The sequence below is a fragment of the Eleutherodactylus coqui genome, chromosome 13, assembly GCF_035609145.1.
Source record: "Eleutherodactylus coqui strain aEleCoq1 chromosome 13, aEleCoq1.hap1, whole genome shotgun sequence".
NCBI lineage: Eukaryota > Metazoa > Chordata > Amphibia > Anura > Eleutherodactylidae > Eleutherodactylus > Eleutherodactylus coqui.
The window spans coordinates 59,222,196-59,360,992 of NC_089849.1; the positions used below are offsets into that span (position 1 = coordinate 59,222,196).

Sequence of the window (138,797 nt, forward strand, 5' to 3'; positions counted from 1 at the left end):
TATGTTTTTGTAATATTAAAGGTTGCTGATTATTACGCCAGTAAAATTAAATAATAGCTGGCATGTCTCATTTTCAAGTTACAAACCATTACCATTATTTAAGATGATAATAGTTTGGACATGCCATAATATTACTATTCAACTGTTTTTGGTGGAAAATGACACTTTGGATTGTACTTCCCTTTGTAACGGTCTTCAATGACTGGGATGTCTTGTGTGCGTAATATACAGTGAATAGAACCCATTCATTTCAATGGGTTCGTTCACATGAGTGTATTTTTTCGCACAATGTACAATCGCGTGAAAAAATATGTAGCATGACCTTGTTGGGGCGTATTACACACTGGAATAAACCATTGAAGTGAATGGGTGGGCTCAAGTACACAGGAAATCTGCTTATTTGCACACCATTTGAATGAGCCAGTCTACGCTCTTTTTTGCATGCGCAAATATGCTGTGTATTTGCGCACTTAACAACACATCAGAGCAGCCGAAAAAGGCGGACATAAGCGATTCTTGGTCATGCAAATACAGATCACATTTGCACGACTGAAATGCGATTACGTCCATGGGAATGAGCCCCAATAGTGCCCCCTTTAGTAGCCCCAGTAGTATTAGTGACCTCCACAGTGGTCTCAGTAGTAAAAGTGACCCCAATAGTGGCCCCAGTAGCCACAGTGTCCCCTATATTGGCCAGAACAGTAATAGTGGCAACCATAGTTTCAGGAATGCTGCCCAGCCAGAGGCCAATAGTAACCCTCCCATCACATCAGGAATAGGTAATCATCCGTCAGGAGGCACAGGCTTTATTGTAGAAGGTATGTCTAGATGCAGAATGTTATCTTTCTCTTTCCTGAAGAAACCTTTGGTATTTGTCAAGGAGAAATAACAGGCACTATGGTGGTCTTCGTTCTCGCCATACCATCGTAATGGCAACTGGCATTCTACTCTTGCCTTCCAGCCACTGTGTGACACACAGATGATGTGCGGTACTACTTATTATCTTTGTCACCAAGCTTTATTCCGAGATACTTGTGAAAGGCAAGGATGTTATTTTCCTTCGCTGTGTCTTTTGTTGTGAACTGTCCGCAGCCATAGCAGAAATTGTCTGGGTTGTTGCGCGCCACTCAGCCATATTGTTATTAAATTTTGAAAAATACTCCCAATCTAACCAATGGCCTGTAAAAACACAGCTCACTAATTACAACTTACTGGTGGATGATCCGCAGTGTTTACGCCATGTGGAAACATACCCTATATGCTACATAAACCTACCCTTATAGGGTTCAGTCAGCATACAGTATGTAACAGTGATTGCAAAACAGTTGTGTAATCACTTTTGTTCTTTTTATTTAGCAAGGTTAACCTACTGGATTAATGGCATAGGCATATTTTAGAGATGAGCGAATCTACTCATTTTGAGTATTTACTCGATCGAGCACTGCGATTTTCGAGCACTTCAGTACTCGGGTGAAAAGATTCGGGGGCGCCGGGGGGCGGGAGAGGCGTGGCGGCACGGGGGTAGCAGCAGGGAACAGGGGGGAGCCCTTTCTCTCTCCCTCCCTCTCACCCCCCCCCACTCCCTGCTGCAACCCCCCACTCACCTACGGCGCCCCCCGAATCTTTTCGCCCGAGTACGGAAGTACTCGAAAATCGCAGTGCTCAGGCGAAAAAGGGGCGTGGCCGAGTAGGTTCGCTCATCTCTAGCATATTTCCAAAAAAATAAACTACAACGGCGATCAGATTACATTATTCCCCATAACTGGAAAACCTTACGTGGCAGATAAAAACAGATATCATATTTCAACTCAGCGCACTGAAGTTACCATGAGCCCCCTATCTGCTTATCTGTTACAAAAATTGTGTTACACAGTGTTATTGTTCAGTGCACACAAAGCCGGTGACTGAGCGACTAACGATAATTTACTCATGGCAGGCAGTTGTTCATCTGAGGGCTGCCTGTTTACTCTGAATGGAGGCGATCTGCTCCATCTCCATTCAGGGAATGGTTATCATTCATTGTGATTTATCATGCAGCCTGTTTGTTCATGGAATATAGTTTGATCATTCACTCATCAAATTGTTCAGTCGTTCAAATTCACTGTACATGTGAATGGGAACAACTGAATGATGGGTATTTAAACCGAAAGATTAGCGCACAAGCCAACGATGATATTTTCAAATGTTTGATCATTGGCTGTGTTTACATTGAACGATTCGTTCGTTTTTGCTTGTTTAAACAATCTTTTGAATGATAGTCGTTGTGTATTAAAAGGACTCTAACATTATCTGCTGCCCAGCATATGAAACATGACCTTTCCAGATACAAGGGGGGAATGGGAGAGCATGGGCCAGAGTAGATAGGAGGCTTGTAGAGATGAGCGAATGTACACGTTTAGGGCAATTACTTGATCGAGCATCGCTTTTTTCGAGTAACTGCCTAATCGGGCGAAAAGATTCGGGGGGCGCCGGGGGTGAGCGGGGAGTTGCGCGGGGGGGAGAGAGAGAGCGAGCTACCCCCTGTACGCCACTGCTAACCCCCGCTCCACGCTGGCGCCCGCCACCCCCCGGCGCCCCCTGAATCTTTTCGCCCTAGTAGGCAGTTACTCGAAAAAAGCGATGCTCGATCAAGTAATTGCCCTAAACGAGTACGTTCGCTCATCTCTAGAGGCTTGTGATGTTTCACCTCCTGTATTACAGGGAGGAGATAACCACATGTTTGGGTGGAACCAGACATCATATAAGCAGGAGATAAACATCAAGAGCATGGCTATGCAATTGCACGTGAGACTATGTTCACATCATAGGAGGTTCCATTTGAAGCCTTCATCACTGATTTCTGTGACAATCCTGGATGCAATAGCACAGCATGCTGCATTATTTCTTCCGGAAAAATGCCAGATAGCAGAACAAAACCAAACGGACCCCATTAAAGTCAATGGATCCATTCCTTCAATGAATTACATTTTCCTGTTCCCTCAATGGAGGAGGAAAATGGAGCCCATAATGGTGATGTGAACATAACCTCACAGAAGCCTCCCAGCTACAGACAGTACATTAGTAACTAGTGACCCTGCTTACCGCATGCAAGCCATTTGCCCATTTTTCAATATTGGCAAACCCCTTTAAATCAGCAGTCTTCCTTATTACATTGCAAAACTGAATTCTTCTTTGCATCAAACTACACAGATAAGTGCAGTAATTACTGGCTTACATAATGCAGGAAGTTTCCTCCTTTCCTATTGTGGGCGCCAGGATTGCTGTGTAAAATGACACGAGTACTTGATATACGAAAACAGTATGCTTCCTGCAATGATGGCGGTGATACCAGCAGTACTGAAGCAGAGATATTTTAGGAGACTTTATTATTGGGACAGAGAATCTACTTCCTCCACTTGTTTTCCAGTGGCGGCCTTTCTGTTTAAGCTGGCAAAGAAACATCAAAGGGAAAGTAAAGGTTAATATAGATTTATGTGTAGATAGTGAAGGGTTCTCACTTTCTCCCTTGCTTCTTCTGATCTGTAAAATGGCCTATATACTTAAAGAGTAGGTTCACCTCTGAACACAGTTTATCAATAGCGATTACGTATGTGATACATTATGTAGATACTTTGATTCACTTATCTATTATGCTCAGTTTATCTACATGATAATATTGGACCAGGTCTAGTATAAGAACTATTCACACATGAATGGAAAACACAAACTCTGAACAGACACTGAAAAATGTAATGGGAGATTGGTCTTTATTTACAATTGCAATCGAAGTTATTCAGCTCCCATTGCAAATTACGCTAATTTACAAACTTTCAGCTGTTTGCTTAAAAAAAATCAAAACGGAAGCAATTTAAACCGCTCAAGACAGCTAATATGTCACGCTGCTAATATGTCACGCTGCTATACTCCCTCCCACCTCCCTTCTCTGACCGCAGTCATTGGCTCCCATAGGAGCCCATGCAGTGGCCGACGTATTCCAGCCCAATAGATAGTTCCAGGACTGTCTTTGTGGGTCGGTCGGAAAACGCTCATCACTATATTGGCCCGGCTGGGCGCTTTCGCGCCATGGGAATACGGCCATGTGATCTGATGCATTGGAAACCAACGCATCAGATCATGGCGTATATCTGCCAACCATGAAAACAGCAGATGATTTACGCTCGTGTGGAAGAGGCCTAAGGGTCCTTTTACATGGGACAACAGTCGGGCGCTTAAGCACCTCACAGTCGTCCCAAAGATTTTTGTTCCTGTGCTTTTACACAGGAGTGATAAATCACTCACTAAGGCTGCCTGTCCACAGGCGTTGAACAATCCAGTGGCGGATCTCCGTCGCAGGAGCAAAAGCCCAGGAGCAGGAGCCTGCAGGCGGATCTCCGCGGTCAGCCTATCTGATAGGCTGACGGCGGAGAATTGTGGCAATTCGCGATTTGCTGCCTGCGAGCAGAGAGTCGTTATGATTCTCCGCTGGTGGACAGGAGAACTGCGCTGTCCATAGCAATTCAATGGAAAGTGTGCATTGCGTTCCCCGCGGCCGGATTATTGCCGCGGGGAACGCAATTCAATAACAGGCAGCCTAAATGGAAGCGCAGAGTGCTGAATATCTCTTCTAGCCACTTGGCTCCATGGACAACTGCTTGTTTACATGGGCCGATTATTATCGTTGAGTTTTTATTCCTGCATAAAGTACACATTTCAGTTGTTAGCCATGTCTGCACTGAATGTTTCATTCAGTTTTGCACTATCCAACAATTACCTGAATGGTATTATGTGTAAAAGGGCCCCTACTCAAGAGAGTGGTGCAAAAAGTTAAGAGAAGAGATCATTACCTTGCATAAGCAAGAAGGATAAGAAGGATACAAAAGATAGCAAAGTCACTGAATCTCCCTACAAATAGAGTCGGCAGCACAGTTTACAGGTTCAAAGTTAAAGAGAATCTATCACAATTAGAGATGAGCGAGCACCAAAATGCTCGGGTGCTCGTTGCTCGATTCAAACTTTCCGTAATACTTGAGAGTTTGTTTTGAGTAACGAACCCTATTGAAGTCAATGGGCGACTCGAGCATTTTTGTATGGGACCGATGCTCTGCATAGCTGATGACTTGTCAAACACCAGAAAACATCAGAAAGTCATGGAAACACCACAGAAACGGATAGGGAAGGGCAGGGGCAGCATGCATGGCTGCATCTGAGGCTCCCAGGTCCCACTATTAAGCCCAAATGGGGGCAAGAGTCTGGCGTCACACCCCTAACAATTGTTACTTCGGACAAACCCTCATTAGCAAGGTACACCTTAGCTAAGCACCATACTACCTGCAACCAAGGACAATCACTGACTGCAGGTGACACCGCTGCCTCTTCTCCTGAGTTACATGCTGGCATTGCTGTCCACTCCCCCCCCCTGCATGATGCTGTGTCCACAGCGCACCCAAAAGTTTCCCTGCGCAGCGTTCAGCTGCCCTCATGCCACACGCTCGCTTCATAGCCACACCACCCTCATGTCTATTTATAAGCGCATACTGGATGAGGAGGAACCGGAGGCACACACTGCAGAGGGTTGGAGGGGCCAGGCAGCGATAGCCCACAATGCTGTTGAGAATTGATGATAAATTGACGTACGATCATCATTCCAATCCCGTGCCACCTCCGTCACAAAATTGTCAGGAGCCGCAAACGTGGGCATAAAGGGGACTCGGGTGCCAGCACTTCTACACATTTCCACAATGCAGCAATACTCTGTGTGGGAAGCACGTGAGCGGGCCCAGGGTCAGGCTCAGTCCCAGCCTCCACCTTGTGTGACCCAAGGTGCCGCGAGTTACATAGCAATGGGAAATCCATGTGTCCCCACACAATTCATTCTGTGTAGGTGTTAGATAGCTCAACACCGCAATGCAAAGTCTTTGAGTTCCTTGGGCTTGCCTATGCTGTGGGTGCACAAAGATGGTATTACACAAGAAGAAATCAGAGCGCCCAAACATGGCAGAGTTTCACCCCGCCAAGGACCTCGGCCCACATTTCTACCCTAGTCAGTCAGTGTATTTGTGCCAGACAGGTAAAGCAACGCAATGGGAAGTCTTTGTGCACTCACAGCATAGGTGAGCACAAGGAACTCAAGCATGATATTACACATGAGGAAATCAGAGTGCCCAAACATGGCAGAGTTTCACCCTGCTAAGGGCCTCAGCCTACATTTCTGCCCATGTCAGTCAGTGTGTTTGTGCCAGACAGGTAAAACAACGCAATGGGAAGTCTTTGTGCACTCACAGCATAGGCGAGCCAAAGGAATCCAAGGAAAGTATTGAACATGAAGCAATTACAGTGCCCAAACATGGCAGACTTTCACTCCGCTGAGGACCTCGGCCTTTGCCCACACCCTCAGCAATCGTGGGCATAAAGCAGACTCCAATGCTAGTACAGCTGTGAAAGTCTCATTTAATTAGTTGCGGTTGCTTTCATCACTCCAAAGACTGGATGAACCAGGAAGAAGTTCCACGGGCCAAACCTGGCGCAGTTGCATTTCCCCCAGGACTTCGGCCTCTGCCCACACCCTCAGCAATCATGGGCATAAAGCGGACTCCGATGCTAGTACAGCTGTGAACGTCTCATTAATGCAGTAACGTTCCTTTTGTTTGGTCCAAACCAGTGTCTCAGATAACTGTGGTAACACAAGAGAAAATACATGTTGCCCAATGCTGATCCCCTGACCCCAAGCAGGAGGAGGAGGTGGCATAACAAGGCCAAAAAACCATGATCGAGGTAGGAACCGAAATAGTCTGTGTGGGAAGCACGTGAGCGGGCCCAGGGTCAGGCTCGGTACCAGCCTCCACCTTGTGTGACCCAAGGTGCCCTGAGTTACATAGCAATGGGAAATCCATGTGTCCACACACTATTCATTCTGTGTAGGTGTCAGATAGCTCAACACCGCAAGGGGAAGTCTTTGAGCTCCTTGGGCTCGCCTATGCTGTCAGTGCACAAAGATGGTATTACGCAGGAAGAAATAAGAGTGCCCAAACATGGGAGAGTTTCACCCCGCCAAGGACCTAGGCCTCGGCCCACATTTCTGCCCTAGTCAGTCAGTGTATTTGTGCCAGATAGGTAAAACACCGCGATGGGAAGTCTTCGTGCACCCACATTATAGGCAGACCCCAGTAACATTTCTGTTGCAAAAGTATAGGCAGACCCCAGTAGCATTTCTGTAGTAAAGCTTTAGGCAGACCCCAGTAACATTCCCGTAGCAAAGGTATAGGCAGACCCCTGTAACATTTCTGTAGTAAAAGTATAGGCAGACGCCAGTAACATTTCTGTAATAACAGTATAGGCAGACCCCTGTAACATTTCTGTAGCAAGAGTATAGGCGAACCCCTGAAACATTGGTGTACCATGAGTGTAGGCGAAGGCCAGAAAAATTAGTTAGATAACAGTATAGGTGAGGGCCAGAAAAATTTGTGTACCAAGAGTACAAGTGTAGCCCTGAAAAATTGCTCAACCACGAGGGCAGGTGAAACCCATAAACATTTTTTAAAGATACAGCTCGCTGTTGCTTAATTTGTGACAGAGCCTGGAGGCAGCCCTGTGAAAAAAATTGGTTTCTGTTAAAGTATCAATACAATACTTTTGAAATTTTGAAAAATTGTAAAAAAATTGTAAGCAGAGCCTTTTGGGCCACAGAAAAATTGGCAGTTCAGCGTTATGACATGCTGTTTTAGAAGGAGGAGGAGGAGTAATAATATCAGAGCGTGATTGACAAAGCTAATTACCCCTTTTTTCCAGTGATAGAGAATGCTTTTTTGTCTGGTTGCAGCGAAAAAAATCAGTAGCTTCCGCTGCTCTCCGCCGGTGGAGAAGAGAAGTCTGGGGAAATCCAGCCTTTGTTCATCTTTATGAGTGTAAGCATGTCGGCACTGGCAGTTGACAGGCGGGTACGCTTATCCGTGATGATTCCCCCAGCTGCACTAAACACCCTCTCTGACAAGACTCTAGCTGCAGGGCAGGCCAGCACCTCCAGGGCGTACAGCGCAAGTTCGTACCACGTGTCCAGCTTTGACACCCAATAGTTGTATGGAGCAGAGGCATCACAGAGGACAGTGATACGATCGGCTACGTACTCCCTCACCATCTTTTTACAGTGCTCCCTCTAACTCAGCCTTGACTGGGGAGTGGTGACACAGTCTTGCTGGGGAGCCATAAAGCTGGCAAAGGCCTTGGAGAGTGTTCCCCTGCCTGCGCTGTACATGCTGCCTGATCCCCGCACCTCCCCTGCTACTTGGCCCTCAGAACTGCGTCTTCTGCCACTAGCACTGTCAGATGGGAACTTTAGCATCACTTTTTCCACCAGGGCCCTGTGGTATTGCATCACTCTCTTTCCCATTTCCTCTTCGGGAATGAGAGTGGAAAGGTTCTCCTTATACCGTAGGTCAAGAAGGGTGTACAGCCAGTAATCTGTGTTGGCCAGAATGCGTCTAACGTGAGGGTCACGAGAAAGGCAACCTAACATGAAGTCAGCCATGTGTGCCAGGGTACCAGTACGCAACACATTGCTGTCCTCACTAGGAAGATGACTTTCAGGATCCTCCTCCTCCTCCTCTACAGCCCATACACGCTGAACAGATGACAGGCAAGCAGCATGGGTACCCTCTGCAGTGTGCCCAGCTGTCTCTTCCCCCTCCTCCTGCTCCTCCCCCCTCCTCCTCTAAAACGTGATGAGATATAGACATGAGGGTGGTCTGGCTATCAAGCGACATACTGGCATCCCCCTTCTCCTGTTTCAACCGCAAAGCGTCAGCCTTTATGCTTTGCAGTGAACTTCTCAGCAGGATGGTAACGCTAATGAGTGCAGCATCGCCGCTCACCATCTGGGTAGACTCCTCAAAGTTTCCAAGGACTTGGCAGATATCTGTTATCCATACCCACTCCTCAGTAAAGAATTGGGGAGGCTGACTACCACTACGCCGCCCATGTTGCAGCTGGTATTCGACTATTGCTCATACAGCCTGGTCAACATGTGCAGTTTAGAATTCCAGTGTGTGGGCACGTCGCACAGCAGTCGTTGCTCTGGCAGCTGAAACCGACGTTGAGGGTCCTCAGGGTGGCAGCGTCTGTGGTGGACTTGCGGAAATGTGCGCAGACGCGGCGCACCTTGCCGAGCAGGTCAGACAAGTGGGGGTAGTTTTTCAGAAACCGCTGAACCACCAGATTGAAGACATGGGCCAGGCATGGCACGTGTGTGAGGCTGCCGAGCTGCAGAGCCGCCACCAGGTTACGGCCATTGTCACACACGACCATGCCCAGTTGGAGGCTCAGCGGCAAAAGCCAGAGGTTGGTCTGCTCTGTCAGACCCTGCAACAACTCGGGGGCCACGTTCCTCTTGTCACCTAAGCTGATTAGTTTCAGCACGGCTTGCTGATGCTTGCCCACCGCTGTGCTGCCTTGTCGCGCGATACCGACTGCTGGTGACGTGCTCACACTTCTTAATTGAGAGGTAGAGGTAGTGGAGGAGGAGGGGGAGGGTTTGGAGGAGGTGGCATAAAACGCCGCAGATATCAGCACTGAGGTAGTACCCGCTATTCTGGGTGTGGGTAGGACGTTAGCGGTCCCAGGCTCCACCAAATTCACCCAATGTGCCGTCAGGGAGATATAGTGGCCCTGCCCGCCAGTACTTGTCCACATGTCCGTGGTTAAGTGGACCTTCCCAGTAACCGCGTTGGTGGGGGCACGATTTATGTTGCGGGAGACGTGCTGGTGTAAGGCTGGGACGGCACACCGGGAAAAATAGTGGCAATTGGGGACGGAGTAGCGCGGGACCGCCGCCATCATGTTTTTGAAAGCCTCCGTTTCCACAAGCCTGTACGGCAGCATCTCCAGGCTGATTAATTTGGCAATGTGCACATTTAAATGTTGTGCATGCGGGTGGGTGGCGGCGTATTTGCGCTTTTGCTCCAATGCTTGTGTTAGCGACAGCTGAATGCTGCGCTGAGAGACATTGCTGGATGGAGTGGAGGACGGTGGAGGTGAGGGTGTGGGTGCAGGCCAGGAGGCGCTCGTGCCTGTGTCCTGGGAGGGGGATTGGATCTGTGTGGCAGGTTGGGGCACAGGGGAAGAGGCAGTGGTGTGACCCGGAGGCGGTAAATGGCCTTCGTCCCACCTTGTGGGGTGCTTGGCCATATGCTTGCGCATGCTGGTGGTGGTGAGGCTGGTAGTGGTCACTCCCTGGCTGATCTTGGTGCGACACAGGTTGCACACCACTGTTCGTTGGTTGTCCGCGCTCTCACTAAAAAATATCCACACCTTTGAACACCTAGCCCTCTGCACGGTGGCTTGCCGCGAGGGGGTGCTTTGGGAAACAGTTGGGGGATTCTTCGCTCTGGCCCTGCCTCTACCCCTGGCCACTCCAATGCCTCTTCCAACCTGTCTTGCTGCTGCACTTGCCTCCCCCTCTGAAGCCCTGTCCTCAGTAGGTTTAGCCAACCAGTTGGAGTCAGTCACCTCATCGTCCAGCTGCTCTACCTCCGAATCCTCTGTGCGCTCCTCCCTCGGACTTACTGCCCTTACTACTACCTCACTGACAGACAACTGTGTCTCATCATCATCCTTACCCACAAAAAGCTCTTGAAACAGTTGCCGAAAGTCCCCAGCCTCATCACCCAGACCCCGGGAACTTTCCAAAGGTTGGGCATCAGTCACGACAAACTCCTAAGGTGAGAGAGGAACCATTTTTTCCCACTCATGGCAGGGACCCGAGAACAGTTCCTAGGAGTCTGCCTGCTCATCAGAATATGTCATTTTCATGGAGTGAGGAGGCTGTGAGGAAGGAGGATCAGCAGCCAGAGGATTCAGAGTTGCAGTCCCTAGGCCGGGAGTAGTGGACTGGGTAGAAGACTGGGTGGTCGATACATTGCTGGACGCATTTTCTGCCATCCACGACAGCACCTGCTCACACTGCTCTGTTTGTAGTTAAGTTCTACCACGTGGATCTATAAATTGTAATATGAAGCTTGGGACCCCAGAAACTTGCCTCTTTCCTAATTCCGCAGCAGCCGGCTGTGATTCACCACGATCAGGAACTCGGCCTGTGTTCACACCCTCACTTGGATGTCCATGTCCGGTCCTCGACCCTTACCTCTACTCCTCATCATGACGGATTAAGAATATTGCAGGGCCCAAATAAATTACCCCACTGTACAGCACTGACAACTGTGGCTTAATTAACCACACACAGAGACTTGTAGATGGTGCAGGTGCTATGCTGTGACTTGAAAAAAATTAACCCGCTGTCTTGCGCTGATACCTAGGGGTAATTTACCGCTCGCAGAGACTTGTAGATAATAGAGGCTGTGTGGAGTGGGAGAAGACTCTAAAGCCAGTGGATAGTGCTGGTAACTGTGGCTATCTCAACGCCACCAAGGAAAGGGTATTGTGAGACGCTCTGCACAGCGGCAGCGCTGAAATACTTTGCAGTGGCCCAGGTAATATTACAGTACTGTTTAGCGGTGAGACCTCTGTCTAATGCACTGCAGGCAGAGAACGGTATAAATGAAGTAGTTCGCAGCAGGCTAGGAAATTTTTGAGTGCAGTTTCACGGTGAGAGCTGGTTGTACGGCACTGCAGCCTGAGAAAACTATTACTGAAAAGCTGGGAACAGGCCTAGATGTGTAATACAAAAATGGATGCACTACAACTCCCAGCCAGCCACAAGTATAATGCACACAGTCAGATGTAGCCCAACGAAGGAGCTTTGGGGTTTTTGCATGGAGGATACGGACTGTATAGTGCATATAACTTTCCCTATAGAAGTGGCTGTGCCCCAACACTCTGTGTCTAATGCACTGCAGACACAGAACGGTATAAATGAAGTCGTTCGCAGCAGGCTAGGAAATATTTGAGTGCAGTTTCACAGTGAGAGCTGGTTGTACGGCACTGCAGCCTGAAAAAACTATTACTGAAAGACTGGGAACAGGCCTAGATGCGTAATACAAAAATGGATGCACTACAACTCCCAGCCAGCCACAAGAATAATGCACATGGTCAGTAGTAGCCCAGCGAAGGAGTTTTGGGGTTTTTGAAGACAGGATCCCACTCTAACACTTTCCTGAAAAAACTATTACTGAAAAGCTGGGAACAGGCCTAGATGCGTAATGCAAAAATGGATGCACTACAACTCCCAGCCAGCCACAAGTATAATGCATACGGTCAGATGTAGCCCTAAGGAGGACCGTTGGGGTTCTTGAAGACAGGATCCTACTCTAACATTTCCCCTATATCAGCAGCAGCACTTTCCCTATACTCTGTACAATACCACTGCAGACTGAGAACGCTATAGATGAAATGGCCTGCACAGCCCAAGATGAAAAAAAAAATGGTGCACTACTGCTCCCAGCCAGCCACAACAGTAATGCACACGGTCAGATGTAGCTCTAAGAAGGAGCGTTGGGGTTCTTGAAGACAGGACCTACGCTAACGCTATCCCTGAATGAGCAGCAGCACTTTCCCTAACCTCTGCTAGCGTGTGTCTGAGGCGAGCCGCGGGCGGGACCAATTTAATTACTCAGCTCTGGGTCATCTGATCTCGCCAGCCACTCACTGCTGGGGTGTGGGAGAGGGCTGGCACGTCACAGGCAGGTAATGCCTTCCCCGCATGTCTATTGGTTAGAAAATGGCACTAAACATGCGGTAAGGAAATGCAATTGACTGGAGTACCGCGTGGTGTTCGTCTCGAGTAACGTGCATCTCGAGTACCCTAATGCTCGAATGATCATCAAGCTCGGACGAGTGTGCTCGCTCATCTCTAGTCACAATCTTTTTGCAGCCCTTCCTGAGGTGACAGTCATACTGAGTGCAGTGACATGTCTGCTGTATGTATCTGTGCAGCAGTTTGAGAGACGCTTACATTTTATCAGTAGCAGCACATACATACAGGACTACAGGAAGTAGTCCTTCATATTGACATGCTGCAGGTAACCCTACTCTCTCGTTACTCCAGCCACTGATTGACTACTGTCTGCTTATTTCTGTGCATAGAGAGATAGCTATAAATCAGTGGCTGGAGGGCGAGGTCGGACTGGCTAACCTAGAGGTCATGAAAATTGAGGACTAGTTCTCTGTTGTTGCTACAAATAAAATGCAAGTTTCTCCCAAACTACGGCCGCATGCACACGGGCGGGTCAGACCTTCATGCGGAATTACCTCAGCAGAATCCGGCCCGGTGCCCAGCTGGTGACCCCAGCATACCTCTCTGCTGTCTTCTCCTCTGCTGCTGATGTGCCAGCCGACACACATGCGCAATACAGAGGATGCCGCGCCATCGCTATGATTGCAGAATGGCCGCGGGACGGACGGCTTCAATGGAAGCTGGCCATGCATAGCCTGCACAAAATGACAGCATGCTGCTATTTCTCCCCCGCGAGCAGAAAGTCGCGATCGATTTCTGTTCGTGGGCAGGAAGTCGCGTATTGTTATAGCATGCTACGGGCTGGATTTGCTGCAGAATCCCGCTCCGTATTTCGCAATGCAAATCCGGCCCTTTGTGTAGTGGGCCTACTGCAGAGACAAATAAAGCAGATGTAGCACTGTAAGCAGCAAGCCTGATGGTGACAGATTTCCTTTTAAAGGTACAGCGGGTTCACTACTTGGGCATGGAAGAAAGGGATGTTAGTAACTGGCTGTTAGTCGAGAACCTTCGAGTGACTGCAAAGACCTGCAGCAAGCTTTGGAGGCAGCAGGCACTGAGAATTCCATCTGCACAGTAAGGCACATTCTAAACACTAAAGGACGCTATGCCTGAACTCCAAGACACAAACCTCTACTGATCCAAAAGCACAAGAAAGTCAACTCCAGTATGCTAAAAAAAACATAAATAAACCACTGAAGTTTTGAGATTCTATCGTGTAGAGCAATGAAACACAACTGGAACTTTTCAGGCCTGTGGATCAGCGGTATGTCTAGAGGATGAAGAATGAAGCATACACTGAAATGAAAACCCTATCGACAATGAAGAATGGCAGTGGCTCTGTGATGCTCTGGGACGGCTTTCCTTCCTCTGGCACTGGAAACATGCAGCGTGTGGAGGGCAAGATGGATTCAATCAAGTATCAGGAAATCCTAGAAGAAAACATCATGCCTTCTGCGAGGAGCTGAAGATTGAGTGCCATTTTTAAAAGGGGGTTATCCAGTGTAATCTATTGCTGGCCTATACTATCAATAGGCCATCAGCAGTAGATTGGTGGGGTTTTGCCATCTGAGACTCCTGCTGATCAGCTATTTGCTGGCCAGTGTACTTCTAGGACTTCTGCAGAAAGCAGACAGCTTTTGTCTGCACTGCAGTGGTGTGGCTTTGTTTTACAGGCTATTCACTTCAGTTAGAACTTTGCATGTAATACCAAGCTGGACCACTGCAGTTGGAACAGAGCTGTCCACTTTCTGCAGAAAACAGCTCTGTGCACGAGTGCATTGGCCTGACAAACACCTAATCAGTGAGGTTCCTGGGTGACAGAATAGCAGACTGATTTACTATTGATGCCCTGTCCAAAAGGTTAAACAATCACTAGTTCACAAATGGACAACCCCATAATGCTGTCTGTATTGCAGTGGCCTGGTTTTGTACTACAGGCACACCTCCCGTTAAATTCAATGGGAGTCGTTCCTGTAATACCAAACAGAGCCCTGCAATGTTGACAGCGCTATCTACCTCCAGCACTATTCACACTGCCCCGAGCGGTGGACCCTCACAATCAATAAGTGATTACCTTTCCTGAGGCTAGGACATCAAAACGCAGAAGTCCCATACAACTCCTTTAACAATAAGCACATGGACAAGTAGTCACCTTTTCACTGGATTAACCATTTGCTTAGGGAGGCCCATTGCTTCCCATTTGATTGGATTAATATTGGAATACTGTTACATAGAAGCTATTTCTCCTTATCCCAAATAAATCTATGTATATGGTACTGAGATATAACTAAACTTATCCCAGAGCCAGATGAAACATAGTGTTTTTACTTGGAAAACTTCAAGCAACATATATAGAGATCTTCTAGAGATCGAGTTGTGAGCATTTATCCACACGGCCATGGCTAGCTATTCTTCAGTTGCTGCAAAAATCCCCTGTAAGTAAGCTCTTTCCCTGCACTTTCTTAAGCATCATGCATGTGTCTATGACTGACCCGTGTTGTTGAGATCCAGGACACGGCAGCCGTAGCCTTATATGGGTCCATCTTGAACTTGCGTGTGCCTCCGATTTGATGCATCCCATGCCGTATGACGGAAAGTCTCTGCTATGGCAGCATACCGAGTCATTTGCAATCTGGAAGATGACACTATCAAATGGCTGCATCCCCCATCCTCTTGTTGATATACAAATACCAGCTGGATATGTTTTATTAGCAACGCAGCAGGAGATCTTGACTATAAAGCACTATGCAGAGGATTTCAAGTATGGCTTGGGTAGCTTTGGCATCTAACTAGGAGCATTAGAGAGATCTGCACTGGTGGCAGAGGGTCACCGACAAGGCTATTCCACTAATTCTGAGGATAAACAGCAGCTGTTTGGAATAGGAGCAAATCTTACACTCTGACACATGTGGGAATCGGATCCCGATAACCACACAGTGGGGTACTTTCCAGTCTCACAAGACCAAATGGAAATAAAGACGCTCAAATCCAAATAAAGCAAATGGCAAATGATTCCATCAGTGAGTTGATGTTGTGAGATATATCAATACATTAAATCCACCACTTACTCTCAAGTACAGAAATATCTTCGTGTCAGCTAATTATTTCTTCTACTTGTTGAACGCCACTACAGTTAATGGCAGGGAAGGGTCATTCTGGGAGAAGGTTCTTCACTTTATTCTTCTGCGTCTTTTACAATGAATCGATCACTAATAAAGGCTGTCAATATTTTCAATCAACATTTGTGGGACATTTTAATCCCCATCCTGATCCGCCCAAGAAAACATCACAGAAACACCTACTTTGAGTCACATAAGCATAAGACCACACCTTTAGGGCACATTCAGACGACCGTATATCGGCTGGGTTTTCACGCGCAGTCGATATACGGTGTCCCTCGCTGTAGGGGGAGGAGGCTGGAAGAGCCGGGAGCAGTGCACTGAGCTCCCGCCCCCTCTTCACCCCTCTGCACTATTTTCAATGAGGAGAGACGGGACAGGGGTGGAGCTAATTCCTGGAACTTAGCCCCACCCCGTCTTGCCTCCTTTCATTGCAAATAGTACAGAGAGGCGGAGAGGGGGTGGAGAGGAGGCGGGAGCTCAGAGCACTGCTCCCAGCTCTTCCAGCCTTCTCCCCCTGCAAAAAGAGACGCTGTATATCGGCCGGCGTGAATACCGATATACAGTCGTCTGAATGTGCCCTAAGTGTACAGTAGTTAAAAGGTACGATTTTGTGTTCTGGTCCCATTTAATAGTAGCATAAAATTCAACAGTCCCATCAAGGTAGTCAAGAAGGGAAAAGAGGAATGAAATACAGAAAAGGGGGAAGAAAAAGGAGAGGAGTTCCAATAAATGTATTAATTCTCATTTTAAAAGGGCATGTTTGGCAAATGTCTTAAATCTCACTGATCACTGGACTGCGAATGTAATTCCATTGTCATAATCTGGGTATTCCTACGATAGATCCAAAGATCTCGGATTCAGAAGGCAAAGTAGTGTTAATTCCGTTTCTATTAAATTTACAGTTATATAACATAGATCAATGCATGTTCAAACTATTAAGCATAACTTTTTGCGTATTATTAAATAAATGCTAGATTGCTTTTAGTGGGGTGGGAGAGGGAAGAGGAAGGGTTCAAGAGTAAAAAAGGAAAGGATTTGATTATTTTAGGAAGTAATCCTACTACGGGGTACACCTTGATGAATCAGTACGTATAGTAAACGCAGGACTGCACATATAGAACTTAGAGATTGCTTAGCAAAGTCTAAGAAAGCATTTTCTATTACTTCTAAAAGATAATACAGGATTAGATCAGTTTAGATCAGGGGTCCCAGGTAACTCTGAATTTTTCATGGGTTCTATTAGCCCAACTTGTTAGTTCCTCAAGTCTCCTCATTTCACTTACTTTAGCCACCCAGTGGTGACCCCACTTCTTATCCTACAAATAGGTTCCTTTTTAAACATCTGGCATGTCACTGAGACATGTTAGAAGATATTATGACCGGGGTCTGTTACACTTTGCCTTCTGCTTTAGCCCACCCATTGGTTATATGTAGGTGCTTCTATCTGCTTTCACATACAGTAGTAGGGTTCAAGGATTTAGCAGCAGAGATTAAGTGGGTTATGAGGTTAGACTTTGAGGGTATATGATGTGAAGAAGGTAGGTATAATCACATATTCCAGGGAGAGTCTGAAGGTATCATCTGATACGAAGGGGTGCTGATAAGCCTTTGGCTTTGCGTTCTTTTTTTGTTTCTATGGTAACGAATGTTACATCACATGAAAGCCTTATGTGTCTAATATATGTTGTCAAAATTTTGTGTTTGTAGCTTATGGCAACAGTGATCTAGGCATGCAAGAAAACAAAATGGCGGAGTCTAAGACGATATTCACAGCAAATGAGAGGAGTGATAAAATTCTTGTTTCTGCAAAGAAAGTCTGCGAAGGATATTCATGGTGATATATCGCAGACATTAGTTGATCAATGCCCTTCATATTCTACAGTTAAGGACTGGGTTGCCAAATTTAAAACGGGCCACTTCAGCACCAATGATGAGGAACGTCCTGGATGACCGAGAGAGGTTGTTGTTCCGGAGATCCTCGATGCTGCGCACAACCTCACACTGGAGAATTGGCGAACTTCAGCTAAAGGAATAGCAGACATCATGGGGATTTCTCGTAAACGTGTTTGTGTCATTATCCATGAACATTTGGACATGAAGAAGCGATCTGCAAAGTGGGTCCCCAAATGTTTGACAACAGATCAGAAAAGCATGCGAGTGAAAACTTCCTGGTTCATTTGTCAGCGTTTCCGGACTGATAAGAACCTCCTGGATTGACTGGTCACTATGGATGAGACCTGGATTTATTTGTATGACCCTGAAACCAAGGAGCAGTCAAAAGAGTGGTTCTCCTCGCCCAAAGAAGTTTAGGGTGCAAAAATTAGCCCCCAAGGTGATGGCATCTGTTCTGGAATAAGAAGGGTGTGCTGCTAGTGGACTACCTTCAAAATTGTTTCCCTATCAATGCAAGGTATTATATTGAACTTTTGGACCTATTGAAGGCTGCTCTGAAGGCCAAAAGGAGCAGCAAGCTGTCCAAAGGAATCTTGTTCCTGCAAGACAACGCCTCTGCTCACACTGCACAATGACCATGGCAAAAATGGTGAAGCTAGGCTTCCAGCTGGTTGACCACCCACCGTATTCACTAGATCTAGCTCCCTCCAACTATCATCTGTTTCCAAACCTGAAGAAACACCTCAAGGGTACCAAATTTCACACCATTTCTGATGCCATGGCTGCTACGGATGACTAGTTTGAGGCACAACCGAAATCCTTTTTGCAAGGCTTAAAAGGATAAAGATCCGTGCCACCACACAATGTTCCGAAAAGTTAAGGAGGTGCAGCAGGAAGAAAGAACCCCAAAAGGTATCCCAACCAAAACGGGGAGATTACAGATATGAAGGAGATTTTTTATCTTCATATTTTGCAAGGCTTACAGAACTTGGAATACCGATGTAAGAAGTATGTTGACATCAGTGGAGAGTATGTGGAATAAATGTAAAGTTTCATCTTCCTATCTCGTTTCTTTCTGGGTAAAGCCAAGGACTTATCAGCAGCCCCTCGTATATTACGTATGGGTTTTTTTTTTCAATCTGGTCCCAGAATGGACATATGATTGGACAGTGCCACCAAATATGTATTAAAGAACCTATGAGACTGCCGAATTGCCAGCATCAATTAGAATCAGCTAATTTGTAAGCATAAAGCCATTCTGGTGATTTATACCATTTGGTCAAACGTTTATAATGGTTTTCTTGCAATCGAATACATTTAGAAAATCTATGTGAATTTCCCAAAATGTTTTTAACGTCCCTGTTCGACAGTTGAATATTTAGTTCTTTTCCACGAGAGGATATATGCTGGTTTGGTGGTGTCTTTGGGATCGATAAATTTCCTTTTTAGTGCAATTCTTCTACTAGTATGACACTGTGAAGTAATAATTTGTTCCAATTGGGAAAAAGGGCGAGTTGATGGATATGCTTTAATGAATTTGTCTAGTATTCTGGAGAGATGTATTCATTGCAAGGGTGGAAGGGAGGGGCATGATGTTTGGGAAAGTAACCATTCTGTTAATTGTGTGTTCCCCTTCTGATGCTGTATCCAAATATCAGATACCGAGAGGTCCTTAAGGTATGTCCAGATTAATTTTGTGTGTATATCAAGTTTGATATCTAGAATGTCAGGGATTAGGTTCAGAGGGGTTGTAGGCAATGGGTGTGGCACCAACTCTTCTCGCAGGAAATCCCATGTCTCGCACACCGCTCTCAGGAGAGAATCATAGGAGTCTAAACTCGCCATAGAGAAGAAACAGAATACTCTAGCTGTTAAAGAAAAGCTGAAAATCTCAATCACTTTCCTACAAGAGACCTATTTTAAAGAAGGCCCCAAAATTTCCAAGGCACCCCTTATCTAAATGGTTCATCAACAATCACCCATCTAAGGTGGTAAGGGGAGTAGCCATCGCAATAAACCGCTCAGTCCCATTCACCACAGATAGCGAATTTAATGATGCAAAAGGGCAAATGCTTTTCTTAAAAGGCAAGCTTGCGACAGAAACAATTACATTAGCGAACCTATACGTCCCAAGTAAAAAAAACAGATCCCATTGGCTGATAGCATTATTCGCAGAAGGTAGAATAAATAGGATCAGACCTCAACCTAACTTTAAATCACATCTTAGATTCATAGTCCGGAAAATCTCAGGTCTCGCAACACACAAGAAAAACATTACATAAACACCTATTGTGAGAGGATTTTTGCAAGTCGCATTTGCAGTAAAGCTTGGGTACTGCAGAGAGATAGCAGTAGACAGCTGACTAGGCATGGGTGCAGCCCTCTGTAATTAAAGGAGTTTTCCAGTACTATGAAATTGAAAGCTCATTAATATCAGATCGGTGGGGATGCGACTCCCATCACCCTTGCCAGTCAGCTGACTGAATCTGTAGTGTTGGTCTAGTGACTGCTGTCCAAACAGTTCCATATTGGAGTGGCTGTACCCGGCGTTGCAATGCAGCAGCATTCACTTAAAGAGTTAGAAAAACATGGCTGCTTTCTTCCAAACACAGTGCCATCCTTGACCATTGGGTTGCATGTGGTATTGCAAGTTCTGCTCCATTGAAGTGAATAGGAGCCGAGTTGCAATACTAGATAGCCATGCACATGGGTGTTTGGAAGAAAGCAGCCATGTTTTTCTAACCTTGGACAACTTCTTTAACCCTTTAAGGACCAAGCACTGTAAACGTATGGCGCTTTGTCCTGGGCTTTAATCTTGGCCAATAGCAAAAATAAGTCACGGGATTAAAGCTTCTGGTCCTGCAGTCAAGCAGGAGCAGGTCGGGTCTTCGGCTCTCAGACACAGCTGAGGACCTGGAGAAGGGAGAAGCGGTTTTTAACGGCTTCTGCCTTTTCCTTTCCCGACTACATAGCGCTGAATGAGGGCTTTATACTTAGGAGTGAAAGAGGAAGTATTAGTCCTGCTAAGCGATGAAATAATCATGTGACCGGGTGCCCCCAGACACAGCGAAGCTGCAGGATCCTAGTAGACCCTGATCAGCTCTGTTAGTGACTGATGTCACTGCAGGGGGATGTTTTTGCCTATAACCGGATGCCCCAACTACAGTGGAAAAATGTGAAATTTAAAAGAAAAAAAAAAAAAAAAAAAAAGGACCATGTGATCATGGTGAACATAGATGGTTAAAAAGAAAAATACAGAATAAGAATATATGAATAAAAAAAGAAGATGATTGACTGCTGACGTCAACTGAAACGGTCACCGCATTCGCCATTACCTATATATCAAAACATCCGAAACAAAATGAGGAGCCCATTCCCATACTTTATTTTTAAAATTCGTATATAGTACATATATTTATATATTACACACACTAAAATAAACCGCTATAAACAAACGTCTTTTTTAGCTTTTTACCGGTAATAAAACTTAACTGGAAAAAAAAAGTCAGTGGGAAAAAAAAAAAACCCTATACATGTCACGTAAAAAAAGAAGAAGAAAAAAAAACGCAGCAAAAATAATTTTGATAGCTGAAGGAGAAAAAATATATATATACAGGGCAGATAAACCATCACAAAGTAAAATCCTTAAAAAAAAGTGTCTGGTCCTTTTAGAATCAAAACACCCTGGTCCTTAAGGGGTTAAAATGGGACTGCACAGCCACTATCAAATATATGGCGCTTTGCCTGGTAAGCGATGAGGTTAGCACAGCCCTTGCTAGTAGTCAAAACACCCTAGGATGATTCCAAAAAAGTGCTACAAAAGTAGAGCAGATTTCTTCAGGCGTGAATTGACATACAAAAGCAAGAATCACATGAAATAAAGTTTTTAACGCACCTTACAGATGTTCAATGTGGGCGCTGTTGGTGGCGCGCCAGATGGCAAGTCAGTAGTTCAGCTCTGTCCTGACATGCTGCAGCATATCCTGTCATTGATTCCGCTGCAGCAGAGATGCATTGTTTTAAGTAATCTTCTGTGTCACCAACGGCGCCCACATCGAACATCCGCAAGCTACAGTAAAATCTTGAAGAGTTCTTTCTCTTCAGGTCATTCTGGCTGTTGTATGTCAAGTCATGCCTGAAGAAATCCGCTGTACTTTTGCACCATTCTTTTTGAACCATCCCGCTATTGTAGATCCAGAAAAACCCTTTAAAGGAAACATTCGAGCATATAAGTCATTAACAATAACTTTTTGCTTCTTTTATGTGTTTGCATCTCTATTGTGAGCCGGGACAGGTTCATCATCAGGATTCACGTCACATAAAAGTTAATTTTGGGGCGGCGGTGGCCATTACTAATGGGCAGCATAATGTGCAGAAGTACAAGTCCCAGCATACCCAAACAAGTTCTACAGCCAGTTGTCTACAATTACTTCATCACAATATATCAGCTGCAGCTTAGTGCACATTTTCTTGAAAGTTAAGGATTGACTATAGTCCAGTAGCTATTGCCGCTTGCCTAAGCTTGGACATAGCGGGCCCCCTGAGGACACAGCATTGTGTAGATTAGAGTTTAGCGACAGCAAGTGAATGGCAAGCCAGCGTTACTGTGGTTACTACATAAAGCATCATTCATTTTCCTTAGGCTTGGATTTTTTTCTCTAAAAGAACTGACCCAAATGTCCTGTGACTCGGTGGATCATTAATGAGGGCATTGAAAGCCTTGTCGGTTGCTGCAAACGCGTTAAAACTATTAATGTAAGCATTTTATTCAAATTTTTATGTATTTTTACAAATTTAATGCCGACAGTCAATTCTGAGAAAAAAAAAATTACAACCAAAATGAGCTCACTGGATACGGATTCAATTTCATGAGAGCCGTATAAATGTTGGGTTAGACCCCGTAGTGATAGTTTTGATGGTAATTCCCCTATCAAAAATGGGTGACATGCTCTTATGAAAATATAATATGAAGTCCACATAGTAAGGAAAGTGTCCTTTAATGGAAGAGTCATAACTATAAATACCAGTAATCAGTAGGACAACGCCTCTTGATGGATGTAAGATGTACAACAATCAAGAGGACCTATCTGGTGCGAGCAGGAAGGCACCTGGTAGGGGACCGACCCGCCAGCGCCTGAAGTCCAAGCAAGCTCTGTAATAAGAATCCCTACTCCCAAAAGGGCATCCGCAAGTTCGGAGAGCAGCAAGAGAGGGGCCAACAATCAAGTAGAAGAAAGGGAAACTGCATAAGGATTGCAAAAACTCCAGGGAGAATATTGCTCAGAAAGTTTTTACTTTGGTCCACAGACCAAGTTTAAAACAGGAACAGTGCTAAAAATACTACGCTCAAAAAAGGTGCTGAGCCCCTCGTTATGTCCATCCTTGGTCTGTATTGCATCCTTTTGAAAGCTTCGGTAGTTAAAGGGGTTGTCCCGAGGCAGCAAGTGGGTCTGTACACTTCTGCATGGCCATAATAATGCACTTTGTAATGTACATTGTGCATTAATTATGAGCCATGCAGAAGTTATAAAAAGTTTTATACTTACCTGTTCCGTTGCTGGCGTCCTCGTCTCCATGGTGCCGACTAATTTTCGCCCTCCGATGGCCAAATTAGCCGCGCTTGCGCAGTCCGGGTCTTCTGCAGTCTTCTATGGGGCTCCGTGTAGCTCCGTGTAGCTCCGCCCCGTCACGTGCCGATTCCAGCCAATCAGGAGGCTGGAATCGGCAATGGACCGCACAGAAGAGCTGCGGTCCACGGAGGAAGAGGCCATCTTCAGCGGTGAGTAGAGAAGTTACCGGAGCGCGGGGATTCAGGTAAGCGCTCCGGTGAGCTTTCTTTACCTCCCTGCATCGGGGTTGTCTCGCGCCGAACGGGGGGGGGGGTTGAAAAAAAAAAAAACCCGTTTCGGCGCGGGACAACCCCTTTAATCCTGAGCTACAGCACTCATCTGTATCACGGTCAGAAATAACGCTATAGTCCATTACTGCATAACTGGATGTACCGCACTGACATCCACCAAAGTCTATTTGCTGTTGAGTATAAATCTGTAGAGTTCTGTGACTACTTTTTTCCTTTTGAAGTTCCGTTTAACAGTTACAGATTTCTGAAGATCCCCCATTCAGTAGTAAGAGACCACCAAGTCAGTCAATTATGTTCCTCTATTGAGTCAGATTAGACTCTTTTATAACCTTTACAGAACACCAGGGGTTTGCAGGGCATTTGAGGACAGAAGCATTAACAATATTCTCTCACAACTTTCCATAGTTCTGAAGGAGGAATACGCTTTCATGCAACAAGATTTAATTTGTAAGGATGATGTGAAATATGTTAGTTGGATTAAAAAAAAACAAAAAAAAAACAAAAAAAAAACACAACTACATTTTTGGAGTTCTCATCACATGGATTTTTGTATTCCTAGAATGTTGCCATCTTCCCGATTTGAAACAGACAACTCATGTTTAAGGACACTCCAATACATAAATTTAATATCAATGGAAACAAACTCAAAAATGTTCATTTAGCAAAAGTATCTCAACAGTAAGGCGGTTATTGCTGCCCAAAGCAACCAATCAAGGCACCGCTTTCATTTCTCAAGCTGTGGAGGTAAAATACAAGCTGCGCTACGATTAGCCTCTATGGGTAACAAGTATAGTCAGCTGTTAGACAGTTTTGCTAAATGAGGCCAAAAAAATGTTACTCTGCTGTAGTCATCAGGAGGGAATAGAGATGAGCGAGCATACTCGTTAAGGCGATTACTCGAGAGAGCTTTGCCTTTTTTCGAGTACCTGCTGGCTCGTCCCTGAAGATTCGGCGTGGCTGTGGAGGGCGGCGGAGGGGAGCGTGGTGGAGAGTGAGAGACATCTCTCTCCCCCGATCCCCTCCGCAACCCCCTGCAATCTTCAGGGAGGAGCCAGCAGGTACTCGAAAAAGGCGATGCTATCTCGAGTAAATCGCCTTAACGAGTATGCTCGCTCATCTCTACTAGGGAAATATGGAGATGGAGAATAACAGCATATTGGGCCCTTGATTTTCACATCCACCAGTCTGTTATTAGTGTGCAACGTCATTTTTCAAACAAAGTTGGTGATAATCCCCCCCGTGGGTACACACTTTGTAAGTGGTGCTCCTATTTTAAAAATTATCTGGCCATCCACCAGTAAGTGAGGAAACACTGGAGTGCGTCCAACCAAGTTTCACACTCAGAAATCCAGTCAGAGCAAGCGGAGAATTGGACATCCCGCAGCAGATGATTTAGAAGATTCTGCGCCTTTGCGATTCTCTTCCTCAACATGAATTGTGTGTTTCAAAAATCGGGAAGATCATTTGTAATAACCCTGTACACAACCTTCAGATGAGTTAACACACAACTTCTATTATTTGAAAGGTTATGTACTCCTTTGCACGCTTTTCTTTCGCTCAATGCGTTTTTGGAAAAACACTTTTTGCAATTTGTTTTCATTTAAGAAAAAAAAAATCTGATCGATTTCTATGCCTGTACTGTTTTCCAAGGCCCCACAGACTAGGGAACTGAAACCGTAGCCAATTCTGTCAGTCAGAGTAAAGTGTTGGGTTGTTTCTCAACACAGCCTGCTCCCTTGTTTTGAATATGTATTCAATGCCTTTCCACTGAGCAATTACAGAAGGTTGTATGATGGTGCCAGAGGATGGTGGAGGAGATCAGGACAGCGCAGGGAAAGCTAAGAACACAGAGGGCTATTCACTCTAACTGAAATGTTCTGCTCTTAGCAGTGGGAGGAAATAGGACCAGCAGTTCCTCAGGAGGATATAGCTGTGTAGTATTAAGTGGGTGTAGTTATGCTGCACAGCTTCTGAGAGGAGGAAGCAGGAGCTGAGCTTGTGCACATTCATGAGAACCAGCTGATCAGTGCTGGGAAGGCCCCCGATCCAGAAACATGAATGTAGGAGGACCTGCAAACCAAGTATGAGGTTTTCTTTGCAACACAATGTCAGGACATTAGTTGCCGTGCAGCCCTAGCTTTAATATTTTTCATTCATTGAGGAAGGATAGATGCCTAATAGATGCCTAATAAAAGAAAATTTCTCAAACAAATAGTAAGTGTATCACAGTATATCCAAAGAAGACTGTGGTGTATAGAAAACTGGCCCATGAATATAAAGTCAGATTCTTAGGAATCCATACATTCTGCCAACCTCAATGCAGTAGACTTAAGTTTTCATTAGAGATGAGCGAGCCTTCTTGGTAAGGACAGATACTCGAGCGAGTATTGTCCTTACCGAGTACCTGCCTGCTCATCCGAAAAGATTCGGGTGCTGGCGAGGGGCGGCGGGGGAGATCTCTCTCTCACTCCGGCAACACAGCGCTCACCCCTGCCGGCACCCAAATCTTTGTGGGCGAGCAGGCAGGTACTCGGAGTATCTATCCTTACAGAGTACGCTCGCTCATCTCTAGTTTTTATGTATCAATAGTCCTGCTTTTGTAAGTGAAAGCCTAAGGCCGCCTGCAGACGAGCGGAAATCCCGCCGCGGGATTTCCGCCGCTGAAAGTTTGCATAGGAGTGCATTAAAATACGCACTCCTATGCAGACGGCCGCGGTTTGGCCGCGCGAAATCTCGCGTGGCAAACAAACCGCGGCATGTTCTAATTTTCTGCGGGGCACACACTCACCCGGCCGCCGGCCCCGGTCTGCGCATGCGCCGGCTGCGCGGCAGCCGGCACATGAAAGAGCCGGGGCCGCCAGGCGCGGGTGAGTACGCGCTCGTCCCTGCAGGCGCTCGGGTCGGATCGCGCGGCGAGAATTCTCGCTGCCGGATCCGACCCGCTCGTCTGCAGGCGGCCTAAGAAGGGGGCCAAATCAAATAAGCCAAAAGCAAAACAATACACAAAATAGATTTCAATAGTTTAATTTATGGACATGTGAAAGTTAGTTGACACATTTACAAAGACACAACTGCAATGGAAAAAAGACATGAGAGATAGCAAATTCAGAAAAGGTAGACTTTTTTTGTACATCAGAAGAAAATTCTATTTAAACATAAACAAAAATCTTTGTAACCCCTCAGCAGCAGTGGTGCTTGGGGTGGACATTTAAAACTTATACAGGACTGGGTCTTCATTGTTATCAAGTTGCATATCTTAAAAAGGCAGACAATTTGTATGAAATTCCATTTTTTTTAAACAAATACAAGTGGACGGAAACTTTGAAATCTTCCAATTTTAAAACGTCTTGAGCTTGATCTAATCTTACCAATTACAACACAGAGTTAGAAACATTTACAAAAACACTTGAGAAATTGTACATTAAAAACTTTGAAAAGTCATTGGTATAAAGTAGGGAAAAAAAAAAAAATCTAAAAAGTTGATCATTTAAAAAAAATGCTGAAAAAAGCAATGACAAATGTTCTAAGAAAGCCGTATAAATATTTACATCCTAAATGGTAACTGCCTGATCTTTGTGTCCAATTCCACGCATAAACAGTAAGTATGTGGGTACATTATATACCCACATACTCGCCCTACTTAAATTACTTCCCTGTCCCAAGCATTGCACTTTATGCATTTTCTAGTTAAAAATGAATTATAAAGTATGTGTGCTTAATAAAACTAAGAAAAAAACCACAACTAAATAAATAAATATATTATATATACACATGGGGTGGATTTAAAAAACCAGGTCCGAAAAACACAAATGGCTTATAATAATAGTATAGAAAAACATTGGAGACATTTGTAGTCACATAAGTGCACATGAAGATACAGAAGTGTTACAACAAACCCGTGGGCTGCAGAGCTATCTGCTAGGGCTACCTATAGGACTCCTTTCCATTGGCTGCTGGCTAAAACCATATTGGCCAATTTTTTTTTCCCATCAGCATTTCCAAATATGCAACTATAATACAAAAATGTTCAGAAAAGATCATTAAGGCCTCGTTTACACAGCCAGGTTCAAATACAGATAAACTGAAGTACTGCTAAATCCCAGATATGGATATACTTTATCTCTGTATCAACTTTTTTTTTAAAAGGATATCTCCCGAAGACGCCTGTCTAAATAGGAGTGGGCCTGATTATCAGCTGATCGTCACGGCTCTGGCTTTTCTATAATGCGTTGCCATATCTGGTGATACATTAGATTATCTACTGCTCATGTATTGCATGGATGAGTCGGGTTCGATCTGTCAGAGCCAACTTTTTTTTCAGTAGCTCTCCTTTCTAACTCATAAAATTGGGTGCCAAGTGTTGGACCCCGCTTTAGGACATCTGTATTTTCTATAATAGCTCTGAGGAGTTTGTGTTTTGTTAGCATTTTCCAGATCCTATTGGCTTTTGTGCATCTTTTGTAGGGAAAAAAAAACCAAAAAATACAAAAGAACATACTGAATATTTAAAATACAACCATGAATGAACTGCATGGACTACCATTGACTGAATTCAGGACCTTCTAAATACTGAAAGCAAATAGTCATGTGAACAAGGCCCATAGTAATTGGAAATGGTGCTACAAAAAAAAAAAAAAAGAAATCCCTCATATTACACCAGCCTGCTCATCTATATGGTGTAGCGCAAAGCTATCCACCCCTGTAGTTGAAGTCGTGTTCAAGAGGACTTCCCTATGGGAATGCATAATAGAGTCATTACAGACTAGTTGCAAACATTCAACAAAAGCCAAGAATGGTCTATTTTGGTTTTCTAGGTTAAATTAAAAAAAAACAAAAACAAAAAAAAAACAACACATTTTTTTCTTGATACAAAACATGTACATTACGTGATGTGACTTGAAGTATATACACACGACCAGTTCTGCTCTACGTATGATGTGGCATTTTCAACAATACAGATATAGAAGTAATCTACAGCGTGGAATATATCATTATATATGTGCCTACAATATAAGGTGGACTTTAATACAAATGTATGTGCTGCGTGTTTTATGTTTAAAACAGTCAAAACTGGTGTAAAAACTCAAATATATAAATAATTTACATCCCCATTGTGAGTCACTGGTAAGTCAGTCTTGAGCTGCATTCAAATGGCGTTATTGGCTAAGGTCTTCCTTTCTTTTAAAGATTTCCATCTGAATAGCCAAAAAAGGTATTCAGAAGAAACCCTAAGTATTAAAAGGTAAATACTCTTGATGATCTATTCTCAGGAGAAGTCATGAATAGTTGATCCCTGCTGATCAGCTGATCACCCAGCCTGCTGTCAGTAGGGTGGGCCCGGACATAGTCATCAGGGTTTGAGCAGTAAGCCTAATTGGCAGCTTCACTCTCATTGAATTTAATGGAAGTGAAGCCACCTATTAAACTTCTTGCTCCTACCGTAATGGCGACATCAGCTCCCGCTGCACTGACAGTAGGCTGGTCCATCAGCCAAATCGCCAGGGATCTCAAGTGATCAACTACTGATGACCTATCATGAGTATTTGGGAAACTCCTTCAGTTAAACAGAGGCCAAAAGGTGCAAACTTTGGTCTCAATTTGACATAGCTTCTGTCAAAGTTAGAAGACAATAGTGCATTCAAATACGCCATTACACTGTCCAAGAGGACAACTTAGTAATATTAACTAAAGACTAGATTCAAAAACTACAATTGCATTACAGTTGGGACTTGTGTATCTTTTCTGTTTGCAGATGGGGAAAATATACATGAGAGTTTCTGTTGGACCCCAGCCTACGTGCCAGGACCTGCTACGTGCCAGGACCTGCTACGTGTCAGGACCTGCTACGTGTCAGGACCTGCTACGTGTCAGGCCCTGCTACGTGTCAGGACCTGCTACGTGTCAGGACCTGCTACGTGTCAGGACCTGCTACGTGTCAGGACCTGCTACGTTGGTGTATGTACCTACTTGTGACACTATTTACATGGTCATGGATTACTAAACACCAGTGCTAAGCAGGGCAATTCAAATGACTGTTCAGCCTCAGGATAATAAAGTAAATATATTTTATCTATTATTCTACTGGGGAAATTTACAGATTCCCATTTAAGGGAGAAGATATTGCTTATTGCTGTTCCGCTTGGTAAAGCGTCATTTTCGCTCATAATACTGTACAATTTACCTTTACATATCTCCAACTGCATACACTATACACACACTTCTACATTGAAAATGCAGAAATCAAACAAATTAAGATTAAACCAGACAACAGTATATGGCATTAAAAGAGTTGTATGAGATTGGAAAAACATGGCTGCTTTCTTCCAGAAACAGCACCACTTTTGTCTATGGACTGTTGTGGTATTGCAGCTCAGTTCCATTCAAATAAGGACTTCTTTACACGGGCAAGTTTCCCGTGCGAGTTTTGTGCATTGGGAGACGCATGAAAATAGAACCCATTATTTTAAATGGGTCTATTTACATGTTCAATTTTTTTTTCACAGCCATGCCGAGAGACAGACAGATCGCAGTACGTTCTTTTTTTCTGCAATACCGCAGTAAACTCACCCATTATTTGCTATGGGCGAGTTAAAAATTGCATCGCACTCACATGTACATGCAAGTGCAAGGTGATTTTTACATCTTTCCAATTAAAAACAAGCAATTTTCTCGTAGGTAAAAAGCGTGTGTGAAAACTGCGAGTACCGTGATGCACAGTGCAAGTCACAGATTTAAGAGTGAGAGTTTCTCAGATATCGCATTCGCACATGTAAATTTAGCCTAAATCTCATACAAAACTTCTAAAAGAGATCAGACTTCCACATAAATTTAACCTTTAAAATGCTAAGGGATGTATGGGCTTAAACCGCTATTTAAAAGGCTGTAGCAATGTGGGGAGCATGTCTAGACCTTAGCTATGTGGGTGACACAATTGTTCAAAACGGATCCACTGTTATGCCTAGTACAAAGTCGGAGTGGGTGGAGCGCGACTCAGGGATTCAAAGGACACCAAAGAGCAAACAGTGATACATCGTACTCCCCAGGTCCTGCCCTAGGCATAACAATACCATCATTTCCAGTACTGTATCCAAGTATTAGAGCTGTGAGTGTGCTGTAAAAGTATTAAAGGTGTTGTCCAGGGTTATGAAACATGGCTGCTTTCTTCCAAAAACAGTGCCATGCCTGTCTACAGGCTACGGACTGTAGATCAGCGCTATTCGTGTCAATGAAGCTAAGCTGCAACACCAGACAAACCACGAACCAATGTGGCGGTATTTTTTGAAGAAAGTAGCCATGTTTTTCTAGCCCTAAACCACTTTTTTTTTCTTAAAGGGGGTTATATCAAGAGCACAACCCTTGTCAGTATGCTCTATTAGGGCATATGAACACCATAAAGAGGGGACTTCTGCTTAGGATCCTCTACGGAGACCGGCCTTTGCATTACAGGATAGCCATACATCTGAATGGCTGCTCTGGAATACTACATTTCCCTTGCAGAACCAGAAGTGGGGCCTGGGGAAAATTGTTGCACCCTAGGTGCTGCATTCTGAGAGGTGTAGTTTCCGATTCGACAATATCTTTACGTGTGCCAAAATAAAACATAGATATAGAGTATATAATACAGTATAAGACCAGATAATATGGGTTTGGAGGCAGGAGTGAACATAGTGGTACTATGTAGCAACCATGATGCATCTGAATTACAGGAGCTAGTGTAATGTAATGCTCATTGTCAAGAGGTCAGAGTGTGGCATCATCAATTATTACAGGAGGCGTTTCCACCCTAAAGTCTAGTGTGGTGCCAAGATATCACAGGACAGGGAGGAGTACACATTGGCAGTGTGAGCTAAAGTTGGTCGGAAAAGTAATGAAAGAGGCATCATCCCCCCTCATTACAGAAGAGTATATGTGGCAATAACGCTCACAAAGTGTAAGCAGAATGTAGAATGGCAGTGTAGAACTTTAATACCAAGAAGGAGTGCAAGGCCAAGAATTTTCCCAAGGGAAGGATTAGGTAATACGGCAGTTCTGCAAATTTTACCACGAGGAATGTTTAGAGTGGTGGTGGGGGGTCCACTAGACAGGTCAATGTAGAAAAGGTCAGTTTTGGTACTTCAGCCATTCACAAATTTGTGTAGCAGATTCTTATGGATATCGTGAGAACTGTTAAAACGAACAGTATGCATGGTCCTAAACCTTTAGGTGTCTTCCCTTCAATGAAGTTGATACCTAAGGGTATACTTCGGAAAGAAGCTTCAAAAGACATATTATGGCCTACAGCAAATGCAGTCATCAAAGAATGGCTCAAATTAAACTAAGACTTACAAAGTGGTGACAACCCACAAAGTACCTCATAACGCCCCTTTCATAGTGGGTACGTTGCTTGAATATTGGTTGAGCCTCTATCCACTTTAATGAATCCCTAGAGTCCGAGATTCACCCTATGCCGCAAAAACCAGAATGGGCAGCTGTAAAGAATGCAATACGCTAAACAGTCTAAAAAGAGTGTGAAACAGATTAGATAGGTCAAATTAGATCAGGTAAACAACCCCTTTAGGCCCTATCCAGACGGCCGTATTTTATGCCCGTGTATTTCATAAACAGCATGCAGATCCATTATAACCTGTGAGGCAGATCACATGGGCAAGTTTTCACCTGGACCAAAAAAGGACTGTGTAGGAGAAAAAAAAATTAAAATCACATTTCTTATTCTGGTCCTTCTCAAATGAGAATAAGACATGCAATGTTCTCTTCCATCCCTCCCATAGATCAGACCCCCTACCCCCCTAGATCAGACAGCATACAGACAGATGTCTGTGCGCTGTCCAATGAGAGTTGCATCCCAAGATAGTCGGGCACAACTCATAAGGCCGACTGAATGGGGCATTAAATTAAAGGTGTTGTCTAGTTGCAACTATTGATGGCCTGTCCTCAGGATAGTTGATGAGGATGCAATGCCTGGGACCCCCTCCAATCAAACACGTCCATTCTCATTGCAGTGGTCCATTTTGGTATTGCAGGTAAACCTGTTATTAATGTCAATAAAAAATTGGCCTTCAATACCAAACATGACCACTGCAGTGAGAACAGAGGGGTTAACTTCCTGCAAAGATCAGTTTGTTGCATGATCGCAGTGGCCCAGAGAACGGCCGATCGAATGAGGTTAGGTCATCAACAGTTTACAATTGGACAACCCCTTTAACTGCACCTCGCACAGAGGAATGTAGAATATTGAATGCCATTGAAGCTACTCTGTTCAGGCTATGGGCAGTCTCAGGATTAGGTTGGCCATCTAGACCAGTGTTTCTCAACTCCAGTCCGCAGGACCCCCAAACAGGTCATGTTTTCAGGATTTCCTCAGTATTGTACAGGTGATCTAATTATCAGTTCCTCAGACATTGCCACATGTGTTCTTCCTATAGGATACCGTGAAAACATGACCTGTTTGGGGGTCCCGAGGACTAGAGTTGAGAAACACTGATCTAGACCATTATTCTAGATTTTAACCAAAAACAAAGGGCACATATATCATATAGGAGAGTGCTGGTATGACAATTTGACTCCAACATGTCTTTATCCAGAAAAGAGGGGAAAAGACATATAAACAAGCAAGCAACATTAGCGGAAGGATTAAAGAACAAAAACCTAAAAATAAAAAAAAATGCATTTCAGAAGGACAATGCATGTGTGGTTAATGATCAGGAGAGTGGAGACGTATACACGCACATACACACACTATATACACATGGCAAATATATGGACACAATTAAATATTCATATCTACAGAAAATTCTTATTAACAGGGCAGCTTCTTGTATCCATTATGCAAGAATGTCTTCTTTTGGGTAATAACCTCCCCAGCAACTAAAATATCAATTAAATAAAATAAGGTTTTTCTACCCATATGACTTGGGTGCGTCGCTGGCACAAAGTCACTGGTGCACTGCTAATTCCTTAATAAAACAGAATATTTGTCATAAGAACCACAGAACTTTTGTAGTCCTCATTATCATTATTCTGCCATCTAAGATTGCCTTTTTATTTTTATCTTGCTTTTTAATAAATTAGTCTAATCACCCAGGAGTGTTGTCATATTGATTTCTAAACACTGTAACAAAAAAGCCTTGTACAAATCTACTTTTGCAGCCAGAACATGTTACATTTGGGTCACCATGACCCGTTGTCAGGACTACATTATATTGCAGATGCCTCTAAGATGGATAATTGAGAATACAAAAAAGGACCAATTACCCAAATTGTGCAAGAAAGGGAATGATTGAGTTTGGTGTAAAGGATGGACATAAACTTTTTCCATCTATGGTTAAGACCAAACATAGTGCATTACTGTGACAGACATGTGGTAAGTCCTTATGGCAGTAAAGTAGTCCCTAGTAATCTGGTATTTATACATACAGAATCCAAAAGTACAGTGTATGCATACATACCTACTAAAGGTACATAGGTTAGCAAAACGTTTATGAATTTAGCGCTCTACTAGCATCCAGCAGGGCAAGAAAGAGTTAACTGCAATCTATTTTATGAACCTATGTACAAAATTGAAGGCAAGAACAGGTTATTATACGTGGTTATCTTCCTTTACAGTGGACTATAGGCAGTAAACTGGACCCTTCATCTTCAATTGCAACCAGTTCCTGGCTTTTCTTCAGATGGCGCTGGTTCTTGGTGGAGCTGGCACCTGGGTTGGGTCTGGCGTGAGTGGGTTCGGGACGGTCTGGAGAAGCAGGAGGTTACAGGATGTGAACTGCAATTACAGGAGTAATCCTGCAGGAAAACCAAGGTGACAAGGATTTTAAGGTGAACATGCTGACTAAAAGTGAAGTGCAGCTGTGGTAATATCTTCTCTGGTTTCACTACTACAAAGAGGACAGGTTATAATTTAGGAGAGTCGTATGCACTCTGCAAGACATCAAAGGGTAGCACTTACTTCAGTTGCTGTTGTAGAAATTAGGTCAGGGTCCTTGGAGCTTACATCCTTAGCTCCTTGACTTGTGGGAGTAGACTTATGTTCTTCAGTGACATGCTGCCTTGGGGTCTTCTTGCTCAGCAGTTTAGAGACATTGTGGGATGGATGACACACAGCAGATGAGCAATGGTCATGGTTATCTGGTCTCTTATGATTTTCCTCCAGCTCTTTCTTTTCAGTGCCTGCTGTACTAGAGCTCTGACCACTACGGCCACAAACATTCCTGAAGAACTCTTGCACAATGCCATATTTAGGGGCTTCTGGCTTATTTCTTTCAGCTACGCCTGTCTTGTAGAGAGACTCTGTGCTTCCAGCATGATCCACTACATTGAACAAGCTGGACGATCCATCGTAAAGGTTGCTGAGAACTGGGCTGTCTCGAGTAGTTGTAGATCTTGCCCAGGCTGATCCATTTTGTTTGTTCTGATGGAGATTCCACAGGCTTCTATCTTTAGAGGCATCTAGTTTAGAGGATGACCTTCTCTGCAGCTTGGGAGAGCCAAACTTGGGTGAACAGCAAGGCCGTTCTATTCGGGAATGGACTTTGTCCAGTGATGTGGAAATATGCTTGGTTCTTGCAGACAGCAGAGAGGAACCTCTTGGTGACCAGCTCTTTGCATGAAGACTTGTTCTGGGTAGATCAGTTTGAAGACCAACGTTTACCATTTGGACAGTCTGGACCCCAACTGTGGAGAGGCCAACAGTCTGGCTTGATGCGCTTCTACTTTTTCTCTCTAATGAGCTGGAGCGGATTGCTTGCCTGACACAATTTGTGATCTCTTTCATGTCATCACTCATGTTTCCGGAGATCTCCAAATCACCCAAAGAAGATGGAAACGCAGGAACAGAAGACTTTGTTTCCTCAACTGCATCCTTATCCAAAAGGTCATGCTCCTTCTTGGAGAATTTGCAAAACCATTGATTATAGGAATTACGAGACAATCTTTCTGGCTTTTCTGAATCTTTAGGCTTTGCCATTGTGAATAGAAATCCTGGCTCAACCATAAGTTTTTCTTCCTTATTTTGGGCCAAAGGAGCCTCTAGTCTTCGTACAACTGGTGGACTGTAATATATTCGAATGCCTGTTCTGTCTGGGGCAGTGTAACTTCTCTGTATATGCTTGTAACCAGATTCTCCACTTTTCCCAGATTTACTTAATGTGTAATCCCAAGAAGAGATACCCAAATTAGCCTTGGCCAAATGGTCAGACAAAGTTTTGTCGTTCATATACGGGCAGTGTTTCTGACCGATTTCGGAATCTATGGAATCACTGGCTAGCAGTTGGGAAGCCAGAAAATCTTTCATCCCTTGTTTGTTTCCAATGTTATTAAGGGGCGTTTCTCCAGGAAGAAATGGAGAACAATCCAGCAAACTTTCAAATTCGGACATTGATGACACAGACTTTGTTCTGCAGGGAAAAAAAAAAGTTTTAGAATCCAGTGTAGGTCAGGCTGATGATCTTATTTCTGAAGAGCAACCATATTGTGATATGTTGTCTACACAATGAATGGACATCTTTATTAAAGACACCCATCTAGTAGCACGTTGGACATCTTTTGCACAACAAATTGCTACAGTTCTGAAAGCAATGGATTCCACTGGGTGTTGAAATTATTCTTCAGAAATATTGGCCCATACAGACAGCTTCTTGTAGTTGCAGAAAATTACATGGAGGTGCTAATATGCTCTGAACAGCTAACAGGAAGAGTTCATTGATCCATGCTGATTGTGCCAAATTCCGACTGTCCCATCGGCATGGTGCAACAGAAACCTGGATTCATTTGACGAGGCAATGTTTTCCTACTGCTCAGTTATTCAATTTTTGCACTCCTTTACCCACTGGAGTCTTGCTCGTTTCTCAAACACTGGTGATGCATGAGCGTATTCCGGCCACATTTATGCATCCTGACCAGTCAGGCTGAGGCACATATCCGTATTACGGTTACATGAGGCTGCCTGTCCACGGGCAATGACCCGCGGGCGATCACGCTCTGCAAAGCTTTCCATAACGTTGCTATGGAAAGCGCAGCACCGGCATCCATGAGTGGAGATTTAAACTGCGGCATGCTCCGATTCTCCGCGGTGAGCCTATCAGATGGGCTCACCTCTGAGACCTGTCAGCGCTCCCCCGTGGCGGAATATTGCTAGCGATATTCCGCCTTGGCCGTGGACAGGGGGCCTAAATGAGGCAGGAATACGATTGTGTGTGACCAGTGTATAACACTATATTAAGGGTCTACTGATAATGTTACATACGCTAATGATTAACAACTGGCTTCACTACAACAAAATGAGGAATCAAGAAAGCTTTACCTTTTTAAATTGGTCCCACTGGCATCTATGTCACAGTCAATATCCTTATCCTGCATCTTGTCATTGAGTGCCTAGAACAAAGCCGGTGTTACCCATTAATAAATATTCATATTACACAGCTCAGGAGATCAAAGGAGCCATTATAATATTGGGAGATTTGGCTGTGTGCTGCTATGCGCAGTGACATAAGGGAGGTACAGAACACGGTTTTTTAAGGCCTTCCCTGGCTGGGTCTCATGTATTCAGCTCCTTTCTTCCTACATAAGACTAGAAGAGGTAAAGGGAGTTCATGTCCAGCAGCTGAAGGAATGTATTGAGTTACTGTATAGAGCAGCTGTGTCATACGCATCGTAACCTATTCCCTTGACAATCCTATGGTCGCTCACCACAAGTGAGGCATTTTTTCCATAAGCTTTATGGTGAACTGACAGCATTCACAGCTTTCAAGGTCATTCCAGAAGAGGAAATATAAAAACAATCACAGAAAAGGGCCATATACTCACTCACTATGGAGGGCATATAGATTCTAGATTTCCCCTTCTGTGATGCATTTATATTAGTGTAGGGACCCACTACAACGCAAGGAACCGTGAAGTGGTTAGTGGGCTGATGTATCTTGGCCAACATCCAGCCAATGCCTTGCATTTATTATCTATCATTCACATGCAGTGTGGCATTAAGACTCCAGGGGGAGCCCAGGATGGCACTACCAATGTGGTTCACTGATGGAAATGCAGGGCAACCCGCCGAATTATCATGGCGTCATTAATAGGTTGCTGGTCTGCATGGTGAACTACATATATCAGAATGGTCTGGCACTTTGTATCCATTCTGTGTGGGAGTGTACACCAAGCATCCACCCCCCCCCCTCTATATCAAGCGGCAGTGTGAGTGGCTGTCTCATCGGTGTCCCACACAGGTGTAATTAGCTCCATCATCTGTTAGTCTGCTACCTGCATGGTCAGAGGATGCATCTATATGCACTTAGTGAGTAAGTATATGGCTGTTTTCTGTGATTGTCAGCTTTCAAGGTCATATTTGTTTTGTGGATATACTATAATTTATTGTCTATTGTATAATTTTTTTTTATATTTATCTAAGGTTTTCTTACACATTTCCATTGATACTGCTTGGGGGGGGGGGGGTGAAGGGGGTTGGTCATTGCATTTTATTTTTAAATCCACAGTGATCATATGTTACATTTGTGAATATAACTTTATAACTTGGATCACTGGATTTACAGCTTGTGTATAGCATAATAATAATGACAAGTGATTCATCAAAATAATTTGATTTTAACATTGCATTGGGTGCTCAGGACTGTTACCGAATCTGGATTTATCTTTAGAATAAAGCAATCCATGATTAAAAGGGAATCTTGTCAGCTCGAACATGATGCCTGCAGTTCGGACAACATGCTGTAGAGCAGGAGGAGCAGAGCGGATTGATCTACGGTGTTATGCATAAGGATGAAGTATAACTTGTATTTTATTCACTTATATCTCACATTCTGAGCTGAACAGTCCAGTGGGCGGTCCTATCAGTGATTGACAGCTAGCTGTGTATGACAGTACATACCGGGGTAACTGCCAATCACTGATCTCTCCGCCCATTGGACTGTTCAGCTCAGATTATGCAAAGTGTAAATGAATAAAATACAAGTTATACGGAATCTTTCCCTATTAAACTATATATCAATCTGCTCAGCTTCTCCGGCTCTATAACTTCATGCCTGCAGTTTGGACAGCATGTTCTAGCTGACAGATTCCCTTCAAGGGGACTTTAGGAATGAGCTTCTTTCTAAATAGCTCATATAAGCCATTTATACAGCAATTTGTCATTATTTCTATATTAAAGTAGAGCTACACTTAAAAGCGATTTGCCCCTGAAATGGTACAAACAGTGTAAAATCCCTGCATGGGTCTAAAAGGCTATATAATTCTAAGGGTTTTTATAGAATCTTTTTTATAAGAGATGCATATGATTCACACCTCCTTCCAGCATCCACTCTTCCTCTCGGGGCCTCTTCTCAGCCAAGACTCCTCTTCGTTCTGAAAAGTAATCACAAATGAGCATGCTGGTGACTGTCACCAAGTACCGATAGTCCCTGTTTTAGGCTTTGTCTTACTATGAAATATGCAAATTAGCACTCCTGCAGAAGGAAGATGGGATTCTCTGGTTTGGCCGATATCTTTAGTCATATTTCAAGGCGAGGGTTGATCATTGACTTGCGTAGTAGCTACCTATAGGTGACACTAGAGAGGCAGTTTTCTTTCTTCTGGAGGAGAGCCAGTTTGCATACTTTCACCAAGGGAGCATTGCCTGCAAGATCCTCCATACCAACAATCTCCACAAGGATAAACAGTAGCCCCTGGGAACTTCTACAAAGAGCAAAACTTTTGCCGATTGCTACAGCAGATCTCGAGTTCAACTGAACACAGAAGTTTGACTCTGAGCTTAGCTTTTCCCCACGTAGGTTTTTCCTGAAACGCTAGAGCATTTCAGAGTAAAACATACATGGGACAAAACGAATTCTTAAAGTGAACCCATGATAGATATGCCCATTTGAACCAGGTTTCTGGAGCAGATTACCTACATACTACTATGGCATCCAATGGAAAATAGGATTTTATTTTCCGTTGAGGGAGGGGGAAGGGACCCATTTGCATAGCGTCAACTTACACTGCAGCGCTTTCAAGTAATTTGTTTATTACCCCCCATTACCACTCATTTTACCAACCTTGGAAGGATGGAAGGCTGAGTCAACCCTGAGCCGGCTACCTGAACCATTAGGGGAATTAAACCTGCAACCTTCAGGCCGTGAGTGAGAGCTTAGGACTGCATTCTACTCTGCGCCACACGAATCTGATACAAGAAACCTTCGTATGCATCGAAGTTGTAACATAGTTGTATGACCCAATTATCTTCAGTGCTACAAATAGACACATTTTATTTTCTAGCTAGTAATCTGTACACAAATGATACATAATGTTTGCTTTTAGCATATTACCTGCATACACTTTGCAGGTGTATTAAGTTTTACTGTGCGTTTAATGTAATTTAAAATAACATACTGTGCAGGTCACGTCCGGCTTTCTAAAATCAGCTTTTACACAGACGATACATCAATATTTAACTAAAAAGCTATGTACTGTGTTGCTCCAGAGATGGCGCTCTGCCACACAATATAAATGTATGGCCCGACATGCTATTGAAGAGTAGACTCCCTGCCCCCACATTTAAATTTATTTTCTCATTACAGAGCGCTCCGCTAATTAGGTGTAAAATGTCTTATTGAGCCCTGCTGCCGCCATTACCAGCGTGGATAAGTATAACTGCATAGTAATGGGCTATCGCTACCTCCAAAATCCCAGACACAATTTATTCCATTCGGCAGCCGTGGAGAATTTAACATCACGCAGCGCTGGGATTCGGTTCCCTTCCTGCCTCTGGCGATTGAAGGATTTAAATATATTTTGGCAACTGTAGGTTTCACAAAACTAATCCAGTCAAAATTAGGTTATTGCTGGGTTGAAAATGCCAACACATGGAAATGACAAGAGCCGGGGGGATTACTAAGTGGGGATTAGCCTCATTGCAGTGGAGAATGTGCATGTAGAAGACTGATTGATTTATTGTTTTATGTGGCTAGACAAGTCATTTGTTTCTGGGGACATTATTGGATTGCTTGTAAACCAAGGCAGCAGACCAGTGTAACCCACACCGACCAATACTTACCTTAAGGGATACCCTATGCCTACTTTTGCAACCATCTGGTCATTACTCAGACATATCCCAAACTAGACAATTCTGCGAGCTTCTGCCTACCTACGCGTACTGTAGGTGTATTCATGGTTGCAGACTACGATCAAACCCTGTGCAGTCCGATCCTGCAGTCATTCTGTCCTACACTGGCTACATAGAGGGCGATTCAAAGAGAATGGAGCAAAACCAAGGCAGATATCTTCCTATGTACATGAACGGACGTACAAAAGACACAATGATATGAAAAGAGAGAAAAGAGTTTTTAAAATGCCCCTTATAGATGTTAGATGGGGGGGACTTCTATCAATACGTCTTTATGTATTCCTATTTTCTCATTATTTAACTGTATTTATCCTATTTTTCATTATACATTTTTCATTCAGTGCTCTATACATAGATCCTATTTCTACATAACTAAGGCAAAGTACCGAGCCGTGACGGACTCCTAGGGCGATGTCACATCGTTACGTTTTCTTGGCAGACTGTTTTTGTGGGGTGGTTTGCCATTGCCTTCCCCAGTCATCTTTACCCCCAGCAAGCTAGGTAATTTTACTGACCTCGGAAGGAGAAGTCAAGCTTGAGGCGGCTACCTAAACCCGCAACCTTCAGGTCACGAGCGAGAGCTTAGGACTGCATTCTGCTGCCTTAACACTCTGCGCCACACGAGACTCGACTACATAACTATTAATATATAATGAATTGATGATTTATATTATATACGTATTCCCTTAGACAAAGGGCTTTTTTATATCCTATATCTTAATCTACATTGGTCCTTTTAGGTCCTAATATTATGGATTAGAGACATATCACATTATATATGTAATCTTAGATCTATGGCATATATCAGTTACAATACTTAGAACTACACTGGGTTCCTGTCTTATTGTTAAATAGTTTAAGAATTTTACGCATATTCACATCTTAATGGATTTTCAACAAGGTTTATGGTATCCTTGACAGCGGGTGATTTTGGCTTTGTGATGTCTGCACACGATGGCTATGGCAAGTAGAACAGATAGCCACTTCCCGCTGGGGCGGTCCCAGTGTTTGGAGCGCACACACGTGTTTCTGGTGACCATGTGTTTTTGGTCCTCAGACCAACCCAGCATGGTCCAGGATCGCTTCGTTAGCTCTCCACCACTGCCAACAAGGTCTTTAAGAAGGTAATTAACTAGCTTTTGCACACTAATTAACCAGGCTGTCTTCTTTAATATTCATCATGATTGATAAAGGAGGCAATCCTAGATGTCCTCCGAAACAGATGCATGTATATTGCTTTCCATTAACGTGTATCTTGGAAATTGGTTACTACTAAAACTTTGGCTGTATTTCTGCGCATGGACTTTGTGTTTTAAAAAGGTGGAGATTTGGATCCGGACTGGAACCTGGATTTGGGGGCCCATACCAGTCTTCGTTTTGGGCCCTCCATTGAAGTGCTTTGTTTAGTATTTACACCCCTTTCAGCATCTACACCTGGCATTGGTTTTCTTACACTGGTTACTTGCTTTACAACCAAGGTATTTCTGTCCCCTTGGCTTCTTCCGCCGACGCTCTACCACTGGATGTCCTGTAGGACAAGGTGTATTCTGATGGTCCAGATATTTATTATTTGAAGCTACCCAAGAGTGGAGATGTGACAGGCTACCCACAGGATTAACCCTTTGAAGAATGCATGTGCCGAGTGCATGGATACAGGTCACAGAACTCAGAGGGTGCATTTGCTTTTGGAGAGTTAATCCCCATAGGTTCAGTGCACACATTTGTCAGTGGAAGTGTTAATGATCGTAATGTTAGGGAAGAGGAGGCGTAAAGCCAGTCAGGAATGGGAGGCAGACAGCTGGCAGCAGTCACTGCCTAGTCCATGCTCTGAGCATGCTCAAAGTACAATGATGAATATGGCCAGGGTAGTCCATTCATTCGAATTGCCATCATGTAATACTACATTTTCCCTGTAGTGGCCGCTGTACAGGAAAATGTACTGCCAGATGCAGCTTTACCTATCATAGCTGATAGTCAGGGGTCAGAGAATCCAGGCTTGTGATAATTCGCTCATAGTCAGGCTCCATTCATGAAATATCCCCTTTAAGCATAAATGTTACACAAAGCTGTGGGGTAAGGTTTGCATAGAAGGTTTTTTTACAACTTCTATAAGACACACTGGATATAAACTATATCGTGCGATCTGGGGTACATAGGTCTCAGATCTGTAACGGAAGCGGTGAACCTTTTTTGTTAAGGTGACGATAGAAGTGATTGCCTAGAAACAGCTCAAAGACTTCAATCTAACTGGATTGCAGCTGGTTTTTCATTTAAATAAAGAGAAATGACCCTTTAATCATTAATGGGTTACCCCACAGTGTCTTGTGTGCAGACAACAAGTGCTCTTCTATGGAATGACTGGATACATCGTTGGCCTGGGCATGTATTATTCATAACCGTACATCCCTCCTGAACATTAGCAGGATGTATTCCTATACAGAACCCGTGACATCTGCTTAACACAGAGACATATGGAGCACAGCCACCACCCTGCTAACCCAAGGGAGATGCATTAACCTTGTTAACATAAAAGAATAGAAAACTAATAGGACACATCAAGCACATTTGTCTCAAATTAAAACAATAAGTCTGAGTTCTCCTCATCAGTCAAGTTGTTGAAAGCGCTACCAAGACTATGCTGGGTGTGATGAACATGACACTATTCCAGCCCCCTAGGGTCTGATGCTACCCTGCTTCTCTAGTTAGAGTACCTAAATGTGTAGGTTCGCTACTTGACAGTCTGAGAAAGCAATGTAACTACCAATGGGTTCAGTTTGAGAATTGTTTGATTTTGGCAATGTAGGATGGGAGTGTCGTAATAGTGGAAAGTCATCAGTGAGCGGGGTCGCCCTTGTTGGAGCGGTTGCCCTGCGATGTGATGAAGCAGAAAATGGAACTTACTGGTATGTCATTAAAATAAAGCAGACGATTATCATTGATGTGTTGCCTGCAGAAAACCTTTGCGTGCATGAGCACCTTTAAGCTAACAAAACGCTTTAGACAGCTGTCAGCCATTTCTCTCAGCTCTACCATAAGTATGCACCCTTGGTCAATGCAAGAGGAAAATAAAGCTTCTGTTTTCAAGAAGCAGGTTATCTCCCATGGAAAAGCATCTGGCATGTTGAAATCCAAAATGCCTGATCATTTGTCTCATACTTTGCTTCATTACATTTGTGACGCTGCAAATAGTTGTTCTGTTAATTCACAAAGGAGTTGCCAACAAAGGAAATTGGAAACAATCTCTGATTCACATGAGAGAATGTGAGTCAACTCAATGATTTCCTCAGTTTTTATGACCCTGCCATGCTGTATCCAAACTTTCTCTGCTCCTATCCGCAGATACAGCCAGGTAGAGGCCAATGAGGAGGGTTAACACTTATTCCACTGCAGTCTACTCTACAGTAATACTGTACCAGCTAAGGACCAAACATGCTCATGTTAACTATATGTGGAAATGACAATATAATCTTAAGAGCTCTTAAAAATTGTACGGTCATTGTGGTGGGACTCATCCATCACCCCCCTCAATTCTGTCATAGCCCTCTCACCTGGTTTAGATTATTCTGCAATTCTTTGATTCGCTCTGCTGTCTGCTTGCGCTCTTCCTGGAAGCGAGTCAGCAGCTCCTCTTTTTCTTGTGCCCAGTTTTTCTCGCTGACCTGCAGTTGTTTTGTGAGGTCCATGACGGCGCTGTACGATTCAGCCAAGAGGTGCTGGTGATCCTCTCGCTCCCGCTTTAACGCGGCTTTAATATCTGGTGAAGACCTGTCTGCTCCAAGTTTCCCAGATTCCAGCTACAAAAAGAGAACAGCATTTACTCCAATTAAGGCAACAACCCAAAAAACTATAGGACAAAAACCAGACATGTGACATAATCTGCTTATTTTCAGCACTTTATAGGTCCCTAAATCATAAGCCTTTCTTCTTTTAGAAAATATGGAGTTACAGAAGACGATTTCCCGGAGGAATGTTCGGATATGTAACCGCATTGTTATTTGGAGGAGCGTACTACCATCTGAGATTGTATGTGCAACTGGACCAAAAAAAAAAACTGACGAAAGGGTAAAATATCTCACAACGAAAAGGATTGTAATACTCATCTGAAAATCCTCAGACGACATGATTTTTGTTTTTAACCAGTAGGGTACAATGACAAATGGCTAACATTGCAGGGAAGGGCCGTCGCTGAATCTAGTCCCAGTTCCAGAAAATACGAAAGATTGCATCGTATAAACTACATTTAACTGTGCTGGTCACTAAGAAAAAAAAGGTTATTACTATTAATTATGTGTGGTGCCAGACAAGCACACTAGGTGGCCACTTTATTAGCAACAACAATCTAGTAACACACTGGACCTCCTTTGACCTTCCAAACTGCAGAAATGTGTCATGGCATTCATCCACAAGTATCAGAGGACCCAGGGTGTGCTGAGAAAATAATCCCTAGTGCTGAGAAAACATTCCCCACTGTAGTACTCCTTTGTACTCTTTGCCTTACCCATTTCCCCACTGTAGTACTCTTTGCCTCACCCATTCCCCACTGTAGTACTCCTTTGTACTCTTTGCCTTACCCATTTCCCCACTGTAGTACTCTTTGCCTCACCCATTCCCCACTGTAGTACTCCTTTGTACTCCTTGCCTCACCCATTCCCCACTGTAGTACTACTTTGTACTCTTTTGCCTCACCCATTCCCTACTGTAGTACTCTTTTGTACTCATTGTCTTACCTCTTCCTCTTAAGACAGGAATGATACTCAAACTAGTAGTCTACTGCTCTAGCCCATCCGTGGAATGAGGATAGGTGTGCTTAGACAGGTTAGTTGGGGCACCAAGATTATATTCAGCTGCAAAATTGCTTTACCGTGCACTGTCCGTTTATCAAAATTATTCTTGACACCCTCCACTGACCCCTTTTGTCTATGAGTCATGTCCTCAAGATCCACTTTTTGCTGGATGCTTTTACTCAAATCACACCATTCTTGCTTTACTCTCCAAACCGTTGCACGAGAAAACCCCATCAGGTTGGCAGCTTTTGAAATCCTGGCACCGGCTAGTCTAGCTCCAATGACCAGGCCTCAATGGAAAATTGCTCAGATCGATTAATTTCCCCATTCCTATGTGGTTTCAAACGAACTGTTCCACGGAAAAATTTGCGCACATGATTTTATACTGCAATCCGGGATCACGGGTCTAATTTCCATACAGGAAGCTCCAATCATCGAAGGGCCGGGGTTTCTTACAAAGTGGCCATTCAGCGTACACACAATTTTTCCCAAAGAAAGCATAAAACAATACCAAGAAACAGTAAGTTTACATAGCTGTGGTGTATGGCTCAGTTCTATCACACCCATAAAACCCACCATGCAGAGGCTATCCCACTTCATGAACGGCTGTCATTATCCTAATTACTTCTCCTGTAAGCCAGTGATCACGTTTCCGGCCTCTCCTACTCCTGGAATGACTGTCACATTTCCAAACCTTCTCACATATTCAACAGATCGTTCATCCATGACTACGAGCGACCATCATACAGCTCGGTATAAGGGGCTCAGTGGTTCAGGAGTTGGGCACTATTAAAGGGCTAATAGGTCTTTCCACTCACGTGATTTACTGTATAACCGGTAAATAAATATCATAACCAGCAGCCATACATGTATTAATATAGTGATCTGCTGCTCACAAGTGGTTATCCTCGTAGAACATTCAGGTAGGCATATATTGGGAGACCTCGCATTGTGTGCCCCTAGAGTGGTGCGATGCTGCCACCAGCCCAATCAAGAACAACGGGCGCTGCGAGAGCACGCAGAAAGATAGAACATGACGCAATTTGTTTCCTGCATCGCATAGGTGTATGACCCCATTCAAAAGAATGGGGTTCATATTTGTGTGTCTCACAATGCACAAGCCTTGCGCGATTTTGTCACCCGTGTGACTTACAATGGGCAAAAAGAAAGCATAAAGGCTCATTCACACAGGCGTATACAATTTTGGTCCATGAAATACAAAGAGTTTCTACTGCATGTATATATACACAAGCTTCTTATTTTTGGGGTGTGTGAGTAGCATGCATTCACAAGTGCAAAAAAAAAAACAACAAAAACACCAAAGAAAAAGCCCAATTGACGTCACTATTTTTTTTTTAACCACTGCCTCCTGCCAACATGCGTGAAAACACGGTGAATATGCACGCAACTGCGTATTTGCTGCATTTTAACACAATCCCATAGACTTTAATTGCCAATTTTGGTCTGCGATATGGACCAAGATAGGGCATGCTGCGATTTCTTTTTACGCATCTGAATACTCCAATACAAGTCAATGGGCTTCAGGCTTCTGTTATGTGTGCAATAAATATGCACATAATGTGGACCAAAAATACGCCCATGTGAATGAGCCCTAAGGATCATAAAAAGGCACCTTATATTTTAAGGGCTCATATATTTTTAAATAAAGGTTGGTAACATTGAAATGAAAAAGTGTGCCAACATGACTAAAAAAAAAAAAAAAGTATTTAAGATTTAAGATCTGACTTTGGTGAACCATGGCTGCCGGTGCAGGGCGTTGGCATAGTTTTCATGCCCTTGTCAGTACTGACAGGATTTGTATGCCGGATACCTATACATGTTCTAGAGTAGAATATTAATAGGTTAGCGGTCGTTACAATTGGTGACGGGTAAGATGCCCCAAAGATGCCAGCTGTAAAACTTTTTTAATGATGTTGGTGGTTGGAAAAAAAAATAAAGAGCATTTTCCATTCGCTTTTTCTAGCGACTAGTCGGATAATAGTCATTCCATGTAAGGTGCAAAAGTGCAGCTTAATGCTATGCAGATTGAAGTACGTTAAGGAGCTGCCTGGTGCAGGTAGAGAAGTGAGCCACCAAGCATCTCTACAATCGCTGTCAGATGAAGACGGCCAATTATAGGACATAATTGGTAGTTTTGCTTTCACTGTTTTTAGAGGAAGCAGCTATTTTAGAATTAGAAGCTATGATTTAAAGCAATATTGCGAATCTGTGATTTCAGGATAGCTGGCAGAGGAACAACGCATTGGTAAAGTGGGCAGAAAGAAGTGGTAAAGGATAATACTACAGAGGTAGTGATGGCAGGGGAAAGAAGTGGTGAAGGATAATACTACAGAGGTAGTGACGGCAGGGGAAAGAAGTGGTAAAGGAGAATACTACAGAGGTAGTGATGGCAGGGGAAAGAAGTGGTGAAGGATAATACTACAGAGGTAGTGATGGCAGGGGAAAGAAGTGGTGAAGGATAATACTACAGAGGTAGTGACGGCAGGGGAAAGAAGGGGTAAAGGAGAATACTACAGAGGTAGTGACGGCAGGGGAAAGAAGGGTTAAAGGAGAATACTACAGAGGTAGTGACGGCAGGGGAAAGAAGGGGTAAAGGATAATACTACAGAGGTAGTGACGGCAGGGGAAAGAAGGGGTAAAGGAGAATACTACAGAGGTAGTGACGGCAGGGGTAAGAAGGGGTAAAGGATAATACTACAGAGGTAGTGCGGCAGGGGAAAGAAGTGGTGAAGGATAATACTACAGAGGTAGTGACGGCAGGGGTAAGAAGGGGTAAAGGAGAATACTACAGAGGTAGTGACGGCAGGGGAAAGAAGGGGTAAAGGAGAATACTACAGAGGTAGTGACGGCAGGGGAAAGAAGGGTTAAAGGAGAATACTACAGAGGTAGTGACGGCAGGGGAAAGAAGGGGTAAAGGAGAATACTACAGAGGTAGTGACGGCAGGGGAAAGAAGGGGTAAAGGATAATACTACAGAGGTAGTGACGGCAGGGGAAAGAAGGGGTAAAGGATAATACTACAGAGGTAGTGACGGCAGGGGAAAGAAGGGGTAAAGGATAATACTACAGGCACACAGAGGTAATGAAGGCAGGGGAAAGAAGTGGTAAAGGAGAATACTACAGAGGTAGTGACGGCAGGGGATAAACGCAGACAGGAAGGGAGAGAAGGGTGTTGTGAAAGCCAAAATTACAAACAGGTTAATACGAAGACAAGAAAATGCTACCCAGCATCCAGCAGTGTATGAGGAAAGCCGTGACATGTATGAGCAAAGCTTTCACTTGTCTGGACCAATCGCCCAGTAATTGCCATTTATTGCATACTGCAGAGCTTATATTAAAGGGGTTGTCCCGAGGCAGCAAGTGGGTCTATACACTTATGCATGGCCATAATAATGCACTTTGTAATGTACATTGTGCATTAATTATGAGCCATACAGAAGTTATAAAAAGTTTTATACTTACCTGCTCCGTTGCTGGCGTCCTCGTCTCCATGGTGCCGACTAATTTTCGCCCTCCGATGGCCAAATTAGCCGCGCTTGCGCAGTCCGGGTCTTCTCCTCTTCTCTATGGGGCTCCGTGTAGCTCCGTGTAGCTCCGCCCCGTCACGTGCCGATTCCAGCCAATCAGGAGGCTGGAATCGGCAATGGACCGCACAGAAGCCCTGCGGTCCATGAAGACAGAGGATCCCGGCGGCCATCTTCAGCAGGTGAGTATGAAGACGCCGGACCGCCGGGATTCAGGTAAGCGCTGTGCGGGTGGTTTTTTTAACCCCTGCATCGGGGTTGTCTCGCGCCGAACGGGGGGGGGGGGTTTAAAAAAAAAAAACCCGTTTCGGCGCGGGACATCTCCTTTAAATCTACCTACAAGTGGGGGAGGGGGACGTAAAACATTGAAAAGAAATGGAAATAGCAGAAAAAGGGTTTGTAAGATGTTATGAATTTTTCTAAAGACTAAGTCAGAAATGTAAATCTCAGGATGTAGACATCTAAAAAAATATATGAGAATCCTTCAAATAGGCTAGGGGCAAACAGGAAGGGGATCCTATACGGACTGCACTTCTTGCCACAGCAGAAAGCGCACAAGGACACTTACTTATGCTTAAAGGGACTCGGAACTAAAATGGAACACACAATTTAGACAAAGGACTTTTAAAAATCTTTTTAGTTCCTATTTCTAGACGTTACTTAAGTAGAAGGCTTACGCACACAAGCTTATTTACCTGCAAGTCCCATTCAAATGCAATAGGGATTATCACTAAGGCATTTACTAAAATAGATCACATGCTTGGAGACAATGCTGATAGGTCTCCAGGCAAAGCCTTGTGATCTCAGCTGTCATTAGACAGAAGTCACATAGCTCCTGCACAGCGAAGGTAGGGTGCCTCTACGGGTGATTAAAGGGGTATAGCAGTAAGTCAAGTATCTACCTTGCAGATATCCATCTATACACATATACAAAAAAAATTATATTATATATATTGCCTATACAATGTAGGGGAGTTGAGCATTGGCCATACATATACACAGTAAAAGGGTTGTGCTGCAATAGTAAAAAAAAAGAAAAAAAGAAAAAAGCCTGTCTTAGAATGTAATTTTCACGGGTTGCCATTTTCTTCTTCCCAATCAATCCCTGTACAACCCATTTAAGGCTATGTTCACATCACGTCTTTGATGTAAGTTTAGCGTGTACACCAGGAAAGCTCCAGACGTGCACGTTAAATGTGTCCATATGGTTACATTAGCTCAGCGAAGGCAGAAAATAGGGCCCTTTCAGTCTTGTCTGGTTGGTATACATTAAAAATACAAAATTTGGAATAGAAAAGCATACTGTAGTAAACTGCACCATTACAGAGAGTAAAGTCTACTGTATGGCATCAATCGAGGGAATCCGTTTAAAGTATACGTTATGATGTATCAATTAGGCAAAAGCCGCAAATCTGCCGTGAACACAGCCTAAAACTAGACAGAAAAGACTGGAACATAAAATACAAGACATCAACCTTGAGTTCAGTCCTCTCCATCTCCCAGGCTGCTTTTGCTCTAGCAAATTGCTGCTGAAGCTCATTCATTCCTCTTCTCTCTTCCTGCAACTCATTGCAGAGGTCTTTCAGGATCTTCTTAACATCAGAAAGGCTTTTCATAGACTCGATGGTCTGCAAAAAAGTGAGATCAGATCCGTTGGTCGGATAATTAAACTGCTCAAAGCCTGCATACTTATTAATGGGGATACTGGCTGCGGTGCGAGGCCACACTGGACAGAAAGGTTGGAGATTTGGGCCATAAACCGCTGAATACAGTACAAGGAAAATGGATCATATTAACAAATGTCATAACAAGAATGCCAATCACAACTTCTTCCACCATTGCCCAAAAATTATGGTAAGAGCTTCACCAGTCAGTCAGGTTAAGGAGATCACCTTTTTCTATAAAGGACAAGTGAATGTCACAGAGGAGGTTCTACATTTGCGGTGAATATTCTTACTTACCACATTCTGCGGCCATGTTTCTCCATCGCAGGATGGGAGATTTAATTCTTCCTCTTCGATCAGCATATACAGTTCTTTCACACTATTTACCTAAAAAACGAGAAATGTAGAATTAAAATAAATCCATGGGAATGTTAATGTACACCAGCCACATCTTACAGGAATGTTCATACGGTTAGATTTACATGGGGCAATAACACTGGGGTAGGCCTTTCTTTCACACCATAGGAATTGTGAGCAAGAGTTCCCAGACTACTAAGTGAAAAGTCTGTAACTCAGCCCCATGTGATGTGCGTTGGGCATATATGTTGGGTGCACTTTCAGGTGTATATCCTGATGTGCCAATAGACTTCAATAGCCAATCATATGCCATTTGGTCTGTATACCTTTAATGGCAATAGTAAAGCCAACAACACTTTTCAACATAAGGGGATCTCACAAAAACATAGATCTCGCTCTCCAATCTCAATAATATGTATATAGCGCCAACATATTCCACAGCACTTTACATGTCAAAGAGGTTATGTACAGATAAAATCAGATATTACAGAACGTGCATCAAATCACTACGGGTCTCAATGTCTTCAATGGGAATCTGCGCCATGACACGTCTCTTCTTGATGTGGTTGCCACGTTGGGACTTTAGCATGCAGATCTGCCCAGAGCTAAAGCTGCACGCCAATCCTGGGGTATACATGTACATAGCGGTGGATTTCTGTTGTGGTTTTTTGATGCGGATTCCACCATGTGAACATACCCTTATGTTCGCATATAGTTCAGGTTTATGCCATTACAACTTTATTTAGATGCATTGAAAATCTGGAAGAGACTAAGGCTGCCTGTCCACGGGCGTTGCAGTATCCCACGATATGGACCCGCCGCAGGATACCGCCGCCTGGGAGCAGGAGGCGGCAGACAGATCTCCGCTGTCAGCCTATCTAACAGATAGGCTGATCACGGAGAATCGCGTCAAATCGCAGCATGCTGCGATTTGCCGTCCGCGAGCGGAGGATCGCAAAGACTCTCAGCTCGTGGACAGGGGGGCTGCGCTCTACATATTTTGGTGCGGGTCTACAACATATTTCACTTGTTCAATTAAAGCGGTGAAATCTGCCGCGGATTCACACCAAAATCTGCAACAAAATGCACATGAAATGGTGCAGATTTTTCCTGATGTGGAAAAGCTGCAGCATGTGAACAAATCCTTATAACGCTTACATGTATGAGCTGCTCAGAAGACATCTGATTAATACATTCTCTGATGCAGATTACTGAGCCATCGGGGCGAATGGAAATTTTAGGTACCTCGGGAAGCAGCATTTGTTGCCCCTCTGAATGCATCTCACAGGAAAACGAAGTAAATGTCTGAGCAAACCCTCATGATAATGAAATAATAGCAGCACGAGAAGACTGCCCTTACAAACCCTTAAGTACATCTCTTCACAATCTGAAGAGTCTTCAGTGCCGCTGACCCTTTAACCAATTCCCCGCATTATTGGTCTCCGTGACTGGTTTAAATGGCATATGCCGCCTCCCTGTAATTCTGAGCATCAGATAATCAGATTGGGCCTGTGCTGTCAGTGTAATTCACAGAAGTCTAACAAATTCCTGGTGGTGAAGCTCGGCATGAAAATAGGGTTAGTCACATGCAGAGATTCATCCACAACAGCAGCTGTCGTGACCAGGAAACACACCGCCTGAGGCAGCGCTGCCATCCTGAGCCGTCGGTTCCCCACCGAGTGCTGCAAAAGCCTCATGCGAGGGGTGCAGTCTGCTTTATATATAGATCACAGTGACTGGGCAGAAGAAAGACAGGGCTTTGTGATTCATCATGTGACAAGTAGCATTCTCCTCTGGTAGGTGGAACGCCGCGTTAAACAGCTCGGGGATTCTATTATATATTAATTATGGAGAGAGTACCCGTTGGCACCTTCAATTTGCAGACAATTTTTGTAAGCCTTTGTTCACAAAAAGGTCTCGGATGTGTTTGTAACCTGCCGTCTCGGCTTTGTTGGCACGGCACATCAGCCACATGCATCAGCTGGTATTAGGGTGGCACTTTGTGATTACCCAGCTACTTAGCATGACAAAATGCATTTGCTGTATAATTCTTGAAAGACACATAAGAAAGCCAATTAGCCAGTTCAAGAACAATTAGAGACACGAGATCTGTAAGGAGACATCGTAGCTAGCTGGGGAAGGGGTTCAGATGTACAGCAGCTCTCTTCACATATATCGGATTATTAAAAACCACTTAGTTAATTGAAACCATAATGCATCAAAGCAGAAACGAAGGAAAGGATTAGTGAGGAGCAGCAATTGCTTGTTTACTTCTAGTAAAAATGAATACACCGATTTGTCTTCTTTTGTGAAGCTGTTGAACCATTTCCTCCAGCCGTTTCTAGGATAGCTTGATGACAAAGAAATATGGCCGCCACCCAGACTCTTGCAACCTTGAACATTTAAAGGGGTTATCTGGCAATCTGAAAATCTGTACCCAAGCATGATAATGCAAAGGACTCTTGTAATAAAACATGTCTGACTCACAAAGGAGCTTATAGTTCCTATAATCACTTGCACATCTCAGGGCGGTCTAGTCAACAGCCACTACACTGCCAGCCTACTATACCTCCTAGCTACATCACCAACACGGCCCTTTCGACTGCTCATGTGTGCTCTATATATTGCACACATGCAGTGGGAGACCCTGCCCATGTGCATGGCATCATTAACACTGACATGTACACTGGAAGTGGCAACCAAATAGGTAGATCTTGTATTGGGTAAACGGCACCCAATCTACAAGGAAGCAGTAAGTGCCACAGGAACATGTGGGACCTATTGGGAAGACCAAGGATGTACCATATTTTTGCAAGAACTACCATATATACTCGAGCATTAGCCGACCTGAGTATAAGCCGAGTCAATAAGTTTTACCACTAAAAACTGGTAAACCTTATTGACTCGAGTATAAGCCTAGCTATATTCGTGCTTGAGAATTCTCCCCGCTGTCATCTTTCTGCTCGGCTTTGAATTCCCCCGCCGTCAGCGCTGTGTAGGTAAGCGCTGTGATTGGATTGAGCACCAGCCAATTACAGCTGGCGCTTGATAAACCAATCCCAGCCATTCAGTGATGGCTGGCGCTCTATACAATTGCAGCGCTTACCTACACAGTGCTGACGGCGGGGTATTCAAAGCTGAGCAGTGAGATCACAGCGGGGAGAATTCTCAAGCAGCTTGCCGCACTGCCAGGGAGACCATTGCGCCTGGGACACAGACGCAGGCTGTGAGGTGAGTATTGCGTTTTTTTTGTTGTTAGTTTTTTTTTATTCCTCACTCAAGTATAAGCCGAGGGGGGCTTTTTCAGCATAAAAAAATGTGCTGAAAAACTAGGCTTATACTCGAGTATATATGGTATATTAAAAGTTAGAATACGTGCCATATGTCAATAAGAAAGTACAAAAAATAAAATATGCCACACACCCCCTATAAGTGAGAAAGCAACTTGAGGGCTTCTTGTGGACCGCATAAGTTCACAAACACAATTCCCGCTATACACCACATACACACTGGAAAAAAAAATTCCTACTTGCCTCCAGAAAGTCTTCCCCATCAGTCTGGAGGACCTTGCCTTTATGCCAACGTTGAAGAAACCACTTGAGCTTCATGAAGGTCAGGAAGAAGCTCTGTTTAAACTGCTGCATCTCTTGCATCAGAACATTCTTCTCCTGGCTCCAGAACTTCTGTTCCAACCTTCTCTGAAGGCCCAAACTCTGGAACTCAAACTCCCGTCTCATAAGCAGCCTCTGTTGGTCCTCCTTGAGCTGCATAAAGAATTTAGAAAAATGGTGTGGAATTATTAGTCAAATAGGCACGGTCAACTCAGGATAAAAACTATTCTGAGTGATGCATAAAACATCCGCCTTTGACCATGCACTTTATCATGGCTGAAAATAAAGCTAAAATGTTTGCCTCCTAACAAGAGAAAAACCATCTTAGGTCCTGTTCACCATTGCCGAGTCTCTGTAGGTGGGTTCGAACTTGTTTATTGTCACATTTTATTGTAAAAGGCATGCAGCGTTTTTTTTGTTAAAACGAAGTAGCCTCAACCAATTTGATGAGTCAGTGGGATGTGTTGGGTATCATTTGGATCCGTTGTACTGTGGATCTGTCACAGTGTCATGGCTGCTATTATAAATAGAAGCCAAAGCACAGATGTGAACAGAGCCCGATTGTTTAAGGGGGTTTTCCAAGCAAATACTATTGATGATCTATTGTGTTGCCGTTATCACTGCATCACAAAGTTAAGAGCAGCAACGGATCGGGCAAAGAGTGTGTGGCTGTTTTTCCAACACATTGAGCAGATTTAAGGGGAAAAAAAAGGCTGTATATCCCCTTTAAGAAGGCCTCAAGAAAGGCCATTAAAAGTAGATTGGTGCTGCTCAGTTGCCTGGGACCCCCTCCATTCAGCTATTAGCTGGGCCAGTACACGTGTTCATTGACCGGAGTTCTGCAGGAAGCCTACAGCTCCGGTACCACTGCAGTGGCTCCACTTGGTACTGCAGGGCAAATTCCCATTGAAACAAATGTGATCTTGGCCTGCAGTGCCAACCCTGGCCACTACAGTGAACACTGAGCTGCATCTTTCCTGTAGGCATCAGCTCAGTGCCCCAAACAACAGTTGTTTGGCAGAGTTCCTGGGCAACTGACCTGCTCTGATCTACTATTGATGACTCAAGTATAGGTGAGCAATAGTTTACCGGACTACAACATAGTAGGTAAGACTGAAAAAGAAACATACATTCAGCCAGTTCAGCCTATTATCCTGTAAAGAGATAAAAGCCAATTTTCCTCATTTTAGGGGGTGAAAAAAAAATGCCCTTCCAGACTCAATCTTGCAGTCAAAAGGATCCCTGAACTACTAAGCCATCTCTAGTGCAACAAACCAGACATGTGGCTTGATCACAATGGAGGAAAGACTCAAACTCAGAGGACAAAGAGGATGTAAAAACTCTAAATTCGGGACACGGAGATGAAAATGGAAACTTTTAGTGAACTTATAAGTCTTGGGTAAAATTTGCCTTCAAATGTTGTAATGGAACCATTCTACACCTATAAGCGCCCTAAACTAAAATGATGGTACTTATAGTTTAGGTGATGGAAAGCCCGGGAAGCTGTGTCATACTCACCCGATTTCCCTGTTCCTGCGGCGTCCCCAGCATGCATTAGCAGCTTTTCTTACTGGGCATGCGTCTCACATAGAGATGAATGGAAGGTGGATGCAAAGAAAGAGTCAAGCTGCTGGTGCACGCTGGCTTCACTGGGGGATACCAGTGGAACCAGGAGAGTATGACACAAAGCTCCCTGGACTCCCCGTCACCTAAACTACAAGCACCGTAATTTAGTTTATGGTGCGTATAGCTGCTGACAAGTTCCTTTTAATGGCTCAAAAGACCGGTCATCTTAGCTGGAAACCCAATGTACTGAAATGGGAATTTTATTTTCAGTGCTGAAGAAGTGCTGACTGTTCAGCAGACAGTGACCTGCGCAATCTTCTGGTTGAAGACGTCTTCATCTTCCTTCCGTAATTGCCTTTCCTGCGACAGCTGTTCCTGCAGCCCCTGTATGGTCTCGTTGGCGTCGGATAGCACCAGTTGCAGGTCTTTAATCTACATGGAAGAGACACAGTGTTAACGCCCTGCAACTTGGCATGACTACCATTAATAGGAGGCTTTTAGATGTCCTCCAGATTTATTTTTGGAGACAAGTCTATCACTTTGGCAGAACCGATATGGAGTGCGGTCAATAGTAAGAAGTATTTGATCTCCACCTACGCTGACCGATTCACTCAGAAGTATTTACACCAAGTGTCTTATTCCTGCTGCCCCTCCTCAGCAACACATTTTATAAAAGGATCGCTAGAATATACAATCCAATGCAATTAGTTCAGTGGGAATAAATTTTGAGTGTGAAATAGTTAAAACAGCCGTTCAGCAGATTGGCGCATTTTTTTTTTTTTCCATCCAGAGATTCTGATAGTAACACTGTTGCTTGGCAACCATGGGAGAGTTGCTAGGCAGTGCAGGATACAGCCAATACTCATAGGTTTGTACTATTCCGATCGGTTACACGCAGCACTGTTGCTGTGCAGAGAAGGGCGTGAGTGTTTTGAAGGGTGAGAGCTTATTTACATCATGGAGAGATGAACTGTTGCACTCTGGGGGATTTATCATGCGAAAACTGAGACAGCAGTTACATCCTAGTCTCCATGTAACCCTGCACATCAAGTGCACCTATAAAAGCACCCTGAATCCGCAATGTGTAAAAGAAAACCTTTACAAGGGACAACTACTGTCTGAATGGTCACTTAAAATAGTCGCTAAAGTGTACGAATGACTGTATGCTTTTACACGGCGCCATTGTTGTTCATGGTCACTGAAGTGCACACCACCCTGCAAAATGATTGGCTAGCAAACTCAAAGACAAATGGACACTTGTTTACACCGATCATCAACTAGCGACTATTTTAAGGCAAGCTGAAAGCAAGCAACTAGTGATTGCATTCTTGCTCATCTCCCAGTAGGTGGCCATGTTTACACAGAACTGTCACAAGTGACTAGTCGGACGATAGCATTCCCATGTAAAGCCACCTCTATATGGGGAGCTTCTGGAAGGAGTCATATATAGGTAGGAGAACATCTGTGAAGGTTCTTAGAAGTGCAAATCTACGTGACAAAATAGCGATCACGGGTGGCGGAAATTTTTTTCTAGACTAGGAGGCCGAAAAAAGACATATGTCTATCCAGTTCAGCTCATTACCTCCCCCAATGTTGATCCAGAGGAAGGGGGAAAAAAATGGAAGTAGAAGCCAATTTTCTCCATTTAGGCAAAAAAATTCCTTCCCTATTCCAATCTGGCAATTGGAATACTCTCTGGATCAACAACCCTTTCGAAGTTATTAAGGCTTTACCAATTCTGAAATTGTCATTTACTCAATACATATGCAACTACATGACAAAAGTTCTTGAAGGGAGCATTGATCAGGTGCCACAAGATGTGCCAATACACTACTCTTCCTTGGTCAGGTTATTTAGATACGACATGGTCACTGAAATGAATGGAGCAGTGGCATGTATGTGTGTTCCCCCATTCGCAATACCAAATTTCCCAGGGGCTTTAGTAGTCTCCTCATGCAGACTTGGCATCTCTGTAAAAAGAAGCTTTCCCCCTGCTGACCCCTTATTTATTACAATATAGACCGCAGACTTACCTCTGCAGCGTACGTCTCATGGTCTTCAGGCGGATAGCTCTTGTGGCCTTTGGTCTGGTCAAGATTGTGATCATTTTCAGTCTTCTCCCAACAAGTCGCCTCCTTCTCTCGACAGTTCCTACACTCAGGCTGCTGCATGCATGGGCAAGTTAATGAAGAACAGAACGAGAAAGGCCAAGGGAAGGAGTATAAAGGAACACAATAGAAAGGAAAGAAATAAAAGACAAAATATGAAATAAAAGGGTATCAAAAAGACAAAATCAACAAAAAGCAATGGAACAAGGGAAACAAAAATTACATAATAAAAAAAAGGAGGAATAGAAAGAAGAGTTTGGTGACAGAGGAGAAAGACAAGGTGGAGAGGAAAAGAAAACACGCAATGAGTAGACACGTGGGCTGGGGAGTTGTTAGGGAAAAAAGACAGGAAGAGAAAAAGAAGGGAAGAAGATGTGCAAACACCGGTTATGGTGCCCATGCAGTGAACAAGGGAGCGAGGTTTAGGGAGCAGGGGGTAGAGGAAGATTAGCTCTAAAGTCTAGCATCATGCAGGAAAGTAACTCCGGGTAACTAGAGCATGCGCCCAACAGTCCCACAACCACCCGGAACCGGTCCTACATCCTAAACACTAGGGGGCACAGACACATTTTGGAGCCTTTTCCAGCATGCATGAACTCCAATCATTCACATCTTTACCTAATGTGATTGCATATCATTACTTCTATTAGGCTTCCTTCACACAGGGGGTTTTGTGGTGCTTTTTTGGCTTATAAAAAGCATTAAGAATTTGAAGTGCAGTTTTTTCATTGAAGTTATATTTTTGAAATACAATTTTTACATATTTATAGATGCATAATATACTTGGAACATAGCATTACCCCACCCAAACAATACAATTAATCATAGCTATATTTACACAAGTCAATCCCCCCCACCCCAAAAAAAGTATTTAGACACCTACAAAAAAGAAAGAAAAAAAAACAAAACTCTTCTCCATCTTCCCCCCTCCTCCAAATCCCACCAACTTTTCTACAATACCTCAAGGCAACCACCACTCAATATGAGACGATCTTCCCCAAATTCCCTTAAATGTGGCAAATTAGACCCCGCCCCTTTCCCCAGACAAGTCAAAAAACCTATCCAGACCAGAAAACTGTTGTATTTTGAATAGTAAATAAGTCCCACTGGGAATTAACAGAAAGCTGCTCATTTTACTAAAAAAAAAAAAGGCCCGTGGATAACCCATTGTTTGCAGCACGGACTTTAACAACGGTCATCCACATTGTGCAGCAGAGAGAAAAAAAAATAAGGAATTGACAGGTAGTGTGGGTTTTAAAGGCTGTGGAATATTTTGAGGGGCAATTTTTCAGACTAAATGCATGAATTTTAGGCAGTTTTTCCAATAGGATTTAATTAGGAATTCTGCACAATGCATCTTCTGCAGTTCCTATATATGCCCAGTTACTTTCCGTACACACACACACACACACACACACCATTGTACATGGACACTACAGACCAAGTCCTAATCAGGGACCCGTCAGTGTGCCGGACGGATGGCTTTAGGTGCTTTAAGAGGAAACGATTATCACACAAAGGAACAGAAGTGAACGATAATCCTTCAGTCTAAAACGCAAGGCGACGATTGAACGACATTCGCTTCTCGTTCGTGATTCAGTTTCCGCAGGCAGAAATATTATCATTGGCTCGTTCACTTGTCGTTCCATTTAAGCAGTTCACTTCTCTTCAGGGTTTCACATAGCGAAGAACGATTCTCGTTGAATGAGACAATGATGAATCTGCCTGTTCAAACAGGCTGCACAAGAGCGGATGAATTGGTGAGGACGTTGCCGGCTTGTTCGCTCATGCACAGAAGATCGTGTCGTCTAAAAAGGACCATTCGCTCCCTTCTGCCCTCTCCTCTGCTGCACGTTCTTAGTGGGATCATAAAGTTTATCCAATAGCTAAGTGCAGGAGAGGAGAGATAATCAGTCTTGTAATCCAGCCTTACTGAGGATCTCCCACTGAGACAGACTGCAGATCTATATAAAGCGATCTCTGGAAGCTGGGAGATGACAGACTGAAAAGTTTTTAATTAAACCCTATTGCAAAAAGGGTTGTCAGCCCAAATTACACGCATTTACGTAAAAAAAATGAAAATGGGCAGGAAAAAGAAAAAACAAACTTTGCTCCATGAAGCTGTCCACAGCTTATAAATCCGCAGACATTCACCACTTTTACGCGAGTCGATAAATCAGATACCCTCCAGCGAGATTCTAAGAGATTGTCATTCAGTCTGAATGCATGCACCAACTGAGCAACGAACCAGGATTCATTCTCTTATCATTCAGTTCCTGCATGCATAAAAAAGAAAAGAAAATGACAGCCAGTGTATTGTAAATGAAAGCAGGTGAGCCAGAACGATCCCCGGCCCATTCCACCTCCAATCACCGAGTAAGGATTGATGCTGTGTAGAAAAAAGCACAAGAGCAATCATCAATGGGACCGCCACCGGGTCCTGTGTAAATGGGCCCTAAACACAAGTTTTTGCCCATGTGGCCATAACCTTCAAAGGAGTTTCATAAAGATCACAAATTCTTCCCCATCCACAGCATAGGAGATAACTTGTAGATCTGTGGGGGGGTTGCAGTCTGACCACTGAGACCCCCGCCAGTCTCGAAAACCGGGTCCTGTGTCCTCTGCTACCTGTCAATGTAGTGCTCGCTTTTTCATTCCCTGTGGCAGATAATGAGTGTTTAGTGCTCCATTCCTTTCAATGTAGCAGACAGAAATACTAGTGCTTAATGCTTGGCTATTTTGGCAATCCTACTGAAAGTGTATGGGACCTCAGTGCGCTTGCATGTCAGCAGTCCATGCGGTAAACCCACAGCGAAGAGAACAGAAGAGGACTTGTAATCTTGGTACTACAGAAACTAAAATGACAAGAATATGGTAACCTAGGCCATAAATTTCCCCCCATGCACAGAAAACGTAAAACGTAAGTTTGCATTACTGCATAATCTACCGGAATGGTTGTGGTTGAAGTAGTGGGTTGTAACTACAGCCCCGATAATACAGACTCGCCACAATCTGCACTCGTTTAGTTTAGAGAAATAGCAGAAGTGCAATGTGGATTGGCAGAGGTGGAAGACCGCTAACAACTGAATCAGTGACCAATACTGCTCCATCTCTCGCTAAGGAGAGGTCCTCGCTGCTCCGTGTAGTTTCAGATTGGTCATGGACCATCTAAGCAAGTGGTTTTCAAAGTTTAGCAGCCATGGAGCTTTTCTTGAAGCAAAAGTTTCTTATGGAGCCCCAAGAAAGCGGGACAGAGGGTGTGGTCAGGGGAGGGGTTAGGGGCGTGGCTTATCAGAACAGGATTTTTACCTTCATTATAAAAAGGACTGGGCCGTTTAAAAAGGAAAAAAAAAAAACACACACAAGAAGGAACGCTGGATGGGCTATTGATATACATTATATTTAATAATTAACATGCTGCGGAAATAAATCCTGCACCACATGTCAATATCCACACAGGTTTTGGGCCCCGTGTAGCAATAGGGTGGCCCATTGCCACCCCCCACTATTGGTCCCCTCTCTACTCACCACTACAGCTGTGTCCGGTCAGGCTGTAGTGAGGAAATGAACGAACAGCACCTGTGGTCCGCATAGCAGAGCCAGCTCATGTGATCTGCATTGCTATGCTTATCGCTGGTCCCGTTCATTCAGTTCCTCCCTAGAGCCTGTCCGGACACGGTTACAGTCGTGAGTAGAGCAGGGATCTACGCCTCTAGTCTGAGCCCCTGATAATCGCTTGTGAAGCCCCTTGGGCTCCACAGAGCACACTTTGTGAGGCCCTGCTCTAAGTAGTATAAAGGGAGGTCAAGTTGCGTTCCTCAATTCCTCATTTTGTTGGGATCTTTAAGAAAGAGACCCAATGTTAAAAAGCTTTCAAAAGAGGCCCGTAACTCCAGATGGCCAAGCCTAGTGACCTCCCACAGGACAGCTAGGTGTATTGGGCATCTCAGATATTACTTTTTCCAAGCGAATGCTTCTTTTCTAAAAACTACATTGTTTTAGTCCACCATTTACAGTAATGGCCACCACAGTTAAAGACTCCACTATTACGAGATGCAAGAATACATCCTGAATGAGCTTGTGTTCCTTTAACACGAGAGATCAGCGGGGGCCTGTGAAACAAGTAGACAGCTGTCTCTGCACAGAGGAATACGCTCCTTGTTGCTTCCAAAAAAAAAAAAAAAAACCCTCAATATGGCAAGCGAAGTTTTCAATATGTCTTCTTAAAATGAAATGTACAAACAACCAAACAGACGATCCAAAACTGCAAACGAGCCCGAGAGCTTTGCACAATATGGTGTCAAAATACAGGCCAAGGTTGGCAGACAGTCCCTGGAGTAAAATAAAGCCATTGTGTGCTCAAATGTGGAGCAACGGTGGCGGACAAATACTGCCATACAAGACTGGGAGCTGCCAGTGATCATTGCAACCATTCCCTTATTGCACCGTGGCAACTCCATGATCCAACTGGCGTACGGACAGAGTTTGGGTGTTAAAAGCATATTAACTGTAATTAATGGATTTGGGGGGAGAAAACAAACAACTGTTTTTGAAGGTCCTGACTGATGCTCTTTTCTGGAACACCAAAATACTGGAGACCAACGACATACAGATTTGCCGACTCAAATTTACCATTTTGTACAAAACCATACTGGATGATTTCTGATAGTCTAGCCTACCAAAATGCTCAATATGACAATTGCAATAGTGGTTGGCTGAAGGCTCGTTTGACCATTAGATATTTCTCTGGACTCTTCCATACAACACAAGAATGCTCAGCATTTATGTATTTTCCATATAGAGATCGAAGAAAGCTGAAGCCTCTGGGGTTAGCGGATGTCCTGGAAGTAGAAACCAATCAGGACCCGAAATTCAACATGCCCCAAATTCCTTCTTTTCCCCGACATGTCCCCATACAAATACAACAGCCAGACCGTCCCACTGAAATTGGCAGGTTCAGAAAACTTTATCCTAAAGTGTTTGGGGGTCTTAGGTCAAGTGCACATTTTTTGGGGGTGAGCATTATCTCTCCTCTCTCCTGTAGAGACATGAGATCCCAGGAGTTCAGGGTTCATCACTGCCTTCAGCGTTCTGTACGTGGTGCAATAAAAGTGGAGAGGAGTCCGCTCAATGCACTGAACGGTGGCTTCACCGGAGGGCAGCAGGGAAATAGGTAGCCAAGCAAGTATAAAAGCACACCTCGAACCTCATGGCATGTGTCCCATTAGCCAATAAATTTAGTTTATGGTGCTCACAGGACAAGAAAGGTTCCCTTCAAGTCTATAGGTGCCTCAGGAGATGAGCTACCCCTTCCATTCCTTCCCCAGACCTCATAACAACCCTTTAGGTATCTGTAAGGCAACCAGCTGCAGCAAGAGGCCTACCATCTATATTCTGTGTATAGGATAAAAAGCTGCGCCCCTCTGGCAAGTCCCACCCCTGAGCAGTCTGCCAATCAATAATGGAAGGGTCTTTTTACACAACAAGGTAAATTGGAATGAGCATGCAACCAGCAGGGTCACATAATCCGATATCATTTGCTGCCATGCATTTACACTGAATCATCACTGGGCAGCTTCATTCATTCATTCCTTCTGCCGCTACTTTCTATTCAGTAAATAGTTAATACGCTTGTTTACATGAAAGGATTTGTACTGACCATTTCTAGGTTCACTATTCCTTTAAGATGTCAGTCAATTCAATATACATTTCATGTGTGTGAATGCATCATCATACCCCGACAATTGCATACACCACATTTATTAAACAGCTTGTTCTCAGGCTCATTCATACAGTAGGTAGCACAGGTTATGGCTAGCACTAGCCCACCTCCTTACCCGTTAACTAATCTACACAAGGAAGGCATTTGTCCAGCTAATCTTTCACGCCTTGAAGAACAAAGAGCTTCGGAGTATACCGCTCGCAATAATTAGCTGAGACTTCAGCCTAAGGGCACAAAGGGTTGGCGCGAATGGGCTGAGACGGTATTATTGTACTACAAGGATTTTATTGCGCTAAACCAATTACACCTCAAATCGCCTGATCATAAAAAGCAAAGCACTGAAGAGTCACAGACAGGGCATCTACTAGATACCCAGTTACAGAACGCAGTCCACACGGCTATCTGTGACGTCTTAGTAATGAAGTATTAATAGAAGATATGATAAATCATGGAGACTAGAACCAGATAGAAGGACTAGGCACCAACAAGGAGCACTAGAAGGTTCTGGGCGGCCCAACAGTCTAAAGGTTCTTCAGATTCTACTCCAAGACCTGCACCTGTTTAGTGCAATGTCCGACACCTTAACGAATATTGGTTGACTACTTGTTGAATTTACGTATGAAGAGGTATGGGAGGTTGTAAGTGTGCAAGACACACTAAACTCATTTAGAGCTTGGAGGAACACCAGATAGGGAAGAGGCCTACATGGTAATAGTCTGGATATCTAGGAATCTAGCAGTTTAACACGAACATATGTAGAATGCAAGGCCTGACAAATCCGAAGAGCCATCCACCTAATGAGCCTAGACATTTGTTGCAGGGTGTTTCTATCCTATGGCCACTGATCACAAAAAAAAAAAATTACTACCGATGGCCTATTCTGCGGAAAGTCCTTCAACTGTTTACAACTGGACAACTCCTTTAACCCCTTAAGAACGCTGCCCTTTTTTTCATACCAGAGCTTTGTTTTTTTTAATGCGAGGAAGAAAAAAAAATATTAAGGCCTCATGTCCGCAGGCGGATTCTTTCTGCGGAATCTGGAGGGGGCACTCCGCTACGGATTCCACAGCAAAAACCCTCCATAGCATGCTATGGAAAAATGGTTCTTCATAACCATGAGTGGAAACCAATTGCGGTTTCCGCTCGCGGATGAGGAATCGCAGCATGCTCCATTTTACTGTGGTTCCCAAACGGAAGGCTTCCATTGAAGTCAATGGAAGCCGTCCGATCCGTTGCCTGTCTGATGGGAAAGAGGAGTTTAAAAAAAACAAAAACAAAAAACTGTACTGCGCATGTGCACTGGCCGGCACTCCCGCACACATCCACAGTACAGAAGAAAGAAGACACGAACAGAATACCAGGCCGCAGTCACGGGCGGATTCCATGCAGGTTTCCCCATGCAGAATCAGTGCGTGCCCGTGCACGAGGCCTTACTCAACAATGTAGCTGTCCGAGGCCTTGTTTTTTGTGGGATAAGTTGTATTTTTCAATTGTACTATTTGATGTACCATATAACATACTTTAATAACATTACATTTTTTCTTCTAGGAGATGGGGTGACCAAAAAAGTGCAATTCTGGCTTGTTTTCTGACAACGTTCACCATGCGGGATAAATAAAGAGTTACTTTTATATACTGACTTTTGTATACGCAGTGATACTAAATATGTTTGGGTTTTTTTATTTATACTTATCATGAATATGGCAAAAGGTTTTTAACTTTTTCATTTTTTTAAATAAATGAAAAAACAAAAACTGGATTTTCACTGAGTCCCCATAGGGGACAGTAACTTGTGATGGCTTGATTACTCCTGCAGTATGATGTAATACCATAGTATACAGCAATCTGACAGGTAATCAACGCCACAGGCATGGCTTCATAAGCAATCTGTAAGAGCAGCCCTGGTGGCTTTCAGAAGGACCCCAGCTACCATGGCAACCGACAGGCACTATGCAATCTCATCACGGGGAGCAGTTTGACACCCCCCCCACCCAAACATTGATCATTGGCATTTAATAAGTCAACAACTGTGATCAGCAGCGGGGGCTGTTGCGGGTAGGTGTCAGCCGTAAGAAACAGCCAACACCCGCATTGTATGGTACAGGATCGACTCCTGATCCCCTTACATACAAACCTCGAATCTGCATGACGTAAAATGTGCATCCTGCAGCATAAAGAGGTTAAATTTGTCCTCCTTGAATAGTTCAGCCCCAACTATTCTTATTCAATATACTCTTGACTTTGCAGACAAGACTTTCACATCACTTTCTACTCTTGTCTCCGTTCCTAGTAGTAAAGATCTCACTATTACAGTAGCTTTACAGTATTGTGGAGGACAGTTGAGAGCTCTGAAGCTTCTTTAATGTAGTCCATGCTGCGGTGATCACAAAATGCCCTCAATTTACAGCCTCGCTGCAATGTAATTTAGGCCAGTGAAATACCTCAGGCAACAATATTGATATTCTGCCAAAAGAGAGCGAGTGGAGAAGGGAGGCTAAAATAGCTGCTCATTGACCCATATTACTGGACTCTTGTCTCCTTTTATATTTGCTTCAGTATCTTAATGTGCTCAAGGATTTGACCACTCAAAGTGGCTACTGGGTGCTCGTCATGGTCCACTAACCCGTCACCACTAATACATTGGGAAAGTTTCACATTCGCACACTGTTGGGTAATCTCACTTTCCTGCTCCTATGCCATCTACAAGTATCCCACTAACACCCAAAATTCATGAAAATATCAAATATCCATGCACGGTCAGGGCGTAGAGTCCTATCATTAGTGAAATCACCATGCAGCAGGTTTATCATTAGTGCCAAGTATTCAGGTAAAAGGTTGGGGTGCAATAATTAAAGCGGGTAAGACATAGCCAGTCAAGAAGTTACTGCTATGGGGAGAGGAAGAGGGAAAAGGTTCTGCATGGTAATGTATGTAGCACTCACCTGTAAACTGCAGCAGTTCTCTTTCCTGGAGGAGTCTTTTGAGGTACCTGGACAAGTTGCGTCTGGCAGTAATGACAAAGAATCCAACTGTCCTTTACAGCACTCTCCGAAAGCATCTACTTTCTTGGTAAAGCAGTTCAGTTCCTGTTGTAGCACCACTAGTCTAGTAAGGATTGCATTAACTAGTTTGGAGTCACTTGTTACTTCGCTATTATCAAAAGCCTCCGTTAACAAGAGGTCTCCACAATCATTGTCTGTACAGAGTTTAATACCCGAAGGGAACCCGTTTGCATCAGATGTTAAGACCTCAATGGCTTTACTGATTATTTCCACTTGTGCTTTAATGCCAAAAACACTTTCTAAGTCTTTAAGTTTTGGTAATCTGGACGGAGAATTGTTACAAACATCTGAAGATTTTAAGATTCCCTTCCCGGCGCGCTCTTTTGAGTCTGTAGGATCCGTTTCCCCTCCTATTGGTCCCTCACGCCAAAGAGATGTGGGAACACACTGGGCAGAGTCTCCCGCTTCTGCGTCAGTTTCCATCAAGGGCTTTGTGGTTTGACAAGATGCCAGGTCATAACGTTGAAGATTTGAAAGAAGCACCCTGTTTTCATATTGGAGTTTTTTGACCTTCCCACTAAGTTCACCAATTTGCATTTTGGCAGTGACGAGTTCCTCTTGTGAGGGTTCACTAATGACAGAGCAGCTGTCCTCGGACAAAGTAATGTCCAGGTCGTGGTCAGACTTATATTTATTCAGTTCATTCATGAGCAGTTTATTTTGGTCCTCCAGCTCCATCATTGATCGTCTAAGCAGATCGGCCTCTTCTTCCACAAATTGAAGATGTCTTCTAAGTTCTACAAAGTTGTCCCCTGACTCTCCAGCTGGAAAAGCAAATCTGGAGTCTTGACCAAGATGTTCTCTTTCGGCATGAACCTTCATCTCATCCATTTCAGCTCTTAAACCCCGATTCTCAACCTCCAGCTCTACAATCCTTCGACTCAAGATGTTGGCTTCTTCTTCAACTAATTTAAGATGAGACTTCAACTCCCCTTCCCTGGAATGTGGAGAATTTGCTAGCTCTTCAACAGATAATGAGCTGTCCAGATCTCCATACATTGACTTGTATTTAACCAGTTCCTCTTTCATGGTGTCATTTTCTTTTGCTAACTTTGTTAGCTTTTTACACATTAGAGCAGATTCTTCTTTTGCAAAATGTAGCTGACATTTCAGATCAGCGTTGTCCTCCTAAAAAAGTGATAGAAATTAGGTTTAGATTTTGATGAAAATACAGAAACTATAACTTATGTGAGTCCAATGCAAAATTTGCTCTAGACAGATGGGTTTATTGTTTTATGTAACTTTTTCACATTAACAACATGGTGAACACAAATTCGGTGTGCACATTTTGTATAGTACATCACCTCCAAAGTCTTTACTTTGTGATCTCAAGAATAGGAATGTATTTCCTAATTAACTTTTGCCTTCCAAGTGAAGTTCTAATCTGTAACACAGATCATGTAAATGCTTCTCCCAACTATCGAGGAGCCCAGTAGCTGGAGCCAAAGTTCATGTAGGGCCATCCACAAACTCACTTAATGCCATGAGGAAGCCTAGACCCAAAATAAAAATGTATGCTATTTAAGTCTTGAAAACATGGCGTAGTAATTCTGGGTGTCGCCCACTATATATTGCGCTAGGTTTTTGTATTACAGCTTTCACCACAACTTAAGAGGTCTTATAACTCTCCAGAATATGCGGTTGTGCAGAGTACTTAGCACAATAGAAAAATAGCAGCGTCTTCTAGGCACCAAGAGTCTAACCACACAAGGCCCCGTATTCTGTTGGACACGGCTCTATGCAGAGACAGAACCTGAACCCCAGTGAAGGTCTAACAGGGCCCATATCAGTCATGTGCAATATGTAATACGGGAGACTGCTTATGTGGCAGAGGGGACTTTAGGCGGCTTCAGGTACCAGGGGCCGACTAGTACCTCTAAACCCCTATAGCTGCACCCCTGGTGTGTTTATCCTACAGAACACTAAGGCCTCTTTCACACGGGTGGCAGCGATTTTGCCGCAAGAAAATTACAGCAAAATCACCCCTTTTGTTCCAACAATATTGCTACTTTTTTGTGAAAATAATCTTGTATCGTGCAATTTTTTAAAATGCAAAAGTCAATTGGAGTTTCTAATGTAAATCGAAAACCGCAGGTTCGTGCTATGTGGCGCAATAAACAAGGAGGCTCCATAGGGAAACACGGGCTACAAGACATCGCAAATTGCGGCAGTATAGAGCATGCCACACATTTTTCCTAGCAACAAAGCATCAGTGAAAACATCACTAATGTGAAGGGATCCATTAGAAACCATGGGCTTCACATGCATGTGTTTAGTAGCGATGGTGCATCGCTAAGAAATTGCGCGATTTTGTTACCCATGTAAAAGCAGCCCAACAATGACTGAGAGTGGCTTCACATCTGCATCGGGACCTCCGGCCAGAGGTTCGGTCACACATCTGGCTGCAAACATAAGAAAAAGTGCTGCATGGGGTCCGCCTTGCGCTGTTTGGTTCTGGCCACAGACGAAAGTGTTCGGTCACGGTATTCCCCTTTCTTACTCCTCGAACAGAGCAGGAAGGGAGAATCCCCAGCTCAAGTGTGAAACCCCCCTTATCAGAAATGTGTTTTTGTAAATACTTGCATAAAAACAAAGATTCTGGAGAATTTCTTCTTATAAGGGCTCCTGCACACTTGCGTTTTTCTTGCACGTTTATTTCACGCGATTGTCAATGGGACTTTCTAATGTTAAAACCGCATCGCACAAAAAATGCAAAGCACCAACTTGCGATGCCTTTTTAACATTAGAAAGTCCTGTTCACAATCGCATGGGGAAAAAAAACGCGCAAGAAAAACTCAAGAGTGCAGGAGCCCTAAGGCTACATTCACACAGGCGAGTGCGATAGTGATGTATAAATACAGACTAAAATTTTTTACATTTGTGTAAAAAAAAAGGCACGTTTGAATACACCAATTATATGTTGTTATCTGTATTACATCCGTAAAAAAGAACGTGACGTGGACACAAAATCTGCCTGTGTGAATGAGGCCTTAGACCTGTTAGGAGAGAGAAGTGCTAAATAGCTGTATTCACAACGATCACCGATTGAGCTCTTTGGCGCTGTGTGGGCAAGGGACGCTTTGTTATAGACAAGCCGCATATGTTGGGAAGATTAATTCACTGTTCGGTTCGCCGTATTTTGCAACTGCCCTCAGCCATGATAATTATGTGATCGTTAACGAGATCTGGCTTCAGATTTAGCAAAAAAAAAAGCTCCAGGTGGTGGGGAAAAAAAAACCCTCACGTGACGCGCATTTCAAGACAACGCGGCATTGTGGTAATGGCGCGTTTGCCACTATAACTTGCTTTTAAAGAAAACACAGATGTAGTGGCCTTTTGTACCAACTTGTACAAATATTATGAGCGTGGCTTGCCATTCCTGACTGCGGCTCTGTGTGCTGCACACAGCTTCCTCTCTGTCATTAATCTACCATACTGCTGCCCAGAACAGAATAGCATTTGTCTACGAGCCCCCAGCCCCAAGAAAATTAAATCCTTCTCAAATGCCTTTACACTGTAATCAAGAGAACCGTTTGAAAGTCCCCCTTTATTTTTTTTAACGAAGGCAGAAGCCCTAATCAAAGCACCATTGAGATGTAGATTCTAATGCGGGAACAGAATACTAATGATCTGGCATAAATGAATATATTCAAATATGCAGAAGAGAAAAAAGAAGAAAAAAAAAGAAGAGGAAGACACTTTTTAATTAGTCCCAAAATAATCTAGCAGTACATTACCCCAAATCAACATCAGAAACCTTTCTGGCTGTTCTGTGCAATAGAAGGACAACCTATCCTGGTATTAACAAAGTCACCCAACTGCTTGGATGCTTACAGGCATGGTTGGCAAGATTTCAATAACCAAGGGCATGCAATCCATAAATGATGTTAGTCGGGTCTGCAACATGTGCAGATTGGTGGCAATGTACCAAGGCATGGCACATAGAAAGGACTGAGCAGTCCTCGCTGCAGATCCAGGATGGCTAAGATTTATTTTAGTGCAGCATCAAACAAAAAATACTAATTTTGCCGACTGCAAGTCAGATCCAAAAGCCCTCAAGTGGCCTTAGACATCAGCTATAAATACATGCACACTCTGCGCTGTTGTACAGTGTTGTCTGGGTTCTCAAGTGGCTTTTCAAAGTTTCATATATAACCCCCAGGGCGGGAGGCAGATGACTATATGTAGCGCCAGTCTGGGAGCGGATGGCATTACATAATTAATGTGGCTAGGAAACATTTGTAGCACAAAAGATACAAACTGCAACTAAGGGGACATTCACAATTAGCAGAAATGGTTCCGGTTTTCCGCAGTAGAAAATTTGCGCAGATTTTGACCCAGGTCCGCAGCAGTTGATAAAGTCAATCTTGGACATAACTCTTCAATGCACAGTACATTATAGAAGTCTGTATGGGCTGTAAATTCATTTTATTTACCGGTGAATAGGTTACAAGCTAATGGCACTGCTGGACAGATGAATGGTGACAATTTATGTAAAGGCTCTTTTAGACACAACGAGAAAAGCTAAAAATTCACTCAAAATAATCTTTTGAGAGATTCCAGTTCTGTCTAAATGCACTGACATCGTACAGCTTTCGCGCACGAGTCGTTGATTGCTCACTTGAATTGAGCAATCAGCTGTTATCAGCGTAGTCAGCTGTTATCACAGCAGGCTGCACTGATAAGATTCTCCCTGCCAGTGTCCTGCTGTGAATTCACAGCGGGGCATGGACAGTAAGCAGGAGAACACTACAGCTGTTTGCTTATGCAAAACAGCTGTATTGTTTGGCAAGAGATAAGTGGTGTCCGGCTGCGCCTGCATAGCTCTATAGTAGCTACTTATCTACTGTAGAGTATGCAAAGACGATCACTCAAAACAGTCACTCGAACTGTCGTTTGAGCGATCATCTGTCAGTATAAATGGGGTATAACTTGCAAAAATTACTTTTGACTGATATATTGCATACATTTGTTTTACATACACTACACATGATTCGCTTACAGTCTGTTGCACTCCTGCAACGTCTTACCTGAGGCAATGGCTTCTTTTCCAATTTGCCAGATCTCCTCCTTTTCAAAGAACACTGCAAATACAGAAAGAATGAAATTTGAGATATTAAAAGGCTAGAAAACAGGACAGTTGCCATTGGTTTTTTAACAAACCTTTCTAAAGTCATGAGCTTATAATTATGAAATTAGCGGCATTGAGGTATATTCGTTCCCAGAACGAGAAGCAGACCGATTTCAGAAGTTAGCCGTTTTTTGTGTAAAGGGGTACACAAAAATAGGAGTGCTGCCCAAGCCTGAAATTCCTGCCTGTGATCAGAGTCCTGAAAGAATCTTTTTACAGTCTGTACATTGTAAATTGTAATTCCCTATGCAGGCACTAGCCTTCCTTCTGGGCCAACACTGAAGTAGGTATACTTTTTTAAAGGGGTAATCCAGAGACAAAAAGTTTTCTGAAGTTTTCAATTATCTGCTGGATGGGTGTAAACTGATAAGATTGGTGGGGTGCACCTGATTCCAAGTACAGGGGTCTAGTTGGTCTCCAAGGGAACAGAGCGGAGGTTGGCCCTGCTTTGCGCACAACACTCTCCGATACTCACTGAAATGAATGAAGTGACGGTGAGCCTGTGCCACCTTCACTCCATTACCTTTTGAGACCAATCTAATCCCCATTTTCCCCATTTTCGGAATCAGTAGAGATCCAAGCGGTCGGCCCTCCACAATCAGTTTATATCCAGGGGATGGGTGAAAACTTGAATAAATAATTAAAAAAACAAAAAAAAAAAACAAAAAAAAAAAAACACACCACCTTTCGGTCCCCAGAATACCTTTTCTAGTTCTGTCCCTATTATTCCTCAGACTTCTTCGGCTCTATGCTAATAGAATTACATGCAATATAGCTGAAATCTGAAAAACTAACACCAACTGATTGAGACACTTGAAGGCGTTAAAAAGCAAATTAATTCAGCTCTTTGTGTTAATTAACGTTCTGCTTTTCTGGGCCAATATTAAGCAAAAAACAGCCAAAGGACACCCTTACCTATGAAGTTCAAGATGAATTATATATTAAAGAGAAACTTTCATTTACATTTACATGCAATTAATATATTTTTAATACTTTGATTTCTCTAATTGCTACTGAAATTTTAACTAGCGGCAGTCACCAGTAATCAGCGCCATTGTGAATAAATTACTGCTGATTCTGTCAGATTTATCCAATATTTCTGTATAAATAGATCCTAAAAGTCTTCAGCTGTGGGAGTTTACGCACTTCCTAGCTTCTAATGTGACTTCACCAATTTCTGTAAGATTCCCCTTTTAACCACAATAGACCTCTGTGCTATAAAGTTGCTGTGCAGCTCTAGCTTAAACTCCCTTTTATATGGGCCGATGATCAGGCATGAGCATTCACCCCATTATGGTCCTGTCTCAATACGCAGGCAGTCACCCAACGAGCAAGCAAACATTTATCGACCGATTTGATCTTTTAGGTCAGCAAAAAAAAAAAAAAAGGCAATTTGTTGGCAGGGGGCTGTGCTGCCCATCAACCACATTAAAGGGGGCTGTACCAGGATCACAAGTAATCCACAGGATAAGGGAGGGGGTAGTAAGTCCACAGTGAGGAGGCTTGGGGATGGGGGGACATGGGCCCCAAGTTCTGGGGATCAATTGAAGGGAATCTCACTGCTAAGACCACTATGAACCTGAGAAGTCACTGGTTATCTCCGGCAGTTCCAGCGACAATGATTGAATGAATGGAGTGGTGCCACACATGTGCAACCGCCACTGCATTCATTCTCCTCCTCACTGCGAGGAGGTGGGGTCCCATTTGGCACGGGACCCCTGTTCTTGTGATCAGTGTGAGGTCTCAGCAGTGAGACTCCCATCAAATCAGACTTCTTGCCTATCCTGTGATTAGGTGATAAGTGGTTTTTGATATAACCCCTTAGCAGAGTGATGCAGACTACTGCACTGGCTGTATAGAAGACAAGCCTAATATATAGCTTACCATGCAAAACAGATATAATGTCGGATAACACAAAGATCATGTGCCACTCAGTGACCCAGAACTGATGTCTTACATAGTCGAGTTCCATGTATTTATTGCCAGCTCACCCTCCCACACATGGTGAACACACCCTTTGCTGTCAGCACATTGCCCAGCTGTCCCTTAATAAATGCAGATTTTTGCTCACTGGAGGCAAAGATATTAGAGATAGACTGGGGGTGAGCAGAGGCTTTAGAAATATTACATAGTCTAGATTTTTAAAAAGAAGTGTGCACATAATGTGCCCGACAGCCGTCCCGCAGGCCACTGCCAGACCATCACTTCTGGACTTTACACCGGAGCGGCTCCTGTTTATACGGCTTGACATTCACTTGGTTTCCAGTTCTGCTAAAAAAAACAAGTGATTCAGGGCACTGAGCAAAAAAATGGCTCACTTATCAGCTGCATGTACACAAGATGATTATCGCCAGAATGCGCTATTTCCAGCAAGAATTTGGGCAACCACCATCGCATGGAAAACGTTGTTAAGATGCATTTTGGTAAATACGATGAACTAATAAGTCAATTCTATGTTACCCACACAAGCCTATACAGGGAACAGAGGAAGGAGGAGGAGCTAAGTTAGGGCCCATTCACATGGACGTATTTTCAGTCTCTATATTTTATGTACTAAATAGGGACTAATTCAATTAAACAGTGGAAAAAAGGAAGCGAAATCTATTGGACCTCCTTGCATTTATTTTGTGCACATGAAAAACGCAGTGAATACAGATGCAACACAGACGTAAAAAATGTGCATATGCACAAAAAGCACACACAAATACACAGTGCACTTTCACAGACCAAAATTCCATACACCTGTGTGAATGAGGAAAAAAAAAAAGAAGACGCAGAGAGCAGTAACACATGTGAAAAAAAAAAATTGGTATACTAACAGATCAGACTAAACATGAGTCAACAATGTGATGCAGCAGCCAAAAAGGCAAACACATTTCTGGAATATATTAAGAGAAGCATAGAGTCTAGATCACGTGAGCTAATTATTCTCCTTTATTCTCTTTCTTGTTCAGACCTCATTTGGAATACTGGGGTCACCCAAATTTTAAAAAAAGACCAACAAACTAGAGCAACTAGATGGAATAGCTACCGGGATGGTGAGCGGTCTACATACCATATCCTATGAGGAATGATTAGGGGATCTGGGAATGTTTAGCTTGCAAAATAGAAGGCTGAGTAGAGACTTAATAGCGGTCTACAAAAATCTGAAGGGCTGTCACAGTGCAGAGGGATCAGTCCTATTCTCATTTGTAGAAGGAAAGACTAGAAGCAATGGGATGAAACTGAAAGGGAGGAGACACAGATCAGATATTAGAAAAAGTAATTTTTTGACAATGAGGGTGATCAATGAGTGGAACAGGTTACCATGGGAGGTGGCGAGTTCTCCTTCAATGGAAGTCTTCAAACAAAGGATGGATAGACATCTGGCTGAGATTATTTAGTGGTCCTGCATGGAGACGGGGTGGGTGGGGGGGGGGGAAGGGTGTCCCTTCCAACTCTACAAGTCTATAAATACAATCTTACTTGGAGTTATTAGAGAATGTAGACTGAGCATCCTTTATGTCGGTGCCATTTGTAGCTTGGATGCCAGTTATACAAGGCCAGGCTTGCTCATAGCAGTCAGTGGAAACAATAGCCTTGTATATAAGTATACACACACTACACCAGCTGTAATATGCCTGGAACCAGGCAGGAAACACACAGGTAGTTTTTGAAAAAGTTTTCTAAACTAAAGTAGGAGTGCAAGTTCTCAGTTTATATATCTTCCACTCCTTTTCTACTTCTGCATTTGGTTCAGAAACCCTGCATGTGCGGTTCCAGTTTTACACCCCTCGCAGTATACAGCATTATGTAACATACAGTATGAAGACTGGATCCCTACATGGTTTATAAGCAAACACTCCAAACGCAGACTGACATTGATGGTTCTTGTTCCAAGTCTTCATGAAGATTCACAGATATCCTTGCAAATTTACCCCAGGCACTGTGTCAATTGTTTAACCTCCACGTGTCAGAACGACTGTAGTCCTCACCCCGGGCCCCACCACAACCATCCACAGAAACGTCATAGGGGAAGCAGCATGTGAATACAGAAAACCCCCAGAACAGACATTGAGCAGGCAATTATTTATCTTTGTAACTCTGACAAAGCAGCCATCTGCTCTCAGCAGCTTACACCCGGGTGCATCTCTCAAGGCCACCAGGCCGGTCGCCTCCTGATCCGGGCACCTCCTGCTGTCTTCAACCCATCAACCCAAACACATCCGAATGGAACACAGCAAGTGTCAGACGTGTTACTTCGAGGCACAGAACAATGCCAGAGCTGATCTAATAGTAATTGATATTGAAGACTCAGCAGAAAAGAAAAATGGATTATAGCTATCTACGGGAACATTTCTGGAAGTCGATTATCTTCTTGCTGGAGGCAAAAGGGAAGGGGGAAGGGGTGGTCAGTGCTGCCGACAATGCCAGGCCAATAGCAGATGAAAAGGAGATAGCCACTTTATACAATTCAGGAGCAGGGTATAAAAACCCTTGTGCCTGTTGATAAGCTATTGCTTGAAGGGATGAAAGATTAGTGGCTAGCGAGTATTTCTAATAGAAATTGTATATATGGATAAATACAGATATTTTGCATAGCTCCCTATACAATAATATTCATTAGATTGGTTTTTGCAAAAGTATTGGAGCAGTACTTTTATAAGCTGATTAGTTCCCTTTATAACTCCTAGAAACTATGCAGTGCTCACCCTCAAGATGCCTTATTGCCTAGTGTGCATGATACGAGGCAGGTTTACAAGTAGAGAAATAGTCACCTGCTATTGCAATGCTATTTAGGGGAATCCAGATTTCCTCTTTATTTTAGCATTCTCTGAACCTACTTTGTAGTATTTAGGCAGCGGCCATGAGAACTGCAGAGTCAATTCACTCTCATTTCTTTTCTTCTATATTTCCTATAGCACCAATAGGATTCTTCCATTGTTTGTCAGTTTAGTGGCCATACAGATTTGATATGGAATTGACAAACCCACCAATTTCAGCAGATCTGGCAGACCATCTATTGTTCTTGGGAGGCCACTTGCCACTCAACTGACAGCAGATGTCGCGGAGAATGGGGAATCAGGCAGTTGGATTTCAACTTCCTGACCCTTCTTTTCTTATCAGAGCAGTCTGGCAATGGCTTTTGCCCCCTCTCTGCATTCAGAACACACACACTTGGCCCATTGTGCATGTGTATGTGGGTGTCAGGTGGGACAGCTGTCAGACCGTATGCGAGTGGCCTTCCCAAAAGGTTTTTCTTTTTAAACAAATCTTTGGGAGGGTTTTCCATCCCTGCACCCCTCACCTGACTGCCTATCTCACTCTGGACGTCTCTTATGGTTGTTGCAGTCACTTCCATGCAGTGCAGCCTCCTGCCTGATACAGACACATCACCATGAGGTTGAGATTTTTCCCTGCTTTATCTCCTCCATGCTAGCTTTTGCAAGATGCATCAGCACAGAATCACATGACAAGCTAGAGCTAGTACCACCTCTGCCTTAAGGGAGGACAGTGAATCACTACTCTGTATATTCACGTAAATAAGCTGAAAACCTATAAAGTATCCAGTCAGGAGAACAAGCTGTGATCTCCTACATTATATCTGTAATCATCATCACTAACTGTGATAAGAGTCTCGGTGTACCGTCCACCCTCCCCCCTCCTACACGCAACGATTATCGCTAAAAAGGCCGAACTAAAAGAATTGATGACATTTTTGCATAAAATTAGACATACAGATGATGGCTTTTGATAATCTGTATTTATTTCATTAGCCAAGTTATTTGATCGACCAGACGGGTGTGTGTTTATGCGAGGGATAATCTGGCCAGCAGGATTCCATTGTCTTCTCCTGCCAGGAGTCTCATTATGTATGAAGGCAAATAGACACTTTCCCCTCAAGTCGGCAAGCTGCTCAAAAGACTGCACGAATTCCATTCAAATGGAAAGTCTTTTGAGCGACCTGACGACTATTTTTACGCCAGTGGTGAACGACAAGTGAACAAATACTGCATAGCTGCCTGATTTACACGTAACGCTTATCGCTCACTTTGGGCCGTTTGAACGAATTTTGAGCAATAATCGTTGCATGTAAAAGGGCCTTAACTAAGAAAGATGATGCTAGCTGACTTTTCACTGGAGTGGCCCTTTAACTGATACCAGATAATGATTCCCAGTCCTGACGACACAGACACCAGTGCTAGTATGGGACCTGAAAAAGCTCACTTGTATGCCCTAACAAATGCCTATGAAATTTTATATGCTCTGGCACAATCTATTGCCAGTACCTTTATTTTTTTTTTTTTAAACAAAAAGGGCATCAATTCCAGAAACCGTCTAGACTAAAAACTAAAAAGTGTGTATGTTGCTCCTCGAGATCAATATTAGCTTGGTCCTAAAAGGGTTAACGAGGGTTCCACTGAGAGGATGCATCTTAGAAACAAATCCTACTACTATAAAACATACCAGGCAGTTTATTCTCCCCACCCTGGCTTCCTAAAATGGCAAGGCTATAACAGCTAAGTGTGCCTTACAGATCTCTGGCGGCCCTCGCTACTCTTGGCTTTCTGCCACGTTACGAACATGGTGCATTTTTTGAAAGTACTCTTTGTGTATTTCTAAACTCAGAACGGTTCTGCATATTTAAACGTGAACCGCTGGAGAAAACTTCCAGCTGCTTATGATCTAATCCTTCATCCCCTCCTCCCTTCTTTTTTTTTGTACAAACCAATACATTCAGCCAAAAAGAAAAACCCCTTTCAAATCTATGTTACCAGCAATTGCTGCAAGCAAAACTCTGGAAGCAGAGCCATGTGATTGTACTGATCTGGAAGCTACAAAATGCTGTTCTTATACTCTTAGTTAAAATAGTACCGGGCATGTGATGAGATCTGATAGGGGCCCGTTATACCTTCTCCATCCGCCTCCAAGTGGCTTAGGGCAGAGACAAAATAAAAGTAGTAGTTAGTAACCAGATAAATCGTAGAAGGCATTTACACTGAATGGCCAACTACTATATTAGAACTACTCATCTAGTAGCACGTTGGCCCTCCATTGGCCTACAAAACTGCAACAATTAGTCATGGCATACATTTACAGGTATAAGAGAACTCAATGTGTGAAATCTTGGTCCCAATTAGTCTTGCACCAATAATCATACCCTGTTCAAAGTCATTCAGATCGCTGGATTCTCCCATTCTAATGTGAATTCACACAGACTGATCCACTGAATATTTGTCATTTGATTGGATGCTGTAATGTGGGGGTTACGTGCCTAATGTTCATACAGGCAAGAGCTGGGGTCTCTAATATAAAGTGGCTGATAATTTTAGAAAAATATTACCAATGGGCAGTCTGAATGTGGAGAAAACCCCTTCACCTAATTTTTTTGGGTATAAAAATCTAATTAATATTTCAATTTAAGAAGGGTAGCAAGGCTTGACTGGTGCCAACTGTATAGCATCAATTCAGCTTCGAGTTGGACTGCCAACTCAAAGACGAGGTTTGGCAGCACCCAAACAGCTTTTCCATATCTCTTTATGCCCTACAATTTAACATAAAATTAATTTAGAGGAATAGGCTTTACAATAAGACAGTCGCCATCGCCGAAGGCTTCAACAGCATGGCTGCCAAAAAATAATCCTTGTTTTTTTTTCCATCTCTCCAAGTTGCAATGTGATGCCTGCAAGTCCATTCAGATCTGCAGACTCAGTGCCACTTGCCAATAATGTATACCCAAGCCTAGTAATTATCACTATTATTACAAAACAAGTCTGTTTTACTAAATACCTGTATTGACCAAGAAATAACAATGCTGCAGATATAATCTGCCGGTGCCAGCAACCGCTGACCGACAATAAGCATGTTGTTGAGCAGGGGACGACTGATCGTTAACATGAACGGTTGCCCCCATACAGCTGTCACTGATAACCTGCGTAGCTCCCCATTTACACAGGGAGATGTGAAGCTAATCAGCAAGCCTTTTTATGCTCACCTAACTGACTAGATCAGCTGATCGAGCGTTTATTGGCTGATCCTTCAGCCTTTTACATGGCCTGACTATTGGGCAAATGAGCATTCATAGGAACGTTCGAGCCAGATAAACAGCCTGTACAGATAGTCCCCGACTTGCGAACGTTCGATTTACGAATTTCGCAAGATGCAAACAATCTGTTCTGCACAGTATGATGTAATGCTATGGCATTACATCATGCTGTGCAGGGACCGGGCAGGCCTGATAGAAGCCTGTCCGGTCAGATCGCGGGACACTGTGCGTTTGTTAGACAGCCAGGGGCCTTCTGAAAGGCCCTAGGGCTGTCTATGCAGAGCGCCTATCAAGCCGTGCGCTTGATGGGCACTCTGCATAGGCAGCCCTGGAGCCTTTCAGGAGGTCCCTGGCTGCCTAGCAACCGCACAGCGTCCTGCGATCTCATCGTGGGACGCTGTACGGGCCCCCTGAACGTCGGGTGCAGGCTGTTTCTTACAGCGGGCACCCCGCGGCAGCAGTTCCGACGAGCCGCGCCACTCGTCAGAACTGTTAACACTTTAAATACCGCTGTCAGAGCGGTATTTAAAGTGTTAACAGTTCCGACAAGCAGCGCGGCTCGTCGGAACTGCTGCCGCCGGGTGTCCGCTGTAAGAAACAGCCTGCACCCGACATTGTATGGAGCGGGATCCACCCGCGATCCCGCTCAATACAACCATTTGTTCGGACTTGCGAACAAAGCGACTTGCGAACAGGCTCCTGGAACGGAACCTGTTCGCAAGTAGGGGACTAACTGTTTAGAAGGAGCTTTACTATGTGATGTGATATTCCTCTGTTATTCTTGGAAATGTAACACCTAGTTGTCAGTTTAATCATACAAAACGTGGATGGCGGTGTCCCTACACACTATCGGATTAGTGCTGACTGTGTTTGTGTGCAGTGACTCCCCACCGACAGAGAAAAACTATAACGCCCAATTGCCAATTTATTTAAGGTCCTTTTAGACACAATGAGAATCGCTCAGAAAAAAAAAAGTGCTCAAAGCTGTCTCTGCGATTTTCGTTCTGTCTAAATGCAGATACATCGTGCAGTTTTCGTGCACAAGTCGTTGATCGCCAAATTCTAGCTTGTTAGAATTAAGTAATCAGCTGTTATCAGTGGAGCAGGCTGTTATCAAACGGCTGCGCTGATAAGATTCTCTGTGCCTGTGTCCTGCTGTGAGTTCACAGCGGGGACACTGGCAGTCAGAGCGGAGAAGAATATAGCTGTTTGCCTATGCAAAACAGCTGTATTGTTCTATTAGCAGCAGCAGCTGTGTCCTGTTCTGCTTGCATATTCTATAGTAGCTACTATAAAGTATGAAAAGATGATCGCTCAAAACTGTCACTTAAACTATAGTTTGGGCGACTTTTGAGCGATCATCTATCAGTGTAAATGGGGCTTTACACATTTCCAAGAGGAATAACAGAAGAATATTACAAAACCGTTCTAAGAGATGCTCCAGAATTATTTAACAAGCAAAAAAAAGGTGTCCACTTTTTGAGGACTCGATTTTGTCCGTATAATTTTTTTCCCCAGAAGCCACGAGAATGTATCAATTTATTATATTTTTTAAATAGGAGGCTATGGTGGGGTAAACGCAGGTTTCGATGTCCTCCCCTTATCTCATGCTACACAGCTCGGGAAGTGTTGAGCTAAGGGATGACATATCTGTAATTACACAGAGAATTAAGGAGAGCAGAGCGGTCCTCTTGAAAGCGTTGAGACAAATACATTTTGGTAAGAAACATTCTTGATCTCCACTGTTATCTGGAATGAGATCTTTACCTCCTTCACCTTGTCCATCTCATTCTGAAGTACTTGTTTGGCCAGATCGGTTTCTATCAGTCGTTGACGCAGATCCTCGTTCTCGTCCTCGAGCTTTATCCTCTTCTTCTCTATAGCTTCCAGCTCATTATGAAGGCGCACAGAGACATCTTTGGCCACCTGATTAAAGAGACTCAGAATAAGTCAACCAGGAAAATAAACTGTAGCGATACACAGTGTTCATTCTTGCCACTGGTAGGGGGTCACAGTGACCGGACCCCCACATGGTCTATTGAGCATATGGTGGGAGAACAACTTTAAGGAAAATGCTGACTTTTCTTTTGCAACAAGATTGCTTATGGAAAATCCACATTGTTTTACTGTATGTAGCAAAATAGCGGATGAGATTTTACTAAATCTCATCCACACGCTGCAATAAAAAAGGCCGTATTGTAAATTGACCTGTTCTGCAGATTTTAAATCAACAGCATGTCAATTCATACTGCAGGTTTTCAGTGTGAATTTAACCCTTAGGATTCCACAGAGTGAATATGCAGAGTAGCAGCAAAATCTGCAGCAGATTTTCAGTGTCAGAAAAAACATCACACATGGAGGTACTACAAACAATGCTGTAAATGCCATGCACACTAAGTTTTTTTTTTGTTTGTTTTTTTTTTACAAATAGGAAGAAAGTGAAACATAGAAATAAAAAGGCATGAAGAAATCTCAAAAATTAATTTTTATTAAATCAAGTGTAAGAATTTTCCACCATTTACTCAAATTAGAGAAGAACTGCACGTGTTAGAACATTTCCAGCAACTTCTTATAATGTACAAACATGTTTATTTTCCCTTCGAGAATGTGGTTGCAATAATGGCGTAGAGGACCAACATCCTCTCTCCCAGTACACACAATGCTGTTCAGTTGTGCAAAAAGTAGTTGCAAACAATCCATGATATGCAAAGTGCAACCCGTGTAATCGCTTCCCACAGAGCTGCTGCCTGTCATTTTCCATGAGTCATCTCCTCATTTCCATCTGTACATGAAAGCATGTATTCTTTGTTCATTATCCTCTGGGATTATAAAACGAGGCAGTATGCAAATGTCCAGACCTCACATCCTAACTCAATTACAGAACAAAAAAAAAAAATTATATAAAAATGTATATCTTTTTTAAATATAAAATTGATCCAAACAAACATTCTAACATATCTATAATACAGGTCAAACGCCAGAAACGACATCATTCTCAGCGGCTCACGCCCCAGGAATCCTACTAACCCCAAGACACAGAGGAGTGTGCTCAGAGTACACTGTGGGTCTGGTCAGTGCGAGGAATGCCATCACATAGCAGGAGGGGCGCTGGGCTTTCCTGCTGGCGTTCCGCTTGTGGATGATGAAATATGTTGCAATCCCAGTTCTCCAGCTGTAGAGCAATTGTCAAGAGATATTGGCACTGCACATAGCTGGATCCTATTCCTACACGTGCTCCTATCTATTACTAGTCCCTATATGTCGCCCGATAGCCCTGAACAACAGAATACTTAGCTATACATCCCCATGCCCAGTACTACCGTACAATATATAGGAGGAAATCTCATGTATAATGTGATGGCTGAAGTAGCACTGACACCTACTACAGCATGGAATTGTTTTTTAAGCAAAGTAGGCCTTTGATATACCCAGCACGGATTATTATTAGGCTGGGTCCACACGGCGGGCGATCTGGCATTCCGCTGCAGAAAGCCTACCTCCAAACTGGCACCATTTCGTGTATGTTTCGAAGCAGAATTCACCCCCTCATTGAGGAGAGTTGAAGATTCCACGCGGGAATGCCGATAAAATTAACATGCTGCGGAATAGAATTCCACGCTGCATATCAATTTCCGCAGCTAGTGGACGAGATTATTAAAGTCTTGTCCACTTTACTGCCACTGTAAATACCCAAAGTGCAATCACCGCATGTGGCCAAAACTTTGCCCACCTACAATGAGCAATAGCCGGATGATTCCGACAGTTAGGACTCCTGTCTACGGGCATAAGCATAACACGCTGCGGTTCAGCAGTTCAGTGATGAGGGGACTCCCCGCGGAGATGAAGGAATCCCCTGCCATAGCTGTCACAGCTGTGGCAGACGAGCGTGATCTTCTTCCATTGCTTTCAATGTGGCTGGCACTGCTGCCACCAGCCCCATTAGCAAGGTGAAGCCCCTGGGTGTGACAGCATCCAGGGGTTTCACACCCAAGAAATCCCCTGCTGCGTCTGCCACAGCAGGGGATGGCAATCCTCTCCCATTGCTTTCAATGGGGCTGGCGGCAACAGCGCCTGCCCCATTGAAAACAACGTGCAATATCGCAAAAAGAATGGGCAGGTTGCGGTTTTTTCCCCACACTGCATCGCTGGAGTGGAAACATCGCAAATGAGAATGAAACCATTGAAATTCATTGGTTCATAATTATGCGTTTTCACTTACCCTCGCATCGCATGAAAAACATACGATTTCCTTGTCATTGAAAAGGGGCCCTTATGGGACCACAGAGGGCTAATGTCACATCTGTGTAAGGGCTCTGGAGCATCTGGTGGCACCATGATGGCAATGCCATGCAGAAGCCATAAAGGAACAAAACAAGTTAACTATGTCAGCCATTTTCATATACAATGATTCTTAACAGGTTTTCCCACAGGTCTCACTGACAACCCCTACGGTGGCCATTTACTGTTCCGACCTTTGGAAAACAAAGGGCAGAAATGGAGAAGGACATCTGATAACATAATGACTTATTAACGCCATCTTTCTTTACATGGCAGGCTTTAGTAGCCGTTCATATGATGTATGCAAGGGCCGGGGCATTTTACCACAAAAGTCACCACACATTAGACATGCCCAAGCGCCTGAACACATACAGCTAAGTGAATTCTGGCTCTCCCCTTTACTACTACACTTCATGCAGCCCCCGGCCTCCTAAATACTGAGCCTCTTTGTTTTAAAGAAGCAGAAACTGGTAGCAGAAGAAGTGCAAGAATGGAAAATGGAGCCATGTGAAATAGGAAGATTGGAGTCAGCAATGTAAACACAGGCCGAGGCCTGCAAAGAGTTGCTAGGCAACCAGGCTGGAGCGCCTGCTTCCTGCAATACACAGGAGACTGAGGTACAGTAGCTCTTTACCGACTGTAGACCAGAGCAGCACAACACCGAGGCCTCATATATCAATGTGGCGGGCGGCCATTAAATCTCCTTGTTGCCATTGTTATTTTGTGATTTGCGCACTGAGACAGCATCATCAGTCATGAGCAGTACTGTACCCGGGGGAGGTTTACATGTGGCATATAGGCGGCTTATCTCCATGCGGAAAATATGCAACGTACACCATACAAATCAAGTGGATGGCAACTCAAAAAGGGTGAACGCAGACGGGCGGAAATTCCACGGCGAGATTTCCTGCAGAATTTCTGCTTGTACACACTGCCATAGGATTGCATGTGTGCACGCAATCCTATGCAGACAGCCGCGATTTGACCGTTTGAAAACTTGCGCAGTGAACAAATCGCAGCATGTCCTATTACTGTGCGAGCCTTGCACTGCGAATATGCAGCTGTGCGCCAGCCGCGCATAGCAGAGACTAGACGCCGGGAGGAGGTGAGCCGCAGGTCACTACAGGGGCACGGCTCGCATCCCGCTGCGAGAATTCTGGCAGCGGGATCCGACCATCTGCATTCACCCAAAATCTGATCCGTAAGCTGTGCCGGTGCGGAGGCTAGCCTGCTCCCCCCACTGGTCTCTACATCGGGGTCTCCAGCACTGACACATGACTGATGCAGCCAATCACAGGATGCAGCCGTTATCATCAGGTGCCAGAAGACCGGCGGAGGAGCAGGCAAGCCTCTGCATGGAGAAGAGTAGAAGATGGAGAATCGTTCCACAACAGCAAATCTGCACCGAAATACTGCATATTAGCCGCTATAATAAATGTCCTGCAGCGCATGAAAAAAGGACTGATTTTATCTTGTGTGTTCGTGTGTCACCCACGTGTGTTGTAGATCATGTACACTTTCTTAAAATTTATTTTGTTAACTAGTGTCATTGTCCGCTCTCATACAAAAAAGGTGCCATGTTCTATCTGTGGGCATGCCCTCGCATGGCCCATTGTTTTCAATAGGGCTGGCGGCAGCATCACACCGCGTGCTTGGTGCACGCAGTGTAATGCGAGGTCTCCCATTGAAAACAGAAAACGCTCTGCGATTCTCCAACGCAGCTGTCAGCCCCAGCAGAAAATTACTACTTCCCCGCAGTGATGGAAGGCGGTTTTAATACAAGAACAACTCGCATGTTGGCGAGTGCCATATTGGCCAGAGTTTTACGGCCTGATATTGCAGTGGCCTGGGTGAAATTAGCCTTAGGGATACATGTAGATGTCCTTGCTCTCATCTCCTAATTGCTGCAGTAACGTAAGGGCTTGTTCACACAAGCGTACATACGCTACATAGGCGTACATAGGCTTCTATGGGAGCTGCAGGCTGATTGCGGCCAAGATGGGACAAGACCTACCTTTTCCAGTCACGCATTAAAGCGGGCGGGCGGAATCCGCAGCGTATATGCTATTTTTTCAGTTTTTTCAATTTTTTTAGTCGTCGAATTTTACGCACCAGAAAATGATCCATCTGAACTAATGAATTGGGACTCCAGGGCTTCATATGGCCACGGTTTTCGGCTGACATTTTATTGCGCCAAAATAGCCGCGATTAAACGTTCATGTGAATAACCCCAAAGAATCTGGTATGTTGATTTTTATCATGTACAATACTTGCTTCCCCGGAGAGAAGTTCAATCAGGTGTCTGGTCGCATTTTATCCCTTTCCCTATGCCTGAAAATCTGCGTACTCTGCTGATCTTATTATATGAAGTCTGGTATTATTAATCATCAAATAAAAAGAAAACACTAAATCCAAAACTCAAGGAGTTCATGCAACCATTTAACGTCCAATTACTTCTAATTATTACCTTGACATCCTGCTCCAGGGTACTGATGAGCTCACCATCCACCTGTCCCGTCTGCGCCACGCGTAATCCTCTGCGCTCTGCTTTCTTCAGCCTGTACTGCAGTATTCGGCACGTCTTGTGCACTTGCTCCAGCTGTTGTCGGAGTTCCTGGAGCTGATATACGTCTTCCTCCATGTAGACATCTCTCATTTCCAGCATCTCCGATCTCAGCTCCTCGATCTCATCCTGCAGGAATAGTAAGAAAATATGACATATTACTGCTAAAAAGTCGATTGATTTTAAGCTATATTGATGCAAGTAGTTGCCAAGCGAGTCAGCGGTGAGGCCGCAGAGAGATTACTCTGATGGGCGCAAGTCATATTTATCACCAGGTATGGGCAGACAGGATTAGAATATATATAATTAATAAATAGTAAACTGGTTATGGAAAAGGTAGTATATACAATAACTAGTCTAATACCGTATGGTGATGACATGAACACATTGTACTCGGCATTACCATGTCCGTTGGTGAACCATTTCCCCAAGCACCTGAACTCTATATAGCACTGTGATCAAACACAAAGACATTAACAGCTGAGGTCAGGAAGGGGATCTTCACGCATGGCAGAGTAGGAGCAAGAAAAGGAGAAGTGACAGCTTGAGAGGAGGCCCAGGCAGCTGTCCTACACAGGCCGACAGCTTCTCACCTCCCGGACAGGGAAGCTCTTTACTGTGGATTTGGCAGCCCACTAAAACCAAGTTGAATACACCATGAATAATTCAAACAAAGTAACATGTCCAATCTGCCCGACACGTCCACCTCCCATCAGCGGTGTATGAACCTAATCTTCATTAGATAGATCCTAGGGAGGAGGATGCACCATCATCTGCTCAACTAAATGGACACTGCTTTCTAAGTCACTGGCAGCAGGCATGGCTACACCCTATGACCGAAATTAAAAAGTGAAACAAAAAGTTGCTGCAGGCCGTATATAGATATATTCTCTAACATTTCAGTTACCCGTCTATACCTTTCCCAGCCACCATGCCAATAGTTACAATATTGGAATTCTTGTCAGACAGGTCTACAACAATTTTACTTCTCTTGCAAAAAGGAAAAGAACTGCAATACACTTCATAGTCCATGCAGACATTAATTTGTGCATGGGTCATCATGCAAGTAAGGTAGAATTTAAAGAGGACGAATCAACTCTCCTGACAGGTCCGTTTTAACGAAGGCTTGCCTTAAGAGCCACTCCATTAAATTTTTCCTAATTTTGTAACTAGCCCAACAGTGCGTGTGTAATTTTATTTATATATATATTAACTTGTTTAGTCATTCCTTTCTATCTGAAACACCTGGAGTGCTTTTCTTCAGGTGGGTCACATGATCTCATTGTAACCACCTAAGATTAAAGGCGCCTTAACACTGGCGATAAAAATTGCACGATTTTTGAGCAATACGAGAGGGAGTAAAAACGCAAAATTATGAAACAAATGATTTTTAATTGTTTCATTTACATTTGCGATGTTTTCACTCATGCAATGTTGAGAGAAGAAGAAAAAAAAAACCGCAGCACGTGCTGTCTTTTTGCATTTTTTTTAATCATCTCCCACGTTTCCCTAATGAAGCCTCCTTTTAATCACATCGCAAAACACAAACTTGCATTTTTTTGTGTGATGCGTTTTTAACATTAGAAAGTCCTGTTGACCTTCACGTTAGAATCGTGGCAAAAAAAATTAATTAATAAAAAAATTTTTAAAACACAAGAAAAAAAACCTGCGAGAAAAATCGCTAGTGACAGCGATGTTTTTCAAAGATAAAGCATCACTGATGCTCAGACATCTCAAACAAAATTGCGCTTTTGCCACGGCAATATTGCAATCGCCAGTGTGCAAAGAGCCCTTACTTGGTTTATGCTCTCTCAAGGAGTCAGTCTAATTACGGTGTGGTGGATCCTACCACACAAGCTCTTTAGAGGGGGCACATTAGCTCCTTTCACAATTAGAGGCTTTTGTCACACAGTTGGGTCCATGAACACGGGCATTTAAATAGTTGCCCCCAACATCAGACAGTAAACAGACATCCCGCCCGTATGCAGTTTTTGTCCGGGGATCGGACACGCTGCATTTTTTTTCAAAATACGGCCTATTCATCCAAATACAAAAAAAAAGCGCATGTAAATACACCCATTCCAGGGCATGGGTGCCATTTCCATGACCAAAAATCGGATGGAAAAACGTCAACATGCATGTACCCTTATAATAAGGAGGAGATCACAGCTCATCCTCCTGACCGTATAATTAAGTTCTGCAGCGCAGTGATAATTACACGGTTCTCCCAGCAGGCAGAGAGGTTTGAGGCTCTAGCTGCTCATGTGATGATGTATCATGGGATAGAAAGAAAACAACCAGGTGGTGTCTGATCAGATGGAACACTGCACTTAATGGAAGTAACTGCAGCAACACAGTGTGACAGAAGGTAAGGATTTAAAGAAAACAAAAACTTTTTTTGCTTGAGTTAGGCCTCATGTCCACGGGCGGATTTTTGCTGCGGAATCCACAGCAGGCGGTCCACTCCGGATTCTGCAGCAATAACCCTCCATAGCACGCTATAGAAAAGGGATTTTTCATGCCCACGAGCAGAAACCAATTGTGATGGGAAAAAATAAATAAAAATTGCAGCTGCTCCATTTTACTGCGATTCCCGCATGGATGTCTTTCATTAAAGTCAATGGAAGTCATCCAACCCGCAGCCCGTAAGCAATTGACATTTGTGGGAGGAGCAGGAGATTTAAAAAAAGAAACCAAAAATTTGTACTGCGCATGTACGCCAGCGGACACTTCCGCACACATCCGCAATACAGAACTTCAAGACGCAAATAGGTACACAGGTCGCCGGCAGCAGGCACAGGCGTATTCTGTGTGGGATACCCAATCTGGAATCCGTGCATGCCCGTGGACACAAGCCTTAAATCTGATTTACTGCCATTTTGCAGAGGCACAATTCTAACTTTCATCGCAATCGTGAAATTGATATTAGCTCTGCCCCTTGCGAGTGGGCATAATCAGGCTGGGGCGAAGTGGGGTGTGCAGGACGCTGGGGAGAGAGGACAGTAATATGGGTTGTGTGCACAGTACATGAGGGGCTGCGATGACTGCAGGGTGTGAAACCCCATTCTTCATGTATATATAACTAACATTCATACCCCATTCTTTTATACACGGCAATTCCTTCATAACTACAGACCAGAAATGTTCCATTCAATTCTGATTATACATATCATGGAATTGCTCTGTATGCGATTCCTTTAACGAGGTGGGGGGGAGGCGTTTTGGTATTTCTAGGTTTGTTTGGGGGGGGGGGGGGTTGCTAAAACAAAGATTTCAGTGTTACAGGACCCCCACCAAAACAAAGTTAAAAGGGTTGTGCAAGCATTTAAAAAAAAGAAAAAAAAGTTATCTCCTATCTACAGGATCAGTGGGAATATAGCTGCTGGGACCCGGGGTCTCAAAAGTCCTCACATGAATGGCGCAGCAGCGCACTCTGCTCCTTCCATTTCAATGCAGCTGTGGGATAAAGCCGAGTGTAAGCACACACCTATCTTTATTGAAATGTGAATGCTCAACCAACACCGAATTCATACAGGGACCTTCGGGGCCCCTGTTCTCAGGATCAGTTAAGGTCCCAGTGGTTGAACCCCCACCAATCAGGAAATTATTCTCCATTTCGTGGATAAAGGCCCATTTAGAAAGAATGATTCTCGCTTAAAATTTGCTCAAAGCCATCTTTTGAGCGATAACGTTGCGTCTAAGTGCACAGACATCGTGCAGTTTTCCTGCACGATTCATTTCTCGCTCAATTCTAGTTTTCTAGAATTGAGTGATGAACTCTTATCAGCGGCGCAGGCTGTTATCACAGTCAGCAGCGCTTATAAGAGTCTTTCAGTTTGTGTCCCGCTGGTAGTTCACAACGGGACTCGAGCTGGAAGCGAGGAGAACAATGCATTGTTTGCTTATGCAAAACAGCTGTATTGTTCGCCGAGTGATAGCGGCAGTGTCCCGCTCCGCCTGCATAGCTCTTTATTAGCCAATTAGCTACTATAGACTATGCAAAGATGATCGCTCAAAACACACTCATCCGCCTCTTCAACATTAAGAGGGAAAGGTATCCCGTTTTATGCCAAAATTCTGGCATATTAAAAAAAAAAAAGTCACTAAATTTGGTGCATGGCGCACTTGCAATATGCAACATTTTCTCACATTTACATAACAAGGTTGGTCTTCTATAGGCCACAAGTTACAAACATTATTTGGACTCCAGTGAAGGACTATTGTACAATCTGCATACACTAGAAAGCTTGAGGCTTTGTAAGGAATGTCGAGGAGATAGGACTACTTCTGTGTCTAAATGCGGCCTTCAGACTTTATAAACACACCAGCCCGCTCCCCAGCATCCCGGCAGCTCTTACATAAACAGATCTTATCCTGCACAGTTTCTCAACAAACCTGATCATAGTTGCCGCTTATCACATGAAAATACAGCCCGGGCCAAAACATGTCAAAGCTTGTGGTGGAGAGCTATAATGATACACGCTTGGTCACTGGGCAGATGTTCAAATCGGCAGATGGGGCGATCTTCCAAAGCAGACATAATAATGCAAGAGAAACCCAGATTTGAGACTTCTTGCAAAAGCGAATTACTCACAATACTCCAAGTTACTACTCGTAGCAGAAGAGCTCTTCACAGGGTACATTCATTTCCCTGTAATACCAAGAGCATAACCTCACTGCGAATAGCCAACACATGACTGTTCATGCCCCAAGACACTCGTTACTCTTCACCAGCATATTCGGGTAAGCTTTAACAACGCAGGATACAATTTTACCCACTAAAGAACTAACAAGACATCTCCCTACAACTTCTTTAAAAAAAATAGCACTATTCTGGTTGCAACTGTTCCATCTGGGAGACGGTAAAGCAGTATTACACAATGTCCCTAATATACAGGAAATACATAAGCCCCCTAAAGTGAATCTACTGCTGAAATCCACCCTTCTGATGTGTCACAAGAAGCCATACTGTCCTAAATAAGCGAAGAGAACTCTTGCTTTGGCTGACGAGATAATTTACATATTTTTTTCCCATGAAGCACTGCCTGAAAATGGGTTTCCATACACTTACTGGGTCTCTTCAATAAGAACCAGTACCGCCTGAGCTCAGTCATATAAAGCCAGGACATGCCAAGTCTAGCAGAGCAAGAAGCCCTCTCTGCCTAATTATAACTAATAGAGGAGGGACAGGAGAAGGGAAGCTCTCTATGCAAAAGAGCTGTCACCATTAGTTTTCCTATACACAACTGTATTCCCAGAGCACAGATTACAACCGGGCCTGCAGTGCATGAAACATCTTGTGGGGTTGTGTTGCAGGACCACCATGAAGAATTTGAAACAAATATCAGTTCAATTCTGTTGGTTTCCCCTATAAAGTGTAGAAGGCCTAGTCCAATATTAGAACTTTACATAAAATCCGCAAGCATACATAGGCCAAATAAAGATCACTACAAAGTCTAAAAAAGAAAAAAAAAATTTTTTTTAAAAGTTGCTCCAACTTTCCAAAAAAGGAGACAGAAAAGGAAGATCACCTCCCTGAACACCACAAGAGACAAAACTCCATGCCTCAGATCTGTAGAAATGAAAACAGTTCAAAGAACGACAACAAAAATGCTGCACAGCATACACCATAAATAGAGTAACAAAAAATGCACAACCCCCAAGTCTAGTATAAAAGAGGAAAAAGGGGGGCTGATGGGAGCTTTCAAGTATATGGAGTCATTATACAAAGTTCAGGAAGGAAGCACGATTGCTAGAAGGAGCAGTAGAACAAGAGGTCATGTGCAGGGATTACGAGGTGGAGGACTGCGCTATTTATTTACACCAAGCAATCTGCAGAGCAGTAGTATGAAAATCCAGACAACGGCCCAAGAGAACGATGCAAGACAATCTACAGTATATGTATGGATGGAACAGGACCACCAAAAACTAGATTAATAGCTTGATGGTGGCTTTGCACAGGACAGCTTTCAGAGGGGGGAATAATAAATCGCTCAACACATGACCCAACAGTGTACTCAACGAGAGATCCCTTAATAGTCGCTAATTACTTTGTGTCAGCTCACTGAAATGAAGTGGCTAATGAGAGTTTTTGCTCAGTCGTAAAGGACTGCCAACCACAGTGAATGGAGGCTGGAGGCTGGTAAAGATCTCCGGAGCGATCCGCCTCCATTCAGTGAGCGACTATTGCTCCTGTGTGAAAGCACAAAAGCAATAAGTCATGGGATGACCATCAGACGCTTAAGCACCCAACAGTCATCCCGTGTAAAGCCACCCTATTCTCAGCCTTTGCAGGAAGCCAACATTAAAAGGGAATATGGCATCTGATCTTGCTGAAGAGTCCAGTGGGCGGTGCCATCAGGGACACAGATACTTATGAATGCATGGTCATGCAAGGAAGGTTGGCAATCATTGATAAGACCATCGACTGGACTCCAAGCATAGAAAAGCAGGGATTTAAAGGCAACCTGTCACCTCCCCACAGCACAACAAAACTAAGTTATGGAGCCATTAGGGGAGGTAACAGGGCGGCAGGTGATGTATTTTTTATATACACCCCCACTACCCACGGTGACCCTCTCTGGAGATTGAAAGATCTCTGTGAGCCGCAGAGCTCCCATAGACTTGTATTAAATGAATAATGTACAGGTTCTACTGAATCTCTTCCTATGCATATAGGGAATGGAGAAGTACCTCCACAGGTCCACCTATTAGGTGACTTCCCTAGAAGTCTATGTTTGACCTTCCAACTGCCCTTGACAACATGACTAAAGATATAAGCCAAACTATAGCCTTCTCCATCAGGAAGATCCCATCTGCAGATAGGCTGCTTCATAGCCCTTTCCCCCCTTGTCATACCTTCTTCACAGGGAGCACTGCATGACCTAGACTCCCTATGCCAACTAGGTGCTTTCCTCAAGGAGAAACTTGATCACTCCAAACCCATGTTAACCCCTTCATGCTCTAGTACATATGCATGTCCTGGGTACAAGGAGTTTGTATGCAGCGTGATCAGGGGTCAACTGCAAGCCATACATGGCTGGTGTCGGCTGTCTTTGACAACTGACACCCAGCCACAACAGCCATGGTCAGCATTCATGCCAAATGCAATTGTTAACCCTTTAAATGAGGCTCAATTCTGACAGTGGCATAAAAATTCCCCAATTGGAATTTGGGGTTCCCCAAACATCCCCCCTCTCCCTCGATGCCGTTTAGTTGTCATGGCTGCCATGGGCCTTCTGACGACCCCTAGGGCTGTCATGTATTTCTGCCTATTAAGACAGGCCTGTGGTCTGTTAGTACAATGCCTAGTGTTATTTTTTCAGTTACAACATATCTGAAAGATTACTTTGTTTTTCTTAAGCAAAAATGCACACAACCCATATTTTTGGGCGTAATTCCACGGACTGTACACGGCCCCATTACAGCCTCTGAAGCTATAGACACAAGCGATTTTTGCATAGACCAATGGTCTGCCCCATTTCCACAGACAAGAGTAGGGCGTACCAGTGTGCAGCGTCCATATATGTCGGACAGCACATGGACAGGCGTCCGAGTGCTGTCCAATACACGTTGCACCTCCGTATTTTGGGGGGACAACTCACAGTTAGGGCTGTGTGCCCCTTAGGGTACACAGAGCAATAAGGCGCAACATACATTCTATTCAATATGAAAAGGCCCCTTTAAGATCAATCCGCGACCCTTCCATCTGTCGATGAGATCCACACCAATCCGATCATTCGGAATGTTAGAACCTGTGGTTCAGTGTGGAGAAGACGCTGACCAAAGACGTTTTTCAAACTAGTTAAACTGGGTAGTACTAATAGTAATACATTATGCAGAAGATTAAATACACCACAAGATCACTGTTGTGTTTCAGCAGCTCAAGGCCTTTTACATGGGCCTTGCCCATTTAACCCTTTGCAATCCAATTTTGGATTCAGGGTTTCCTAGGGAGTTTTCTCTTTCTGCCATCATACAATGGCGCCACCTGCTGGCTAGAGACAGTACTGCGGTATTGGACATGCTGGGGAGGCCCCGACAACAGAGCGACCAGTAAAATACAGTAAGAATACCCTGCCGGATGTCTTCCAACATCGGAAGCTGTACAGTCTTCATTTACAAGGTCTTTAGACGTCAGACAGTGGATTGGGAAGGGTTAACAAATGACAACCAACACCACAACATTTCCATCAGAACCGTTACTGCCGTTTACAATCGGCTCAGGATTTCAATATGGGAACGAACGATCGTTGATTCAATCTTTGTCCCCACGCATTTGTTGGCAGCACATCGCCTCTTACACAGGAGATGTGCTGCAGGTGAGCAAGGTTTTCTTTCTATACCTGCATAAAAAGATCCAGTTAGATGACAGATGAGCGTTTGCCGCCATGGTCCCACAGGCCAATGAATATTCATATGAACACTTGTGCCCGATCATCAGCTATGTAAAAAGCCCTTTAGACATCAGCAGAAATGGTTTTATTTCATTTTTCTCTATTATTAGGCGCACCGACTACCCGTCTCCTTGGCACTCAGCATTTCTGCTGTAAATAGAGCAGAATTGCCAAGAGACCGAATGCACTGCCTTTTGTCTTCCAGCTTTCCAAAGACGGCAAATAACACCAGGGAACATCAGCAATAGCATTATCACAGTACTTCCCGGGAGCTCCATCACATCCATATCACTGCATCGTTAGTAGACTAATTAGGTTTTCTGCTGATCTGGCATAAAGCTGCCCAGGGCTTTAAACCAGTGCCCACCTGCCCAATGTATTCCCTGTTAATCCAGGCATGTACTAGCTTGCCAGCGAGTGCCGATATAAACCTCTGGAGCGGAGCTGCTTCTGCTCATATAGCCGATCTAGAAATGCACTTTCCACAACAACCCTCATCATGACGTACAACAAACATAAAGCCATACCAGGTTTGCCAGAAAAACTGGGAAAGCACCGGACAGAAACCAAACAGACCGCCATTATAGTCAACGCGTCCGTTGGCCGCCATCGGAAGACGGATCCATTTAAGCAGTGGAATCCGTTTTCCTGAACCCATTACGTTACAAGAAGACAAAAGCCATAAGAGTGGTGTGAGAGAAGCCTTAGCTTAATAAGGTTTCACTCTATGTACAATGTCTTGATGAAGCGTCACTTAGAGGGGACGCGTCACGTGGAAAGTAGTTTTCAATCCGCCACCTTAGTGTTAATCGTGCAACAGAGGCAGGATAGACACATTACACACACAAAAGGGTGATTTTGTATTCGTACGGAATCTTATTTTGAAGGCTGTGTGCCGATTATGCACAGCCTTGAGTCAAAGAGCCGGCGCCATGAAGCCTCCGAGTCTGCATGCCATTGCCTAAACTCAGACTCTCCTCCTGCCACGTCTTCCCACACACGAGCAGTACATTGGTGAAGGCAAGGTGTATACATCCCACTTTACAGCACATATGCAAGAAAGACACTACCGGTGCTGAAATTAGGGCAAAAGGGGGCGATGGTGAGCAGGAGGAGAGCCGGATTTAGGCAGCGATGCCCCGACTAGAGGTCGTGCATTTGCATAATCGGCGCACAGCCTTCAAATCAATATTTCCTGCAAAAACAATGTCTGTCCTACTTATATTGCACCGCCAAATGTTATGGTGGCAATTGAAAGTGACAGGTTCCCTTTAAGCCGCATGCAAACGGGCAGATTTTTGCTGCAGAATCTGCACCAAATAGGGTCCATGGCATGATATGGGAAATAGATTAGTTGCAATTTTCACTTGGGGAGGGGAAAAAAATAAATAAAAATCACAGCATGCTTCATTTCTGCGCGGATTCCGTGTGGACGGCTTCCATTGAAGTCAATGAAAACCATCCAACCCACAGCCCATCCGCAATGACATAGCAGAAAGGTCACAGGTGCCCACGTCATCGCCTACTGACGACACGGGAAAAATAAACATTTGAACAAAAAAAATCTGGGCTAGGCGTGTCTGACGGTGAGCTGTCCGGACCATCCGCAGTACAGATGAAAACGGGGGGAAAAAAACACGTACACAGGGTCGCCGGCCGTGGTCAGAGACGGAATACGCTGCAGGAACCCACATGCAGAATCCAGCCTTGCCGTGTGCAGGCGGCCTTGATTATTAGGTTTTCTCAGTCATTCATTCATTCATTCATTGCCTGACGAAGGAGCTCTTGTGCTCCAAAAACTTGCAAATATAGTTTTCTTCTTAACCAATAAAAAGTTATCACGTCTGTAATACTTCGCTTTTTTCCTATACAAGACTATTTAATATAATAGACTTTAACTACCGGACACGTCCCTCTCCAGCTTGTAAGACCCAGGAACAGATATTTATACAGCCCATTTGGAATTATGGTAGTTTCCGGGTGACTTAATGGAACGAAGAACAAGACAGAGAGGGACTGTGTGAGAAGTTTGGGTCGCACACTGTCCCAAGCAACAAGAGTCATCTGGAAGCAATTATGGTAGAAAGCACCAAGTGGGGGGAGGACATCCTGTGCGGCTCAGTATACAAAAGATATACAACAAGTTAGCTAGTTGAGCCCATACAGCGCATGTGGCTGAGGGACGATTAGTTTTACAGATGAGCAGAGTAAAATGAAGAATGGGCAGATAATCCTGTAGTAGAAACATCAGCTGATACATAATGTCACCGGCCTGCAAGCTACACAGGCTTCCCCATCCAGACACGGCCTGCAGATGTGACCACAAGTCATAAACTATGGATGTAATCATTTTTCAGAAAATTAGGCAATAAGAAACCAAAATGACCCGAGCTAAGAGTTATATTTTAAAATTCTGCTTGCAATTGTACAACCATGACACACCATAGACAATAGGGCTAGTACAAATATTGTCAGTGTGCACAAAGGTGGGGGGTCTCAAGAAAGGTGCATTTAGACTGAAAGATGATCGCTCAAATTACAGTTTGAGTGACAGTTTTGAGCAATCATCTTTGCATAAAACTCTTAAGTAGCTAATTAGGTACTCAAGAGTTAAATGCAGGTGGAGCGGGACACCGCTGATAACTCCGAGAACAGCAACTGCTTTGTATATGCAAACAGCTGCTTTGTTCTCGGAGCCGTCAGCCGGTATCCCGCTGAGCTGATAGCTGCGAGAGCTCCATGCAGGATACGAGCTGAAAGAATAACATCATCTGGTATCCTGCAGAGAACTCAGCGCGCTGCGCTGATAAAGGCTCATCGATAGTTTACTAAAAAAGTCAGCGATGAACGAACAGTGCACGAAAAGTGCGCGATGGTCGCGCGATTAGACACAGCGATTATCGCTCAAGGATGGCTTTTGAGCGAATTTTGAGCAATAATAGTTCTGTCTAAATGGGCCTTAACACGTGCAATGGTGGACCATCTTAAAACTATTTTCACAGAATTATTTTTTTGCCTAGGGATGCAACTACTGCTGGGAGAGCTCTGACAACCCCGGCCCCCATGGGACTGATTACTATCAAAGGGTGGATGAATACTATAAAAGAGGACAGCATACACAGCTTTTACCCTCGTAGCTCAGCCATCCCCACCTCTCTGTTCCCCGGTAGTCGCATGTCTGCACTTGAACACTGCAGTCCATTTCCAGCCTCAGGCGTATGAACCAGGGGGCCTGGAGACACTTTTACTGTGTATAGGGCATTAAAAGCAGCACTACATGTGTGTGGTCTATAGGTGGCACAAAAGGAATTGGGGGTGGGTGCATGTAGCAGAGCTGTGTGTGTCGTGCATGTATCAGAGCTGTGTGGCGCATTGTGCCACGAGAAACACTGGTACTATAATTTCCTAATAATTACTACTCACTTATACAGTCTGTAAAGCGCCTTTGTAGAGTTAGTATCTACCACTATATGGTCAATCATCACGCTTGAGGAGGGGTAAGTGCCCATTCTAAATTTTACTACAGGGTTTAGTCTTTTCTAGTATGCCCCTGTATTTTCCCTTTATTTTATTTTTTAAATCCCCATGGAAAAGAACATCTTAAGTCAGAGGCACATGGAGGTACAATATGGCCACATAGATTTCTATGGGTGATGTATTGTGCATCTAAACACAGATAAATAATACGGCGCTCTGCATGAGGCATCTTGGTGCATTAGGCCACTCTCATACAGGCGTTTTTTCACAGCGTTTTGGCAGGCGTTTGAGATGCCCGCTAAAAACGCTGTACTGAGCCTCCACTGATTTCAATGGGGCTACTCAGACGAGCGCCTTTAGTGTGGCATTTCTAACGCCACGCTAAACGAACGCTGTCTATTTTAGTGTGTTGCGGCACCTTTTAACGCACTACATCACCCACTGCAAGAATAGGGTGCGTTAAAAAACGTTGTCAAAACGCATTTGAAAAACGCCATTCCAAAACTATGCATTTTTACAAACTTTTTTTTTATTTATAGGTTAAAGGGGTTGTGCCAAGATATAAACTTATCCTCCTATCCACAAAATAGCAGATAACAGCATGATTTGTGATGGTACAACGTATAGGGAACCCCACAAGAATGGAGTGGAAATTGCGCATACGCGTCACCGCTCCATTCATTTCAATGACAGTACCAGAGATCGTCTGTATTCAGCAATTTCTGGCCCTCCCACTGGAACAAACGGAGCTGCAGTCATGCGGAGACCTTCAGGATCAATGGGACAGGGGATAACTCTATATCCGTCCACAACCCCTTTAATCACCTCTTGCTCCAAAATAAATTTTAAAACTAGCACACTAGCGAAAAAAAATTCATTCGATGATCAGGCAGAACGATGCGAGACATGTGATACCACCAGGACTTCGGGCCCCAGAGATGTTCCCTATACAGGTCACATGGGCCTTGTAATTAATCGGTTCAGTATTGTATACATCACAGGTGTTGGGGGCAGGAGACTGGCTGCAGCCTTTACATGGGTAAACAGGCATGACACGGCTGCAGACAATGTAAACACAGACTGGCGGGAGGACAGGAACGTCAAGACTGGAGCAGAGGAGGATTTACAACATTTAAAAATATATATTTTTTTTTTTATTTAATTCCCTCCCACCCACCGGTGTTTAACAGATCAGGCAACCCCCTTTAAGCACAGGGTTAATGTTGTGAACACAGCGGCGAGATCAGGCTGGAGTATCCAGGGGAAATAAGGGAAGCATGGAAACAATTGGTAATTTTAGCGATGCTGCTGAAAGGAAGACAATAAGTCTGGGTGAAGCCGCTGGTTATTAAAGAGACATCATGAAGTGGACCGAAGAAGTGAAACAAGGAACATCTACATTCTTCATACACACAAGTCTCCAGGACTGCTACAACACAAAGTGCTCGGCCAACTGAATGCCCCTATTCTGCCCGAAGCCACGTTACCATTATACTAAGGGACTGCTATCGGAGAGCCATGCACTGTAATGGCATTACATGTCACAGGGCCCCCGATCGGGCCACGCATGGGGTGCATAGAGGACTGTAGTCAGTCACCAACTGCCTCTTGGCTGCTGTTAGCAGGCAGAACTACATCAGCCCCTGCTAACGGGCAAATCCTCCAGACGGTGACAACATCCACCAGCCTCGAAAGGGGTGTCATCATCCAAATCCTCTGGGCCCTGTAGTTCCCTAGACCGAAGAGCCACAGGCTTCACGAGCTCCAGCACCCTACTGTCATATACAGAGTGGCAACCCTCCCTGCCAACCACTTCATTCTTGTCTCCTTTTCTGGGCAGTGTGCCCAACCAAATTTCCAACATTAAGATGTTTTTTTTTTCCACCAACTCCAAACATGGTATAAACTTTCACACTTGTCCTTAGAAAACACTTCAGGAGGGGGAGGGGGGACACCTGGTGCAAAACTTCACAGACAGCTGATATAACAAGTCTGAGGAATCCCAACAGCTTTCTGCCGCCATGTAATCCCGAATGACCAATCTGAAGAGTTCGTCTATATTGTCCCCTCTTCTATCGTGGCCCGTTAGACCTCATCCATACTTGGAGGACATGACGTCATACAAGTAGAGATGATACCCAAGGTCGGTGGAGGCAGGGGTGCAAACCTGCTGTCTAAAGATGCCAGTCCTGTACCCACAGCGAAAGTACTGGATAGCAAAAGGGACTTAGATCAAGACACATGTCCATGACCTCATGTAGTGTCATCGTGACTGGTGGATCCTTCAGTCATGCCGGTGGTGTACACTGATGGAATTCCACACTTTTTAGTTATTTCCGTCTTTGCATCTTAAGTAAAAACTTATCTCCTCCTCCCATTCATAGGATATATAGTAATACATACAACACAAGACTATCTTGATCACAAGAAGGGAAAGCATGGAAACCCTTTAAAGGGACCTAGATACGGATGACCTATCTTTAGGACAAGTATTCCCTTGTAGTATTGATGACCTATCCTCAGGATCCTCCAGCAGTCCGCTGATCTCAGCCCCGGCACTAGGCCAGATGTTGACAGTTCCGTCCGCATTGGGGTTGGAGCCTGAAGTGTAATAGAAGGCTTGGTTCCAATGAAATCAATGGGGACTATACCTTCTATTGCAATTCCTGGGTCCAACCAAAACAGACAGAGCCGTCAATATCCTGATGAACGTCATTGATACAGCAAGGGGTTAAAGGCCCAGAATACCCCTTTAATATCATATCGGTAGGGCCCGACTCCGGGCAATCAGCAACTTGAAAAGAACACACAGCGGTATATTATATAGAGGGGGTGCCTTGAGTTGCTGCCCAGTGCCTTTCACTTGAATGGGCCTGAGATGTAGGAAGGTCATGTGACCGACGAATGTGACGTCACAGACCAAGAAATAGTCTGCAGTAAGCACTCAAACAGCTGATCAGTGTAGTTGCTGGGAGTCAAACCCCCACTGTACCAAAAAGGGGGAAAAGCTCCTTTTAGGCTAGCTTTATATGTGCCATCATACAACTTTTTCGTTCCATACATTAAAGGGGTGGGCTGAGTACAAGACTACTTTTAAGAGTGGATACAATAACAGTACCGGTATTCACCCGTCCTCTCACCGGCCATTCAGCACTGCAGCTCCCGCAACCCTTCCGGTCTTTGTTTAGAAATGGCTATCACTTGACCCCTGCAGCCAATCAGAGTCCTCAGCGGTCAGGTGCCACTCTCCTGGCATCATGGTTCCCAACATGATTGGTGATGCCAGCAGGATGGGACCTGACTAATGCAGCCTCTGATTGGCTGTAGGGTTAAGGTAATAGCTCCTTCTTAAAAAACGACAGAGGGCCGCAGCAGCTAAAAAACAATTAAGTCTCACGCCTCTAATGGAAACGCCCCCTAACTACTGCATTGGCATACGATTTCCATCACCTTCTGTGTTCCAGGACACATGGCACATCAAACCCATTGATTACTTTTCTTCTATCAGCCATGAGGCCATGCATCTCCAGCCAAAACCCCTATTGTGATAGAAGGGCAACCCAAGTCCACCGCCTACAATTTTGGACCAGTTTACTACATGAGTAGATAGTTAATGGGCACCATGGTCAAATTGCAATGGGCAACAGGGCATCACCAGGTAACCTGATGCTCCTATAAATACATGGCATTATAGGAGCAGTGGATTGTGTTCCACGCAGACCCCGCCCACGTCGCTGCTAGTCCCGCCCCCGCGGACCCTCACCTTCAGGTAGTCGTTCTCAGAGCGCAGCTCGTCCATCTCCCGCAGGAGGCTCTCAGTTCCTCCATCCAATAAGTCCTCGGTGAGGTCGGAGAAGGCCAGGGAGGTGCTGCACGGCAGGCGGCTGGAGGCTGCAGACACGCCGCCCTCCTCGCTGCTCCCCCGGCTGCTGCTGTTCTCCTCCGAGGCGCAGGAGCCCTCCGAGCTGCTGTCCGTCCCCCGCCGGGTCCCCGGGACCTTACTCTTCCCTCCCGTTCTGGCGGTGGGAGTTGCCGGCTTCTTGGTGCTGCCGGGAGAAGGGAGCGGACGGCGAGGTCCGGGCGGGATAACGCTAAGGGACACCGGGGAAGGTCTCCGAGCCTTAGACAGGGACCACCCGGTGAGATCCTTGGGTCGGGCCGGGGACGGAGCCCGGTTTAGCTTCTTCTTTTCGGGTACCGGGGGAGGAGTGCCCCCTCCGGGCCCTGCCGGCTCCATCACTGCCCCGGGCGGCGCTGGGCGTCTAGACCGCTCCCGCTAGAATCCCGGAGACACGCGGTGAATCCTCGGGCTGCTGCGTCCTCCCTCCCCGGGGCTGTCAGTGGTACTGGCCGGTGTGTGCTCCCATCTAACGGCCGCTGATGTGTCTGCTGTGCGCATCGGATGCATCTACTGCTGGGAGGAGGGGGAGGCGCTGGAGCGGAGGAGCGGCCAGAGCAGGGAGGGGGCGCATCCTGCAGCAGTGTGAGCAGACTGCCGCACGATGATGGGGATGTAGTGGGGTCTTCTGGGGGTCGTGGGAAGCAGCTGGGTCATGAGAAGTGTGGGAAGAAGCTTATGGGTAGGGGAGGGGGCACATATAGACATAACCTGGCACCAGGTCCCATCCATAGAAGTGTGCCGTACAGCTGGGGCGTGTGCGTTATACCGCCGCGTGGATGGGGCAACTCACAGGGGGATTTAAGCTACCGGGAATCGTATGCAACAGTAAAAAATACGCGGACGACCCCGTTTGACCTCCCATATATTTGAGGATTTTTTTTTTTAAGCCTAGGTAAAAAAAAGTAGATTTTTCTATGTTTAACGTACATATTTTGCTATCCAGCAAGTTAGGGTACACTCACATGTAGCGGATTTTAGTGCGGATCTGCTACATATATTACGCTGCAGATTTTGGTTCTGATTTTGACGCAATTTCACTCTTAAATGAAGGGGTATATTCTGCTGTGGATCCGCAGCAAAAAAAAAAAACTGTCAAAAACCTCGATTTTTGTATCAAAAATGTCTCGCAGCACTTCAGGAAGCAGCGATCCCACTGACAGCCGTAGGATGATCCCACTGACAGCCGTAGGATGATCCCACTGACAGCCACGGCGGCGGAGCGCTTCAAATGGGAACCATCACACTTACGTGCACCTAGCACGCAGTGCAATGCTTTGCCAGCCCCATTGTATATAACAGGCGATGCGATGTGAGGGAACACCCAAAGATAGGACGTGCTGCGATTTTTATTCCCGCACCCCGATGTGATGCGGGGGGGGAGTAATCGCTCATGTGTATGACCCTATTCAAAAGAATGGGGTTCATATTCATGCACGCTTTGTGCATCTCACAACACACAAGATTCTCGGCCGTGTGAAATCGGCCCTAAAGGGAGAAAAAACGACAAAAACTTTATGAAGAAAAAAGTTACAGTGAAAGGCATATTTTTTTATTATAAAAATGAACAAATGTGTAAAAACGTACAGTTCTGTATAAAATGGCGTACATGTATACGCTTAACATATATTTTACCCGTACATGAGAATCCTAATGTGAACAGCCCCTTATCCGTTTCTCACATGCACAAAAATGCAAGAAGGCCCAACTGATGCCACTTCTTGTTTTCGCTGTCCCCTGACTACATGTGTGATAACGCAGCGCATCCGCATGTAACATTCGTGTTCGCTGCATCCTTTTTATGCCCCATAGACGTTTAGGGGTGATTGTGGTCTGTGAATACGGCCAGTATAGGACATGCTGCAATTTTATTTATTTTACACCCATCGGTCCACATAAAAAACGCACATCTGAATACGCCAATTTACAGCAATAGGCCTGCGTGCTGCCTGTATGCAGTCAGTAAAAAATACTGAGCGCACACGGACCTAAAATATGCCCGTATTTGACACATATACAGGTCTGATATGTTTATACGTGTCAACATGGATGATACAGGACACATGACATAATAGAGGCGCCAATTAGAAAACCGCCGTACAATGAGAAACTATGAAGATGCCCATCGTCACAAAGATTCCTTGCCGTTGGGATAGAGCTACAGGGCCACTTGTAGTCGCAAGCCGTAGCGGTACCATGTAGTGCTACAACATTGCACCCACTGATAGTGAATGCGGTCACATTGTGAGCCACTTGTTACAGCAAACTACAAGACAGATATCCAACCCTGATGGATTCCTGCACCGCCACATTCACTGCCAGTACAGTGGGGCTACCCTGCGACTCGGGCCACACAGCCAAAAACATCTGTATGGCTTGTCTGCTACAAGCAAACAGGTTGAAAGCAGGTTGTGCCATTTCCCTAACTCCCATTCAAGTAAATGGGAGCTATGGAAATGGTGTAGCGGGCAGTGCTAGGTTGTTTCCTAAACTCCCGTTCACTTCAATGAGAATTATGGAGAACGGGTAAAGCTGCCGCCTCGGCTGTTTCCGTAATACCTGGCGAAATGGATGTGGATTTCCCATTTCAACCATGAAATGCGGAGATGGGAATACCCCTTTAACCCTTTGCAATCCAATTTTGGATTCAGGGATTTCTAGGGGGCTTTCTCTTTTTGCCATTATACAATGACGCCATCTGCTGGCTAGAGCTAGTAGTGCAGTGTGCGACATGCTGGAGAGGCCCCCGACAACAGAGCGGCCAGTAATCTACAGTAAGAATACCCTGCCAGACGTCTTCCAACATCAGAGCTGTACAGCCTTCAATCAGAATGTCTTCAGACGTCAGACAGTGGATTGGAAAGGGTTAAAGTCTATGGGTCTGTCCCAGGGATCCATTGCATCACCGTTTCCAGTATTTGAGACAGAAGTCCAAGATGGAAATCCACAGCATGTGCAGGAATGCGGGGCGAATGCCCCCTAGTAAATATACTGTACAGCTATGGACAGACGGTACCACCACTGTCACTTTTTTTCTCCTTCGGATTTAGTTTTGTACCCTTCCTCTCCACTTACTACTGTCACAGGTAGCAGGTCACATGCGTGTCTATGGATGACAGTTGCATGCATCTGGTCCTCTCATCATCCAAACACATACTTGTGCTTTTTATGTCTGCACTTGTCCATTATGTAGATATGTTTGCGGTAGGGACATTAGATTGCAAGCTCCACTGAGCAAGGTTTGATCCTTGGCTAATACTCGCTTGCCATAAGCTGCTATGATGCAGATAGGATAAGGATTAGTAATGCCACAACTACATGCGCTGTTCATTTATCACGGCTTTTACTTGCCTGGCATCACCCAGGTAGTATGGCCAGAACTGATCCATTCTATGTGCCCCGCATACAGAACACAGCCAATAGAATGTAATGGTACAATATTCCTTCTTGTACAACGCTGCAGAGCCGCTCTGCTTACCACTGGCTGTTCTGTAAGATCAATACGTCCAGCTGTCTGCACTCCAGTGACATGCACAGACGGCTGTTTTGCTGACATACAGTCTAAGGAACAAAAGGGAGGAGGATGCCACAATTCTCTGCCACTTGTGTTGGTGCAACAGCTCCCTCTGCCTCTCTCCTCCTAGTAGTGGCCATACCGTTCAATGCTGCGACTAGACATTTTACATTCATACAGGGCGCTAATGGAGATTTCTGTTACTGGGTTTTAAAATAATTTGTAGCCACTTTAATTCTTATTAGTATTAGCAATTCCCTGATATAATATCAGAACTGGTGCCTTCATTAGAGAGAATATACTACAGGTCCAAAGTGAATATTAAACTCATTAGGGGAAATTTACTAAGCCCAGTATTTCCGGCGCCGGGCTTAGTACAATTTTCCCATGACACACCGTGAACTGAATACACGAAGACGTGAACGCCGCTTTATGTATTCAGCTCATCCCGGCATGTCTGTGTGCTTTTTCAAAAATGCATGCCAGGTCTGACCTGCTGTACATTTATTGTATCATTTGTGCCAGTCTATTGGCGTAAATTATAGATAATTCTGATGGGCAAGCCACGCCCATTTTTTGAGAAAGTGTCAGGCCCAACGAAGTTAAGTTGCAAATCATTCACAAATAGCTACTTGTACAAAAATGCGGGACTTTATTGCTCCAGAAATTGGCGTAAAAGCTTTTGTAATTCTGTGCTTCTGGCAGCCTGCATTCAGTGAATCAAGTGCCTAGAAGGGCTAGAAAACGCCATACATCGAAAACAGATTTCCGTACAGGGAATGTATCACCAGATACGAATAAATATTATTTTTTTCTAATCTGTTTTTATTTGCTGATGGTAGATTTTTTTTGCATTCTTTGTTCTGTACATGGTTACAGGGTGGCTGTCTCTCCTGAGCTGCTGTTGATAGCATTCAAAAATACAGTGGTGCTTGAAAGTTTGTGAAACCTTCAGAATTTTCCATATTTCATCTTATACGTAACCCAAACTACATCAGATTTTCAAACAAGTCCTAAAAGTAGACAAAGGGAATCAAATCAAACAAATGAGGCAAAAATATTGGTCATTTTTTTTATTGAGGATAATGATCCAATATTACATCTGTGAGTGGAAAACGTATGTGAACCTTGAGGCTGGATTCAGACGACCGTATATTGGCTCGGTTTTCACGCAAGCCAATATACGGTGTCCTCATCTGCAGAGGGGGCGGAAGGATGGAAGAGCCAGGAGCAGGAACTGAGCTCTCGCCCCCTCTCTGCCTCCTCTCCACCCCTCCGGAGAGTAGGCAGAGAGGGGGCGGGAGCTCAGAGCACTGCTCCTGGCTCTTCCAGGCTCCCCCCCCCCCTGCAGAGAGAGACGACCTATATCGGCTGGGCGTGAAAACCTAGCCAATATACGTTCGTCTGAATCAGCCTTAGAATTAGCAGATGATTGGAAGGTAAAACTAGAGTTGGGTCTTTTCAAATAATGTCTTAACAATCAGATGTGAGTGGGTGTTCTGTTGTATCTCAACACAATTGTGGAAGTGTATCATGGCACAAGCAAAGGAGATTTCTGAGGGCCTCAGAATAGTTGTTGATGCTCATCAGGCTGGAAAAGGTTACAAAACCATCCCTAAAGAGTTTAGACTCCACCAATCCACAGTCAGACAGATTGTGTACATGGAGGAAATTCAAGACTACTATTACCCTCCATGGAGGGGTCGATCAACAAAGATCACGTAGCGTATAATAGTCCAAGTGGTCACAAAGAAACCTGTTAGGGACTGCTAGTGTGGACCCATGTGAGCCCTGTGTGGTGCAGAGTGTTACGGCAGCAGCTAAGCAGCAGCACATGTGAAAAAGACTTGAGTATACTAATAGATCATAGACTGAACATGAGTCAACAATGTGATACAGCAGTCAAAAAGGCAAACACAATTCTTGGATGTATTAAGAGAAGCATAGAATCTAGATCACATGAGATAATTATTCCCCTCTACTCTTCCTTAGTTAGGCCTGGAATACAGTGTCCAGTTCTGGGCATCCCACTTAAAAAAAAAAAGACATAGACAAACTGGAGCAGAGTTACCAAGATGGTGAGCGGTCTGCAAATCATCTTTTATGAGGAACGGTTAGAGGATCTGGGAATGTTTAGCTTGCAAAAAAGAAGGCTGAAAGGAGACTTAATAGCGGTCTACAATTATCTGAAGGGCTGTCACACTGCAGAAGGGTTCAGCCCTATTTGCATTTGCACAAGGGAAGACTAGAAGCAATGAGATGAAACTGAAAGGGAGGAGACACAAATTAGATATTAGAAAAAACTTTCTGACAGCGAGGGTGATTAATGAGTGAAACAAGTTAACACAAGAGGTGATGAGTTCTCCTTCAATGGAAGTGTTCAAACAAAGGCTGGACAGACATCTGTCTGTGATGATTTAGTGAATTCTGCATTGAGCAGGAGGTTGGACCAGATGCCCTTGGAGGTCCCTTTCAACTCTACCATTCTATGATTCTAAGCAGAAATGTAGTCCTAAGCTCTCGCTCACAACCTGAAGGTTGCGTCAGCTTTCCATCCAAGGTCAGTAAAATGAGCACCCAGCTTGCTAGGGGGTAAAAGATAACTAGGGAAGGCTTCCCCCTCCCCCAGCAAGCTGGGTACTCATTTTACCCCACAAAAAGGGAACTTTACTTAGTGTGGACCCACTGGGTCAACCTACCTGTTGGACGTAGAACCAATCCAAGTGAAGTTAACAGCTGGCCCTTGGCGAACAGAGTTTTTTGGTACCAGGCAATGAGAAGCAGACTGGTGATGTGTAACAAAGATGGAAAACCTTGCCTTATGCTAGTCAGGGAGATAAGGGGCAACCCTGCCTAGAAGCAAGGTAGGTGTCCTCATAAGAATTGCCCCACAATCTTCCTCTAGGACCTGACTAACCCTAAAAAGAACACTGAACACATCACGGTATACACTAATAACACAGAACAGGACCAGGAGTGGTGCAGGTACGGGAAGGCAAAGGACAAGAGTACACAGATAAGACTGAGAAATAAGAAGCGGGACACAAGACAGGGAACATACAAAGACTAGAGAGGTATAAACACATGAACTCTGATAAGGCACAAAATAAGCACAGATGAGACAAACAGAGACAAGACCTATACTGGTTGTCAGAAGCAAACATACAACAACACTGAGGCGATGAGGGAGGACTCCCAGCTCAGCTTAATAGAGAGGTAATAACCGTGTCCTACAGCTGAGCTGGAAGCACTGGAGCAGAAAACCATTGAAGTGCTGGAAAGAAGTATGCAGCAGTTCAAGTTACAGGAAAAAAAGGACGATGCCTGTGTCTGCCAGAAACAGCAGGTGAAGGACGAGTCTGAACTGCAGACCTAATATAACCTAAGGTAACCTCTAATGCCCTATTTACACAAGACGATCTCACAAAATTTGTACAAATAAACGAAAATGCGTGATAATCATCACGTCTAAATTCAAAGCCATGGTGCACTATTCGTTTACTTTTTATTTGTGGCTCACTTTCAACCAGCATAAAAATCATTGCTGGTTCGCTCACTTCTCACTGCGACTAAACGCTCCCCAGTGTGATGCGGTGCGGCAAGCTCAGTCTTCTCCCTGCTGTCATCTTCCTGGCTTGGTTTTTGAAATCCCCGCCGTCAGCGCTGTGTGAGGAAGCACTGTGATTGGATTGAGCGCCAGCGAATCACAGCCAGTGCTCGATAAACCAATCACAGTCATTTAGTGATATTATTCTGAATGTCTGCGATTGGTTTATTGAGCGCTGGCTATGATTGGCTGGCGCTTGATCCAATCACAGCGCTTCCTCACACAGCGGGGATTTCAAAACCAAGCCAAGGAGCTGACAGTGGGGAGAAGACTGAAGCAGCTTGCCGCACAGCCGGGGACAGAATCGCGACGGGGACACAGATACCGGCTGGGAGGTGAGTGTTGCTTTTTTTTTCTTTTTCAACCTAATATATAGTCAAGTATAGCTAGGCTTAAACTCGACTCAAGTTTTACCAATTTTTTGTGGTAAAACCTATTGACTCGGCTTATAATTGGGTCGGCTAATACTCGCGTATATTTGGTATATAAAAGTAAGTATTGCATAAATGCAACAGAACTGCCCCTTAATGACGCAGTAAAATGAAGCTATAAGACCAGACGGTAACAACTGATGTCTAATCCTGAAATAGGGTTATTGTAATTAAAATCTTAAGTAGGTTTTATTTCGCCTGTCACATTCATTTTATGATTAGACTATTTGACACCACCCACGTAATTCTTTCTGTCTTTACTTCTTAATAAATACCCACCGGTCTCCGTTGGGATCAGATTATTCCAGCAATGTCATCTTGGTAAAATACAACTGTAAAGTATATTATTCAATCCATATGGCAAATTAAGTTTAATTACCAAATTTACAAACTTTCAACCTCTTGCGAAAACCAATCAAGCAAGAATAATTTAAATAGCTCAACACAACTAATGCAAGAAGTTGTTTCTCCAAATTCAAAGGGAAAAAAAAGAAACACTTTTAACCCTTTAACTAATAGCTAGAGATGAGCGAGTACCAAAATGCTCGGGTGCTCGTTATTCGAGTTGAGCTTTTTGTAATATTCGAGAGCTCTATTTGAGTAACAAACCTCTCTCTCATGCAGTTGGAAGCATAGTTCGCCAGTTCAAAGTTAAAGGACCACTGGCTACACTACCTGGACATTGTAGAAAGAGGAAGCAATTAGAGATGAGCGAACACCAAAATGCTCGGGTGTTCGTTATTCGAAACGAACTTCCCGCGATGTTCGAGGGTTCGTTTCGAATAACGAACCCCATTGAAGTCAATGGGCGACCCGAGCATTTTTGTATTTCGCCGATGCTCGCTAAGGTTTTCATGTGTGAAAATCTGGGCAATTCAAGAAAGTGATGGGAACGACACAGCAACGGATAGGGCAGGCGAGGGGCTACATGTTGGGCTGCATCTCAAGTTCACAGGTCCCACTATTAAGCCACAATACCGGCAAGAGTGCCCCCCCCCTCCCAACAACTTTTACTTCTGAAAAGCCCTCATTAGCATGGCATACCTTTGCTAAGCACCACACTACCTCCAACAAAGCACAATCACTGCCTGCATGACACTCCACTGACACTTCTCCTGGGTTACATGCTGCCCAACCCCCCCCCCCTCCCCCCACAGCGCACACCAAAGTGTCCCTGCGCAGCCTTCAGCTGCCCTCATGCCACACCACGCTCATGTCTATTTAGAATTGCGTCTGCCATGACGAGGGACCACAGGCACACACTGCAGAGGTTGGCACGGCTAGGCAGCGACCCTCTTTAAAAGTGGCGGGGCGATAGCCCACAATGCTGTACAGAAGCAATGAGAAATAGAATCCTGTGCCACCGCCATCAGGAGCTGCACACGTGGGCATAGCAATGGGGAACCTATGTGCCACACACTATTCATTCTGTCAAGGTGTCTGCATGCCCCAGTCAGACCGCGGTTTTTAATTCATAGACACAGGCAGGTACAACTCCCTATTGTGAAGTCCCTGTGGACCCACAGCATGGGTGGCTCCCTGGAACCCACCGGCGGTACACAAAAATATCCCATTGCATTGCCCAACACAGCTGAGGTAGTAATCTCGTGCATAATACAGGTGGGCTTCGGCCCACACTGTATGCCCCAGTCAGACTGGGGTTCTTTACAAGTGGAAACAGATGCATTTATAATTCCCTGTGGACCCACAGCATGGGTGGGTGCCAGGAAGCCACCGGCGGTACATAGAAATATCCCATTGCATTGCCCAACACAGCTGAGGTAGTAATGTCGTGCTTAATGCAGGTGGGCTTCGGCCCACACTGCATGCCCCAGTCTGACTGGGGTTCTTTTCAAGTGTACAGATGTAGTAAAAACTCCGTGTGCACCTACAGCATGGGTGGGTGCCAGGAAGCCACCGGCGGTACATAGAAATATCCCATTGCATTGCCCAACACAGCTGAGGTAGTAATGTCGTGCTTAATGCAGGTGGGCTTCGGCCCACACTGCATGCCACAGTCAGACTGGGGTTCTTTTCAAGTGTACAGATGTAGTAAAAACTCCGTGTGCACCTACAGCATGGGTGGCTCCCTGGAACCCACCGGCGGTACATAGAAATATCCCATTGCATTGCCCAACACAGCTGAGGTAACGTCAGTTGTAATGCAGGTGGGCTAAAAATTCATTTGATTACACTGTAGGCGAGGGCCCACAAAAATTGCTGTATCAACAGTACTAATGTACATCCAAAAAATTGGCCATGGCCAGCCAAGAGGGCAGGTGAAACCCATTAATCGCTTTGGTTAATGTGGCTTAAGTGGTAACTAGGCCTGGAGGCAGCCCAGTGTAACGAAAAATTGGTTCAAGTTAAAGTTCCAACGCTTTTAAGCGCATTGAAACTTTTAAAAATTGTTCAGAAAAATTATTTGAGTGAGCCTTGTGGCCCTAAGAAAAATTGCCCGTTCAGCGTGATTACGTGAGGTTTCAGGAGGAGGAGCAGGAGGAGGAGGAGGAATATTAGACACAGATTGATGAAGCAGAAATGTCCCCGTTTTGGATGGTGAGAGAGAACGTAGCTTCCATCCGCGGGTGCAGCCTACGTATTGCTTACGTATCGCTGCTGTCCGCTGGTGGAGAAGAGAAGTCTGGCGAAATCCAGGCTTTGTTCATCTTGATGAGTGTTAGCCTGTCGGCACTGTCGGTTGAAAAGCGGCTACGCTTATCTGTGATGATTCCCCCAGCCACACTAAACACCCTCTCCGACAAGACGCTAGCCGCAGGACAAGCAAGCACCTCCAGGGCATACAGCGCTAGTTCAGGCCACGTGTCCAGCTTCGACACCCAGTAGTTGTAGGTGGCAGAGGCGTCACGGAGGACGGTCGTGCGATCCGCTACGTACTCCCTCACCATCCTTTTACAGTGCTCCCGCCGACTCAGCCGTGACTGGGGAGCGGTGACACAGTCTTGGTGGGGAGCCATAAAGCTGTCCAGGCCCTTAAAGACTGTTGCACTGCCTGGGATGTACATGCTGCTCGATCTACGCACATCCCCTGCTACCTTGCCCTCGGTACTGCGCCTTCTGGCACTAGCGCTGTCGGCTGGGAATTTTACCATCAGCTTGTCCGCAAGGGTCCTGTGGTATAGCAACACTCTCGAACCCCTTTCCTCTTCGGGAATCAGAGTGGGCAGGTTATCCTTATACCGTGGATCGAGCAGTGTGTACACCCAGTAATCCGTTGTGGCCAGAATGCGTGCAACGCGAGGGTCACGAGAAAGGCATCCTAACATGAAGTCAGCCATGTGTGCCAGGGTACCTGTACGCAACACATGGCTGTCTTCACTAGGAAGATCACTTTCAGGATCCTCCTCCTCCTCCTCCTCCTCCTCAGGCCATACACGCTGAAAGGATGACAGGCAATCAGCCGGTGTACCGTCAGCAGCGGGCCAAGCTGTCTCTTCCCCCTCCTCCTCATCCTCCTCATGCTCCTCCTCCTCCTCCTGTACGCGCTGAGAAATAGACAGGAGGGTGCTCTGACTATCCAGCGACATACTGTCTTCCCCCGCCCCCGTTTCCGAGCGCAAAGCAGCTGCCTTTTTGCTTTGCAGGGAATTTCTCAAGATGCATAGCAGAGGAATGGTGACGCTAATGATTGCAGCATCGCCGCTCACCACCTGTGTAGACTCCTCAAAATTACCAAGGACATGGCAGATGTCTGCCAACCAGGCCCACTCTTCTGAAAAGAATTGAGGAGGCTGACTCCCACTGCGCCGCCCATGTTGGAGTTGGAATTCGACTATAGCTCTACGCTGTTCATAGAGCCTGGCCAACATGTGGAGCGTACAGTTCCACCGTGTGGGCACGTCGCACAGCAGTCGGTGCACTGGCAGCTTAAAGCGATGTTGCAGGGTGCGCAGGGTGGCAGCGTCCGTGTGGGACTTGCGGAAATGTGCGCAGAGCCGGCGCGCCTTTACGAGCAGGTCTGACAAGCATGGGTAGCTTTTCAGAAAGCGCTGAACCACCAAATTAAAGACGTGGGCCAGGCATGGCACGTGCATGAGGCTGCCGAGCTGCAGAGCCGCCACCAGGTTACAGCCGTTGTCACACACGACCATGCCCGGTTGGAGGCTCAGCGGCGCAAGCCAGCGGTCGGTCTGCTGTGTCAGACCCTGCAGCAGTTCGTGGGCCGTGTGCCTCTTATCTCCTAAGCTGAGTAGTTTCAGCACGGCCTGCTGACGCTTGCCCACCGCTGTGCTGCCACACCGCGCGACACCGACTGCTGGCGACATGCTGCTGCTAACACATCTTGATTGCGAGACAGAGGTTGCGGAGGAGGAGGAGGGTGCTTTAGTGGAGGAAGCATACACCTCTGCAGATACCACCACCGAGCTGGGGCCCGCAATTCTGGGGGTGGGTAGGACGTGAGCGGTCCCAGGCTCTGACTCTGTCCCAGCCTCCACTAAATTCACCCAATGTGCCGTCAGGGAGATGTAGTGGCCCTGCCCGCCTGTGCTTGTCCACGTGTCCGTTGTTAAGTGGACCGTGGCAGTAACCGCGTTGGTGAGGGCGCGTACAATGTTGCGGGAGACGTGGTCGTGCAGGGCTGGGACGGCACATCGGGAAAAGTAGTGGCGACTGGGAACTGAGTAGCGCGGGGCCGCCGCCTCCATGATACTTTTGAAGGACTCCGTTTCCACAACCCTATAAGGCAGCATCTCAAGGCTGATGAATTTTGCTATGCGGACGGTTAACGTTTGAGCATGCGGGTGCGTGGCGGCGTACTTGCGCTTGCGCTCCAACAGTTGCGCAAGCGACGGCTGGACGGTGCGCTGAACTACACTGGTGGATGGGGCCGAGGACAGCGGAGGTGAGGGTGTGGGTGCAGGCCATGAGGCGGTAGTGCCCGTGTCCTGAGAGGGGGGTTGCATCTCAGTGGCAGGTTGGGGCACAGGGGGAGAGGCAGGGGTGCAAACCGGAGGCGGTGAACGGCCTTCGTCCCACCTTGTGGGGTGCTTGGCCATCATATGTCTGCGCATGCTGGTGGTGGTGAGGCTGTTGGTGTTGGCTCCCCGGCTGAGCTTTGCGCGACAAAGGTTGCACACCACTGTTCGTCGGTCGTCAGGCGTCTCTGTGAAAAACTGCCAGACCTTAGAGCACCTCGGCCTCTGCAGGGTGGCATGGCGCGAGGGTGCGCTTTGGGAAACAGTTGGTGGATTATTCGGTCTGGCCCTGCCTCTACCCCTGGCCACCTCACTGCCTCTTGCAACCTGCCCTGCTGCTGCCCGTGCCTCCCCCTCTGAAGACCTGTCCTGTGTAGGCGTTGCACACCAGGTGGGGTCAGTCACCTCATCGTCCTGCTGCTCTTCCTCCGAATCCTCTGTGCGCTGCTCCCTCGGACTTACTGCCCTTACTACTACCTCACTGCAAGACAACTGTGTCTCATCGTCATCGTCCTCCTCACACACAGAAAGTTCTTGAGACAGTTGGCGGAAGTCCCCAGCCTCTTCCCCCGGACCCCGGGAACTTTCGAATGGTTGGGCATCAGTGACGATAAACTCCTCTGGTGGGAGAGGAACCACTCCTGCCCAATCTAAGCAGGGGCCCGAGAACAGTTCCTGGGAGTGTTCCCGCTCCTGAGCAGGTGTCATTGTAGTGGAGTGAGGAGGCTGGGAGGAAGGAGGAGCAGCAGACAGAGGATTCGGATTTGCAGCAGTGGACGGCGCAGAACTGCGGGTGGACGATAGGTTGCTCGAAGCACTTTCTGCCATCCAGGACAGGACCTGCTCACACTGCTCATTTTCTAATAACCGTCTCCCGCGTGGACCCATTAATTGGGCGATGAATGTGGGGACGCCAGAAACGTGCCTCTCTCCTAATCGCGCAGCAGTCGGCTGCGACACACCTGGATCAGGAGCTCGGCCTGTGCCCACACCCTGACTTGGCCCTCCGCGTCCTCGGCCGCGTCCACGTCCTCTAGGCCTACCCCTACCCCTCAGCATGCTGTATTACCAGTGATTTGATTTCACAGGCAGGAAATAAATTGGCGCAAGACTGCAGGCCAAATATAATTTTTTCCCTTTTTTGAAAACGAAAGGCCCCACTGCCTCTATTTAATGAATAATCTAAGTTTAATAACTGTGCTGTGTCCCTGCTAATGTGTCACAGAACTTGAGGGTAGCAGAGTTATTAACTCTGACAGAGCAGGTATTTTTTTCCCAATTAAGGAAAGCAAATGGCGAAGCCAGCAGTAAACCGTAGCTGGGTGCGTCTGATTTTTTAACGTTGTACACGCAGCTCACACGTGTCCACAGCCCTTAGGACGGACAGAGGCAGGACAAATAGATTTTGTTTCCCTTTTTTTACACTAAAAGGACCCACTGCGTATATTCAATGAACATGAGAAGTTTAATAACTGTGCTGTGTCCCTGCTAATGTGTCACAGAACTTGAGGGTAGCAGAGTTATTAACTCTGGCAGAGCAGGTATTTTTTTCCCAATTAAGGAAAGCAAATGGCGAAGCCAGCAGTAAACCGTAGCTGGGTGCGTCTGATTTTTTAACGTTGTACACGCAGCTCACACGTGTCCACAGCCCTTAGGACGGACAGAGGCAGGACAAATAGATTTCGTTTCCCTTTTTTTACACCAAAAGGACCCACTGCGTATATTCAATGAACATGAGAAGTTTAATAACTGTGCTGTGTCCCTGCTAATGTGTCACAGAACTTGAGGGTAGCAGAGTTATTAACTCTGACAGAGCAGGTATTTTTTTCCCAATTAAGGAAAGCAAATGGCGAAGCCAGCAGTAAACCGTAGCTGGGTGCGTCTGATTTTTTAACGTTGTACACGCAGCTCACACGTGTGCACAGCCCTTAGGACGGACAGAGGCAGGACAAATAGATTTCGTTTCCCTTTTTTTACACCAAAAGGACCCACTGCGTATATTCAATGAACATGAGAAGTTTAATAACTGTGCTGTGTCCCTGCTAATGTGTCACAGAACTTGAGGGTAGCAGAGTTATTAACTCTGACAGAGCAGGTATTTTTTTCCCAATTAAGGAAAGCAAATGGCGAAGCCAGCAGTAAACCGTAGCTGGGTGCGTCTGATTTTTTAACGTTGTACACGCAGCTCACACGTGTCCACAGCCCTTAGGACGGACAGAGGCAGGACAAATAGATTTCGTTTCCCTTTTTTTACACCAAAAGGACCCACTGCGTATATTCAATGAACATGAGAAGTTTAATAACTGTGCTGTGTCCCTGCTAATGTGTCACAGAACTTGAGGGTAGCAGAGTTATTAACTCTGGCAGAGCAGGTATTTTTTTCCCAATTAAGGAAAGCAAATGGCGAAGCCAGCAGTAAACCGTAGCTGGGTGCGTCTGATTTTTTAACATTGTACACGCAGCTCACACATGTCCACAGCCCTTAGGACGGACAGAGGCAGGACAAATAGATTTCGTTTCCCTTTTTTTACACCAAAAGGACCCACTGCGTATATTCAATGAATAATAACTGTGTTGTGGCCCTGCCTACACAATTCTTTCCCTGCAGTATCAATGGAGGGTGCAATGCTCTGCAGAGGCGATTTTGAGAAAAAAAAAATATGCAGCACTGCTAACAGCAGCCAGCACAGTACTGCACACGCTTAAATATGGCCCTAGAAAGGACCATTGAGGTTCTTGAAGGCTACACTCACTCCTAACACTCTCCCTGCCTATCCAACACTTCTGTCCCTAATGCCGGGTGCAACGCTCTGCAGAGGCGATTTTGAGGGGAAAAAAAGGCACTGCTAACAGCAGCCAACACACAGGTATTACTGGCCCTAATAAGGACCTTTGGGGTTCTTGAAGCCTACACTAACTGCTATTTCTCTCCCTACAGCAGCTCCGGTACCAGCAGCACTGTCCCTCATCTAACTCACAAGGCATCTGAGGCGAGCCGCGGGAGGGGCCGACTTTTATATTCGGGTGACATCTGATCTTCCCAGCCACTCACTGCAGGGGGGTGGTATAGGGCTTGAACGTCACAGGGGGAAGTTGTAATGCCTTCCCTGTCTTTCAATTGGCCAGAAAAGCGCGCTAACGTCTCAGGGAAGGAAGTGAAAGTAACCAGAACACCGCATGGTGTTCGTTACGAATAACGAACATCCCGAACACCCTAATATTCGCACGAATATCAAGCTCGGACGAATACGTTCGCTCATCTCTAGAAGCAATCTCCGGCTGCCACCAGATACCTGATGAGGCAGGTGGTCAAAAACCTTCAAGTGACTGCAAGAGATTTGGTGGCAGCAGGCATTGATGTTTATGTTTGCACAGCAAACTCTGAAGGTATTCGTTCCCGAACCTCCAAGACATTCACCTCTACTAACCCAAAAGCACAAGAATAGCTGTCTCCAATATTCTCAAAACCACATAGAAATTTTGTGATTCTGCTCTATAGAGAAGTGAAACAAATCGTATGGATCAATGGTATGATTAGAGGTGGAATGAAGCATATGGTGAAAAGAACATCTTGCCTACAGTGGAGCATGGCGGTGGCTCGGTGATGCTCTGAGTCTGCTTTGCTTCCTTTGTCACTGGAAACCTGTAGCATGTGGAGGGCAAGATGGATTCAAATGAAGTATCATGAAACCCAAGGAGAAAACATCATGCCTTCTGTGAGGAAGCTGAAGCTTGGACGTCATTGAACCTTCCAACAGGACAATTATCCCAAACACACCTCAAAGTCCACCGAGACTTTTTTTAAGAAGAAGTCCTGGAAGATTCTGGAATGGCCGATACAGCCAACTAACTTGAACCTCATAGAAAATCTTTAGTGGGATTTGAAGAAGGTGGTTGCTGAAAACCTAAAAATATTAGTGAACTGGATGCCATTGCCCATGTGAAATGAGCTAAGTTTTCTCAAGAACGCTGTCAGAAGCTGGAGTCTGCTATGTTTCATGTTTGCAGCAGGTCATAATAGCAAGTGTTTACCTCAGTGTTTCTTTCAGAGTTCTAATATTTTACTTATCCTAGGAACAGATACACTTACCTGTAAGAACTGTCATTCTTAGTTTCCATCTGATTTCCCCAGGCCACCAACATTATAGTTGATATCTGCAGCAAACATTGGCGTCATTAGACCTGGGCACCAGCAATCGGTGCCTCGAATTGTATTGTTCATGTCTTGAACCCAGGTTAGTTACCACTGATAGTTCTGCACAATTATAGACTGGTGAAATGATGGCCAAACAGTTCTCTCTTCTCTACTAATGTCTTCCTGATAGGAAAGTGTAGGCGAAATAAACAAGTTCCATAAAAATATTTTATACTCCTATAGCTTTTAGCTACAATAAGAATTTTAGTATGCATGTTAATCAATCATTATTTGAGATGCATGAATTTCCCCATGTCTCAGTAGTTAGTAGCAAACAGGTTATTTCAAAACCCATCAATCTCTGAATTGATTGTCTGCTGATAAGACTTTTGAAGGAAGTGCTTTGTTTGCATACTTTGATCCAGTCACCTGCGTTGACACTCCTCCACTCGAAAAAACATAGTAAAGACTCTATTGTACTTGGCGAATTCCTGAAGATTTTGTAGCGTAAAACATTTTAAATTCTTTCATGGGGTTTGTTACCAAATAGATGTCCTGAAAAGTTGCAGTAAGTAGGAGGCTCTGCTTGTTGGAACATGACCTAAACATCTGTACTTGCTGAGCGAATGCTTCCATAGCATGAATTTATGTTATATTTTTAGTAGCCATCTATCTACATAATTACAGGTTGACTGGCAGGGATTGCAGGAAAGTTGCTAAATAGGGTCATAAAATACAAGGCAACTAAGTTTGGGGTGCATCGGCCCTCTGCTACTATGTGTATAATGCTGAAGATAGCAAAAGATGTAAAAAGAAGGTACCTTTTTTTTTACAGGTCCAGACTCACAAATAATATTCAGAATAATGCAGGGCTCCTTTTAGCAAAAGTGCCAGGGAAAGAGCAAGCAACTGGTAAGGTGTCTGTTGTTACTCACTAAACTTTTGGTTGCAGTGAAATTGTGGGTTACAGAAGTTGTTGTGCAACCCACTGGCCTACTGTGAGGGGTCGCAATGGCGACCGGGCCCCTGCGCTGAGGGGGCCCAGAGGCCTCGCCATATTCAAAATGCACATTGCGTGCATTACTGGCACTGTTGGCTGCATAATTGCTGCGGCCGACAGTGTGTGGTTGCGGGAAGAGGAGCATGCTGGTGTAACCTAGAGATCTGTATATAATTATATATGTACAGCTCATATAAGTTATACATCCGGTATATAGTGATATGGACCATGCTGGTATAACCTTGCCCACTTTATATCAGCATGGTGGATATCACTATATACAGGATATGTAGTTTCTACAAGCTGTACATACATAATTTTATACAGAAGATACCCAGTTTTGGGTGGTTTCACACCCACAGCGGGTGATTACGCTTTACTATTCCGTTTGGGGAGTAGGAAAGAGGAATCCCCTCAGCCAAACGGATAGGTCTCTGGACGGAACCGAACAGCACTTTATTGACCATAATGTGGTCCGTCTCTTCAATGGAAGAAAAAGCATGCCATGCAGCTCTTTTTTATCCGGTATTTGGTGCCAGATCTATGCAGCATGCTGGTATAACCTGGATAGATCCTGTACATAATTATATATGCACAGCGGGTATATACTGTATATGATTGCACACTTTACACACAACTGAAAAACGCAACAGAAGCCTGCATGCAATTTACAAAAAAACGCATGTATTGTTTGAATCTACATGCGATTTTTAATATTGTGTGCAGGTTTTGATGGGATTTTAGTTGTGGTTCAAAAATGCAACAAAAACATAAATACAGCCTTACGCTGGCTGCACACAACTGGGTCGGATTCCGCATGTGGGAGCCTGCAGTGGAATCCAACCCTGTGCCGAGTTGGCATCCGCGCGTACCGTCAGACATGCACAGTACAGTTTGTTCTGACGATGTGGGTGCCCGCGACCTTTCCGCAATATCATTGCGGTAGGGCCGCGGGTCGGATAGCTTGCATTGAGTTCAATGAGATCTTGCTGAACAGTCTGTAGATTGGTACTGCTGCCTCACGCTAAGCGTTTTGTCAGGGGCACTGTTGGGACGTTGCTGACCGTTTTCACACTAGACTAACCTGTTAATCTACTCTACTGAAGACGTGTTCAGTGACTTCATATGGAAAGATTTACAACAGAAACTAGAAAATCCATTCAGCTATCTGATCCTGCAAAAGTAGGAAACTAAGCGTAGACCGTTTAAAAAGCGTTTATACCCTCAAGCATAAGCTACATCAAATATAATTGTAGCTTTTGAGGAGCGCACTTTTATAACCGGTGTAAACTGAGATCATATAAAATATGGGTGATAAAATCACCATGAGTCACATATCGCTCCTGGGCCTTTATACTCGTTTTCAGCTTCTCAGGAAATACCATGTGATAACAATATGAATTCTCTGGTATTGTGTTTCATAGAGTATCCTAATACACCTCGGACGTAGATTATGTCTATTGTACTGTAAGGGTACCAGAAGCAGTAGACTGAACATAAGCTGTACACTATAAAAGAAGGCATCTAAATCATCTCTTTCCTCAATAATGAACTACTATTAAAGGGGTTATATTGGATTAGAAAAACATGGTTGCTTTCTTCTACAAGCAGCAAAACTTTTGTCTATTGGCAGTGTCTGGTATTGCAGCTCAACCCCATTCAAGTAGCATGTGCTACAATACCAAAAAGCGGCCATTGATAAGCCTGGTGCTGCTACTAATCCCATACACCCCATTTAACTAGAAAATGTCCAGTCCACGAAACTCTTCATGCGTCATGTAGTTAACGCAGGAACTAGTATTGTCTTTCTAACCTTTAAAGTTCTGCGCACACTTAGGCTTCATGTCCACGGGGAAAATCAGGCCCGCCGCAGATTCTATATGTAGAATCTGGAGCGGGTCCCTCCTGCCCCCACGGACATGAGGCCTAAAAATAAAAATAAACTCACCTGTTCCGGGCGAGTTTACAAAGGCAGTATAGGTCCAAGTATAAACTTGAGAAAGACTTAAAGGGGTTGTCCCGCGGCAGCAAGTGGGTCTATACACTTCTGTATGGCCATAATAATGCACTTTGTAATATACATTGTGCATTAATTATGAGCCATACAGAAGTTATAAAAAGTTTTATACTTACCTGCTCCGTTGCTGGCGTCCTCGTCTCCATGGTGCCGACTAATTTTCGCCCTCCGATGGCCAAATTAGCCGCGCTTGCGCAGTCCGGGTCTTCTGCAGTCTTCTATGGAGCCGCTCGTGCAGAATGCAGGCTCCGTGTAGCTCCGCCCCGTCACGTGCCGATTCCAGCCAATCAGGAGGCTGGAATCGGCAATGGACCGCACAGAAGAGCTGCGGTCCACGGAGACAGAGGATCCCGGCGGCCATCTTCAGCGGTAAGTATTGAAGTCAACGGAGCGCGGGGATTAAGGTAAGCGCTCCGGTAAGCTTTCTTTACCTCCCTGCATCGGGGTTGTCTCGCGCCGACCGGGGGGGGGGTTGAAAAAAAAAAAAACCGTTTCGGCGCGGGACAACCCCTTTAACTGTATGGACCGTAAAGCTAATAATATTAAAAAGTAACTTTTATTAGAAATAACTAAAATAAGGAAAAGAGAAAAACAAAACAAACAATGAATAAATCGTATAAGACAATAATGAGAGCATTTGCCACACATAGATGGAGACCAATCGGGTTAGAGTCGACCGGTACCGCTCAGCCCGCAAAGTCAAAGTAAAGCACTAAGACTCGACCTGTGTAGGTTATTGGTCAACAAACGTGACTAAAATAGTCAGTCCTGTTAGTTGTGTGTCATGTATAAAATAGAATTGACACGCATTTAGGCGTTAACCAGCGTTACCCTACGCGTTTCACCCACTTGGTGGGTTCCTCAGGGGTATCAATACGCTATACCAGTAGTGTACTGGGTTGTGGCTAGCACAATTGTTTTGACGAGAATTCAGGGGTGTCTGGAAGAATAGAGCCAGACAACTCAGACTCGAATATACAGCTGTCTGGAAGTGGCTCTAAGACCAGAGCCAGTTAATTGTATGATCGTCTTCACAGACAAACTGTGTCCAAGACATAAGCAAAAAGGAGTAATCTGATCGTGATAGTTATCAGATTACTCTCAGAATATGGTCTAGTCTCAAACAGATAAATTAGCCCGGGATAATAAGCCTGGGGCTAATATAGCCGTTACGGGGTAAGATAACTACCTGGGACACTATGGTGCTGTGCGGGTTATTATAGGTAGATTCTAGCTGCAGTAAACTTCTAGATAAAGCAAAACTCTGCATCTAAAGATTTAGGCACAGATATAGCCATAAAGGGTTAAATGGTTTTAAAGATACCCAGATGCTGTGCAGGTTATACTAGGTAGTTTCTATCTGCAGTAGTCTTTTGAATAAACTAAACCCTACATCTAAAGTCCCAGGAAAAATTGAAATCAAAATAAATAAATGAAAAAAAACGGCAGCATGTCAGTCCTGGTGGTGGGCTGACAGCATAATGAGCAAGCAGTCCTCTCTGCTTTATATAGTAATCCCATGATACCGCCCATCAGAGGTGTGTAAAGATCCAACCAATAGGTGATGCGATGGGAGTGGTGTTATGTGGTGGATGTTGCTATAGTTACTGAGACAACACCCAGCTAAGACGCAGCCGTGATCAATAAAAGCAAAACTTTAATAAAAAAAAAAAAAAAAAAAAGCGTATCTGGAGATACAGGGAACCCCTTCCCTATCTATGTAGATCGCGGAATGGGAAGGGTTCACAGAGTGAGTGCGCTCACTCTGTGAAGTGGCCGGACTCTCGCGATATAATCGCAGAGAGCCCGTCAGGTTGCCATGGCAACAGGATGCCAGATCCCAGCGTCCTGTATTGCCAGTGCCCGTGATCGCTGTAATAAACGATAAGGCATTGCAGGACAGTAGTCCTTAATGCCTTATCACAGCAATCATCAGTGCTGTGCTGTAAGTCCCCCAGAGTGACACAAATAGTGTAAAAAAAAAAGACAATAAAAATGTACAAAAAAGAAAAATGTAACAAAAACGTTTTTTTGTGCTTTTTCACATATTAGCATAAAGAAAAGGTAAAAAAAAGATTAAAATCCCACATATTTGGTATCTCCGTGTCCGTAACGACATGTCCAACAAAGTGCACATGCTTTTTGTTCTGCACGGAAGAAAGCGTAAAACAAAAATCCTAAAAAACTAAGGCTAAATGCCAATTTTTAGCATTTTGCCTCCCTAAAAACGCAATAAAAGTGATTTTAAAAAAACGTATGTACCCATAAATGGTACCAACAAAAACTACAACTCGTCTCGCAAAAAAATAAGCCCTCATAGATCTTTGTACATAGAAAGAAAAAAAAAAGTTACAGGACTTTGAATGCAGCGATTTAGGAAAAAAAAGATTTCCAAAAAAAAGATTTTTATTGCAGAAAAGTGGAAAAACCTAAAGAAAATATAAGAATTTTGGTATCGTTGTAATCGTACCGACCTGCAGAAAAAATGGATTGTGTCATTTAGGCCGCATGATTAACGCTGTAAAAAAAAACTAAAACTCTAGGGCAGAATTGATGCATTTTCTCCCCCTGTTATCATTAAAAAAAAAAGTTTTACAATAAAGTCCATGTACCCAAAAATGGCACCTATAAAAACTACAGTTCACCACGCAAAAAACAAGCCCTTATAGGGCCGCGTCGACAGAAAATTTAAAAAGTTATGGCTTTTGAAAAATAGAGATGAAAATCCGCCAAAAATCGTTGCGTCCTTAAGCCCAAAACAGGCCGCGTCCTTAAGGGGTTAAGGAAGATCAAGTTGGATTTGTGAAAGGTCAACAAGCATCCGATAACATTAGAAGGGTCCTAAATCTTGCGCATTCTGTGGAATCTGCTAAAGTCCCCATGGTTTCCCTTGCTTGGGTCATATAAATTAGTTGTGTGTTTTTGCAGTTTTAGATAAAATGGGCTTTGGCGGCCTTCTTCTCAATGCCATATCTGCATTGTATTTAAACTATTTTGCACGAGTATTTATCAATGGTGCTTTGTTAGGTGATTTCAAAACTACAAATCGCACTAGGCAAAGCTGCCCACTGTCCCAGCTGATCTTTATATTGTTCCTGGAACCATTAGCGCAAGCCCTTAGAGAGAATATATCAATTAGAGAAATACAGATCGGAGGCCATTCCCACCTAATAGCATTACATGCTGATGATATCATCTTGATGTTAATAAATCCTATACCATCTCTTGATAATGTATTGGAGATCATGAAAGAGTTTGGGCAGATATCTTTGTTCCGCAAAATTAAGGTATAAAATATATGGGTATTACAATAACCCCTTTACATAAAAACCTCGGGTGCCAGCACCGTACTTACCAAGGATAGAAGGGTGGGAGGTCTAGGCCTCCCGGATATTCAAGACTATTATATAGCTACACTTGTCTCCCAATTAGCTCCATGGTGGAGGTCTGAGAACCAGAATACTGGGTCCACGTTGAGTACAACCTAGCCTCTCTTGTACCGATTAAATCTTTACATATAGTTCCTTTATGGCATTTGCCTCTGCCATCCCACCTCTCTCCACTAACTCAAACATCTTTAAAGGTATGGAAAAAATGTAATGACTTGACAAAACCCCAAAGTTCTCTCCCGAAAGAATACATTATTACTTGTTAATATTTCATTCCATATCTGAATATTTCAAGGTGGAGATCGTCAGGTAATTTTATACTCATACATTAATCGATGGTGGAATCTCTTGTTCCATTTGAGCAACTAAAACTGCAATATCATTTCACCCCAGGGGACCGGTACAAATATTTGCAAATACACCATTTCTTACATGCACATAAACCTCCAGTACTCTGGAGCAATCTACCGTATATACCGGTGTATAAGACGACTTTTGAACCCCGAAAAATCTGCTCTGAAGTCGGGGGTCGTCTTATGCGCCGGTAATACAAAAAAAAAAAGTGTAAAAAAAAAAAATCATTACTCACCTCCCCCGGCGTTCTGTCGCGCTCCAGCAGGATGTCGCTCGCTCCTCGTCCCCGGCGCAGCATTGCTTTCTGAATGCGGGGCTTGAAATCCCCGCTTCCAGAAAGCTAATACACACTCCGTCAGCCAGTTACAGCCATTCAATGACATCATTGAATGGCTGTGATTGGCTAAAACACACGTGGCTTCAGCCAATCACACTAGTCAATGACATCATTGAATGGCTGTGATTGGCTGAAGGCGCACGTGTGTTAGCAATCACATCCATTCAATGATGTCATTGAATAGTGTGATTGGCTGAAGCCACGTGTGTTTTAGCCAATCACAGCCATTCAATGATGTCATTGAATGGATGTAACTGGCTGACGGCGTGTGTATTAGCTTTCTGGAGGCGGGGATTTCAAGCCCCGCATTCAGAAAGCAATGCTGCGCCGGGGACGAGGAGCGAGCGACATCCTGCCGGAGCGCGACAGAACACCGGGGGAGGTGAGTACTGATTTTTTTTTTCTCCACTGTAATACCGGCGTATAAGGTGAAAGTTGGGGGGTCGTCTTATACGCCCCATCGCCTTATACGCCGGTATATACGGTAAATGTATTTTGAATATTCTCCAAAGGAATTAACGTATTACAACCTATATATAGTGCTATACAAACATGTTTGTTTCCAAAAACCATAACCACTAAGACAGTGAGAGAGAGGGAGTTGGGCCAAAAATTCAGCGACAGAGAATTGAAGCAAGTCTTTTTTTTCTTATAAAGCACTCAAGTGTGTTGGGAAGAGTATCATCTCTCCTTAAGGAGAACACCTAGAAGTGAGTGAGGAGAGTTATAAGGCCATCCATGCTCTTCTGGGAAATATGCAAATAAGGAAGATGGAACAATACCTCTGCAGCGCCACCTATAGGTGTCTCCTCACATACCTTCTAGGTGGTCTCCTTAAGGATAGAGGATACCCTTCCTGATCCACCCGTTTGTCTAGCTCAACTATATCTTAAATTTTCAGTTGATTGTTGAAGACATTGTGACAACCGAGGATGATTGCTGCATATATTGTGGAACTGCCCATTTCTCCAGCAGTATTGGGACAATGTGTTTGAATTATCCCCTCTGGTTGGTTACACAGTCTAGAAATCTTCTTCCTTAGCTTTGATGAATTGTGATTCCCATGTAATCCTACCGAGGTTTCGAAATCTGGGTTACAAAGTGTTGGCATTATCCAAGTTAGTTATACTTAGACATTAGAAAAGTACTGACATCCCCCATTTAGGAGAAACTATCTCTTTGATCAACCCGACATGTGTAGGGAAAAAATGCTTGCATGTAACACATCTACATTCTCGATGTTTCGTATTCAGTGTATAGATTCCAAAACACATAACACAACGTTATCTTCATCTGGTTTGTAGGTCGTATTTACCCCAGTTTAGCTTGAAGGCTTTCAGGTGAGTCAAACAGAATAGCAATAACAAAGGAGAAAAGCCGGCTCCTTAAAAACACTTCTTTTATTACAAAAAATCCATAAAATTATAAATGGTAAGTACAGTGTGACACTGTGTCCACACACAGATGCATTTCCAAAGAGACTTCTTCTTTATTGATCACAGCTCATGTGATCAGGCAAAAAAAGAAGTGTTTTGAAGGAGACGGCTTTTCTCCTTTGTTGCGGCTATTCAGTGTATACCTGGATTATTGCTATATTTTTCTACTTTTGAAGACTCTTATTCTTTTATCAAAGGGTTGATAAATCTCAGGAGCTATGTTTAACGTCTTATCAATGTTGGATAGGAGCCATGGGTGTTATAGTCAAGCGAGTCAGTAGTCAGGATAGCCAGGAGTCATTATTGGGAAATTGCAGTTGCAGTACAAATGGATGAGGCAGGTAACGTAGTCAGAGAGAAAGCCAGAAGTCATCAATGTGAAGTCTCAGTTCGCAGTACAAGGGGATGAGGCAGGTAACAAAGTCAGAGAGGAAGCCAGAAGTCGATATCAGAAGGTCTTGCAGAAATAGCAGAGAAGCAGGCAACGTGGAGCTGGATTAAACTGCGTTGTGAAGCAGATTAATGATGCGCTGGTGCAGTGGAAGGGCAAGGTTTTTATAAGAAGTCTAAACAAGAACCAGGCAAAACTAGGACATGGGCTGGATTATCCGGATCTGGGAACAAGGCAACATTATGCAAGGGAACTTTCCAAAGCGCTTCTTATTGATTGCTCAATAAGAAGGGCTACTGCTTGGAGTACAGGAGGTTTCCGGTACAGGAGGTTTCGGATCATGACACTAGGTTTGTAATCTCCTTTTGTTTTAACTGGTATTAGTTATCTATCTCTTTTATGCAATTGTTTAACCTAATAGATGTTATTTTGTATTACATATACTACTTAATCTACGACACGAGTTACATGACTATTGGAATGTTATATCTATATTTTTATATCATATGTTATGGCTTGTTTTTAAACATGTTGTACTTTATTTTGTTATTAAAAATTCCAAATAAGGCCGCCTGCATACGGGCGGAAATCCCGCGGCGGTATTTCCCGCGGGATTTCCGCCACTGAAAGTTTGCATAGGAGTGCATTACAATACGCACTCCTATGCAGACGGCCGCGGTTTGGCCGTGCGAAATCTCGCGCGGCAAACAAACCGCGGCATGTCCTATTTTTTTGCGGGGCTCGCACTCACCCGGCCGCCGGCTCCGGTCTGCGCATGCGCCGGCTGCGCCGCAGCCGGCACATGAAAGAGCCGGGGCCGCCAGGCGCGGGTGAGTACGCGCTCGTCTCTGCAGGCTCTCGGGTCGGATCCCGTGGGGAGAATTCTCACTGCCGAATCCGACCCGCTCGTCTGCAGGCGGCCTAAATGTAATTGAAGCAAAAAAAAATTACTTGAATCCCAAAATTTTCCCAATAGAGACTACAGGATGTCCCCCAAAAATGAGCTATCTGTCAAAAAATAGCAGCAGAAAATAATTTAACATTTTTCTAAAGATATTTTATTTTTTAAAAGTAGCACTGCAAAAAAATATATATCGTATTTTCCGGCGTATAAAACGACCCCCAACTGTCGACTTATATGCCGGGAATACGTTGTAGGGGAAAAAAATCAATACTCACCTCCCGCGGCATTTTGCGGCGCTGCTGCAGGCTGTCGCTCCCTCCTCCTCGCCAACAGAGCATTGCTTTTTGGATGCGGGGCTTGAATGCCCCACCTCCAGATAGCTAATGCTCTGATTGGCTAACTCAGCACGATGTCAGCCAATGAAAGCCGGCTCTACGTTAGCCAATCACCGCCATTCAATGACATCATTGAATGGCGGTGATTGGCTAATGCAGCGCAGGCTTTCATTGGCTGATGCCGCCTGAGTTAGCCAATCAGAGCATTAGCTATCTGGAGGCAGAGCATTCAAGCCCCGCATCCAGAAAGCAATGCTCTGTCGGCGAGGAGGAGAGAGCGACCGCCTGCAGCAGCGCCGCAGAACGCCGCGGGAGGTGAGTATTGTTTGTTTTTGTTTTTGTTTTTCTACAGCTTATACCCGGCGTATAAGGCGACCCCTGACTTTGGAGAAGATTCTCCTGGGTTAAAAGGTCGTCTTATACGCCGGAAAATATGGTATGTAAATTTTGTATTGTAGCAATTGTACTGACCCATAGAATAAAGTTATCATGTCACTTTTGCCAAAATTTGCATGCCGTGAAAACAAGACCCTCCACACCACCCCCAAAGATGGTGACATTACGTTTCTTTCCATTTCACTCCACCTAGAAATTTATTGAAGGTTTTCAGTACATTAAATAGTAGCATTGAACAATATAACTCGTCCCACAAAAAACAAGCCCTCAGACAGCGACATCGATGGAAAAGTATAAGAGTTATGATTCTTTGAGAGTGGGGAGGTAAAAAATAAAAACAAAAGTACATTTTTACAAAAATAAATTTTTTAAAGGGGCGCATCATTAATGGGTTAAAGTTGAAAATTCTAAGTTCATTGCTTTACAGTATCACATAAAATCACCATTAAATGATATTGCATGTAATTTAAATAGCCAGATATTTTGCAAATATCACATTATCACGCTGAGGTTAAAATACCTCATCCCATAATTATATCCTGACTAGTTTGCATTCTATGGGGTGATGGCATGAGTGAAGCTATCAGCACTTGAAGGCACTGTGTTTTCTGTAGACCAACAGCTGTATCTCCGATGTGCACACCATGCTATCTGGCTGAAGTGTCAGGCTAATCTGTATAATGTCCACAGTGTAAGCCACGGTCCAGGATACCACATGTATTATTTATAGCCAGCGAGGATGCATAAAAATAACCCCGCTGATAATAAAATGTCAGTCCTCCCTCTTGCTGCATCTGCAGAGCAATGAACTTGTCATTAGGAGAAGCGGAGGACATTTATGTAAAACTTAAGAATTGGTGAATATTGTAAATCACTATGGAATTTAACCCCTTAATGACGCGGCCCTTTTTTTCCCATTTTCGTTTTTTCCTTCCTCCTCTTAAAAAAAATCGTAACCCCTTTATTTATCCATCGACTTAGTTGTATGAGCACTTGTTTTTTGTGGGATGAGTTGTATTTTTCAATTGTACTATATAATGTACCATATAATGTACTGAAAAAAAGTTTTAAAAAAATTAGTGGAGAAGAATGAAAAAAAAACCAACTTCCGCCATCTTTCGTTGCGTCTTGTTTCTACAGCGCACAAACTGCAACAAAAATAATGTGATAACTTTATTCTATGGGTCAGTATGATTACTACGATACTAAACTTATATATTTTTTTTTTTGTTGTACAATTTTTTTTCAAAGACATTTTTTTTTCTTATTATCTTCTGCCGCCATCTTCCATCGACATGGTTGTGCGAAGGCTCATTTTTTGTGGGGCGTCCTGTAGTTTGCATTGGTACCATTTTGGAATACATGCAACTTTTTGATCGCTTTTTATTGCATTTTTTCTTGGAAACAGGGTGACAAAAAAAGTGCATTTCGGGTGTTCTTTATATTTTTTTTTCGGTGGACGTTCATCGGCAGGGTAAATAATGCGTTACTTTGGTAGATCGGACTTTTACGGACGCAGCAATACCAAATATGTATTTTTGTTTTATAATTTAGATTCTTTTATTGTAAATATGGCAAAAGGTTTTTTTTTGAACTTTTAGTAATTTTTTTTCAACAATTAGTAAAACTTTATTATTCTCATTTTTACCCTTTTTTTAGTCACCACAGGGGACAACAGCTTGCAATACTTTCATCACTCCTGTAGTATGATATAATGCCATAGCATTACCTAATACAGCGATCGGGCAAGCAATCTATCAAGCCACCTCACAGGGATTGCTTGATAGGTATTCTGCCAAGACAGCCCTGAGGTCTTTCAGAAGATTTCTGGCTGCCATGACACCCACACAACTCCCTGCGGTCTCCTCACAGGGGGCTGTATTTAAATGCCCCACATTTACACAATTACACAATCTCAAAAAGACATTTATAAATCAGGGCTGCCATCCCACCTCAATTGATGACCAAATCACCAGAGCCACCAGGATACCCAGGAATCAACTACTCCAATACAAGGAGAAGGAAACAAACAATCGTGTGCCTCTAGTAGTGACCTACAATCCGCAACTAGAGGTACTAAGGAAGACTGCAAAGAAACTCTATCATACCCTACACAAGGATGACCGTCTGAATACCATATTCCCGGACCCCCGGCTTCTGTGTAACAGGCAACATCCAAATCTGAGGAACTTTATAATCAGGAGTGCATTACCCTTGACATACAAATAACTTATTCCTGCAACTTAAGGAGCTACAAGACCTGCTCACATGTACGGACCGCGGACAGGATACGGATCCCCAACACACAGCAGGACTATAAGATCCCGGGGACATTCACATGTTCCACGTCTGATGTTGTGTACCTGATCCTGTGCAGTAAAGGTCTGGTTGGGGGGCTTTATATTTAGGAAATAGGGAAAAAACTGAGGGCCAGGATGAGATCTCGTCGCCACTCAATTAGAGAGGAAACGACGAAATTACCTGTGGCATAACATTTTTGTGGTCAGGGACACAGCATAGAGCAGACGGCAGTTATCATACTGAAGGGCAACTTCAAGTCGCAGCATCACTGAAGAATTTGGGAATATAAATTTGTGGCCATTTTTGATACCCTCAAGAATGGAATGAACTTCGAAGCATGGTTCTTGCATAAGTGGAGAATATAAAAGGTCTTAAGGAGGTCAAGAGGGATGTCCTCTTCCCAATCATTGTTTTTTGAACTTCATAAAAATTCAGAAATTGATTTAAAAGAAGGCTGCCATCCAATAGGTGGTGCCGCAGAGCTGCAGAGCTATTGTTCTATCTCCTTTATGTGCAAAGTTAAAGGAGAGATAACAGACATCATAAAACTGTCACATTCCTTAGCACAGTGGACTGATTAAGTATTAACTGCTCTGCTTAGCTTGTCTGGTAGTGTTTTAAGTTTTAAGCGCAAATCAGTTTCAAATTTCTGCATGAGAACATTTGTATTTAGATCAAGAGGGGTGTCCTCCCTGTATGTATATATATATATATGTATATATATATATATGTGTATATATATATATATATATATATATACATACCCCATTCAAATCAGTTTCATTTACCTGATAAAGGATCCATAGAAGATCCGAAAGCTTGCTGTAACATCATGTATTTTTGTTAGCCATTAAAAGGGATCATATCTACAAGATTACGTGGTCTCTCTTGCTGGGAACAATCACGCTTTGCTCTACTGGTTAACACGGTACCAAACCTTATTTACCTAATGATTGCTGGTATGCAGATTTCCCTTTTATAACGTGTCATCCAGTGGATGTGGACTCACTGAGCCACTGACCGATTTGACTTTGGGCTACTCCTGAGGGCTGCACCTAGGTGACCCCTGTCCTTCACCCTTAACCCCTTTTTAAGGGTACATTTACATGGGCTGACAGTTGCCCAAACGATCGCTCTAAAGAGCAATTACAGGCGACTGTCATCCAGTGTAAACATTGGACCCAATAGGGCAAGTGAGCGAGAGCTGCTCACTTGTCAGAGTCGCTTGGTTTTCAGCTCACCTGAAAACTAAGCACTGTCGACCTGTGTAAACAGGCAGTCGTTCATCTATAAACGACTGCCTGTTTACTCTAAATAGAGGCAGGTGGCCAGAATAGATGTCTGGTGCACTCCGTCTCCATTCACTGAACACCTACACCTATTGATCCTGTACTCTTGTTGAGATGGGCAAAAGTCGTCCTGTGTAAAAGTACCCTAAGGGATATGATCTCCGCTGGAGGGGCCTCTAGCCATTATCTCAGGAATAGTCTTGGTGCAGTGGCAGCTGACACAAAAAGATGAGAAGCACCATAGTGAGGTACTGAAGGGACAGGCAAGGATGTAGTTGATATAACAGGGCAGGCAGAGTTCATGCAAAACAGAGAGACAAACAGAAGATCAGCACTTGCGAAAACAGGTAAATTATAGTCAAAAAACGAGTTGAAGTTAGGACAGGCATAAATTGAGAAAGCTGTGTGAACAGGTTCAAAATCACGAGATAAGCAGAGACTAGTATACATTTCACAGAACCAGGTCAACCTATTGCTCAGGCACTCTCCACTACAGGAGAGTGTCATTAAACCCAGGTAGCATCAGGATTGAACAGGGACAGAAAAGCTGGGTTCGAACACTGACCCTATAAGAGGTGGGCTGAGGTGGGTTTGAGAAGAACAAATTTACCAGCAACCAAGCCTTGCGCGCATTTATTACATGGGCAAAGCACCTGTGAAACTCACGCTTCCAACTTCATCTCGTTAAACTGAAATACCTTCTGCCAATTAGCTCTTGGAGAAGTCATTAAGACTTAAGAATCACTCACTTTTTCTCCATACACTGTGGATTTAAAACCCCTGTTCTCAATGAAAGACATGAACGGTACAACTGTTTGCATGTTATTAAATTAGGTTAATTGTGTTTGCTTGTAATTGTGACTTACAGAACAATCAGACAATGTTTTATTAGCAATCAGTGCAGAAATCCAGGTAATTCCAAAGGGTTCACTTACTTTTTCTTGCAACTGTAAATGTATTAGCAATGAGAACCTGTAATTACTTGCTCCATTCGCTTCAGTGTGAGCGCTGAAGTTTGCAGAGTCCAAGTGCATGCACGACCACCATTCCCATAATTTTGCTTCGCATCAGGGGTGAAATTCCAAAATGGTACAATCACTTTTAAATGAACACTGGATTCACAGGGTGAATAGATCAAGGTTCTTTGCACCCAGTTTTTGAGCCTTCTGTTGGAAGTGTACGCTCCCGAAATACATTTAGGCCTGTGGCTGATTCCATATAGTGGCATCTTGGTATCTGTCATCCTTAGGCTTATACAATATACAGTCTTTTATGTTGTAAGTTTAATTTGCAATGGCCCTCTGTACAAGAAAGCGCAGTCTGCTGCACTACATTATACACTTGAGTAAAGGTATGCTGGCGCATAGCAGTTCAGCGGAGACCAAAAGACACTCTTTTGGTCTCTGTCGGGTGCATGGGGGCCTATGGATACATTTAACATATTGTAAAAGCTGGGAGCTTTTCCTAGTGTATACATTAAATGCAGCGCTTAGACACTGTGTGGTCTATCCTAAGCCCACCTGTACAGGGGCGGGTCAGACCCCGCATGCGGGATTCCCACAGCGGAGTTCGACCCTGATGCCCGGCTGGTGACCCCAGCATACCTCTCTGCCGTCTTCTCCTCTGCTGCTGATGTGCTGGGCGACACGCCAGTGCGCATGCGCAGTAGAGATTGCGCCGCGCCATTGCTATGGCGATGATTGCAGAACGGCCACCGGATGGACAGCTCCCATTGACTTCATTGCGAATTGCAATGCTGCAATTTCTCTAAAGTGAGCGGAAAATCGCAATCTATTTCCGCTAGTGGGCAGGAAATTGCGTATTGCTGGATTTGCTGCAGCATCCGGAGGCAGAATCCCACTCTGGATTTCGCAATTCAAATCCGCCCGTGTGCAGGAGGCCATTTAGTAGACAGGAGTCAAACAAAGCAAGTGACTAGGAGACAGAAAGAAATACCAAAAGGCAGACAAAGCCAAATGCCAAGAGTGCCCAATGGAGACACTGCAATGGCTCTTGCACATGGCTCTGTTTTGTACAAAGCATCAATAGGGCTGCCATAGTGATGCATAGGGACAATTACAGTAAGTTGCTGCCTGTTGCCATAGGTCTGGACTATAATTCAGGCAGCATCCTGGGCTGCATTGCGTTTACAAAACGGTTTGACTCTTTATGTAGATTACTTCTATGTGCAAACTGTAAATGTATGTGAAGTCAAAGCATTCTACACACACACACACACATATATATATATATATATATATATATATATATAATGTTTCTTTCAGGTTTGCTTTTCGTCACACCTGGCTGCTGTTTGTGGCTAGACAAAAAAAGTAACTAACATTAACTTTGCTGACAAAAAGCAGGTTTGTGCAGATCTCTCCGGATTCTGTGCGCTGACCATTAGCATGATGTCATTCTACAGCTTTTATTATTAGGAACCGTGGACTATTTACTTGGACTGTAATGCCCCCTAGTGGAATAAATTATAAATGTGAAAATATTCACACTTGGTAACCGATAACCGTCTCATTATTTTCTTTAGCCCTTTTCAGATGAATTTACAGTTTAAAGGATCCCTGTTCAGAAATTATGAAAATCTGCCTCAGTGCATGTCAATGGGGTTTTTTGGAAGGATAGTGTTTTTCCTTAACCCCTTAATGACCAGGCCAAATTTTGTAAATCTAACGTCTCACTTTAACATGGATTAACTCCGTAAAGGCTTTACATATCCCAGTGATTCTGACATTGTTTTTTTCGCCACATGTTGTACTTCATTTAGGTGGAAAAAATAGACCGATAGAATTTGTGTATATTTATTAAAAGCGCCAATCATTTTTTCACATTTTCGACTGCAATATCTCAAATATGTGCAAACTTAGCATAGAAATTTTTGATAAGACATATATTTCCATCTGTTTACTTTATTTTGGGCGCACATTGGAAAAACTTTCGTTTTTTTTTTTAACCATTTAGGAGACGTACAAATTTAACAGTAATTATTAACATTTTGAGGAACACTTTGTTTTTCTGCACCAAGCCAAGATTGTAAAGACTCATAGGTGTCAGAATGATAGATACCCCCCACAATTGACCCCATTTTAAAAACTGCACCCCTTATTGTTTCACTGAGGGGGGGGGGGGGAGTCAGGAGTATTTTGACCCCACCGTTTCTTTTTAGGAATTAATGCAAAAATAAAACTTCATATTTTTGCAAACGTTATTTAAAATACAGGATTGTTTTCTATAGTGCACATGAAAATGAGGATTTGCACCCCAAAATGGATACTCCCATTTGTCCTGTGTTTAGAAACATACCCATTGTGGCCCTAATCTTATGTCTGGATGCACAATGGGGCCCAAACTGAAAAGAGCAGCTGGTGGTTTTCAGAACAGACATTTTGCTTGAAGGTGTTTTAGGCCCCATTGCCCATTTGTAGAGCCCTTGAGCTGTCAAAACGATAGAAAGCCCCCACAAATGACTCCATTTTGAAAACTAGACCCCTTAACAAATTCATCTAGGGGTGTACTGCGTATTTTGACAACACAGTTTTTGAATGAATCGAAGCAAAGCAGAAGGAAAAAATTACGATTTTTGTTTTTTTGGCTATTGTGTCATTTTAAAAATAGTTTTTTGTACAGCATACATAGGAATGAAGACTTTCCCCCAAAATGTATACCCCCATTTGTCCCGTGTTCAGAGACATACCTATTGTGGCTCTAATCTTCTGCCTGCATGCACAACGGGGCCCAAACTGAACGGCACATCAAACTTTAACTGTGTTTTAATTTTTACGTGATCGCTATTATCCAAGGATAATGGCGATCACGTGACCTGGGAACACTCACCGCGGCCCCCCGTGGCATCTCCAAGTTCTTGGCTACCTTTAGTAGCCAGGAGCAAGGAGATTTAATATTTTCCCTTGCCCTCCCCAGCTTCTGCGCTTGTGTCCGCTATTTTGGCAACGGGTGCATGTGCCAAAGCTGGGGAGAAGTCCACGGATAAGGATCCTGTTGGGGGACATCGCCAGTGGCCTTAATTCGGTAATTTCACCTCCCACCTCTGGATCCGTGAGGGGAGGTGAGACTTTAGCTTTTTTTTAATTTTACGTGATTGCCGTTATCCATTGGACAACGGCAATCACATGACTGGGAACCGCATACTGTGGCCCTCCATTAAATCTCCTGGCTTTTAGCTACATTTAGTAGCGAGGTGTGGGGAGATTTTAAATTACCCCGGCAACCAGCAGCTTTTGCGCCTGCGTCCTCCATTTTGGACACGGACGCGTGTGCAGAAGCTGGGGTAGGGTCTGCGGATAAATCCAGGGGCCTTAGGTACCTAATTTCATCTCCCCTCATGGATATGATCCATGAGGGGAGATGAAACAAACTTTTTTCCTTTTTTTTTTTTTTTTTTACACTTTGTTGAACTTTTTAAAACTTTTACATGATTGCTGTTATCCATTGGATAGCAGCGATCATGTGACCGGGAACCGCATACAGCGGTTGGCTAACACAGTCCCACTCCAGGTCTTTTTGAAAAGGGGTTACTGTCTTTTTAAGATATCTTAAGATGTCTTCTGTAGATATGATACTTTTTAATGGGTAACAAAATACATGATCTTATTGCAAGCTTTCAGACCTACTCAGGATCCTTCCTCAGGCATAATGAAACAGATTTGGATGGGAGAGAAATAAATACTTTAAACTGTCACATTCCTTGCCAGTGGACTGATTATGATCTCTACATTCTTGCTAGGAAGTGACAGGCCTGTTTATTATCTCTCCTTCAGACCTCTAAATAAGGGAGATAAAACAATGCCTGTGCAGCGCCATCTATTGGATGACAGCATTCTTTAAAATCAGTGTATGCTTTCCTACCAAGTCTTTAAAACAATGATTGGGAAAGGCACCCCTTTACCATTCCCTGACCCACCCACCCCCCAGGGATCTCCCCCCCCCCCCCCCCCAGGGTTCCCTTTCCCAAGGACACCCCTCCTGACCTCCTTCAGACCTTTCATATTCTCCACTAATGCAAGAACCCTGCTTCGAGGAGGAATAACTCTCTGGCTTGAAACTGTCCCTCTTACCTCAACAGTACACTAACATTTTGCTAAGCCCGGAGAAGTAGGCATCAGGGCAGCATATCTCTCTCTCTCCTCTGTATGCCCCAACTCTGGGCTGGCACACCACAAGATTAC

General features: G+C 44.3%; 1 protein-coding gene across 2 annotated transcripts; it reads right to left on the bottom strand.

Moving 5' to 3' along the window:
* Positions 1-28,372: 28,372 nt before the first annotated feature.
* On the bottom strand, positions 28,373-103,297 carry MTCL2 (microtubule crosslinking factor 2). Of its 2 annotated transcripts, none has more exons than XM_066587523.1 (15): positions 102,689-103,297; positions 86,957-87,181; positions 81,979-82,137; positions 72,085-72,138; positions 66,935-68,182; positions 58,196-58,324; positions 56,469-56,594; positions 54,519-54,749; positions 50,926-51,015; positions 50,440-50,592; positions 44,186-44,431; positions 38,822-38,881; positions 36,831-36,901; positions 34,479-35,925; positions 28,373-34,315 (listed from the first exon to the last, which is right to left on the bottom strand). In XM_066587523.1, exons 1-15 carry the CDS (start codon positions 103,160-103,162, stop codon positions 34,169-34,171), a joined length of 4,860 nt encoding a protein of 1,619 aa, XP_066443620.1. In that variant the 5' UTR covers positions 103,163-103,297; the 3' UTR covers positions 28,373-34,168. The 2 variants fall into 2 exon arrangements, with proteins under 2 accessions (XP_066443620.1, XP_066443618.1); XM_066587521.1 differs by having other exon boundaries at positions 58,196-58,327.
* Between the last annotated feature and the right edge of the window lie 35,500 nt (positions 103,298-138,797).

What these genes read in the sequence shown, in the direction of transcription:
- MTCL2 (XM_066587521.1), bottom strand. Translation starts at nt 103,162, where the DNA reads ATGGAGCCGGCAGGGCCCGGAGGGGGCACTCCTCCCCCGGTACCCGAA. An exon ending in TGCAGAATAATCTAAACCAG is followed by an intron (nt 38,882 to 44,185) that starts GTGAGAGGGCTA and finishes ATTACTTTTCAG; the next exon opens with AACGAAGAGGAGTCTTGGCT. An exon ending in AGAGTGGATGCTGGAAGGAG is followed by an intron (nt 36,902 to 38,821) that starts GTGTGAATCATA and finishes GCTTTGTTCTAG; the next exon opens with GCACTCAATGACAAGATGCA.